The sequence below is a fragment of the Panthera uncia genome, chromosome D4 (genome assembly GCF_023721935.1).
Source record: "Panthera uncia isolate 11264 chromosome D4, Puncia_PCG_1.0, whole genome shotgun sequence".
Taxonomy (NCBI): domain Eukaryota; kingdom Metazoa; phylum Chordata; class Mammalia; order Carnivora; family Felidae; genus Panthera; species Panthera uncia.
This window is the reverse complement of record NC_064807.1, coordinates 42737683-42839139: the sequence shown is the minus strand read 5'-3', so window position 1 is coordinate 42839139 and position 101457 is coordinate 42737683. Positions and strand designations below refer to the sequence as shown.

General features: G+C 39.9%; 3 protein-coding genes, 1 non-coding gene and 1 pseudogene across 6 annotated transcripts; 3 read left to right on the top strand and 2 right to left on the bottom strand.

Annotated features, from left to right (window-relative positions):
* Positions 1-33809: 33809 nt before the first annotated feature.
* PLIN2 (perilipin 2) lies at positions 33810-51968 on the top strand. Of its 3 annotated transcripts, none has more exons than XM_049619824.1 (9): positions 33810-33893; positions 35379-35430; positions 35515-35710; positions 37759-37841; positions 38671-38956; positions 39463-39644; positions 40767-40901; positions 41590-41880; positions 51799-51968. In XM_049619824.1, the coding sequence occupies exons 2-9, from the start codon at positions 35401-35403 to the stop codon at positions 51820-51822; spliced, it is 1227 nt and encodes a 408-aa protein (XP_049475781.1). In that variant the 5' UTR covers positions 33810-33893; positions 35379-35400; the 3' UTR covers positions 51823-51968. The 3 variants fall into 3 exon arrangements, with proteins under 3 accessions (XP_049475781.1, XP_049475637.1, XP_049475707.1); XM_049619680.1 differs by lacking the exon at positions 51799-51968 and adding an exon at positions 49579-49749; XM_049619750.1 differs by lacking the exon at positions 51799-51968 and having other exon boundaries at positions 41590-42087.
* A 2190-nt stretch (positions 51969-54158) lies between these two features.
* Positions 54159-90317, top strand: HAUS6 (HAUS augmin like complex subunit 6). The gene is made up of 17 exons (XM_049619576.1): positions 54159-54610; positions 59188-59283; positions 60927-61005; positions 61538-61670; positions 65195-65342; positions 67615-67680; positions 68224-68272; positions 71345-71515; positions 73569-73762; positions 74379-74505; positions 74979-75081; positions 76822-76903; positions 83431-83497; positions 83711-83896; positions 85262-85397; positions 86796-87845; positions 89444-90317. Exons 1-17 carry the CDS (start codon positions 54483-54485, stop codon positions 89491-89493), a joined length of 2865 nt encoding a protein of 954 aa, XP_049475533.1. The 5' UTR covers positions 54159-54482; the 3' UTR covers positions 89494-90317.
* On the bottom strand, positions 57714-58605 carry LOC125924117 (gamma-glutamylcyclotransferase-like; annotated as a pseudogene).
* Positions 83219-83349, top strand: LOC125928131 (small Cajal body-specific RNA 8). Its single transcript, XR_007459568.1, has one exon. It is a non-coding gene; the product is annotated as a small Cajal body-specific RNA 8 (non-coding RNA).
* Positions 90318-95109: 4792 nt separating the features above from the next.
* RRAGA (Ras related GTP binding A) lies at positions 95110-96710 on the bottom strand. Its single transcript, XM_049619499.1, has one exon. It carries the CDS (start codon positions 96457-96459, stop codon positions 95518-95520), a length of 942 nt encoding a protein of 313 aa, XP_049475456.1. The 5' UTR covers positions 96460-96710; the 3' UTR covers positions 95110-95517.
* Positions 96711-101457: the final 4747 nt, after the last annotated feature.

Below are 101457 nucleotides of genomic sequence, written 5' to 3'. Positions count from 1 at the left end.
GGTATATATATATATATATATATATATAATGGAGTATTACTCAGCAATCAAAAAGAATGAAATCTTGCCATTTGCAACTACGTGGTTGGAACTGGAGGGTGTTATGCTAAGTGAAATTAGTCAGAGAAAGACAAAAATCATATGACTTCACCCATATGAGGACTTTAAGAGACAAAACAGATGAACATAAGGGAAGAGAAACAAAAATAATATAAAAACAGGGAGGGGGACAAAACAGAAGAGACTCATAAACATGGAGAATAAACAAAGGGTTACTGGAGGGGGTGGGAGGGGACAACCTAAATGAGTAAAGGGCACTAAAGAACCTACTCCTGAAATCACTGTTGCAGTATATGCTAACTAAGCTGGTTGTAAACTATAAAAAATAAAAAATATAATTAAAAAATAAAAATAAAAATTACTCCAGAAAATTCAACTTTTAGAAGAGTACTAGAAGAGGACTAAATACTAACTTGGAAATTTCATGGTAGTAAAAGATGATTCAATATTTTGCACTCAGCAATTTGAAGTGTGCTTCAGTTTTTATTTTCATTTTTCTTGTGAATCTTTCATCAATAGAATTCTCAAAATAACTTCCTATGGGAACTTAACTGTTCATCAGTGAAAAGAGACAAAACACTTAAGGGAAAATTGGTCACATTACACAACTTACATGGCAGATCAGCGCCTATGACGGTGGATTTTGCATACAGCTGAGGGATTCTGAATACCAGCAGTGGCACAGTTGTGGCATGTTTCTGTGAGTGTCCGTGGGGGGTGCCGTGGGCCTAAATGTACACGTGTGTTTGTAAACCTCAGTCAAAGCAGCCGTGGGAGCTCTGTTTCTGAATCTTGCTTGGCCTATCACATGTTGCTTGTAGATGAACATGAGTAAAAGGATGAATATGACTGAAAAAAAAAAATAGAACTACTCTACGACCAGCAATTGCACTACTAGGTATTTATCCAAGGGATACAGATGTTCTGTTTCAAAGGGGCACATGCACCCCAATATTTATAGCAGCGCTATCAACAATAGCCAAAGTATGGAAAGAGTCCAAATGTCCATTGATGGGTGAATGGATAAAGAAGATGTGGCATATATACACAATGGAGTATTACTCTGCAATCAAAAAGAATGAAATCTTGCCATTTGCAACTACGTGGATGGAACTAGAGGGTATTATGCTAAGCAAAATTAGTCAGAGAAAGACAAATGTCATAAGACTTCACTCATGTGTAATTTAAGATACAACACAGATGAACGTAAGGGAAGGGAAGCAAAAATAATACAAAAACAGGGAGGGGGACAAAACATAAGAGACTCTTAAATACAGAGAACAAACTGAGGGTTGCTGGAGGGGCTGTGGGTGGGGGGATGGGCTAAATGGGCAAGGGGCATTAAGGAGGACACATGCTGGGATGAGCACTGGGTGTTATATGTTGGGGATAAATCACTGGATTCTACTCCTGAAATCATTATTGCACTATATGCTAACTAACTTGGATGAAAATTTTATTTTAATTTTTTTTTAATTTTTTTTTAACGTTTTATTTATTTTTGAGACAGAGAGAGACAGAGCATGAACGGGGGAGGGGCAGAGAGAGAGGGAGACACAGAATCGGAAACAAGCTCCAGGCTCTGAGCCATCAGCCCAGAGCCCGACGCGGGGCTCGAACTCGTGGACCTCGAGATCGTGACCTGAGCTGAAGTCGGATGCTTAACCGACTGAGCCACCCAGGCGCCCCTTATTTTCATTTTTAAAAAAAGAATCACTTCTTATACTCTTTTGTATCATTTGAATTAATTTTTTTTCTTTTTAAGTAGACTCCATGCCCAGAGTGGGCCTTGATCATGATCCCGAGATGGAAAATCCCACCCTCTACCAACTGAGCCAGTCAGATGCCCCTTAAATTTTTTTTTTAAGTAAATGCTATGCCCAACCTGGGTCTTAAACTCACAACCCTGAGATCAAGATTTGCATGCTCTACTGGCTGAGCACGCCAGATACCCCTTCATTTTTTTTTTAAACAATAGTTTAAAAAGAATCTCACGAGGAAGCATTGTGTCTTACAACACAAATCTCTGGAGAACATAGTTTCCTGGTTGACACATTTCTTGATTGCACTAAAAATGGTCTCTCTGAAAGTTGATGTATTAGATGGGTTAATTTAACAAAAACAAAACATTTAAGTTTTTGGCAAAAATTCTTACTATACATACTTCAGTTGTCAAATTACCCATGACGTGGTATGACTGAGTTTATTCTATTTCCTTATAATAATATAAAAAGCCTCGGGCTTGATGTGTCCTTCAAATAATATAGAATTGTCAGCTATATCTGTTTCTTGTGAAAATAGTGACCAACAAAAATTATTTAAGTATATTTTATTTTTATGTTCCTGGCATGTTCATTCCTCTTTCTCTCATCATATCGTTCTGCACAGAAGCATCTTTGTGATCTTATGTGCAAAAGAGCTGAGGTTGCATAAGTCAAAAAGACGCTGGCAATTTATAGATAAAACACTTCCAGAAATGATTTAAGTTCTTCAGTCACAATTCTGTTTTTTTTTAAGTTTATTTACCTATTTTGAGAGAGAGAGAGAGAGAGGAGGAGGTGCAGAGAGAGGAAGAGAGAGAATTCCAAGGAGGCTCCATGCTGTCAATGCAGAGCCTCACGAGGGCCTCAAACTCACAAACCTGAGCTGAAACCAAGAGCCGAATGCTTAACCAACTGAGCCACCCCGGCACCCTAATTCTGTTCTGTTTTATTGCCATATGACAGCCAAAGATGGGCTTTCCAGAAAATTCCAGTGAAGTCTTTACTAAGGCTGACATAGGACATGCACTTTGCAACCCAAGGGGTAAAAAAGTTCATGCCAAGTCAATGATTAACAGGTCCAAGGCTAGTAAACTGTAAAGATTGGGGTTGAGGAAGAATAACAGAAAGCTTGAGTGTGTTTTCAGCAGACTTGAGTTGGGGAAGGGGAATGTTGGCCTGAGAAAAGATGGGTGGTGCTAAGAATGGCAACTGGCAGGTGGGTGATCAAAGGCCCACTTATACCCCAAGACAAGTGGGTAATTCCCTACCACCTAACAGTAGGTGGCTTTTTGATCGTCAACTTGGCATCTTCTGACATATTTCTCTTGGGAAAAAATCTAGTAGTCACCACCTCCACCCCCTTTCATTCTTCAGAATGCTGCTTTTTATGTCTGAGCAGTGCTGTAAAATCATTTTTAATTGGTTGTGCATTTTACAACTTGCACAGGGAAACTGAGGCACGGACTTTCCCATGAAGTGAAATGCTCCAGTCTAATCTAACACCACATTTCAGTACGGAACCTCGAGTGTAATCGTGATAATGGTGAACTTCGGTTTCATTAGATAAAGACTGAATTTCAGCCCTGCAATTTTTATGTAGCCAATTAAGTACATGGATTCCTTGATTGCTCTCTGTCTCTCTCTCTCTCTCTCTTTAAGGAAACTCTACACCCAACTTGGGTCTTGAACTCACAACTCCGAGATCAAGAGTTGTGAGCTCCACTGACTGAGCCAGCCAGGCATCCCTTAATTGTTCTCGTTTTTAAGATTTAAAAAGCCCTTCAGCAAAAGGCTCTCACTTGCCTCTCATGGGGTTGTTACCAGAAAAAGAGAAACCCAGTTACATCCTAAATAACTCCTGCTACCTCAACGATAGATCTGAAACAATGGTGGGCTACAATAAGAATAGAATCATGGAAAAAATGGCAAAGCTAACTTAGCACAGAACACTTACAATCAATTCATTTTATATGTCACCAGAACAACTAGACATTTATTTAATAAACCGTTATCAAATACTTGGCCTTTTAATTTTCCAGCTGATTTATAGTTAATAAATATATTTGGATACTATGTATCCTTTGTGTCAGTCAATATCCTGCGCCCTTTATGTATCACCTTGTTTAAGCTTTCTTCCGGCTTTCCGCTTGGATTCCCCTCCTCCAACCTGCCTTTTCCCATCTTACCCCTCATATTTTGCCTCTGACTCCTATTCCTTTCCCCTGTTATTTACTCTGCTCCCTTTATGTATTTTTCTCTCTGTATCACCACTCTGTCCTTGGAAAACTTTTTCTATTTTTCCTCTTTGCCTGCTTTCTGTGTTTACTGATCAATGGGAAGAAAATTCAGAGGAAAGTTACAAATAGGTTTTCTTAAAATATTTTTAATACCTTTTTTTTTTTTTTTTAGAGAAAGAGTGTGAGTGTGCTAGTGGGGGAGAGGGGCAGAGAGAGAGAGAATCCTAAGCAGGCTCCATGCTCAGCCCAGAGCCAGATGAGGGGTTTGATCCCACAACCCTGGGATCATGACCTGAGCAGAAATCGAGAGTCTGCTGCTTAACTGACTGAGCCACCAAGGCACCCTTTAAAATACCTTAAGTCTACTTTATTCATTTTTCTTTTGTGGTCATTGCTTTCTGTGTCCTAAGAAACCTCTGCCTAATCTCAAGTCATGCTTATGTTTCCCTCTAAGAGCTTTATGGGTTTAGTTATTACATTTAGGTTTGTGATCAGAATCTTTTTTGTGTAGGGGCCCCTGGGTGGTTCAGTCAGGTAAGTGTCCGACTTCGGCTTAGGTCATGAATTCGTGGTTCATGAGTTTGAACCCTGCATCCGGTTCTGTGCTGACAGTTTGGAGCCCGCTTCAGATTCTGTGCCTCCCTTTCTCTCCCTGCCCCTCCCCCTGCTTGTAGTCTCTCTCTCTCAAAAATAAACGTTAAAAAAATGTTTTAAAAAAGAACATTTTTGTGTGTGTGTTGTGAACTAAGGGTTGGGATTCATTTTTCCACATGAAGATTTAGTTATTTCAGCATAATTTGTTGAAATTATGATGAGTGAAAGGAAATTGGTGCCTTTTTTGAAAATCAGAAAGCCATATAAGGATGGGTGGTTTGCATTTTAAAATTATCTTTTTGTTATTAATTTTTCAGTTTATTGTCTTGTGATCTGAGGATCTAGGATCTTTTATTTTTGGATACCTTCTTTTTGGGTTACTACATTGTCAGTTTTATTAAATGATCCTGTGTGCTTTTCAAAGCATGCTTTCTCCCTAATTGTTGGTTTCATAGCTCTCTCTCTCAGTCCTTTGAGAAAGTGTTTTTGTGTTGTACAAGTTTCATACTCTTTAAAAATGTTTTTTTTTTTTTTGGTCTGAGGTCTCATTTTTTGAAATATGTTATAATTTCCTAGCTTGTCGTGCTTGTGGGATGACAAGGAGGCCAGTGTGTGACTCAAACACAATAAGGGGGAGACGAGTAGGAGTTGAGATCAAAGGTAGCCAGATGATGTCTCAAAGGCTTTGGATTTTACTATGAGTGAGTTGAACCATCTTTAAGGGCTGTGGGCAGAGGATTACACTGATGCTGTGCTGGGAATAGAATAGGATGTGAGGGGTGGGATTCTGTAAGAGACCATTGTAGAAGGCCAGGCCATATATATATAACCTGTGCCAGACATAGTACCATTAACATAAATGTAAATTTAATCTTTTAATGTACATTTACATTTGATCATCTAATCTCTACACAAACCTAGGTGATAGGTCCTATTGTTATCTCCAGGTGTAGCCCCTTACTTCTTCTTTAAAAACTGTTGTTTTGGGGCGCCTGGGTGGCTCAGTCAGTTAAGTGGCCGACTTCAGCTCAGGTCATGATCTCGCGGTCCGTGAGTTCAAGCCCCACGTCGGGCTCTGTGCTGACAGCTCAGATCCTGGAGCCTGTTTCAGATTCTGTGTCTCCCTCTCGCTGACCCTCCCCTGTTCATGCTCTGTCTCTCTCTGTCTCAAAAATAAATAAAAACATTAAAAAAAAATTTTAAAATAAAATAAAATAAAATAAAAACTGTTGTTTTATGGGGGCCTGGATGGCTCAGTCGGTTAAGCATCCCACTCTTGATTTTGGCTCCGGTCGTGATCTCAGGGTTCGTGAGTTCAAGCCTCATGTCAGGCTCTGCTCGGGCTCTGAGCTGACAATGTGGAGCCAGCTAGGAATTCTCTCTCTCTGCCCCTTCTGCATGCTCTCTCTCTCTCAAAATAAATAAATAAACTTAAAAAATAGTTTACTTTCAATCTTTTTTTCTCAGCTACCCACTTCCCCTCCCATTGCCAGTCAGTCTTATTAGTTTCTTGAATATTCTTCCAGAGATATTCTATTTCTTAAATAAGCAGGTATAAAATGGAGAATTCTTTCCTCCTTTTTGTGTTTTTCACAAAGGGTAACATGCTTGACACACTACTTTGTAACTTGTTTTTCCACTTGGATAACTTTCTCTGGAGTCATACCATAATTTATTTAATTGATCCCCCATTGGTAGGTACTTCGTATATTTCCAGTCACCTGTTATTATCAACCCGTTCTGCAGTGAATCACCTTGCATATACAGTATACCATTTGCAAAGGTGAAAGCCAATAGTAAAACCTACAAGGATGCGACCTTAAAGCTACTTACCTTCCACACCACACTGCCTCCCCGTATGTTGTTGACTGCTTCATGAGGGTGATTCTTCTAAACTCCTCTCAATTTTATGAGAATAGTTTGTCTTTACCCTGTGACCCTTGGTTCCCGGCTCCAGGTGTAACCACTTCTGAACACCTCTTAAGTTCATAAACACTCAATCCCTCAGGGGATCTGGGACCCTCATCCACACTCCTATGACCCTGATGACAGAGTCTAGAAAAAGGGAAATCATAAACTCAGAGCACTTGGGAAAGATTTTCTTTGCCTATTGGTTTAAGGCAAATGTACTTCGGGAGATAACCCGGGGGATGAAAGTTTCCAGGGGAAGTGGAAAACTTTTTTCAAGTGAGACGATGATGTGATTCCTGACAAGATAGATTGCACACCAGTATCTTGAGCAATATATCACCACATCATCGTGACATTTAACATTCATCCTTTTTCTCTTGCACAACTTTTGATCGTGTGCGGGACTAACTTTGTTTTAGATCTGAGTCACGTCCTGTTAAGTTTGACCTCCACCTTGTGGTGCTAAAAGGTTAACGGGTCAGATAACAACTCTATCTAGCTCTGAACTTTGGTCTAGTTTGTGTTGCAATGACACGTACTCCTTTCTGAACTCTCATCTAGATACCTGTTTCCCTGAAATTACTGAGAGTACTGTACCTGGGCCTAATAATTCTTTTTAATACTGTATATTGATACTTGAGACATCTAGACATTTCATAAATGTTATCAGCACATGCATTTGAAGTTGAAACCAGTCTTCCAATCTCGGCCAGAGAAAACAGCACTTGCAAAAAAAAAAAAAAAAAAGTCAGCACTTGCTTATCTTTTTCATTCTGTGGTGATAGTGATAAATAATATTTATTGAGCCTTCACTATATGCTAGGTATTGTTGGAAGCCCTTTAGGTAGTACTCACAAGAGGTGGGTTCTATTAGATTCTCTTCCTGTTCTAAGCAAGGAAACTGAAACACACAGAGGTTAAGTATTCCCTGCAGGCTACACCAGATGGCTATCGGCAGGGAAACATTTGGAAGCCTTGCAGTCCAGCTTTGGAGCCCATACTGTTAACCACTCGGACATGGACTTGTTAGGACCCAAAGCCCCCTATCTGCCTTACTGCTACTGCCGTTTCTTATCTGTTCTTCCTGTTTTTCTCTCCTACCCGTCACCACCTCTGCTCTCTACCGTCTTAGCCAAATGATGACGAAGCAGAGTTGAGCAACCGGGAACCCAATCTAGTGATGGGCCAGAAAGTCACGATTCTCTGACTGGGAAATGGTTCTATTACCAATGGCTCTGCGCTAGTTGAGAACGCTCCAGTGGGCGCCATAGTCCTGTGTAGAGGCCAAAAACACTGGTAAGGGAAGTCAAACTATGTTGTGGGACAAGTTTGTATTCTAGGAAGGATCTCAGAATTACCCATGACATTCAGCGTGAGGAAGGTATAGACAAGTTTTAGACTGAGGAACACTTGCTTTCCCACCTCTGGCTTCCTAGAGATTTCAAACTTCTTCAAGGTTTCCATGAAAGCAGACAAAACTAGCTCTTCTTTCAAAATAGCTGTCCTTCCTGATTTTTTTTTTTTTTTTTTTGAGAGAGAGAGAGGGCACAAGTGAGGGAGGGGCAGAGAGAAAGAGAGAGAGAGAGAGAGAGAGAGAGAAAGAGAGAGAGAGAGAGAAATAATCCCAGGAGGGGCAGAGAGAGAGAAAGGGAGAGAGAGAGAGAGAAGCAGGGCTCACCCCAAGCAGGGCTCGAGTTCACCCAGTGTGGGGCTCGGGGTCTCCCGATGCTGGGCATGATCTCACCTGATGTAGGGCTCGTGTTCACCTGAAGCAGGGCTCGCGCTCACCCGATGTGGGATTCGAACTCACAAACCATGAGATCATGACCTAAGCCAAAGTCAGGCGCTTAACGACTGAGTCATCCAGACACCCCTTTCTAAATATTTCTTGAATCCTCTGGTGATCTTGCTGCAATCTATCCTTCACACTGCTCCCAGAAACCATATAATCTCCTTCAAGGACTCCCCAGCATCACTGTACGAATAAAGGTTAAACTATTGAGCTCATTGCACCAAGCCTTGATCTGCTTCCGGCCTCTTTGTCTGCCACCGCCTCCACCAAATACCCTTCATTTCACTCCCTTCCACAAGTGCAGTGGCTCACCTCTGTTCTAGATCAGCCCCTTAGTATGCTTTCCAAGGATCTCACAGATCTACCTTTCTGTCCTCATCTCCTTCCATCCTCCAGTGTACCCTCTGTCCCAGCCTCACTACACTAAGCTTTCCCCACATATATCCTGCGTTTTGCCAATATGGTTCCCTTCCTTGTTCTTCACTCATTCTTGAAGACCCTGCTTCAACACCACCTCTTTCTGAGAGCTTCCTGGTGCCTAGTGGCACCACACCCCCAGTTTGAATGAGCTTCAGCTTCAGCTCTGTTCTCAGGGCATGATTCTCTATTTAGATTACCTTGTGTCTTCAATGTAGTGGATTTAATTGTTAACAATCTTTTCTCCTCCAATAGATTCCAGGCTCCTTGAGAATGGTGAAGGACACGATTTCATTTCTGCATCCTTCTGCGAGTTCTACTAAAGTAGCTGGTACATCGATCATGTTCGTTGGAAATTCCCTGAAGAGTCTATTTCTTACAAGTAAAAGAAATGCCAGGCAACATTTGCTAAGTCATTTGTTTTGAGGTAAGTCAAAGTAACAGATGATACAACCCCCTTAATTTTCATAATGAAGGTGTATCTTTCAGGTGTGGCTGAAAGATTCTAGAGTGGCACCGTCCGGTATGGTGGCTATTCAAGTTTAAATTATTTAAAAATAAATAAAATGTGGAGTGCCTGGTTGGCTCAGTTGGTTAAGCATCCGACTTTGACTCAGGTCGTGATCTTGCAGGTTCCTGGGTTCGAGACCCGCACCTGGCTCTGTGCTGACAGCTCAGAGCCTGGAGCCTGCTTTGGATTTTGTGTCTCCCTCTCCCTCTCTGCCCCTCCCCCACTCACACTCTACCTCTGTCTTCAAAATAAATAAACATTAAAAAAATTAAAAATAAATAAGATGTAAACTTCCCTTCCTTAGGCATATTATTCACATTTTAAGTGCTCAATAGACTCATGTGGTTAGTGGCTAGTATATGGTTAGCACAGGTATAGAATATTTCCATCTATCGCTTGCAGGAAACTCTATTAGATAGCATTGATCTAGAAAGACAATTGGTACAGATCAGTGGAGTTCAAATAAAATACATATACCATTAAAAAATTATTCTTAAAAGGACTTTAGGATTAACACCGATACTACCATCTTGGAAAATATTTGTTAACTCTTTCCCTTTGGAATATTCAACACTTGGTCAGTGACTCAGGGTTACAGAAGAGAAATAAGGAGAAAAATAGAAGCCGTTGGTAAAACATATGTGTTAGAAAATTGCTTTGAGGAAAACCTCAGCAATCAGAATCTTCTGCCTTAAAAGCGACTAACGATCGTTAAAGGCAGATCTCCGTGGGCATTTTCCAAGATATATAGAGGTTTTTTTAATTTTTTTTTCAACGTTTTTTATTTATTTTTGGGACAGAGAGAGACAGAGCATGAACGGGGGAGGGGCAGAGAGAGAGGGAGACACAGAATCGGAAACAGGCTCCAGGCTCCGAGCCATCAGCCCAGAGCCTGACGCGGGGCTTGAACTCACGGACCGCGAGATCGTGACCTGGCTGAAGCCGGACGCTTAACCGACTGCGCCACCCAGGCGCCCCATATATAGAGGTTTTTTTAAAAAGGTATACGGGGTGCCTGGGTGGCTCAGTTGGTTAAGCGTCCGACTTCGGCTCAGGTCATGATCTCACGGTCCGTGAGTTCGAGCCCCAAGTCGGGCTCTGTGCTGACAGCTCGGAGCCTGGAGCCTGCTTCCGATTCTGTGTCTCCCTCTCTCTCTGACCCTCCCCTGTTCATGCTCTGTCTCTCTCTGTCTCAAAAATAAGTAAACATTAAAAAAAATTTAAAAAAAAAGGTATACAGAGTAAACTAAATATCTACTTTCTTTTTTTTTTTTTTATTTTTTTTATTTTTGGGACAGAGAGAGACAGAGCATGAACGGGGGAGGGGCAGAGAGAGAGAGGGAGACACAGAATCGGAAACAGGCTCCAGGCTCCGAGCCATCAGCCCAGAGCCTGACGCGGGGCTCGAACTCACGGACCGCGAGATCGTGACCTGGCTGAAGTCGGACGCTTAACCGACTGCGCCACCCAGGCGCCCCAATATCTACTTTCATCTTAAAAATCTGGTCCCAGCAAAAGGCCAACAAGTTTCAGTTCATCATCCTGACCCTTCAAAAAAGAAATCTTTCAATCAAGAAATAATGAAAGTTGGTAGAAGCAATTTCAGAGGTGTGCTCAGGTAAATTTTTTTCTTATAAACCAGTAATACTGGAAACTCTGGACTTTCCATTTGCTCTGAGCTCCTTCTGTCTGTCATGTACAGTCCCTGAAGGAAAAAAGAAAGAGGTTGGGGGCGTCTGGGTAGCTCAGTTGGTTAAGTGTCTGACTTCGGCTCAGGTCATGATCTCACTGTTCGAGCCCTGGGTTGGGCTCTGTGCTGACAGCTCAGGACTTGGAATGCTTCAGATTCTGTGTCTCCCTCTCTCTGCACCTCCCCCACTCACACTCCGTCTCTCTCTCAAAAATAAATAAACATTTTAAAATATTTAGAAAAAAAGAAAGTAAGAGGTTGTCTGCAGACAAGGCGCATAAAGACTGGGATTGTAAAAATGTGTTCATGCATTTGAATTGTCTGGTAATCTTCCTGATGTGTATGTCAAAATAAAAAGTAGCATATGCCTTTAAATGAGGCAAGGAATGGACCATATTCTACAGATGTCTGATAAACACAGCATTATGTACATTTCACCTTATAGAGGAATTTACATTTGAAGACTAAATATTAATCCCTTCAAAACACTGCCATGAAGAAGGTACAGAGAGAGGTGTATAGAGGCATTTTATACAATGGAAACAAGAGTATATATATCCTGTATCATGCACACTTTTCAAGGCATTTGGAAGAGAGAGGAAGAGTTCGATTTTTCATCAAAAACGTTAGAAAGGTCAATGGGTCAAGATTTACTGGTGCCAGTGAGAGCTGGCACTTTCCCCAGTGATTTCTTCTGACTCTTTTGGCCAGTTCCCTAAAACTGGGTGTTCTTTAAGGTTTTCTCCTTAAAACCCTCCTTTCTTTTCTCTCTGGACTCTTTCTTGACCCTTCACCAAACTGCACAACTCCTAACTCCAATTACTTCCTCCAAGGTAATGACTCCTAAATCAACCTTCCCTACCCCGAGCTCTCTGTGCATGGAGGGACAATGAGTGCAGGCTGACATAGCTGGTTTGGGGACCAAATTTTGAGTAGCAAGTCTCTAGATAAGGGCTTGACAAACCTTTTCTTTACATGGCCAGATAGCCTCTGTCTCTATTACTCAACTCTGTCATTATAGCATGAAAGCAGCTGTAGACAATATATAATCAAATGGGCATAGTTGTCTTCCAATAGAGTTTTATTTTCAAAAACAAGAGGCAGGCAGGATTTGGTTATAGTTTGCTGATTTCTGTTGATCACTGATTTTCAAAAAAGAAGCCCCTGCAGAATCCGGTTAGAGAGAAAGAATGACAGGGAATGAACAATTTAACTTTAATCCATTTTGTTGACACAGTTGAGCAAGATCTCATTTGCAGAAAGGGTTTCATGGCCAAAAGTTTGAAAGCCACTCATCGACATGTTCTCGGAGGTTCATTCTAGGTATATATCGGTCACCTCCCTCAGCTGGTCACTGTCTGCTTCTGCTTTGATCCATTTTCTGTGCCAACGTGGTAACATAATTGTCCACTTCTGACCATATCACTTCTCAAACTTCAGTGATTCCCATGAGCCATTCCCAACCTACCTCCTTAATCTCCTTCTACTGGCCTCTAACATACTTTATGGTTCAGCCACACAGGACTCTAGCCTGCCACTCTGCAAAGACGTTTTCTCTTCTCTCTTTCCGCATGTTCTCCCCTTTCCTGTCACCCCTTTTCCCTCCCAACCTGCCTTTCCACTTGGCGATCCTCAAATGCTACTTGCTCTGTGGAGTCTTCTAGAATTTCACCCACCAGAAACAGTCTCCTCTATGCTTCTAGGTGCTTCCCTCAGTGGGCTTTTATGTGTCCAGGTCCCAGCTCCCCTACTGGATTAATGTTCCTTAAGGGCAGGGATCACATTTTATGGGATCTTTCTACCCAGCATGGGTACCATATGCCTAGCAGTCACTGGAGTTCCTTATCTGGATTGAAACAGGGCGTGCCCTGGCACAGTGCATCCCACCTGCCCTAGGACTTCTTCACCTGCCTGTCATGTTCTCACTTCTCCCTCCTCTGCCGCCCATAGAGGACCACAGTTACAAGGCACAGGTGTTTCCCGCTATTCCCAGATAATAAGAATAGCTTCTTGATGCTTAGGAGCTGAGAGAACAAGTTCCAGGTAAGCTAGCAGTGAAAGGGACATGAGAAAGGGGTGGAGAGGGAGAGACAAATCCAGAAACCTTGGGTGACAGGCAAACACAAGGCCTCTGGCCCAGATGGGCAAGGTCTAGGAAGGGGCAATTGCCAGGGCTTTGAGAGCCAGAGTCATGCAGGGGAAAGAGAGCAGCAGGGCTCTGAAAGGGACACATCTATGCTGCACATTTACAGCTGTTTAACTTTGTATTTCTAACCCTCTGAGCCTTATGTGCACATGAAGAATAAAAATATCTTTTTAAGGGGCACATGGGTGGCTCAGTCGGTTAAGCGTCCGACTTCGGCTTGGGTCATGATCTCGCGGTTCGTGGGTTCGAGCCCCGTGTTGGGCTTCGTGCTGACAGCTCCGAGCCTGGAGCCTGCTTCAGATTCTGTGTCTCCCTCTCCCTCTGCCCCTCCCCTGCTCACGCTCTGACTCTCTTTATCTTTCAATAATAAATAAATGTTAAAAAAAAAATTGTTTAATATCTTTTTAAATGTTCTGAGGATTAGGAAAATAATGTGTCTGTTACAGAATAGGGGCTCAATAAGTGGTACTGGAGATTGTGAAGAAGGGGAGTGAAGAGGCGAAGGAGATTTTTAAAAAAGAGGAAATGGGGGGCGGCTTAGGTGGCACAGTCGGTTGAGCGTCTGGCTTTATTTTGGCTCAGGTCATGATTTCACTATTGGTGAGACTGAGCCCTCGCTGAGCTTCTCAAGCTAAGTGTAGAAGCTCCGTGGGATTCTCTTTCCCCCTCTCTCTTTGTCCCTCCCCAGCTCGTGTACACGCACACTTGCACACGCCAGCTCTCTCTTTCCCAAAATAAATAAAAGAGGAAATGTATTTCTCTTTTTTTTAATGTTTATTTATTTTTTGAGAGAGACAAAGACAGAGCAGGAGTGGGGGAGGGTCACAGAGAGGGGTAGACACAGAATCCGAAGCAGGCTCCAGGCTCCGAGCTGTCAGCACAGAGCCCCACGTGGGGCTCAAACTCACAAACCGTGAGATCATGACCTGAGCCGAGGTGGGACACCCAACCCACTGAGCCACCCAGGCGCCCCGAGGAAATGTATTTCTTAAGATAAATGCTCTTAATTGATTTTCATCTTCACCTGGGATTTATCTGGAAAATTACTTTGGTCTCCTTTCTAACTCTGGTTGAAGGGAGAAGGTAGGGGTCTAGCATATGGATAGGAATCACCTGGGCACCATTAACATGCAGGTTTTCACCCACTGGGTCTGGATGGGTCTGAGATTGCACTTTAATGATGTAATACAGCTGATCCATGCATGAACCACAGTCTAAGTAGCAAGGTGGTGGTCCACGTAAGCTGTTGACGTAAAGGAAGATGGATGGGCATGCTGGCCTGACTGGTTTCCTTTTCTCGCATGTCGAAAAGCTCCTGTTCTTCATTCTTCAAAAGAATGGAGCCTTGAACCAAGGGAGGTTAAAGTCGGGAAGCATAGCACCACGTGCTACCAAAGGGCAGGGAAATTACGAGGGAAAAAGAGAACTTTTGTTCTCTGGGGCTTATCTGCAGACCACATTCAGACACAAGGGAACTTAGATCTCTTTGGACTTTGCTTGAAATGCTGGACTAGAAAAGGAGTCAGTGAGAGGCAAGATGGCCTCTGAGGGCTTTGCAACAAACCATTAATACCTTTCCCCCCTAGCAAAGTCGTGTGATGAGATGAAGAAAGTACTAACACATACTGTCAACAGACTTCTAGTAAATTACCTAGACCATCTGGATGGTTTCCCCACAACATACTGGAAACAATAACTAAAGCAAAGACAGCAAATTATTAAGCGGTGGGTGTGTACGTGTTCACTGAACAGTTCTTTCAGCTTCCCTGCGTATTTGAAAGTATTTATAATAAAACCTTGAAAAAATTATGTGTCCTACCTCTCTCGTGGTTTCCATAAGGTAGAAATGAGATAAATACAGTAGATGTATCCAAATAATGTTAGCTTAGTCTGAACAGTGGGTACCCTCTGAGGGACTTTCTCTTAGCCGTTTTAGAAATTATAAGCATAGGGGCACCTGCGTGGCTGATTTGGTCGAGCATTCGACCCTTGCTTTCAGCTCAGGTCACGATCTCACAGTTTGTGGGATCGAGCCTTGCATCATGGTCCATGCTGACAGCATGGAGCCTGCTTGGGATTCTCTCTCCCTCTCTCTCTGTCTCTCCCCTGCTTGAATGCGTGTATGTGCGTGCACTCTCTCTCAAAATAAATAAATAAATATACATAAAATGTATGAGGGGATACACAAGAAAATAGTAACATTAGTGGCCTCCAGGGAGGGGAAGTTTGTAACTAGAGGGCAAGAAGGGAAGGGAAACTTCTCACTGAATTTCCTTTTGCAAGTTTTGTACATCAGATTATATGTACATAGTACCTATTTGAAGATAAATAAAATAAAAATAGATGTAGACCTCTCACAGTCTAAGAGTCTGCCTCTTTCAGTACAATAAGTGTTAAATTGCAGAACTTGCCGTGCCCAGAAGCAAAGAAGTCAACGTCCAGCTTCATGAAGTGGGGCGTCATGGGGCCGGACCAACCCAACAGCAACAAGCTGGCTCTGTCTATTTGAGGATGTTTTTGGCTATGAGCCAAAGGTCTACATTTTCCATTCCTGCTTCCGGACGGGGGTGGGCCAGGAAGTAACCAGGTTGGGTAGCCCAGAAGAATGAGGGGTTCAGAGTCAGACTGGTGGTAGAGCCCACGGCTTTAGGCTTGTATTGAAGGAGGCAGACAGGGATGTGGCATGGGAACCACACTCATGACTGGGGCGTTGTCCTGTGTGAATAGTTTACACATTACATATGTGACTGTTTACAAAGTGTTCATAACCACTGCTTCCTCTGAGTGACACAACTGCCCTAGGAGGTGAGTATGGATTTTGCCCTGTCTTACCGAAGAGGAAGCTAAGTGTGGTGGCCATGATATCCTTCCAGGGATATCTCAGATATCCTTCCAACCGCAGGGAGCAATTGACTGAGGGCCCCGCCAGTGTTCTGAAATCCACCCATGTGTTTGAGCTGCGGCCAGGCTAATGGCTGCCCATGCCGGTGATGGAGTACAGCAGAGATATGAGGGCAGGCTCCTTCTCTGGAGACGCAAGACTTCTCTGGTGGCCTGAGTGCTCCCTGACAGCCTTGCTGTAATTTCCTCAGAAAACATTGTAAACTGGGGCACCTGGGTGGCTCATTCAGTTAAGCATCCGACTTTGGCTCAGGTCATGATCTCATGGTTCATGAGTTTGAGCCCCATATCGGGCTCTCTGCCATCAGCATAGAAGCTACTTTGGATCCTCTGTCTCCCTCTCTCTGTGCCCCTCCCTCACTTGCACTCTCTCCCTCTCTCTCAAAAATAACATTAAAAAAAGAAAAAAAGAAAAGAAAACACTGAACTATTATGCTTCCACCCACCCCCCCTTCCTTCCTTCTCTTCTTCACTCCCAGGCCTGCATTACAGTCTGATGGCTCTCTCAGCCTCTCCTGGTTCCCTCCTACTTTCTCTTAGAGACATTTCCTGCAAGTTGAATACTGTTTTGGCATCTAACATAGATCTGGGTGATTCTAGTTATGCTACATCTTCTTTTTACTTTTATTTTGAGAGAGAGAGAAAGCACACATGCATGAGGTGGGGGACAGGGGCAGAGAGGGGGAGAGAAAGAGACAGAGGGAGAGAAAGAGAGAAATTTTTAAAAATGTTCTAATGTTTTTTATTTTTGGGAGAGAGAGAGCATGAGCAGGGGAGGGGCAGAGAGAGAGGGAGACACAGAATCTGAAGCAGGCTCCAAGCTGTCAGCACAGAGCCCGACGTGGGGCTAGAACTCACGAACCATGAGATCATGATCTGAGCTGAAGTCAGACACTTAACCAACTGAGCCACCCAGGCGCCCAGAGAGAGAGAGAATCCTAAGCAGGCTCCATGCTCAGTCCAGAGCCTGAGATGGGGTTTGAACCCATAACCCTGGGATCATGACCTGAACTGAAATCAAGAGTCAGAAGCTTAACCAACTGAGCCACCCAGGAATCCCTAGGCTGTGTTTCTAATCAATGCACTATATTGTCTTTCTTTTCATGAAATTCATTTCACCTTGAGTCACTAGATGGACACATCCTTTTTGCCACCAGCTTGCTGCATTTTTAATACTTCATTATTCAAAATATTTATGTATATGTGATTATGTCTGGCATATTACATAGGCATATAAATTGAAATAATTATATCTTGTTAAAGATGGAATTGTGCTTTATTAAATTATGATCAATTACTATTTTTTTTGTTAAGTAGGCTCCACACCCATCTTGAGGCTTGAACTCACAACCCTGAGATGGAGAGTCACATGCTCCACCGACTGAGCCAGGCTGGTGCCCCTATGCTCTATTAAATTACACATGTAAACTTAACAAGATTCAGTTTCACGAAGCTTCTGTTTAGTTTAGATGCAGACTTTGAGGTTTCTTTTGTTGTTATTTTTTTTTTTAAGAGTTCACATATTCTTTTATTTTTGAGTAAACTCTACGCCCAACCCGGGGCTCGAACTTATGACCCCGAGATCAAGTGTTGCGTGCTCTTCCGACTGAGCCAGCCAGGTGCCACATGTTGCTGTTCTTTGTTAATTTGCCATCTACCATTCTCTATCTCCACTTTCCATTGTCTTTATCAATATTCTGGGGTTTGTAATTATGCTGGCCAACTTAGAGATTCTAGAAATGTACACAGGCCAGAAGAACTACCATTTGAGGTCACCTTATGGTTTGGCAGAGAATGTTATAAACCCACAAATGCTAGTCTAAGGAGGAAGCTGTTTAAGTCTATCAAAATTGTGTCACTAGAAGAATGGGGACATTGTAAGCCGTGTGCATGACACCATATAATATGGGGTAGGGGAGGAGGTACAGGAGTCAGCAGGCTCTTACTTCTAGGCTCTTCCTGGAACCGGCTGGCAGCAATCTGGCAGGTCTTTGACATGAGTTCCAAGGACTCCATTGGGAGTTCCTTCTGAATGGACAGAATGTTTTGTCAGAACAATTAGGGCTTGCTTCCTAAAGTGCGCTTGGCCAGGAAAGAAAGCAAGAACCTTTAGGGGGGCCAATGTTCTGGGAGTAGTTGGCCCTGAAGGGATGCATAGAAGAAGGGGTACAATAAATAAACATTAAAAAAAATTTAAAAAGGCAGGGTGGGGGCACCTGGGTGGTTGAGTCGGTTGAGCGTCTGACTTCAGCTCAGGTCATGATCTCACAGTTCGTGGGTTTGAGCCCCATGTCAGATCTGCACTGACAGCTCAGAGCATGGAGCCTTCTTCAAATTCTGTGTCTCCTTCTCTCTCTGCCCCCTCCCCCACTCGGATTCTGTCTCTCTGTCTCTCAAAAATAAATAAACATTAAAAAAAATCAAAAACAAAAAAGAAGAAGGGCTACATTGTAAGGATGGTAGAGGGGATTTTGAGCAACTTCAATAAGCAGTCGTGTGGAAGCAACCCTCATAGGCAGCCGACCTGAGCATTATAATGCTTACCTCCTGCTCTTATACCCCTAGAGATAGGAAGTGTGGCTGGAGAACAGGAGAGTGCCAAAGCTAGAAAGGCCAGGGGCAAGTGAGAGCTTGAGCAGCAGGACTTGATTTGGTGAAGAAATCACAAGGAACCACAGGAACAATAATACCTCGCCTCTTTACAACAGTCAGAATCTTCAGACATTAACTGTATTTGGGACTCTTCAAGTGTAGGGGTCGTGAATTCCCCATTTATTGCACTGGTTGCAAGTTGGGGCCTCCTTGAATACAATGTATTGTTCTTTTGGGCATCATGGAAGACTGTGATCTTGGCCCCCCTGGGCAATATGCACCGTGTTAAATGATTTGCATACCCAAGAGCACAGAAGTTCCTCACCTCATCTCCAACATGCTCCGTCCACACGTTTTGAGAACTCTATGTAACAGTTTAGTTTTAACACACATCTTTGACTAAGCATGAGGCCTGTGGTTGCCAACAGGCAATACTAGATTAGACTCCTATGGCCATTAGCCATTTTATGAGAGGCCTGGGAAATCAATTACAAACAAGAAGTGGAGGATGAGGGCTATGGGTGATGGTGGTGGTGGTTGCTGGGGGGGTATGGGCAAAGACCCGAAAGGAAACTGTTCATTATGATGGGGGGGGGGTAGTGGTGGTGGGAGATAGTGCCTGCAGACCCAAGAGGAGTCACAGCAAAAGGAAGCCTGGGGGTTTCCACTTTTCCCAAGATTTATATGTCTAATTTCCTATGTATTCAGAGGATTGGTGAGGAGTTGCCAGGTCTTCTCAGGGACTCCACAGCTGCTTGACGATCGTATTACAGATTCTCAAAGGTGGGCCAGACTTCAAAAGAAAGTTTTTGTGACTCTAATGATGGAAATATGAGTTACCCATGCTGCTTTCTGTGTATTAATTAACCTCGTATTCTGCAATAATCATTGCTATGATCACTTATTCCAGGAATGCTTTTTTCAATTCTTTTGGCTTTTCTACATGGACTATCATGTCATCTGTGAACAAAAACCGTTCATTCCTTCCTTTCCAAACTGCACCTTTTATTGCCTTTTCTTGTCTTACTGTATTAGTTAGGATTTTCAGTACAATGTTAAAAGGGAATGGTGAGAAGGGACATCCTTCCCCTGTACCCGATCATTATGGGAAAGCTTCAAGTCGCTCACATTATGATGCTTTTTGTTTTTAAATTTTGTTATGCTTACAAAAGTAGAAATACAGGCTCATTAAACATTTTCATATGTTTCAAGAAATACGTAATATGAGAAGTGGGAGTGTTTTCAATCCCTAACCACTTACCCAAGTTATTTGGTATGTCTCTCAAGATGGCATACTTTGTGATTTTGAAGCAGATTGTGTATGTCTTAGCACACATCTGTGACCAAGAAAAAAAAAATGCGCCACAAACTGAGATTCCTTGGTAGTTTGGGGTATAGGTATCAAGCTGTGTATACATTTGAGTATAAAAGAGACAGAATAAATGTGATAAAATCGCCCCTACTCTTTTTCTGGGAAGTGCTCTCCAGTTCTTGATTTTTATCTTTCATGGGAAATGGTGCTAGAACTAGGTGGCTAGATCATTTATTTAACACGGATATGTTAAAATTGACTTCAGTTACAGAATGCCCTAGCGAGAATTACCTATAAATAAAGTAACTGGTTATGAATTATGACCCACATATGCACTCACCTGTTGGACAGCTGTCCAGAACATGGTGGGCTATGTATGGCTTCTGCCCAAGGATCCTTGAAGTTCTTATGAATACATGAAGGGAAGAAGCCATATCTTAGATGTCCCCTGGAGGGGGGACTTAAGGAAAATTCTTAAGGAAGTGATTGGTTAGAAGACCCCATCCTGGAAGTGAAACCTTGTACCTTTGGGGATGTACCACCACCAATCAGTTCCAGACATTGGTGCCAGCTGGTTGGGGATGTGTGTTTCTTGGAGAAAGCAGGTGCAGAGGCCCAAAAGGGGTCTAGGAATGGGTCCTGTGCTACTGTTGCTGCCCCCGCTCAGTGTATGCTCCCACACCCAACTTTTTCAGAATGTTTGATAGAATATGTCTTGGTTCATGAAATAGATTTGCAATTTTGAGACTTCCTAAATGGCCATCTCTAAGCAGCTATAGGAATTCCTGGCTCCAGTAAATGTGTAAAGTTCAGTTGGGTTTTCTAGAACAGGTAAGCTGTGTCCAGTTACTGGCTTTCTGTAATCAAGTTGCTAGATAGAATTTAGCAATCATCAAGGACTCCTGTGGCTAGTTGTTTAGCTTTTGAGCATTAAGTATGATCTTTTTTTTTTTTTTTTGTTTTATTTTTGAGACAGAGAGAGGCAGAGCATGAACGGGGGAGGGCCAGAGAGAGGGGGAGACACAGAATCCGAAGCAGGCTCCAGGCTGTGAGCTGTCAGCACAGAGCCCGACGCGGGGCTCGAACTCACGGACTATGAGATCATGACCTGAGCTGAAGTCGGACGCTTAACCGACCGAGCCACCCAGGCGCCCCAGAGCATTAAGTATGATCTAATACAAATCTTCATTAAGGGGCACCTGGGTGGCTCAGTTGTTAAATATCTGACTCTTGATTTCGGCTCAGGGCATGATCTCACCGTTCATGAGATGAAGTCCTGCCTTGGGCTCTGGGCTCACAGTGCAGGATCCTCTCTCTCATTCTCTCTCTCTCTCTTCCTCTTTCTGCATCCCCCCTCACTCTCTCTCTCTCAAAATAAATAAAATTTAAAAATCATCATTAAAAAAAGCCTTGGGGCACCTGGGTGGCTTAGTTGGTTAAGTGTCCGACTTCGGCTCAGGCCATGATCTCACGTTTCATGAATTCAAGCCCCGCGTCGGGCTCTGTGTTGACAGCTCAGAGCCTGAAGCCTGCTTCAGATTCTATTTCCCTCTCTCTCTGCCCCTCTCCCACTCACTCTCTGTATCTTTCAAAAATAAAGAAACATTAAAAAAATTTTTTTAAAAACTTAAAAAAACAAAAAAAATTTATTCTATCACGTGTTATATTTTATTTATTGTGATATAGTTCATTTTAAAGAATAGAGATAAACAATATGAAGAAAAATGAACTGTAATCCTCCCACCCAATGATAACTATAATTAATATTTTTGTATATTTCCTTCTAACATTCCCATACTTTGGGGCACCTGGGTGGCTCAGTCGCTTAAGTGTCTGACTCTTGATTTTGGTTTAGGTCATGACCTCATGGCTCATGGGGTTTGAGCTTCACGGTGGGCTTTGAGCTCACAGCAGGGAGCCTGCTTGGGATTCTCCATCTCCCTCTCTCTCTGCCCCTCCCCTGCTCATGCTCTCTCTCTCTGAAAATAAACATTAAAAGTAGATAAATAAAACTTAAAAAGATAAAATTCCCGTGCTTTAATAAGCTTTCAATAAATAGATATTTTATAGTTATATGAGACGTTTTCCTTCCTCCTTTTATTTCAACTTAGGGATAGCTATGATGTTTCTTTTTATTTTTCCCTCCAGAATTGCTATATTGTTTGTATTTTTCAAAAACAGTTGACCATGAATTATTTTTATTCATCCTAATGACAACCTTGGGGGTTTTAAATACCGTATCTGTTTCCTTATCTTCTAGATAAAGACACAGGGAGCAATGATATTTCTTTATGAAAGTATGAAGGTCATTGTGTTAACTACAAGTTCACATGCAAATAAAAAATTGGTTTGCTTTGGTTATTTAAACACACATTCTGTTCAAATGGAATTCTTTTTTACATACATTTTTAGGAAGATAATGTTTAAAAAAGAGCTTTAGAACTATAGACTGAAGTCCTTGGGCCTTGGTTAGCACTGCTTTAGTTTGAACCTAAAAAAGGCTATAACATTTCTGTCCTCCAAATCCAAACTGGGTTTGGGGCACCTGAGTGGCTCAGTCGACTGAGCGTACAACTTTGGCTCAGGTCATGATCTCACCATTCCTGAGTTTGAGCCCCACGTCGGGCTCTGTGCTAACAGCTCAGAGCCTGGGGCCTGTTTCAGATTCTGTGTCTCCCTTTCTGTCTCTGCCCCTCCCTCGCTAGTGCTCTCTCTCTCTCAAAAATAAATAAACATTAAAAGAAATTTAAACAAATAAATAAATAAATTTAACCTGGGTTCTGTATTCTCTGCCTCAGTGTTTATAAGTCTTTTGTCTCCAAAGAGACTTATTCAACTAAAGAGTCACATTACTCAGACTGGAGTCATGTGGGCCACTGGGTAAACAGCCAACCTGGACACATAACTGTTGAATATTTAATGTTCAGGATATATTTAGTGAAAAAGCAAGCTACCAAATAGTAGTCATAACATAAACCTAGTTTTATGAAAGTATAAGATTAGATAGATACACTTACATAGAAAAAATATGGAAATGCTATAATCTAAAATATCAACAGTGTTTATCACTAGGTGATATAGAGTCATGGGTGATTATTATTATTTTATTCATGTTTACATTTAATTTTTTTCTTCAATAGGCATAGATTACATTTTCATATATTATTTTTATAATTAAACACAATTTTATTTTACAGTAAGATCATAGTGTTTATTGATCAAAAATAAAATGATATTTCAAAAAAGGAAATTGTTATTTCCAACACATTCTCCCTCCCAATAACTCTCCTTTAAAAAAAAGTTTAATTTATTTATTTTGAGAGCAAGACAGAACAGGGTAGGGACAGAGAGAGGGGGAGAGAGAGAATCCCAAGCCAGTCCACGCTGTGAGCACAGAGGCTGACACAGGGCTTAATCTCACGAATGTGAGATCATGAAGAGCTGAAACTAAGAGTTGGACGCTTAACCGACTGAGCCATCCAGGCGCCCCCCCCCCCACCCCCATACCTCTCCTTCTTATCTAAAACTTTAGTCTAAGTGCTATATGGTGTCCTCTCAACACTGAGAGCATGGTTTAAGAAGCAGAAAATTTGCAAGAGTGGAGTGGGAAGGGGAATAAAACACCAGCATGTATTATATGTATGACATTCAATTTAATTCAGCTGTATATTACCTTGGTACATATGCATTTAATTATTTGCATTTTTAAATTTTTAAATTTTTTTTTCAACATTTATTTATTTTTGGGACAGAGAGAGACAGAGCATGAATGGGGGAGGGGCAGAGAGAGAGGGAGACACAGAATCGGAAACAGGCTCCAGGCTCTGAGCCATCAGCCCAGAGCCTGACGCGGGGCTCGAACTCACGGACCGCGAGATCGTGACCTGGCTGAAGTCGGACGCCCAACCGACTGCGCCACCCAGGCGCCCCTAATTATTTGCATTTTTAAGATTACATCTTTCAGTCTGTAAAACCAGCCCAAAGCCCCTTTGTGTGGAAAGGGGGAGGGGGGGGAAGACGTGTCTTTGAGTCCATATTCCATTACTGTGCTGTTATATCTAATCAGAGTAAATGGTGGAGGGGAGGTATAGTGGCTAGCTGATCTATTTCTCAGTTTCAGAAGAATGATTTTCCCTTTCTTCTGGAACAGCAGACTAGAGTGGTTTTAGTTTGCTAAAGCCAAACTTGAAAATTTTTATAGCCTTGGAAGAGCGACATTGTTATCGTAGATGCCATTCTCACAAGCATAACTTTGTTCCGTGCCTATTTTTTTTCATTTCAGTATTCTAACATTTGAGGATTATCTAAGACAGATTGATTTTGCCTTGTTTGTTTTTACAGATCTGTTAAAATGACGTCAGGATTACTCAATCCCAGTATGGTCTTAAATTTTAGAAGATCAACTCTGAAATCTGGATGAATTTCACAGCATTTACAGCAGTGTGTTTCTGCATATCTGCTGAACTTTGAAGATCATGATATATCCCTTTGTCTTCACTTACTGAAGCCTTTTGGATTTTTCTGTAATAAAATACTAAATCGAATGCAGAACTTGAATTAATTGGCTGGGATGAAAGGAATGACTCATCCTGGGTTGATGCAAATTGAACCTGACCTTGGAGTTTTCGTTCTGTAGCTCAGAGAGCAGGGCAATTCCGGAAATGGCACTGGCAGTGGTTCGTAAAGTCATATTTCCCCTAACTTTCTCAGTTGTTTGTTGAGTCATTAAGGACCATTAATTTTGGCTCTGTCAGAAGCCAGGAAAAAGCATGTTTGCCAAATCACGTTCCAGAGCTAGGATGTAGAATGACAGGGAACATAACAGCCAAGTCACTCCTGAAATGTTTGGTTCAGTCATCTTTCCAAAATTAACATAGTTAAACAAAACCCCGGAACAGATCACTCCTCTCCTGCCCCTACTTCCTCCTTGCTCTTGACCAATAGGAGGATCCCAGAAGTGGAAGGCTCAGGCATCTTCACAAAAATGAAGCCAGGCCACAATGACAGGTTCCCAAGGGTGGCTGACCACAGCTTTTGCCTCCGACACAATTGCTGAAGCAGCCACCTGAGGAGAAGGCACTTCGCTGAGGATCTGTGCCCGGGCCCATTTTCATGCACACAGAAGCACAGAGAGACCCCCTGGTTAGATAATCAGTAGGGTTTCTTCCTGCTGCAAAATTCTGTGGTTGTCATTTGGGCTTTGTGGCCCCAAATTAAAATGACCTGATCATAATTCTTAATTCCTGAGAAAAAGCAAAAAAGAAATAAACATGGTTACCACAGGTCCAATGTCCTTTGGTAACTGATCAAGCCTGGGGACTGACACATAGGTAGTGTATGGGAGATGGCGTGTGTGTATGTGCATGTCTGTTTGGGGCAGACTTTCTTAACTTCGTGTAACTGAAAGGGCGGACCTACGCCGGCCGACTCCATCTTGTTCTGTGTCCTCCACCTTGAGTGACTATGTCCCCGACATGCCCCCTTTCCAGGAAAATTGCAGGAACCTCAGACCATGCCTCCTCCCCTTGAGTAACCTCCCGCTCACCCGTTCAAACTTCCCGATCAAAACACCCCGGCGACCTGCGTAACAGGACTCCGACCCTTCCCCAGCCAATCGGCCAAGGCCACAGCCATTATCTCACCAACTGCCCCTAGACCCCAGTAAAACTTTTGTGCTTTTGAAACTCGCTCTCTCCCTCCGGCATCTCACCGCTGCGTCGGTGCAGGTAGGGGATTGAGCTCAAGCTAGCTCGAATAAAGGCTCTTTGCTTTTGCATCGGACTCGGCTCCCTGGTGGTCTTTGGGGATCATGAATTCTGGGCATAACATAACCTTCTTCCCTATCTACCAAGAACAGTTCCTTTCTGGTCTCCTAAGGAAATGGCCTTCACCTTTGTTTGTTTGTTTCTCTTAGTTACTTGTTCATTCCCTCTTGCTCTTTATTTTTTTAATTTTTATTACTTTTTATTTTTTTTAGAGAGAGTGTGGGGACGGGGCAGAGGAAGAGGGACAGAGAATCTTAAGCAGGCTCCACCCCCAGTGCAGAGCCCGATGTGGGGCTTGATCTCATGATTGTGAGATCATGACGTGAACTGCAGTCAAGAGGTGGACACTTGACTGACTGAGCCACCCAGATTCCCCATCTTGCTCTTTATTTTAATATTCATTCAACAGACATTTACTGGGACTTTCAGACATTTCTTCTTCAGAGACAGCATGACACAGCTGAAAGAAATTTGACTTTGAAGGTTGCAGACAGGATCTGAGACCCAAACTCCATCACTTCCACACCTGATAAGCTTGGACAAGTGACTTTGAGTCAGAACACAGAATGGGAATAGCATATCCTTCCTACTCCCGTGAGAATGTATTTTGCAAGTTGTTTAAAAAGTAGAAAGACTTTTATTAATTTGTAGATGCCCCTAGGGATGGGGACCTAATAAACTTGTCTTTAGCATTTTGGTTTGAATTCACCTATAAAGTGCATTTGACTTTTTTGGTGAGAGTGCAGGCTTGTCAGGATTGGGGTGTGTTGGGAGAGGATACCTCAGTAGAGAGACTCAAAGCAGACAAAGAACATTAAACCACCTTGGGAAAGGGAGATTCTTTAAGGAGAGAAAATGGGCTGAATGAATAGGCGAGGGGCCCTCAGAAAGTACTTTGCCCACTTCAATTTTCCTGTGGTCAAGCCCTGATTGCTATGACCTGGATACACAGTGGACTGTGACCTTCAGGTGGAGCTGCTTAGGTTACTCAGGACAAAGGCCACTCATTTTGCAAACTGCTATGCTCTAGGAACCCCCAAATCATAAGTTCTTAGGTTATTAGGCCTTGAGGTTAGGAATTGGTTCTCTTTCTAGCACTGGGGCTAGCCAGTAAGCTTGAATTAGAGTTTTTTGGGTTTCTTTTTAAGTTTAATTATTTATTTTGAGAGCGAGAGAGAAAGGGGGGGGGGTAGAGAGAGAGCAAGAGTGAGGATCCCAAGTAGGTTCTGTGCTGTCCACACAGAGCCTGATGTGGGGCTCAAGCTCCCAAACCATGAGATCATGACCTGAACTGAAATCAAGAGTGGGATGCTTAACTAACTGAGCTACTGAGGCACTGCAAATTCAAGTTTAAATTAATAAAAAACAGTTGACTCTTGAACAGCACAGAGGTTAGAGATGCCGACCTCCTGCATAGTCAAAAATCTGCATATAAATTTTGACTCCACCAAAAAACTATTAATAGCCTACTGTTGAGAAGCCTTACTGATAATATAAAGTCGATTAACATATATTTTGTGTTAAATGTATTATATACTGTATTCATACAATAAATAAGCCAGAGAAAAGAAAATGTTATTAAGGAAATTATAAGTAAGAGAACATGTATTTATAGTACTGTACTGCACTTATTGAAAAAAATCTGTATATAAGTGGACTCATGCAGTTAAGCCCTTGTTGTTTAAGGGTCAACTGTATATACTAAAAAAGGGCAATTCTTTTTTTTTTTATTTTTTTTTAAATGTTTATTCATTTTTGAGAGACAGAGAGAGAGTGAGTGGGGAAGGGGCAGAGAGAGAGGGAGACACAGAATCCAAAGCAGGCTCCAGGCACTGAGCTGTCAGCACAGAGCTTGACGCGGGGCTCGAACCCACGGACTGTGAGATCATGACTTGAGTTGAAGTCAGACGCTCAACCAACTGAGCCACCCAGGTGCCTAAATGTCAATTCTTTGTGTCAAAATGATTCAATGAAACAGACCTGCTGTTGTGTTATACTTTTGTACACATTGTGGGAAGGCCATGGAGTCAGGCATCTCGGGTTCTGGTTTCAACTCTGCCAGCTGCGGTGCCTTAGGCAAATCACTCACAAGAGTCTGGTTTGAATGCAGTATTTCTCAAAGTGTAGTTCTTGGATTACCTGCATCAGAATGACCTGGGCTCCTTAAACATTTCTGAACTATTTCTTAAATCTGGTGAAAAAGAATCTCTGGGGATGAGGGCCCAGAATCTGTATTTTTAACAAGTGCCCCAGGCCAGTTGCCATGCACACAGGGACTCACTGGCTAGGACCCTCACGAGGATCTCTTCCTACTCTAAAATTCTGTTCATTTTCATCACCTGGATTTTACTTAGCTCTATTTTCTGTGAACAACATGAAATGAAAAGGAGAAAGGCCATGACATCGGCTAAGAACCTATTTGCCTCGTGCTATTTGGGGCCTTATACCCATTGTCTTATTTTTCTGCACAATAATCCTTTGAGGTAGGTGTTACTGTTAGTAGCATAGTATGCGTAGATTCCAAGTTGGAACTTTGTACAAACTTCTAGCTAAAAGAAGGATAAGTTCTGGGGATGTAATGTATAGCATGGTAACTATATTTACCAGTACTATTTTATAGATTTGCAAGTTGTCAGGGGGGTATATTTTAAAAGTTCTCATCCATACACATGCACAAGTTATAACTACATGACATGATGGATGTAATAGCTAACCTCATTGTGGTAATCCTTCTCTCTCTCTCTCTCTCTATATATATATATATATAAACACACATATATATAATAACTACATTGTATACCTTAAACTTATACAATGTTACATGTCTATTGTATATCTCAATAAAGCTGGAGAAAAAAAGTTGGGACTCTGGTTTCAAAGTCAATGTTTTTTTTGTTTGTTTTTGCCACAGTATCAGGCTATAGTAAGAAACTACAGAACTTAATATAATTGATAAGCTCTAGTGCTGGCACCTTTATCTTCATACAATAGATTACTATTTTAAGAACTGTTTCTTCATCCTTTCTGAGGTTCTCCTATTGTGAACATCAATTACCTAATGTGATGATGACAATATAAAAACAGTAAGCGGGGGCACCTGGCTGGAGCAGTCAGTGGAACATGAGACTCATGATCTCAGGATTGTGAATTTGAGCCCCACAATGGGCACAGAGCCTACTGAAAAAATAAACAAACAAACAAACAGTAAGCTTCATTTTAATTACTCTTTACCTTATTTTTCCGACCTATTTAAAATATATTCTTATTCTATGCATTTTATAAGGCAATTTAAGTCCTTTCTGTGTGATAGGGAATAAACTGGATATAAATAACAAAAAGCTGTATTATGAACTCATTTAATAATTGCATTCATTAATTCAGAAAAGAAAATACGTGAAGTTGTGATAGTCCATGATAATTTCAGTTTATAAAATCTCAAACTTATAACTAGCTACAAGATGGAGGGAAATAGTAATGAATCAGACAAGAAATAGATTTGAAATTTGATGAGAGCTATCTTTTGTATGCTTCTACCTGAGGTTACCTACTTCAAACAAAGAAGAGAAGGGGTCCTGGCAGGCTGAAATATATAAAGTTCTTTAAAAAATTTTTTTTTAAATTTTACACTTATTAATTTTTGAGAGACAGAGTGAGACAGAGCGTGAGCGGGGAGGGGGAGAGAGAATGAGACACAGAATCTGAAGTGTTCAGCACAGACCCCGACGTGGGGCTTGAACCCATGAACCATGAGATCATGACCTGAGCCGAAGACAAACACTCAACCAACTGGGCCACCCAGGCACGCCTATAGAGTTCTTTTAGAAGGAGAAGGAGGTTGATTTGTTTGGAAACTAAGTTAAAGTCCATGTGAAGGAGGACTTGCTGTTTTCTCTCCAAACTATTTGTAGGGGAATAAGAGAAGAATGCCAGAGGATCAGGTATGGGCATGATTAGGAAAGTACATTAACTGGGTCATCCAAGAAATTTTTCCTGCTGGTGACCAGTTTGAACTGGTCAAAACAGAAATCATCTGGCCTCATTACTTATTTCTTGTGATCCGTTATCTTTGTCTCTGGTCCGTGAGAAAAGCAGTTTTATCTAATTTCAAGCTTAGATGAAAAGAAAAGATGAGCATAGTATTATTTTTCCTATGTTTGGACAGGTCTGTGTTATGATAAGGGTATAGGAAGAGGCCCCCATGTGGTTTGGAATAAGGTTTATAGAAAGAACATTATAAAGCCATAAAGAACGTAAGGTATTGTTATTTTTTGGATTAAGACAATACAGCTGGAAGGAACCCTAGATACCATCTAACTCCTTCATGTTACAGGAACTGAGGCCTATGAGAGTCAGGTTCACTCATTGCCTAAGAGCACATACCAAGTAGTGGTAAGCAGTGTAGATACTGGAGCCTGACGTACCTGTTTGAGGCTCAGTCTTGCCACGTACCAGTGTGTGACTTTGGGGTTGAGGAGAGCCTCACAGAGGTGAAGGGCTGTGTTGCACAGAGTGAATAGAGTTTGCCAGATGGGCAGGCATTCCAGACCAAGAGACTGAGGGTATGTCCAAAGAGCAAGGGGGGGTAGGGGGAGAAGCCTGTAGGAGGAGCCTGTGTGGATGGATGTAGCTGGTGCACACAGTCCTTATGGGTCAGCAAAGAGAAATAGTGGGGGAGGAAACCTGTTGCCCTGGCCCTTCCAGAGGACACTTCATTGCCACTTTTTTTTTTTTCTTGCTATTTCACTATTGCTTTGTATCAATAAGATACTCAAAGAAGGCTGAGTTGTTACAACTCTAGGACAGTTGTCTTCGGTCAACAGGGTCTCCCTTACTTTGCAGTCCAGGAAGGAAGGCTGGGCAGGAGTTGGGAATATCGCTGGTCCCTTGGGATCCCTTCTCTTTTCCTCTGTGAGCTGAGTTCTCTTCACCCAATGCCCAGCATGGTTTTCTTGGACAAAAAATCTCTGGGTGTGGTTAGAAAACCTTAATAATAGCTACCATTCCTATGCACCTGACATTGTTCTGTTGAGTGTATTGATTTACTTAATCCTTGCAAAAACCTTATGAAGTAAGCACAACTATATTTTTTCCTTTTCTCAACTTTTCAAAACTTTTCTAGAGAAGTATAACAAATACAAAAATATATAGAAATTTAATATATTTTATTATATATATTAATAAATATTATATAAGATTATACCAATATACATTTATGTACATTTTTAAAATGTTTATTTTTGAGTGTGAGAGAGAGTGCAAATGGGGAGGGCCAGAGAGAGAGGGAGACACAAAATCTGAAGCAGTCTCCAGGCTCCGAGCTGTCAGCACAGAACCCAGCATGGGCTCAAACTCATGAACCCTGAGATCATGACCTGAGCTGAATTCGGACGCTTAACTGACTGAGCCACCCGGGGTGGGGGGGGTGGGGGGGGTGGGGGGGGTGGGCTAAATTTATTTTAGTTTAATACATTTTCACAAAAAGAGCATAGTCACTAGCTCCCAGCACAAGAAACAAAATTAGCAGCACCCAAAGGGCCTTCGGTGGTCCCATCCAGTCACCAGTCCTCCTCAGCCCCCAAACCAACTACCATCCTTCCTTCCAACAGCAGAGCTCACTGAATTTGTTTTGTACAGTATTACTTGTATGAAGCCTCTTGATTTACATTTGATTGCATGTAATGACAGGTCTGCTCATTTTCTCTCTGCTACATTATTTTCTCTACTGTGTATGTTGAAACATCTTAAGCTCCAGAAAAGTTGAAAAACTAGTACAGTGAACAGTTATCTAGCCTTTATTTAGAGCATGAAGGACTATTATTTTCACTCTATAGATGAGGGAACTAAGACAAAGAGAAATTAGGTAAGGAGTCCAGGTCATGCCCTTATGATCTAATCTTGCCTGGCTGGCTGCTAAGTCGTAAGACTGTGGGCAAATCCCATAACTTGTCTGAAGTTGTTCTTCATTTAGAAGACGGGGAGTTAACAATCCCCATTTCATTGAGTTTCCAGACTGTTGTGAGGCTCAAATGTGAGGAATATGTGAATGTGCTATGTCAAGAGTAAAGGGGTGATATTCAAAAGGGGTGTTGTTAAAAATGCAGGCTCCTGGGCCTCACTCCCTGGAGATCCTAATTCAGTAGGTCTGGGGAAGGAGGCTGAATGTGTAACAAGTACCCAGGCGATTCTAATGCACTAATTCCCTACCGCACTGCGCAAAAACAATTCTTTAAAAAGAATTTTTTTAAGTTTATTTATTTGGAGAGAGAGAGGAGAGAGAGAGCGCGAGTGCATGGGAGGGGTGGAGAAGAGAGTGAACTCACAAACTGTGAGATCAGGACCTGAGAAGAAATCAAGAGTCAGATGCTTAACCGATTTAAGATTAGTCCCTGGAGCCCTCACCTTTACAGAAATAAAAAAGCAAAAGGAAGCATGCTCAGCCTTAAGGAGGACAAGTGACTCAGGGGTTTAAAACAAAAGAGGACAAAATGGAGCCATTGTAGGTGAAAGGGCAAGAGTTCTCTGTTGCAAAATGAGAGGTCAGATTAGAGGGAAGTAAAAAAAGAAAAAAACCACTCAACTCTTTATTACTCAAAATTCAATACATTCCTGCCATCTGACATCACAGCAGGGGTTTGATTAACAACTGACACACCAAACCTCTGCTGATAGCCCTAACAAAGCTGGAACAACAAAAAGAAAAAAAAAAAAAAAAAGGAGAGAGAGAGAAAGAATTTGCTTAAAGCATTGAAAATGTCAACATAGTGGGGGAAAACATAAACCAACCCAGTACCTTTTTGGACTTCCTAACATTTATCTTATGGTTTAGTATTGTGTTTCATTTTGAATCGCAGGGTGCGAAGGGAGGGAGAAATACTGTATTCTCTTGCGGAGGGCCTCTAGATGCACGGCTTCGGTCTTGTATAAGGGATGCTTTTTTTTTAAATGTTTACTTATTTTTGACAGAGAGCGCAAGAATGAGTGGGGGAGGGGCAGAGAGAGAGAGACAGACAGACAGACAGACAGACAGAATCTGAAACAGGCTCCAGGCTCTGGGCTGTCAGCACGGAGCCTTAGGCGGGACTGGAACTCACGGACAGTGAGATCATGACCTGAACTGAAGTCGGACGCTCAACCGACTCAGCCACCCATTAAAAATGTACGGGATACATTTTTAATGGTCAGTTTGGAGCTGCAGATATGATACACAGTATCTATGTGCACGCACCGTAAGTTAAGTAATGGAGCTTTTGAGGGCTTTCCACAGTTGAAACGCCGCTGCTTGACACAGCCAGTCGCCAGGCCCCGGGAGGCGGCCATGACCTGGCGGCCGTCCCGGGCGCTAGTTCCCCTTCCACCTGTCCCTTGTTTGCCTTCCCCGTGAGAGAGCGCGAGGGGGCAAAGGCTGGCGGCGACATCACGCGGGGATCCCCTGCCGCTGGTCTGTTCGGGGACACGTCCACGGAGCTCCTACCCTGCCCGGGGCCGTTGCAACTTGTTTGCTCAGATAATCTGGTTCAAGTCCCTGCCTTTTAAGACGAAAAAAACTGGGACGCAAATGTTGACGATGTAACTACCCTTTCTTTCTTTGAAAAAGCATAACAATTTTTTTACAGACCATCTTGCATAATAAGCACAGGCAGCTACCATCCTGGAGTGATTTGGAAATAACTGTTCCTGGGGGAAAAAAAGGAGACCAACTGACGGCATTCTAAAGCCCTTCTTGTGAATTAAATAAATGAGAAATACATTTGAAAAACCAACCTTAAAGACAGAAAAGCAATAAAACAATCTCTACAGGACCGTCATCAGGTTAAAATTTCACCAAACGTTATAAGTCATTTACTCGCTAAAAATAATCCCAGAAGCCGTCGTTTCCGCTTTTAAAGGCAGCTCTGTTCTGCGGACTGACGGTAATCAACAGGTTACGGTTCGTTCGTAACGCGACTCCGCCGACTCCTTTTGCAAAACCCGCGAGGTCGCCGGCGCGCCGACGACCTCCGCCACCCGCCGGGCAGGGCGCTCACGCCGGTGGCAGCGCGACCCTCGGGCGGGGCTGCGGCTGCTCCGCGTAGGGGCCGCGGGTCACGTGCTGCGGGGGCGCGGGGGGCGGGGCCGGCGGGGTATATAGCCGGGTGGCCAGAGCCTGGCTTTGAACGTCGCGTGGGACTCGTCGGACTCTGGTCTCTGCGCTAATATCGGTTGGTAGGTGCGCGCCCCCTCTGTGACCCGCGGCCTGGCCCGGGTCCCCCGCGGGGCTCCAGGCTAGGGGACTGGGCGGTGGTCCCGGAGCCTGCCCGCCTCGCGGCCTCGGGGCGGTTTCCGGGTCCGGGCTGGGAAGGGGCGGTCTCCTGGGCCTGCGCTTTCCAGTCTTGCTTTTTTTTTTTTTTTTTTCTTTTCTTTCTGGAATCTCTGCCAGCAGCTTCAGTGCGGGTGTAGCTTCTTGGCTTTGTTGCGCGGTAACAGTTTCCATTTGTCCACTAAAGTACATTATCGGAAAGGAAATGTGCTAGCAAATCGTCTCCAGGCAGAACTCTGTGGGGTTCACGGCGACAGCAAGGCTGTGGGAGCTGGCGCCTGACTTGCCCCTTCGGGGTGGCTCTTACTCATTTCCTGTGTCACTGGGACCCTGGGCGACCGGAGGTAGACTGACTAGCCCTGAAGTGGTGGACAGCGGGCCATGCAGATAGATTCTTCCTTCCCAGGTCTGCTGCTTAGCAGTGAGGCAGTTTTATGTGGGTGTATAGTCGCTGGAGGAACTAAATGAACATTTAAAAGCCTCCTGGAATGTTTCTCAATTCCTGGGAGCCCGCCTTCCCTCTCGTGCTTTAGTCTCCCCTAGACTAGTTGCAGTCCCTTCAAAGGAAGGAATAAATTCCCCTAAAGTGCTCCATTTTATCAATGAGCTATTTATCGGTGCCTCATTTTATCACAGATGGTCCTGTCAAAGATGTCTTCTACTTGAAATCTTTTTAAAAAATATTTTACTTTTAGGGGCGCCTGGTTGGCTCAGTTGGTTAGGCGTCCAACTTTGGCTCAGGTCAGGGTCATGATCTCCCGGTTAGTGAATTCCAGCCCCTGGGGCTCTGTGCTGACAGCTCAGAGCCTGGGACCTGCTTCAGATTCTGTGCCTCCCCCTCCCCCCCTCCCCCCCCCTCTCTTTTTCTCCCTCCCAATAAAAAAAAAAAAAAAAAAAAAAAAAAAAAGGAAAGAAAAGAAAAACCATTAAATTTTAATAAAAAATATTTTTAAGTAATCTCTACACCCAGCATGGGGCTTGAACTCACAACCCTGGATCAAGAATCGCATGCTGTACTGACTGACCCAGCCAAGCACCCCTCTCTATAGTTTTATCATGGATTTTAACTTGGTTCCACAGTTTTTGTGAACAGATGTTCCTCTTCAAAAGGCATTCCTAATATCCTGGTGGAGAACAAGACAAACATCCCAATAACTTTGCTGTTTCCTATAGACCCTGTTTTCTATTGGAATTTTACCCATAAATTCTGAAAGCCGGCCTCAGAAGGTGTTTGCCTAGGGGAGAGCTGCCAGCTTGAGGCCTGGGAGAAATGCAGAAGACCACACCTACTGTATCTTGCATGTTTCTCTTGAAATTAACATTTACTTGAGTGGGGACTGAGTCTGGGAGAGTCTTACCCTGGTGTCCTGAAAGAAGTTTCTCTTCCACAGATTTCTTTCTTCAGGAGGAGAAATGGCATCGGTCGCAGTTAATCCACAACCGGTATGACCTTTAAATACAGTTTCTTGATTCCTTTCCCTCCCGTGTGTTTTGAGGAATTAACGATTTCCTCTGCCTTGGTTGCAGAGTGTGGTCACTAGGGTAGCTAACCTACCCTTGGTGAGCTCCACATACGACCTTGTCTCCTCGGCTTACATCAGTACAAAGGATCAGTATCCTTGCTTGAGGTCCATGTGCGAGATGGCGGAGAAGGGTGTGAAGACCATCACTTCTGTGGCTGTGACGAGTGCTCTACCCATCATCCAGAAGCTGGAGCCACAAAGTGAGTAGTTCTGATTTCTTCCTCAAGATTCAGTCCAAGGGATTGGGCAGGGGTGAGCCAGGAACTGTCTAGAGTATGTGAAAGCCAGCCTTAGACCCCTAGCACTTAGAGGCAGCCTCAGGGAACCCCCTCTGCCTTTCCTTAGGTACATACTGCCTTTACGTACAAACTGCTGGGTAGGGGCACTGGGGTGGCTCATTCGGTTGAGTGTCTGACTCTTGACTTTGGCTCCGGTCATGATCTCACGATTCGTGAGTTCGAGCCCCACATCAGGCTCTGTGCTGACAGTGCTGACTGTCTCCATCTCTCTGTCCCTCCCTGCTTGTTCTCTATCTGCTTGCTCTCCATTCTCTCTCAAAAATAAACTTAAAAAAAAAAAAGCCCTACCAGGTACCCTTATTGTTATGGAAAGTGCCTCATAACAATAGCAGATGTTCAAGAGAGTTAAACAGTCCCCCAGTGATGCCTCTGTCAGCAGAGATCACAAGGGAGCTAGTGGGTGAAATGAATAACTGATTTCCTTGGGATCACACAATATGCATGAACTATTGTCAAAAGTAACATTTTTTTGATGTACAATTAACACACCATAGAACTCACCCACTTAAAGTGTACAATTAAGTAGTTTTTAGTATATTCACAGAGTTGTGCAAGTATCTCTATAATCCATTTAGAACCTTTTCATCACCTCAGAAAGGGACCTCATACCAGTTTCTGTTTAGGATGTTGAAAAAGTTCTGAAAATAATGTGATAATTTCATACCATTATGAATGAATTTAATGCCTCTGAATTATGCAGAGGTAAAACCATTTTTATTTTAAATAGTGAAAATGGTGAAGTGTATGTTTGTATTTTGCTACAATTAAAAAAAAAAAAAAGGATGAAACCTTACGCCCATTAGCAGTCTCTCCCCATCTCCTTCCAACCCCCTTAGGCAACTACTAATCTATTTTCAGTCTTTATAGACTTCTCTTTTCTGAACATTTAATATAAATGGAACCATGAAAAATGTTTTTCATGACTGGCTTCTTTCATTTAGCATAATGTCTTCGGGGTTTATCCATGACGTGTTGTATCAGTGCCTTATTTTATTGTGGAATCATTTTCCATTCTGTGGATAGATCGCATTTTACTTATTCATCAGTTGATGGACATTTGGGTTCCTTCTACTTTCGGTGATGCTAAATCTTGAATGTTACTGTGAACGTTCGTGTACAAGATTTTGTGTGGATATATGTTTTCAGGTGTCTTGGGTATATACCTAGGAGTGGGATTGCTGGGTCATATGTTAACTGCTTAAGTTTTTGAGGAACTGCCGGCTTGTTTTCCAAAGCAGCTGCACCATTTTACATTCCCACTAGTAGTGTAGGAAGGGTTCCATTTTTTCATGTTATTAACTGCTTTTGAGTAAAGGTTTAGATACTTCCTCTAAATGGTTAAATCATGGCCTTCTGGGATTATAAGGAACCGTTAGGGACCAATTTTCCAACTCTGCTTCTTCCCAGATGGATTTGTTACTAGTGCTTGGCTTGGCCATCATTGGAAGGGAAGCTTGGACTAAAATCTGTGCTTTGTTGGTGACGTTCAGGGTGCTGTTAGCATGCTTTTTCCTGCTAATAACCCAAAATACAGTGCCACTTACTGAATTAAGTGTAGGTAGGGATTAAACTGGACAGGAAGTGCTAATTTTTAGAATTTTCAGATATCTCATTCCCTGAATGAAGGTTCAGTTGAAGCCTGGCTTCTCTTAGCATTCACCTTAGATACCAGTTGATGAGGAAGAAGCTTCTTAGCCAGCTTCCTGCCTGGCACGGCGTTGCTACTGCCTGCTGCTCCCTTCCACTTCCTTATTTCCCTGTGTGTAGAAGACAATTGCCAGCAACCTGCTAAGCCTCTTCCATCTGAGCTAGAGAAACTAGGCAATGCGTTGTATTGTAAATGAAGATCGACATTCTTCCAATTTTTTATAAAAATGCCAAAGGTCCAAGGTATAATAGTATACGTTCTTATCTGCACTTAACATTGTCTTCATTTGTGATTCTTCTAGTTGCGGTTGCTAATACCTATGCTTGTAAGGGGCTCGACAGGATTGAGGAGAAACTGCCTATTCTGAATCAGCCAACATACCAGGTGAGCTTGGTTGGGCAAGAGTGCCAAGGCTTGCTGCCTCACACGTCTTCATGTTCTGTCTGGTTAGCCCAGGCTGTGCGTGTCATGAACATGCCATAAACAGGAGAAATAAATTCTCCTCCTGAATGTATTTTTGAAACAGCGATGGCCACTCCCTTACTTGCTGAATTATTGTCAGGTTATCTCTAAGGAACAAGATGAATTCGCCCCCTTTGGTTGTCATGCTTTAGTATGATCTTTATTGATTTGTGGCTTTGCCTCTGTAGATGATATTGCTGTCACAAATAACTGATTCCATATGGTATTAGATAAATGAAGAGGTGGTATATAAACATTTTTCTCACGGTGTCTGAGAGCCCATCCTTTAGGATGGGGAACTGACGTCTCTGCCCAGGTGTTGACCTTCTGGGGCTGTGCTCCTAGGGCCAGGTGGGCATGGTACCACCTGTCTGTGCTCCTAGGTGTGCCTGGGCTGCTGCTCTCACTGTGAGCATGTCAACATGGAAAATGCCATTCTTCTTTAGAGGATCTTTTGTACCTTATTACATGTTTGTCCTAGTTAAAATGAAATACCTTGACACATTTTGTATCGTTTGACCTTATTGGCTCCTCCAGCAACGCTTGAGTGGTGGCAGATAGGGCAGATAGACCTGCTGAGGAAACTGATGCTTATTAACTCTTGGCGATTTGCCTAAGACCTAAAGCTAGAGAGTGAAAGGGCCAGATTCCTTGTTAAGCACTTCAAATGAGGCTGCCCTCCTTAAGACTATAATTCTATATTTACGCCTGTGTTTCTGATCAGCCAGGCAATCTGTTTTTTTACTTGTAGGTTGTTGCCAATGCCAGAGGTGCTATGACTGGGGCAAAAGATGCTGTGACAACTACTGTGACTGGAGCCAAGGATACCATGGCCAGCACCATCACTGGGGTGATGGACAAGACCAAAGGAGCAGTGACTGGCAGTGTGCAGAAGACCAAGTCTGTGGTCAATGGCGGCATTAACACAGTCTTGGGAAGTCGGATGATGCAGCTGGTTAGCAGTGGAGTAGAGAATGCACTCACCAAATCCGAGTTGCTGGTAGACCAGTACCTCCCTCTCACTGAGAAAGAACTAGGTAATTGGATATTTGTCTTGAACTCATAGTTTATATCTTAAATCTGTCTTTTAAAACTGCTTCATTGAGATCTACTTCATATACCAAAAGTCACCTGTTTGATTCTGAGTTGTTTCATATAGAGTTCTATATAGTAAGTTTGGAAACTTTGGGAGAAATTAACTTAGAGAAGTTTTCTATAAATGGGTTATTTTCAATGGGCTGCTTTACAGAATCATTAAACATTTAGTGCCTGCTATGTGCCAGATACTGTGTTGCCCAAGAAGCTCACTGATAGGGGTGGGGGAAGGGGTTGAGACACGTGTAGATAAAGATGTCAGATGCAGTGATATGTGTGTTTTGGGTGGTCAAGCCCAGAGGCAGACAGGAGCTGTCCTGGGGGAATGAGAGCATAATTGCTAGGTGGGTGGGTAGAATCAACAAGGTAAGATCCAGGTTAGAGGCCAGGCCTCCTCACTTCTAGGTGTGATCCCTTGGGATTTTTGTTCCTTTATTTCTAATTTCAGAAAAAGAAGCAAAAAAGGTTGAAGGGTTTGATACGGTTCAGAAGCCAAGTTATTACATTAGGCTGGGATCCCTGTCTACCAAGCTCCGCTCACGTGCCTACCAGCAGGCTCTCAGCAGGGTTAAAGAAGCCAAGCAAAAAAGCCAAGAGACCATTTCTCAGCTCCATTCCACTGTTAACCTGGTGAGTAGAACTTCATTTAAAGGTAGCTAAAGTGAGCCCATCCCTCTGGAGGGATGAGAGAAATGTAATCATGACATCCAGGAATTTTAATCTTGTGAACAACCCAGTAGAAAAATGGGCAAAGAGTTATACAGACAACTCACCGAAAAGGAACGATAAATGGCTGAAATACATGAAGCGATGTTAGTCTTCTTCTGAGGGGCCAAGTTCCAGATGCTTCCCCTGGCCTATCACAGTGGCAAAATTTGATGCTGTGGGCAGTGAGGTAGAGAAAGAGGTGTGCCTGTACTTGTGTTTTCCTGGGGGATACGAGGGATTGTTCTGGGCAAGTTACAAACACACCTATGCCTTAGGCAGTTTTACTTTTAGAAATGTTTCCTTGTAGGAGCTCCTGGGTGGCTCCGACAGTTAAACGTTCCACTTTGGTTCAGGTCATGATCTCAGCGTTTGTGGGTTTGAGCCCCGAGTCAGGCTGTGTGCTGACAGCTTGGAGCCTGGAGCCTGCTTCGGATTCTGCGTCTCCCTCTCTCTCTGCCCCTTCCCTGCTCATGCTCTGTCTCTGTCTGTCAACAATAAGTAAACGTTTAAAAAAAATGTTTCTTTATAGATGCACAGATAAGTTTAGAGTTACAAAACACTATAAACGATGCCTGTCAACTAATTGGAAAGTAATTAAATTGATACATCATAAAAGACTTGTGTAGCCATTAAAGATTGCCAAGTTGCAAAACAGTCTGTATTGTAGTATCCTTAGAAGCTGGTTTCTTCTTGGAAGGGGAAAGAGGTAGCTGGCAACAGGGAAGAGGGGGTTTTAATTCCTTTTCCTTTTGTAATTTTATGTTTTATGTATATACATGTTAAATTTGAGTTACCTTACCTGTGCTAAAGTGGACGTAAATTTGGAGACAGTGGTTTAATAAATAGAGGCAGTAAAAAACTATGATTACTTGGTTGATTTACAAAAACTGGTAATAAATAACAATGATAGTGGGGACAACTCTCCTTAAACTCTCGTGGAAATTCTTGTTTTTTATATTATCTGATTTATATTCTCTGAGAACCGGCTAATATGAATGCATGTCTGACTGGTTTGTTCCTTTGTGTTATTTCAACATACTCTAGATTGAATTTGCCAGGCAGAATGTGCAGAGTGCCAACCAGAAAATTCAAGGTGCTCAGGATAAGTTCTATCTCTCCTGGGTGGAATGGAAGAGAAGCATCGGCCATGATGATACAGATGAATCCCACTGTGCTGAGGTGAGACACTGGGGAGAGTCATCCAGTACAGTTTCTGAAGATGTTCTTATTTTTCATTTCCATTTTCCCATTATTCCTCTTAGAATACTGTCTTATATCACAAGTTTGAACAATACTGGGTACATAGGTTGTTCAGTGACAGAAAAGCAAAATGTGCAGTAATTTAACCTACAGACCCACGTCTTGCCCATATCAGAATACAACTAAATGAGAAACTTAGGCCTTGCCCTCATAAGGGGCACAGACTCACAGGTGATATGGCATTTTTATTGCCACAGTGCTTTCTGCTAGCATCAACACAGGTGCTATGAGAATGTATAGGAAAGGAACCTAACTCAGCCTTGGAGAAAGGATGGGTGAGTCAGATGGCTTCCTGGAAGAGAGGAGTGCTAAGTTGAGTTCTAATGGGTGAATAAACTAGGTGAAAGGGCAATAAGGGCCCAGATGTTCCAGACAGAAGAAATGCCATGCTGTAGTCCTAGAAAGTGGTTCTTTGGTTTCCCAAAGCTCATATGCCTACTGAAAAGTGGACAGAACTGCTCTTGTATTCTGGGGTTCTTATGAGGATTTTGAAAAGTCAAAGAATCCACATACGTGGTAGACACATACCCAGTTTACTGTAATTGAACTGACTGCTAAATAGCCCTGTTGGATTCACTGCTAATTTTTAAACTTGCTTTATTTTTAGCACATTGAGTCACGTACTCTTGCTATTGCCCGCAACCTGACTCAGCAGCTCCAGACCACGTGCCACACCCTGCTGTCCAACATCCAGGGGTTACCACAGAACATCCAGGATCAGGCCAGTCACGTGGGGGTGATGGCTGGTGACATCTACTCAGTGTTCCGCAACGCTGCCTCCTTTAAGGAAGTGTCTGACGGCCTCCTCACTTCTAGCAAGGGGCAGCTGCAGAAAATGAAGGAGTCTTTAGATGATGTGATGGATTATCTTGTTAACAACACACCTCTCAACTGGCTGGTAGGTCCCTTTTATCCTCAGCTGACCGAGTCTCAGAATGCTCAGGACCAAGGTGCAGAGAAGGACACAACCAGTCAGGCCCAGCAGCCTCAGCACAAAACACATTAAACCTGTCCTTGTCACCAGTAGATGGTTCAGCCAGCCAGATGATCCTTTCTGTTCTGTTGAAATTAACCTGCTAGACAACTCGGAATTGGGGAAGCAGCTAGCTAGGAAAAACGTCCCCAGTTGCAGTCTTTTCTAACTGGATTCAGAGCTTTAAAATTTCTGGCATCAGCAGATGCGTTCTATTGTTTACCTGGCTGGTAAGAAAAGAATGCTAGATGATACATTGGTCGAACTCACAAAAAGTTTCAGTGCTTTATGGTCTCAGCGTGTTAGCCTTGTTGCTGTTTATTTGTATTGAATAAAAACACCTTCGTGTGGGCTGTGGTGTGAACTGGTATCTGCTCCGGTTTGGTCTGAGCAGGCTTTGTCACTGATTGGTCTCACCAAGCATGCCTGTACAACTTCAGTTTTTTATTTTTCATAAAGGAATGTCCCCTATGAAATCAATAAAATTCACTGCAGAATAGATCGATTTTATGCTGTGTGTTCCATGTGCTTCGTGTGTTGCTTTCATAGAGCTGCTTGGCCTGCATGATGGGGTTATTAACACACATCTGTGAATTCCAACTGGCCCAGTGGGGAACTTGGCAGGGTAATAACATTAGAAGGCTAGTGCTAAAAATGGAGGGTTTCACAACAGGTCTTAAACAAATTAAAAGCTAATGTGCATACCAGAATTTTTACAAGGTGACAGTTGTTGCCTTTATCTCCCCATTCACTCAACCTCTGAGAGAGGGTTTTTAGGCCAGTAGAAGGCTACTTATGGCCGAAAAGGAATCAAAACTGAAAGGAAGCAATTGGCATCAGTTTCCTGTAAAGGCAGTATGCCTTTCTTGGTAAAGGGCTGTTGAAAGCGAGAGCCCTGAACCGAGACTAGTCAGTGTCCAGTCTCAGCTCAGCTTGACTTGCCATGTTGTCACTTTGGGAGAAAGTCACTAACAATAGTTGGGGAGATACCTTTAGGAATAATTAGAAATAGAAAGACTTTTAGACTTTGGATCCTTCTGTAGGAAAGGATTCTTCTTACCTCCACCTGAGGGTGTTCAGACTTCTAGTCCCTCAGTGTTGGTCAACTAGGGAGGAAATCTCATGAATCTCCTTGTAACAAAGCTGCAGGATGCCAAACTGTTTAAAAAACAACTTGTCAAATAGAGCTACATACTTCTGCCTGTCCCTGCGAAAAGGATAGCAAGGCTGCTCTTTAGAGCTGAAGTCTAAGGTTTGTCTCTTTATATTCTGGTTCCTCCCTCCCCTTTCTCCCCAAGAAAACAAGGAGGCCGCGCGTAACCGCATGTGCCCTTGATGTGAATGAGACCATCAAAGCTTACAAAGTGACAGAACTAAGTTTTGCCCCTTGAGGTAACTCCAGGAATCAGTACACAGGTGAGATGAATTGGAGGGGAGAGACTCACTGAGATACTTGAAGCCAAGAAGTATCTAGTTACTGGGAAGGTGGACTGCCACAATTCCATGGGCTTCTGGGATGGAAACCCATCCATTCACTTGCCTGCCTGGTCCCAAGAACTGGCATTTTCTAGAGCAACTGACTTCTTAAATATTTTTTAACTTCTTTATCCTAATTGGACATGACCTTTCCCCTCCCCCTCAAAACTCCAAGGCTTCTATCTTGTGGTTTGTTCTAATTGGTTGGTAAATTACATACCATAACTATACACATACTTTCTTACCCTGAACATAAACTTGTTTTCCCATTATGAAAGTTACAGGGCCAACTGACTTGCTTATGGAAAGGAGACCATTCTCAAAGCTATTCATGAACAAGACTACTTAGCTTCCAGAAAAACAGCACTAGCCCTCATTTTTTTGCTATGAGCTGTGCTCACTTGTGGTTTTGTCTGGCTTTGTGTCTCAAGTTTGTGCCCATGTGCATTCCATTCTGTTGTCAACATGTCTCAAAGTCCATGGTCTTGCATCTTACAGCTTTATTGTTGCATAAACTGGCAGTTTGGTTTAACAGACTTTTCCCCAAGGAGGACAATTCTAGTGAGAAAAAAAGCCGATTAAGCACAATATCTAACTATGGACAGTTTTTAAACATTTGGCTGCATGAAGGCTGACGTGGCATGCTTGAGTGTTCAAAGGTTTTTTGTTTTTTGTTTTTTGTTTTTTTTCCTTTGTAATAATAACATGGACTCTGGTTAGTTCTGGGTAGAAAAATCAAAAGAATATGGTGTGCTAGCCATTCATCTCTTAGCCTTAGTATTCTCACCCATAATGTAAAATTAGTGACGCTTCAACAGATGAAAGTGAAATGTTTGAGGATGGGGTGTCTTTCTGTTTTGCACTAGAGGCATAGGGGGACACCACTGTGGGGCAGTGACATACAGCATCTTTAAGTTGCCAGTCCAGGCGTAATATCAGGATGTGATTAGGAAAATCTATCCACTATCAAAGTGCAATGTAGGTATTGAAGAGCTAATGAACTGAGAAGGGAAAAACTGAAATTTGGTCTATCTGAAATCTCTCTTCTAGAATATCATTTAGCTCATAGAGGTGGCTGGTGAGGGAAGGAGGAATAAAGAGCAGGATAGATATTTGTGCACCAGTCTATAAGGAAATGGAGTCTAAATGATGCCTGGGAGAGCAGATGTGGGGGTATGGAAAGGAGGGCCTTTTGCCGGTCTGATCTCCCTGATCTCCCTGTGCTCTCATGGACTTGGGACTGTCCCAGCTCCAAGAGTGACCTAGTACTGAGTCTGCATGGATGATGGTCTCGTGAGATGTAGGTGGCTATGTTATTCTATCTATGTAGCTGCGTTACAAAGTGATTTAATTTGGTATTTGAGTTCCTAGTAGTATAAGGCATGGATTCTGCCCTGATGAAAATGGTAAAACCAGAAACTTTGCTCAAGAGACTTTTATGGTCTTAGGGGAAGCTTGTTGATGAACATTCAAGTAATATCCTGGTATAGGACATTGTTTATCCCTCACTCTGTTCCAGGCTGCCAATTTAAAAATTCCCTACCTATATTATAAAGTTAACCTGCAAAATATTACACTTCAGCATAAGGCAGTATAGGAATGGCAGGGCAACAATTTGAGTTTTCAGTTTTATTGACCAAAGCAAAAGTGAATGCTAACTTAGGTGATATTTCCTGTGAGAGGGGAAAAAAACGTTCTAATGTCTTCTAGAACTTAGGAAAGGAGTGCCTGGATGGTTCAGTCAGTTAAATAAGTGTCCGACTCTTGGTTTTGACTTTGGTCATGATTTCATGGTTCGTGAGTTCTTGGACAGTGTGCAGAGCCTTGGGATTCTCTCTTTCTCTCTGTGTCTCTGCCCCTCCCTTGCTCATGCTTGCTCTGTCTCAAAATAAATAAACTAAAAAAAAAAAGGAAAGTGTTAACTACATCTTACAAAAGTAGTGAATAGATTAAATGGTACTTTTATGTAGGTAGTATTGGAGAACTAGTTACCACTTAAATTATGTCTTCATGTCTCTTGGGTATATGTGTGGGAATGGAATGGAGAGTAGGTCATAGACACCATGTGTTTACTTGTTTGAGAAACTGCCAAACTGTTTTCCAAAGTGGCTGTACTATTTTAAGTGCCCACCAGCAAGGTATGAGGATTCTGTTTTCTCCACATCTTCACCAACACTTGTATTTTGGCTTTTATTCCATCCATCCACTTATTTATTTATTTTTTTTAAGGTTTTATAAAAAATGTTTGTTTTTGAGGGAGAGACCAAGGAAGGGAGGGTCAGAGAGAGGGGGGGACAGAGGATTTGAAGCGGGCTCCATGCTGACAGCAGAGTGACCGATGTGGGGCTGGAAAACCCCAAACTGCCAGATCCTGAGCTGAGCTGAACTGAGATGCTTAACTGACTGAGCCACCCAGGCGCCCCTATCCAACCATTTAAATTAAAGCTTAGCGTTAATAAGAGTAGATGTTGAACGGTGTGAATGAAGCACTTCAACTTTTGTTTTGTCTGCACAGGCTAGAGCACAGGAAAACTCAGCTAAGGAGGTAGTTAATGGATCAATCAGGCTGACTCCCGTGTATAAAATGAACTCTTGGCATGGTTAACAGCACACCAGGGAGTGTTCTGCCCTCTTTGTCTATGCCAGGGATTATCAACTGGAGAAATTGACAAAATGCAGATTCATGGGTTCCACCTCCAGAGAATCTGGTTACTAGTCTGGTGGTAGTACCAGACATCTGCAGTTTTTAAAAGCATCCCTTAAAAAAAAATCAAAGCATCCCTTAAGATAGAAAGCATCATCCCTAGTGATTCTATTGTAGGTGGCCCACTGAATACTGTTAGAGAAGCAAAGGAAACAGGACTAGTGTTACCTATAGTTCCTTCTCTCCAAACAAGACTCCCAGTGTGGGTTCCATAAAGTGTCCTAAGATCTACGCTTGATTTACCTGCTCAAACGAATGGAATACACAGGAGTTAACAGTGACTAGCTGAATGCTGTGCAATGGATACTTACCAAGGATCACTTTGTGATCGGTGTCAACCTGCTCCCTTTGCTAAGAGTTCTAATCACTTCCACAGACTCTTGTTGGCTGAGGACAAAGCATCAGGGTACAAGAGGGTGTTTCTACAGTAGGGAAGGTGATGTGCACCAGGGGATGGTACTCAGTATTCATGTAAAACAGAACAGTGTTCATGTAAAACAGTGTTCATGTAAAACAGAGTTCTGTAGCTCACAAGCACATAAACAAGCTGCGTATGCAATCTGTTCTGGGTGGTGAGACGTTTGTGCTAAATCGAACTCTCACCAGGGTTTATCTTAAGTATTTGGTGATAGAGCTAGTCACTACCTCTTGCATGATCCTTTCATAACCCTAGAAATCAAATTACTTTTATACAAACTTAAATTTCAGTTTTTTCTTGTCACTACATTAGTGCTTCTCTACTTACTCTATTTCAAAATAAACCAGTTTTCCTGATTCTGTGTCATATCAGCATTGCATATACACCTTTACTAGCAAGTTACCTTCCCACAGATGTTATTTTTATTTCTGTAATAGTCTCACCTTAGCCAGGGCACCAGGCCACCAAGCACTAGCCTACTGTTAGGCAAATTAGAAAATGGCACCTTATAGTGCCACCTTCTGGAAAGTTGTTATAATAAATATGTGAATCAATGAAGTCTATGTTATGAAAGGTCCCCCAGAGGTTGTATGAACAACAGGTTGCAGGAATCCTAGCATGGTCACTTGGTTTCCTGAAAAGCATGTGTTGATGGTTTCCTGTCCTTTCAGGGGGGGACTATGATTATCTCATTAATTCCATAGTAAGTACCGGATTCTTGAGTGTGGCCTCTATCCCTGAATGGGTTTTCTCTGAAAGAGACTCCTTACACTCCATCAATGGTCCAAACTACACTTGCTCATGTCAATGAAAAAGGATTTATTTTATAGATTTGCGAAATGATTTCTCTTGTGCCACATTTCTCATGAAGATGGTCAGGCACAATCACTACATTTTACATTAAACTCACCATGGAAACTTGATGGATTGTGACTACCTCTTAGTTGTCCTACCCTCTATTCACAGCCTCCAAGTAGGTTTTACTGGTAGCCAAGAATTTAATGGACATTATACACTCTGGATCATTCTGGATATATGGAAGGGGAATTATTCACATGACTCTTGTAAAGCATCTCAGGTACTAGAGATTTTTTTTTTTTTTTTTTTTTTTTTTTTTTTTGATAGTGGTGCTGAAAACTTTTCTCCAAAAATTCTGAGTTTGGGATCCCCAACCTTCTGCAAAGATAGGACAAGTTAGGTGACTTTGGAGGTAGTGTGTGTGTGTGTGTGTGTGTGTGTGTGTGTGTGTTGGTATTTAAGGAACATATGAAAATAAAAGCTACTCTTTACTGAGCACCTTTTACAAGTTAGGCTCATTCTACCTTCATTCTTCATCTGTAACCAAATCAGGTATCTTCCTCATGTGAGAGGTGAGGAGACAGGTTGAGAAGAGGTGGGTGGTAGGATGGGGTTTTAGTTTGCTGTCTTACTGTTGTCAAAGTGCATGCATTTTTTTTTTCTTTTCTTTCTTTCTTTTTCTTTCTTTTTTTTTTTTTTTTTTCTGTTCTAGCACTCTAGCTCTCTGATAAGAGAAAACTGCAGCTCGCCTCTTTGGGGCCCAGAAAATCTCTCTGCCTATATCTTCTTGTGTTGTACCTTCCTGTTCTATTTTATATTTGTTAAAAACAAAGTCATATTGGATGTTAAAACATACTATTAACAGACATAGTTTAGAAGAGAGAGCTAAGTAAGGTGTATCTTTTAACCTACTAAAGCTCAAATTGCAATAGTTGGCTTGTCTGACTGTTGCTCTGAATCAATTTGTATAAGCATTGCTGGCTTTGGTGGAGGTCAGGTTGGATCGAATCTTTGCAAGGCGAACATTGATAAATAGCTAGAATGTAGTTTGATCTACCCAAACTGAGAGCCTCAAGAATAAATGGTAGAAGTTTGTACCTCAGGCCAGACAGTTCTCTGAGCACCTGAGTTCTTTGGGAAGATAAACAAGATTCCCTTTTCTTGTCTGTTTTTCCTCTTGTTTCATTTTTACTCTTTCTTAATTGTGAAATATACACAGCATCAAATTTACCATTTTAGCCATTTTTTTTTTTTAATGTTTATTCGTTTTTGAGAGACGGAGACACAGCATGAGTCGGGGAGGGGCAGAGAGAGGGAGACACAGAATCTGAAGCAGGCTTCTGGCTCTGAGCTGTCAGCACAGAGTTCAACGCAGGGCCCGAACTCATAAACCGTGAAATCATGACCAGAGCTGAAGTCGGACGCTTAACTGACTATGCCACCTAGGCACCCCCATTTTAGCCATTCTTAAGCGTACACTTCAATGGCATTAGGTACATTCACCATGTTGTGCCATCATTATCACTTTCTATTTCTAGAACTTTATCATTATTCCAAGCATAAACTGTAACTATTAAACAGTAACTCCTCATTCTTCCCTCCTGTTGTCTGCATTTTGATGGATTTTTGTTGTTTTGCCTCTTAGATAATTAGCTAACTTTTTTTTCTCTGCTATCAAGATTCCAGCCTTTAGTAATTTATTATACCTTACTAATTTTCTGCTTTTAATCTGCTGTCGCCTAAGAAACATCGCATAGCTTATCAAAATTGTATGTAAAGTAAGAGCTAATAGAACTTCTTATCCCTAAAAGCCTTTCCTATGCAGAGAAGAATAGGATTTTGGGATGGCTGTTTCAACTATTAAAACACCTTTTCCTTCCTCAGTTCCTAGACGTTTCCCAAAAGGGTTATATTTGTAAGTCAGACTTCTGGAAAAGTGGAATATTACTACTGATTTTAAGAGAATAGATTAATAGATGAATAACTGGAAATGCCTTACATTTTGTATTTTCAAGAAAACTTTCATTTAGTAAGTTCCCCCCTAGTTAGTTTCATTTTAAAGAGAAGTTTTATAATATGAGTGAACTGTGGTAATATGACTAAACACCTTTCAGGAAGCATGGCTATGGAGAAAGGGAGGCTCATTCACATGCAGTAATCAGGGTCTCCATGAGGACAGTGCAGTTCACTAGTGTTTGTTTTAATATCCAAGATTCTTCTTTTACAGGTATTTGATTTCACTGCTATAGACTTGACATCTGAGACTGATGAAATTCCAGATATTATTGCTTTGGAAGAGGAGGATGGGTCAGATCATTCACATGCTAATGGCCCCGTGTCCTCTCAGGGCCAAATGTTGAATAACTAACAAGAAAATACTCCTTTTGGCTGAATACACAATTTGTGTCACAGTAAACTTCAAGCTTGCTTGCGTGTTTATTCCTGAGGTTTTGGGGATTAATCTATTGTGGGTTAATCTATTCTTTTTTTTCTTTGGCTCCTTGGTCTTAATTGTAATGAAACTGATTGATCTAAACTTTTGTAAGAGAACCTCGTTCTGTATCATATATCATTTTATATGATTCTTCAAAATTTAATTATTGAAATGCCTATAATAAAAATGGTGCTGTATAATCTTGAGTTAGTGACTTTTTTTTTTTTAAATATACTAATGTAATGGACATTTGTTTTTGTTTTTATTTTTGGCCTCCCAGGATGGGGGTGTCTTAGTGGGTCTGTAGGTCAGGGTTTTTTTTTTGCCTTCTCCTAGCCTAGGGGTGGGCATCTGAAAACAGGTCAACTGGGAGGAAGTATATCAAGATGAGTAAAGATTGTGGATATTAATTTTGGCTCTGCCACTTACGAGTTGTGTGACTTTAAACAATTTACATAATTTCCCTGTACCTCAACTTCCTCATCTGTAAAATGGGGATTTAGTTTGATGATAATAATAGGTTTGCTATGAAGAATAAACAAATTAACATTTGTGAAAAGCTTAGAGCAATGCCTGGCACAGAGTAGCGTTAAATAAATTGTAGAAACTATGGTCAGGCCAGTAGCTATGAGCGTCCCTAGTGTCCAAATAGTATTTTTTTTTTTTTTTTAATGTTTATTGATTTTTTGAGAGAGAGTGTGAGTAGGGGAGGGACAGAGAGAAAGGGGGACGAAGGATCCGAGGCGGCTCGGTGCTGACAGCAGTGAGCCCAATGCAGGGCTCAAACTCACGAAATATGAGATCATGACCTGAGCCGAAGTCAGATGCTCAATTGACTGTGCCACCCAGGTGCCCCCAAAAAGTGGTTCTGAAATACCTTTTTCCACTAAAAGAAATAGGGCTCCTTGGAGAAATGGCTGATTTCAGATTTGAAGCAGAAAATGTACAAGATGCTCCTTGAACTTCTTGCTATTCCAGATAGCAAGGAAGCCAATTTGAAGGGTTTCCCATTGACTAGAGATAGGACGATTTGAACTTCAATGAGGATAATAATTGCAATCAAATATGAACTCCATTAAATATCTAAATATATCCCATTAAATATCTAAATATATTGTTATACATATAAACAATTTCATTGGTCACTTTCAGGGGATGATAGCAAACCAATTAACTGGTAAAATAAAGAGAAAGGATCAACAGTCTATCCTTCCTTGTATCTTTACCATGAGATAAACTAGACCATGAGGGAAAATTTCTATCATAAAAGTATTGCTACTAACAGAATAAAAAAATGGTATCTTGGTCAGTGTGGACTGCTATAATAAACTACCTTAGACCAAGTGGTTTAAAATGTTTATTTTTGAGAGAGAGCGAGAGAGAGAAAGAGTGAGAGTACAAACAGGGGAGGAGCAAAGAGACAGAGGGAGACAGAATCCGAAGCAGGCTCTAGGCTCTGAGCTGTCAGCACAGAGCCCGACATGGGGCTCGAACCCACAAACTGTGAGATCATGACCTGAGCCAAAGTCAGAAGCTTAACTGACTGAGTCAGATCATGACCTGAGCCAAAGTCAGCTTAACTGACTGAGTCACCCAGGTGCCTCTAGACTGAGCGGTTTAAAAAACAAACATTTATTTCTCACAGTTCTGAAGGCTGTAAGTTTGAGATGTTTCAGCACGATTGGGTTTTGGTGAAGACTCTTCCTGGTTGCAGAGTCCACTTCTTTTTGTATCCTCTGATGGCAGAAAGAGCAGAGAGAGAGAGAGAGAGAGAGAGAGAGAGAGAGTAAGCAGGCTCTCTTGTGACTCCTCTAAGGGTATTAATCCTACTCAGGAGGGTTCTACCCTGATGACTTCATTTAATGCTAATTACCTCCCAGAGACCCCGCTTTCTAATACCGTCACATTGAGGAATGGGATTACAATATAGGAATGGAGTGGGGGGAGAGGGAGGCACAAACATTCAGTTCATAACAAACAATAAATTAGAATTTTCATTTTGCAATCCCCAAGGAATTAATAGACCTAGGCATTTAGCATCAACGCCTGTCAATGGCATAAATGAAGCTATGTACTGCCTGAAACAACATACATCAACTATCATCTAGACTTGCCAAAGGGATCATACCTGAATGTCATCAATCCTCTGGATCCAGGTGTCATTTTGAAGGAAATACAGAAGATAGAGACAGAGAAGAACGTGTTGAACTGCAGCAAGGATGCAGTTGTAAGAAAACGTTAGAAGAAAAAATTGTAAGGAAAAAAAGGAGTGGGGGAGGATGGAGGAAAGCCTGTATATTAAGTGATATTATTTAAAAAGAACCCAACCCTGTGAAAGACTGAAAAAAAAAAAAAAAAAAGAAAAAGGTAAGGGAAATACAAATAGTGTCTAGAGAAGTACACTTAGGTGGTAAAACTGTAAGACAATGCAAAGAAGTGATTACTATAAAAGTGAGAATGGTGTTTATTTTTGGGGAAGTGAGGGGTTTCTGGGATGGCTGGAAAAGTTTTATTTCTTGTCCTTGGTGGTGGTCACAAGGGCTTCACCTACAATAATACATTAAGCTATTTTTTTAGAAAGTAAATTGGATTGCTGGCATGTAAATCTTGAGTGGATTGGCACATGAATTTGCTGTTTTCTGAACTTAATTCTTTGGCCTTTCCATGCTTTATTTATGCTACCCAGTACCCATTGAATAAAATTCCTTCAGAAGCAGTTTCGATGCTTGCGAAAGAAGAATGCCAGTTGATATGAGTAGCTTTGGAAAGTTACTATTAGCAGTGAAGTGGGTATAGAAAACTTTGGGGAGGGGGTGCCTGGGTGGCTCAGTCGGTTAATCGCCCAACTTTGGCTAGGGTCATGATCTCACAGTTTGTGAGTTCAAGCCCTGTGTCTGGCTCTGTGCTAACAGTTTGGAGACTGCTTCGGATTCTGTGTCTACCCTTCTCTCTGCTCCTGTTCTGCTCATGCTCTGTTTCTCTCTCCTACAAAAATAAATAAACATTAAAAAAAAAGAAAAAGAAAATTTTTGGAGAAATTTTGTTGTAATAAGAAGTGGAGTAGTAGCTAGAAAGGCATTGGGGTCAATGGATTTTTTTTTTTAAACATGGAAGCACAGCATGTTTGTATACTTATGGGAAGAATTGGTAATGCAGGAGAGAATAAAGGACAGATGCTGGAGCAAACTCTTTGAGTAGGAGAAAATGAATATGACCTGTTGAATAAGTCAAAGGACTAATCTTAGGGAGGTGCACCTTGATTCATCCAGACTAATAAGATTAATATAGGCAAAGATACAGGCAGGTTGGTAAACTGTTGATTGAAGGTCTTTCCTGGAAGCATCTATTAACTAAGGACAAAAGACAACATCGAGAGGAGGAGAAAGGAAGCATTGGACATTTAAGGGAAGAAGATATGTACAATTGTGTGGAGAGTGAGATTTAGGGTAAATAGGGTGGAGAGGGGCAGGCCTAAGAGCCCATTGGAGGTGTCATGAATTTTGAGTGACAGCAGGCATCATGGTTGTGTTTAGGGGCTAAGTTGCAGTTGTGGGATAGGCAGAAAACTGGATGCAGTAGGGACTTGGGTTCTGCCAGATAAACCTGGCAAAGAGAAAAAGGGGCCAGATTATTGAGAAGAGTTCAAGGAACTGAGAGTCCAGGACACTGTAAGGTCATCTAAGTGGATACTGAAATCAGCAAAAATTATCCCAAGAGTAATGTGGGAGAGACAAGCAAGTCTAAATCTAAAAAATGAGGTCCAGCACCCAATCTTACACAAGACCTCTGGAAGCAAGAGTTGTGGGAGAAAGCATAAAATTCAAAGCAGCTGGTTTTAGTGAGGCAATAATTGCCAGAGGTGATAATAAGAAATAAGTATTATAGGCCCCCCCCCCCCCCATTTCCAGGCACTGTTGTATATGGGGTGTGAGGGAGAAAACAGTCATCAGTAGAGAGGGTTGCAGGAGGAAGCTGTATACTTAGGGGAGAGCCAGATTTCTTACAGCAGGAAGAAGAAAGGAACATTTAGCACTTGAGGGCACACAAGATTTTACTAATAATACACCTGGGGCTTAGGGGTTAGATGTGTTTAGATCTCACAGCTAGTGAGGCAGGTGAAGACGGAACCCAATGCTTTTTCACTACACCGAGTCAGAGTCCTAAATCTACGGCTTTTAGCCAATGAAATAGACCTACATGAGCAAAAAGAATGAGAGATACTAAAAATCAGAAAGCGCGAAGCTGCACAACCCTGCAAGATACTTTTTGCAGTTACCCAAGAGCAATAGTCGCTGGCAGCGCAATGCAGTGTGGGTCTTGTAGTGTTTTGTCTGGGCCTGACGGAAAGGGAGGGAGAGAAGGGCGCTTTGCATGGCGGGAGATATAGTCGGCCGAGGAAGTCCCTCCTCCCCCGGAAGCCGGGCAGCGCCGGCGTTTACCGCCTTTCCGGAAGCGCGGGAGTCTTGGTCTCTATTACCTTAGCTTGGGCAGTTGTACCATAGTACCGTTAGGTTCTTCATTTCCCTGAGACTTTACTGCCGTTTGAGGTGAAATGGCTCCGGGCGAGAGAGGAACAAGCGGTGGCAATGGAGGGGCCGCCACTACCTCAGGCTGCCCGTAGGGAGGGAGCATGAGGGGCCTCTGAGTCGTTTGGGCCTGCCCTTAGTTCCTTTGCAGTAATACTGCCTACCGCGAAGATGAGCTCGGTCTGGGTCACCTCTTTCGAGAAGGAGCATCTTTGGATGTATCTGCAGGCGCTCGGCTTTGAGCCAGGCCCGGCCACCATTGCCTGCGGAAAGATCGTGTCTCACACGCACCTCGGAGTGTAAGGAGCCTCGGGCTGGCGGGGCGGGGGAGTCCTAGCCCAGACGCGTTGGTGTGACCCACCCTTTCGCGGACCTGGCAGGTTGATGAATCGAGCGGTCGAGCGGTTACTTTGTGCCAGCAGTGGCTACAAAGCCCTTGCTCCCAGTGGCTGCCAGCCTGGTGGCAGAAGCTAATAATTGTGGGACCGTGCCGGGAGCGGTTTGTAGGGGAGTAATGTCTGCAGTTGGGGCAGAACTGGAGGGACAGCTTAATTCTGCTTTAGTGTTGACGTTGGGTGGTCTGCGAAGTTGAGGGAGGGGTGGCAGTGGAAGGGTGTGGGAACAGTATGTTCAACGGCTTTAGGACTCAAGGGAGCCTTTTAATTTTAAGGTGGTTCTTCATAACTTTTACTTTTTGAATTAGCAAAAACTTTTTTCTGTAGTAAGCAAAAAAAAAAAAAAGGTAGAAAAGGGTATTAAGTTGGATAGTAAAAGGACCTTCCCTACTTTGTCACTGGTATAATAGTTATCATAAATCTAAATACTTTATGTTTCTGTGTCTAAACTTAGCAACTTTAGAGTATTATCTTACCCGCTGTAGGCCAAGAGAAATTTGAGATACATAGGCTATTTCCTGTCCTCAGTCTTTTGACTTTTCTGATTATTTGAGTTCTTAGAGTGGCAGTATTTATTTATTTATTTTTAATTTTTATTTTAGAGAGAGTGTGAGTGGGGGAGAGGGGCAGAGAGGGGGAGAGAGAGAGAGAGAGAGAGAGAGAGAGAGAGAGAGAGAGAGAAATAAAGAATTTCTTAAGCAGGCTGCATACTTAGTGCCCAGCTGGACTGCAGGGCTTGATCCCCTAACCGTGGGATTAAGACCTGAGCTGAGATCTAGAGTCGGACACTCAACGGCTGAGCCACCCAGGTGCCCCATAGATGTCCTTTTTAAAATGCTTCAAGCATGAATGTACCATCAAATTTATTTCAAAATTTTTTTAAAGATTTTTTATTAATTTACATTTATATATCGTAAAATTCATTGTTTTTTTAGTGAAGTCATAGGATTTTCTAGTTTCTGTGCAGAAGTAGTTGTGTAACCGCTTATAAAGTTAAACATATGCTTAACATATATGATCCAACAATTTCATTACTATTTGCCCAGAAGATTTGCACTTTGGAAAAATCATTCTGGTTGTATTACAGAGAATGAATTAGAGGGGGAATTAGAACTTTGCAGTTAGATAGGCCTAAACTAAGGCAGCAATGAGAATGGAAAGAAAGGGTGATTCATTCAGTTTGTTTATTCAACAGGTATTAATCGAACCCAGTATTGGACCTAGATATACAGTGGTGAACAGAATAGACATAAATTTTTCCCTTACAGAATATCAGTCTAGTGGATGAACAAACCTTCATTCAACAAATATCTTTTTTTTTTAATTTATTAGGCACATCGTTTAATGTCTCTAATTCTCTCTTCAAACAGTTTATCTAGTGAGTTATAACAGTTATCTCACAAAGAAGGCAAGATGATTAAATCATAAATAGGTACAAAAGGCCAAGAATAGTGCTTGGGAATATAAGTTCCCAATACATATTAGGACTTTTCTCTTTATTAGTCAACTTTGTAGATCTTTTTTTTTTTTTAATTTTTTTTTTAAATTTTTTAAAATTTACATTCAAATGAGTTATCATATAGTGCAACAGTGATTTCAGGAGTAGATTCCTTCGTGCCCCTTACTCATTTAGCCCATCCCCCCTCCCACAACCCCTCCCATAACCCTCAGTTTGTTCTCCATACTTATGAGTCTCTTCTGTTTTGTCCTCCTCCCTGTTTTTATATTATTTTTGTTTCTCTTTCCTTATGTTCATCTGTTTTGTCTCTTAAAGTCCTCATATGAGTGAAGTCATATGATTTTTGTCTTTCTCTGCCTAATATCACTTAGCATAATACCCTCTAGTTCCATCCACGTAGTTGCAAATGGCAAGATTTCATTCTTTTTGATTGCCAAGTAATACTCCATTGTATATCTATACCACCTCTTCTTTTTTTTAACGTTTATTTATTTTTGAGACAGAGAGAGACAGAGCATGAACGGGGGAGGGTCAGAGAGAGGGAGACACAGAATCTGACACAGGCTCCAGGCTCTGAGTTGTCAGCACAGAGCCCGACGCGGGGCTCGAACTCACGGACCGTGAGATCATGACCTGAGCCAAAGTCGGCCGCTTAACCGACTGAGCCACCCAGGCGCCCCAGTATACCACCTCTTCTTTATCCATTTATCCACCGATGGACATTTGGGCTCTTTCCATACTTTGGCTATTGTTGATTGTGCTGCTATAAACATGGGGGTGCATGTGCCCCTTCAAAACAGCACACCTGTATCCCATGGATAAATGCCTAGTAGTACAATTGCTGGGTCGTAGGGTCTATTTTTAGTTTTTTGAGGAACCTCTATACCGTTTTCCAGAGTGGCTGCACCAGCTTGCATTCCCACATTCAACAAATGTCTTATTAAAAATTATAATGTCAAAGTGAAGACAACAGGGTACTATGTGAAAAAAATATCTGGTTTGAGAGATAAGGTAGGAGCTTCACTTGTGTTCGTTGAGGAATAGAAATATTTCAAGGACAAAAGTGTTGTTTGACATAGGAGTAAGCATGGGAATTTTAACTCTTTTTTTTTCAATGCCAGAACATAGCTTTATGTGTTCATAGAAGGAGCATTCATGTATATTTGTCATGAATTCCAATGCCTCACAGCTCCTTTTGTAATTGCCTAACTTCTAAGCCAGTTTCTTTTTAGATTCTGAAAATAAGGAACCACCCAATTGAGATCCCTCAGATCATTGTTGAAAATGTATTATTGAACATGGAAATATCTCAGACCCCTGTTCTAATTGTTAAAAATATTTTATATTAAAATTTTTGTGGGACGCCTGGGTGCCTCAGTTGGTTGAGCCTCCGACTCTTGATTTCAGCTCAGGTCATGATCTCACAGTCTAGTGATTGAGCCCCAAGTCGGGCTCTGTGCTGAGCGTGGTGCCTGCTTGGTCTTTCTCATCTCTCTCTCAAAAAAAAATTTATATTAGCACATAGACTATCCTTAGATATACTGTATTATGTTCTAGTGAGTTTCTGTTTTTCTCTTTTTGATAATGTCTTCGGTTTCCTTTGAGACCTTTCCTTTATAGTTATTTGGTTCTTTGGCTTTTAACTTTTGTTGATACTCCAATGGCAAGCTGTTCTCTTTTGCACCCATGCAAATGACCTTTTTATGCTAGAGTAATGGGGGAGCACTCTCATAATTTCTTATCTGATAACTTTGGCAGGTTATTTCTTTTCCTTCTTGAGTGTAAACTTTATTGGGGGTGTGTTCCATTTCTATCTCCTTTTCATTTATTCAGAGAACTTAAATTGCTTTTTTCATTTTCCATTCTACTACTCTGCCTTCACTGCTAGGCCTTTGAAAAATGGTGGCTGTATCTCCATGCCAAGTTTTCCTTGTTTTGCCCTGGAAGTTGGCATAGTTAGCTTAAAATCCTACAGGTAGGCCATGGAGTGGAACACGGTGTCTGAGGTGGATCCTTTCATTCAGCAGGTTGTTGCTGTAGATGAAGTTCAGAAAACTCTCCTCCTCTTGGCTCTGACAGTTCCTGAAGCCTGAATTTTCTGTGTCTTACCAGACACCAAGGGTTGAGACAGGGGTGTGAGGAGTACACATCCATTGTACAACAGTGGCTGATGACTCTGGCCCAGTGGCTGCCATAGTGCCCTTATGTTAACTCTTGATTCCTTACAGCATTTCTTACAAGGTTTAGTTTGTTGTTATTTTTAACATATTGTATTTTTTTTTAGGCGTTGTCTTGATTAGCTAGGGAAGTCGGAAAAACCAAAACTTTAAAAGACTTGCTAGAATTACATTATATGGTGATGGTTCTGGAGTTAAAATGTAATGGTAAAGACACTGGACTCGGGTCAGATAACATACTTCAAATCACTGCTCTTGCACATCCTGGTTATATGATTTTGGGTAATTTTAGCAAACCTCTAAATTAAAAAAATTTTCATCTGTATAATGAGAGTAATCAAACTACATTCTAATGTCGTAAAATAATCCATGGTAAAGCAGCTAGCACAGTATTTCATGGTTGTTGTGAAGATTAGATGATTTATTGCCTGTAAAAGGCTTAAAATAATACCTGGGAAGTGATAAACTATTATTAGTTACTTTTATTATTATTCAGTAAATGTTGGTTTGTATCATCTTCACCATGTCATAGGCCATAGTTTTCTCTTTACCTAATTAGGCTTTCCTTTTTTTGTACGATATTCTCATTGCAGTAAAGGAAGTTCTACCAGTTTTCTTCTATTTGATCTGTACTTTCAGACTCAGAAAGTAAAAGTTTATTGTTTTTCTTATAAAAATGAACATGAATGAAAAATTAATTTGCCTTGACCTCTTGAAGAGAATTAAAAATATTAATTTGTGTTAAACTCTTACACAGCTTTTGATGATGTTTCCTTTTATTAACGATTTCTTCTCCCCCCCCCCCTTTTTTTTTTTCCTGTTTCTATTTCTTTTTAAACTACTAGGAACATGTTTGACAAGCTGAATCGTGATGCCTTTCAAATCGTTTCTTATTTTTTGTTCCAAACGCTGGACCAGTCTCTCACCAAAGAAGTTTTCAAGTGAGTCAGGTTAATTTATTTTCTTTTTGTAGGTAGTCATTCTCTAATTTGAAAAGGGAGTATGCTTTGGTGTAAACCAGAATTTCAACTTTGGCCTTTCATTATTATTTTGAACGGATGTCACAAAAATCAGGTGTGAGTCTTAGAAATTTAGTGTTCAAGCTTTGTATATCTGAGTGATTTTTCTTTGGTACTTATCTTAAAATCATTGATTATTTCATGGATAAGATAGATTTTGTTTTATAAAATTATTTCCTAACATTTTTCATAATTATAAGGCGAAACAGTTAATTGGTACCAATCTATCTATATGGCTCACTTTGTCCTTTCTTTGTTTTTTGCTGGATTACCCTCTGCCTTACTCCTTTTCCTGTAGGCAGTGTTACTTGTTTTATCTACTTTTACTTTTAGATTTCTGTAAATCCTTACTATTTTTGTCGGTGATATACAAAAGTGTCAAATGCTGTAGGTGAAAATCATTCCTATTAAACTTAGTCTCATGTTAGATACTGTTGAATATTAAATAGTTCAAGGAGGAGATAAAAATGTGAATACCCATTAACCTTGGTTCCAAGTTCTTTTGCACGTGATTTGGGTTTCCTTCGTCAGAAGAAGTGTTAAAATATGTTTTAATATTTATATTATGCCATTGTCCTCTTAAATAGAAAAGCAACAAGTAAATCATTTGTTTAGGCTTTGTTATTTTTGATAATTTATTCTTAATATTTTGTCTTCAGTTATGAGTGACCAGGAGAACAGGTATTTTTAAAACATTTTTTTGGAAATCTGTATCATTAAACTGTAGGGTTTTCTCTGCTAAATAAAAATAGATTTTCTGATTTTTTTTTTCCTGATGATAAACAAAATACAGCTCATTTTAAGCAATTCGAGAAATACAAAAAATGTAAGGAAGGAAGTAAAAATCATGCCTAAACTCACCAACCAGAAAATATCACTGTTGACATTCCAGCCTTTTAGTCTATTTATTCCGTGCATACTTAATTTTTTATATGACTATAGAGTGTATTTTATGCTATAGATACATAAAAAAAAATTGCCTCAGGATACAAATTTATCAGGGGAAAGCAATAGGTAAATTTTAAAGTCTATTATTTTTGACTAAAACAAAGGCAAAACTTTTTAATAATTTTATATCTTGTTTAAACACAAAACAGTAGCACACACTGAGTATGATATGGATTATCTCTAGGAGTCAAAAGCTCTTATGTCATTCCTTCTGTACTCTTCTGTGTAACTATGTTTCTCTCTCTCTCTCTCTCTCTCTCTTTCCAGGCTTAACGTACTAATTTATATATACCATCTTTATGCATTAGTGCAGTGAATCCATTGAGAGTGTGGTCTTTAGCTGATTCGTACTAATTTTAATGGTGATTCATTCCTTCACTTAACATACCTATTCACTGATGATTTACAGTAAACTGACCTTAGTCTTATAGTTATTTATAAAGAAAAAGACCCAATTTCTCACAAGTTGGTGTCTTTCTTTAGTTGAAATCTACAAATGTTAGTCTTGTTTCATTTAGCATTAATGTTTCTAGTGTAGGAAATAAGTTTCATGTTTAAAAATTTTGCTGAGTTTTTTTTTTGTTGATATTTCTAATGCTTTTATATTTGTTTTTAAGGCTTTGTTGGCCTCCGTTTGACCAAAAAAGTGACACTGAATTCCGGAAACATTGTTGTGAATGGTTAAAAAAGATTTCTGTAAGTATTCTCTTTCTGGAAGATACAAACTTTAAGAAGTTAGAAACTACATTAAATTTTTTGTTCTGGCTTTATTGAAGTGTAATTATACATTAAATTTTTGGAGGTGAAATCTTTTTATTTCTCTTACGTTCACAGTATAATAGCAAGGAAATATTTGTTAGAATAACACTTTTGGATGGTTTTGGTTAGTATTCTATTTCTAGGAAATCAGCTTTATTGGCTAGATGCATTGGAAATAGGCTTTTGAGTTCCTAGGATTTTATATCATAGTTTTTGTTTAAAGAAAACGTTTTTTGACCGTAGATTATTTTAGCTTGTGTCCCCACATAGTATCAATAATTGTGGCTTTATATTGTAATTATTTTTTGTGACCCAGTCCACCAAGAATTTAGAAAGATTCAAATAGTCAGCTTCTGGTTCAAGTGGACTAATCCTGTTCAGTCCTGTTATGCTACAAAAACAGGATGATATAAGTATAAAGGTTATTATTGATAAGGTCTTCAAATCATCTGATTTCTTTTTTCCATAGGCTGAATGTGGAAGTGGCTTTCCTCAAGTTGTTGGTTCACTATTTCTTTCTCCTGGTGGTCCTAAATTTATTCATCTGATGTATCATTTTGCAAGATTTGTTGCAATAAAATATATAAAAACCCATTCTAGAAGTAAGTTAAATTTTTAGTAGGATTTTTTTTGTTTTGAGTTTAAAATTTTTATTGTTCTTCATAATATATGAATCATAAAGAGATTTTAATACAACAAGGTAAGATAAAAACATTAATTTACCTCAAAAGATATATAGTTAATATTCTACTGGTACTGTAGTTTGAAAGTTTCTAATGAATATGAGTAACTATTCAGATTATTTTTGTATGTTCTAATACAGGGATTGGGAAACATTTTCTGTATAAGGCTAGATGGTAAATATTTTAGGCTTTGTGGATTACACAGGTCTCTTTCTCATGTACTTCTTTGTGGTTTTTTTAAAAAAAAAAATGCAACCCTTTGGGGTGCCCGGGTGGTTCAGTTGGTTAAGTGTCTGACTCTTGATTTCAGCTCAGGTCATGATCTCATGGTTTGAGTTCGAGCCCTGCAACAGGCTCTGTGCTAACAGTGCGGAGCCTGCTTGGGATTCATTCATATTCTCTCTTCTCTCTCTCTCTCTCTCTCTCTCTCTCTCTCTGTTTTTCTCCCTTCCTCCCCCTCACCCACTCACGTTGTCCCTCTCGCTCTCTCTCTCTCTGTCTCAAAATAAATAAACTTAAAAAAAGAATACAACCCTTTAAAAACATAGAAAGCATTCCTAGCTTGCTGACCTGACAAAACTAGCCAGAGGGCTAAATTAAACTTGCAGGTTATAGTTTGCCTCTACTACATTGTATTAAATGTTGTGTTGTGTGAGGTTTACTTTGGCTGCTATCAATGTGTTTAATTTTTTTGTTAGAAATTGCTGTTGTAAAGGGATTTGATCTGTTTCCTCATTCATGGAAACAAAATATTTGATTTTTAAGCTAAGACCTAAAAAGCATTCTTAAAAGAATGCTATTTGTAGTTTACTTTTTTTTTATTTTTTATTTATTTATTTATTTATTTATTTTTTTAACATTTATTTATTTTTGAGACAGAGAGAGACAGAGCATGAATGGGGGAGGGTCAGAGAGAGGGAGACACAGAATCTGAAACAGGCTCCAGGCTCTGAGCTTTCAGCACAGAGCCTGACGCGGGGCTCGAACCCACGGACCGTGAGATCATGACCTGAGCCGAAGTCGGCCGCTTAACCGACTGAGCCACCCAGGCGCCCCATTTGTAGTTTATTAAATATGCTTTTCTGTTTAATTGGTTTATGCTCATAAAACACGGGTAAGAAAGTACAGAAAAGTGGATGCGACAAAACCCCATCCGTCTTCCAATTTCTGCAGACAACCATTGCTGACATTTTATGTCATTTATTTTCTTTTAATATTAAAAAAAATTTTTATACATATTTATACATTTTAATTACTTTGAATAGGTAATATTTTTCATTATTCAAAATCAAAAGGTGAAAAAATTTATCTTTCACTTCTGTGCTCTACCTAGTTTGCCTTCATAGAAGCAAGCAGTGTAATCCACAATACAGGCAAATACATGTATAATATATATTTATATATTATACATATATTTATACATATATTCTTTTTTTTTAAATACTAAATGGTGACATGCATTGGGTTTTGAATCTTGTGTTTTTCACACAACAGTATATATTGGAGATCATCTCATATTAGTTCATAGAGCTTTCTTCCTTATTCTCTTTTTAGAACAGCATATTTGAATGGATATACCATTATATATATATAGTATATGTATACATTATATGTATATATATATATATGTATTTTTTAATTTAAAAAATTTTTTACATTATATATATTTAATTTTTTTAATGCTTATTTATTTTTGAGAGAGTTACAGAGTACGAGTGAGGAGGGTCAGAGAGAGAGGGAGACACAGAATCAGAGGTAGTCTCCAGGCTCCTGTCTGTGCTGTCACCACAGAGCCTGATACAGGACTTGAACTCACAAACCATGAGATCATGACCTGAGCTGAAGTCAGATGCTTAACCGACTGAGCCACCCAGGCACCCCACAGTGTATTTTCTAACTAGTCTTCTGTTGACAGACATTTGGCTTCCACCTTACCCCCCCTTTTTTTGTTTTGTTTTTGCTACAAAAACAATGCTACATTGACAAGCTTTATCCGTATATGACTTTGTGTGTATCTGTGTATATGCACGTACATACCCACATATACATGTATGGTGTGTGTGTGTATATATGTATACGTAATTCCTGAAGACTGCTTCCAGGGTCAAATTTCCAGATTTCTAATTTGCTGGTTATTATCAGATTGTTTTCTGTAGGGATTGGATGATTTATGCTTCTATCACCAGTGTACAGTGAATGTCTGTTTTTTCCAAAGGCTCAACAACATTGTGTATGGTCACACATTTTATCTTTTCAGCCTGATAGATTAAAATGGAATCTCAGGGTAGTTTTAATTTGTATCTCTCTTATTATTTAGTTAGATTGAAAGTTGTTTCATATATTTAAGAGCAATTCATATTCTTTTTGCATTCTATAATTGTCCATTTTTCTCTTACGTTACTGCTCTTTTTTATCATAGGAGCTCTTAATGTCCTTTCTCTGTGATGTGATATGTGAACCTTCTTTTTCGGTTTATATTCTTTGCTTGATTTTTGAAAACTTATACATGTGATCTTGCTGTATAAATATATGCATATTTAAAATTTAATGCAACATAAGCATTGCTACCAGTTTTTCTTTTAGTAGATGGTCTATTCCAGTTACATGTAGCCCAAACTATTTTATATGAAATACATGTGGTTGGATTTAGCAAGAGTTTACTGTGCATAAGACTTCTAAGCATGAGTTGTCCTGTTTCTGATTGGAAGTAATTCCAGTCAACATGTTCAGTCTCTGTCTACATTCAGTAAACGAATCCCTAGTTAAATATTTAGAAATTGTGGTTTCTTTGGAGTTAACACTAGGACCTGGATTAGTAGTGCTAAGTGCAATGAGGTGATCCCTGTTTTCCAGAATATGTATTGTTATTGTATTGAATCATCTTAGAGCAGGATGTGGACTCCGAAATGTTTGGACGGATTGTTCTCAGGATCTGCTTTGATCATTAGTAACATAGCTAAGAATTATTTGAGAAGTAGAGACTGGTTTTAGTTGGTTGTCCTATTAGTCTTACTAGGTAGAAAAATAAACTGATGGCAGCAAAGGTGGTGGTGTGATCTTACCTCATCTCTTTTAATTGATTTTCTTCCTTTGTTGTGAAAAGATTCTGTTAAGAGTAAGAAGTTCATGTATAAGAAAGTATTTGTTCAAGGCTATATCAAGCTGTGATAATAAGAATTATTTGGGACAGATGGACTCTCAAAGTTTTTAATTATGTAAAAGAACTTAACTTCAGATACCATTTTTAGTTGCCTACCTAAAAATAGGTTTCCTTGTTTTTGTTAAAATTAATTGTATCTTTCTTGTGTATGTGGCATACCTGCTTTTAAGGAGTTGATAGTTGTATGAGTTGTTAATCTCTTAAAATGAGTAAATTTCAACCTTTTTGATATCCATTAGCTTTAAGTCAAAGTTTTCTGTGATCTTATTTGTGTTCCATGTAGATTCATCTATACATTTTACAGAGACATTTAATGTAAAGCCACAAGATATGCATAAATGCATTGCCAGATGCCATATAGCACGCAATAGATTTTTACATATTTTGCAAAGAGAAGATTGTGTTATCCGAGAGTATCAGGAAAATGCACAGTAAGTAATACTTTGATAGTTAGAAAATGAAATTTCCTTTCTTTTTGAGCAAATGTCATCAATATACTTTGAGTGGCAATAATCCATGCCTACCTCAGAATCTTTTCATTTTATTTTATTTTATTTTATTTTTTTAACGTTTATTTATTTTTGAGACAGAGAGAGACAGAGCATGAATGGGGGAGGGTCAGAGAGAGGGAGACACAGAATCTGAAACAGGCTCCAGGCTCTGAGCTGTCAGCACAGAGCCCGACGTGGGGCTCGAACTCACGGACCGCGAGATCATGACCTGAGCTGAAGTCGGCCGCTTAACCGACTGAGCCACCCAGGCGCCCCAGAATCTTTCCATTTTAAAGCCAGATAACTACTTCTTTTTAAAAAATGTTTTATTTATTTATTTATTTTTGAGAGAGAGAGAGAAGGAGCAGGAGCGAGTGAGCATGTGCGCATAAGCAGGGAAGGGACAGAGAAAGAGGGAGACAGAATCCCAAGTAGGCTCCAAGTTGTTAGTGCAGAGCCTGATGTAGGGCTCGAACTCATGAACTGTGAGATCATGACCTGAACGAAAACCAAGAGTCAGATGCTTTAACTACCTGAGCCGCCCAGGCACGCCAAAGCCAGATAACTTCTTCTTTTCTTTTTTTTTTTTAATTTTTTCTTAACGTTTATTTATTTTTGAGACAGAGAGAGACAGAGCATGAACGGGGGAGGGTCAGAGAGAGAGGGAGACACAGAATCTGAAACAGGCTCCAGGCTCTGAGCTGTCAGCACAGAGCCCAACGCGGGGCTCGAACTCATGGACCGTGAGATCATGACCTGAGCCGAAGTGGGACGCTCAACCGACTGAGCCACCCAGGCGCCCCCCAGATGACTTCTGAATAAAGTTTGTTTTTTGTTTTTTGGGTTTTGGTTTTGTTTTGTTTTTGTTTGTTTGTTTGTTTGTTTGTTTTTAAAGGAGGCTGCACACTCAGTGTGGAGCCTAGTGCAGGGCTTGAACTCATGACCCTGAGATCAAGACCTGAGCTGAGACCAAGAGGCAGATGTTTAACTGGCTGAACCACCCAGGTGACCCCTTGAATAAGATATTTTAAATTACGAATACCGTAAATTAAAGTTTAGAGAAAGGGAAAATATTACCTTAGTTTAAGAATTTAGGGGCGCCTGGGTGGCTCAGTTGGTTGAGCGTCCGACTTTGGCTCAGGTCATGAAATCACGGTTCATGGGTTCAAGCCCTGCATCAGGCTCTGTGCTGACAGCTCAGAGCCTGGAGCCTATTTCAGATTCTGTGTCTCCCTCTCTCTCTGCCCCTCCCTCACTCACGCTCTTTCTCCCTGTGTCTCAAAAATAAATAAACATTAAAAAAAAATTTAAACAAACAAAAAAAAGAATTTAGTATCTTAAGTGTTTTTTCTTTTTATAACATGGATTTACATTTTTAAGCTGTAATTATAGTGCTCATTATATTTTGTATCCTTTTTCTCTTCATATTTCATTTTGTAAATTTTTCCATATTGCCATAGTATATTGCTCATTTATTTACTAAAATTAAAAAAAATGTTTTTAAAAATTAAAACAATTTTATTTTTTAATTTTTAAAGTGTATTGCTTTTAATATTTAATGGTTTATTGAATATCTGTTAAGTAGATTCTCCTTTAAGTAGGTATTCCATAGTTTCTTTAACCATTTCATACTATTTTATATTTAAGTTCATTCTGTCAACAAATTTTTATTTGAGTTACTTCGGTCTGCTGGGTATTGTTTAGCACTGGTCCTACAGCATTAATTAAGACAGGCAAGGTTCCTACTCTCAAGAAATAGAGTATGTTTAATTTTTTATGATTATAAACAACTCTAATAAGGTAACTTTTTAAATGCTGTGTTATTTGTTGTGAAAGCTAGAAAATCCTTTGAAATCACCTTGAAACTACAATGTCGTCTGTCTTAGGTAACATTTAACTTTAAGAAGTTAACATTAACTTCTATGTGATAGAAGCATTAGAGAGCAGGATGGTCTTACCGCCAACATTTTTACTTGAAGTCAGAGTGTCTATGAGCCAAGAAGTCCTGGTCCATCTCAACAGCAGCCTCTATGTTAGATCACTCTATAACTCTTAAAGGACTCTAGAGTCCTTTAGCTGGCTGCTGGGTGTATTTGGAAGATTAGTCTTCAGAAGTCTTGAGCAAAGATAAGAAATGGGGGAAAATATCAAAGTAGGCTATACCAGTTAATTATAATGGAATTATAGTCGTCATTTATATGTTTTCTTACAGATTGTCAGTTAAACAAGTACGAAATTTGAGATCAGAGTGTATGGGACAGGAAAACCAAATAAAAAAGTAAGTGACTTTTAGATTAGAGCTGAAAGTTGCCTTAGTTTAGCTCCTGGATTTTACTAGTAAGGAAACTGAGGGTCTCAGAAATATCAGTTAAAATAGTGTTATCAATAGCTACATGATAGGATTAGAACATAATTCGATTCCTAGTCCAGTTCTTCTAATACATTTATTGCTTTGAGCTAGAATTTTATTTTTGTTTTTATTGTTTATTTTTATTTATATATTTATTTGAGAGAGAGAGAGAGAGAGAGAGAACATGCGCGTGCGTACACAGGTAGGGGAGGGGCAGAGAGAGAGAGAGGGAGAAAGAGAATTCCAAGCAGGCTTTACACTGTCAGCGCAGAACCCAACCTCACGAGCTGTGAGGTTATAACCTGAGCTGAAGTCAGATGCTTAACTGACTGAGCCACCTGGTGCCTGATTTTTGTTTTTAATTAGAATGGTTTTTAGTGAGTGGGTTTGTAGATCTGTTCGCTTTTTGAGTGGTAAATTACCATGTGATTTTTAAAGAATGGCTAATGAAATAATTTAATTTTTAACCAGAATGGAACCCTGTGATGACCAAAGTAATATACAAGAGAAAATCCAAAAGGTGAGGCAACTTTTTAAGGGACAGATTTAATCTCTTACTTTTGTCATATGCGATCTTTACTCATTTGGACTCTTTATTTTGTCTTTATCATTTCTTTTTGTAAGACTGTTACTATTTTTTAAAACTCATAAGTGATATATTACAGTGTCAACAGGATGCTTCTAAAAAGCATGAATATAATTGAAAACTAGCTTATAATTTGTAAGACTAAATATATACAAAGGCAGTGTTAAATATTGTTAATTTAAAATCTTTCATCTCAGCAAGAAAAGTTGAGCCTGATTGATTGTAACTTAATCAGTAGTATTAATTTATCTAAATCAAATATGTTATCTGAAGGGAGATGGTAAGTATGGAAGAAAAATGAGAAGTCACATTGAGGCTGGCTTGGCAGTAGGGAGGAATCTGCTAGATAGACATAAATGATATGAGGTTTTCAGAGGTTGGCTTTGATGTGAGATTGGAGTGTTTTCTTAGGCCTTTGTGTGTAGATGAAATCTCTGTCCAGCTCTTTGTTCTGATTTTATGATCATCAGGCTGCTTTGGGTGTTAATTTGGCTTTCCAGGCATTTTGTCACTGGAAAAGGTGAGTGCCCTCCTCAGGAAATAATTATTCATCCATTCAGTGAATTTTTTTTTTTTTAATGTTTATTTACTTGAGAGAGGGAGAAAGAGAGAGAGCGAGAGAGAGGAAGAAGGAACATGAGTGGTGGAGGGGCAGAGGGAGAAGGAGAGAGAATCCTAAGCAGGCTCAGTGCCGTCAGCGCGGAGCCCGACATGGGGCTCAATCTCATGAATTGTGAGGATCATGACCTGAGCTGGAATCAGGAATTGGACACTTAGCTGACTGAGCCACCCAGGCGCCCCCCAATTCATTGAATTTTTATTGATCACTGCCATGTGCCAGGCATTCTTCTACATATTATACCTACAGTAGTGAAGGGAAGAGGCAAAGTCACTCTATTGTGGAACTTCCAACTAGTGAATATGAATATTCCTTTTACTGAACATTATATCTTTGATTGTAAATTTAATAGGTTGAGGTGAAACATGTTAAAGTTTTCACATTGATCTCTCCTGAGTTTGTTTAATGTTCACTTTGCCCAAGTCCAGTCAGTTTTTAGCCATTGACAAGATAAAAGTAAAAATTTGATAATCAGATCCTGGATCTTTGTTCACCAAAGAAATGTCATCTTGTGAGACCTCTAGACCATGGGAAGACAAACACAAACATGGGTATAATTATACTATTTCCCTACCTACCTCCCACTTTTATAAATTCTTTTGAGGCATTATATACAAACAAAAAAGTGCAAAAATCTTAAGTGTATATCTTGAAAAAATTTCACAAAATGATACACCCATGTAACCAGCATATAGTTTAACAGAACATTACCCCAGAAGCCTCAAGCCCCTTTTCATTCACAACCATTTCCTCCCCCCAAAACTAAATACTTTTCTCCCTTCTTAAAGATTTGTTTGCCTTTTTTTGAACTCTATATAAAAGGGAGTATATAGAATATATTTTTTTGTATTTGTCTTTTTTGACTCATGCTGTTTTATCCATGCTGTTGTGTATGTAGGTCATAGTATGTTCATTCCCAATACTATGTAGTATTCTATTTTATGAATATAGCACAACATACTTGTTTTTTTTTTTACTCTAGGTAAACTTTTGGGTTAATTGCAATTTTTGATTTTTATAAATAGAAATGTTATGAACATTCTTAAAAAATTTTTTTTTGTTATTTCAATTGAAGTATAGTTGACACATAATGTTAGAGTAGTTTCAGGTGTATAGCATAGTGATTGGACAACTGTGTTATGCTGTGTTCACCATAAGTATAGCTACTGGGACGCCTGGGTGGCTCAATTATTTGAGCGTCTGACTCTTGGTCTTGGCTCAGGTCATGATCCCAGAGTCATGGGATTGAGCTCCACATAGGGCTCTGTGCTAAGTGTGGAACCTGCTTAAGATTCTCTCTGTCTCTTGTTCTCTCTCTCTCCCTCTTCCTCTCTCCCCCTCTCTCCCTATCTTCCTCCCTCTCTCCCTCTGTCCCCTGCTGTAGTGTGTGTGTGCGCTTGCTTTCTCTCTGAAATAAACAAGTGTAGCTGTCATCTCTAAACATACTTATATATGAATTTTAATGAACATAGACATGTTAATATGTGCCTAAGATTCTTTGCTTTTTATTTATTTATTTATTTTTTTTTTTGAGAGAGAGCACACAGGTGCAGGCACACATGAGCAGGGGAGGGACAGAGATAGGGAGAGAAAGAATCCCAAGCAGGCCCCATGCTGTCAGTGCACGGTTCATGAGCTCAGTCCCATAAACTGTGAGATCATGACCTGAGCCAAAATCATGTGTTGGAGCCTCAACCAACTGAGCCACCTAAGATTCTTAGCTTTTAAAGAAGAGTGGTTTTTTTGGGGTGCCTGGGTGGCTCAGTCTGTTAAGTGTTCGACTTCAGCCCAGGTCATGACCTTGTGGTCTGTAGGGTCGAGCCCCTGAGTCAGGCTTTGTGTGACAGCTTAGAGCGTGGAGCCTGCTTTGAATTCTGTCTCCCCCTCTCTCTGCCCCTCCCCCGCTCACACCTCTGTCTCTTTCTCTTAAAAGTAAATAAACATTAAAAAAATAATGAACATGGTTTTTCACATTTTTACCTTTTGAAACTTGAATAACTCTTAAAATTGATGTGTAGTATTTTTTTTTTCCCTCCTGAAAATCTTTATTATTTCTCCCTGAAAAGTTTCTGTTAGATTGGTGGCATATCAAAACACAGGAAATGCTAATTGCATCTTGGTACCATGCGATTTTTTAGATTTTTTTGAAAACCATGGTTGGCTAAAATCTTCTGAGAAATTCTTTAGTTTTAAAGCCCCTTTGGAAGTAGTATCAGTGCTTTTAGATGGTTAATTAATTAATTAATTAATTTTAGTGCTTTTAGATCGTTAATTTTCTCGCCAGAAATCATTCCAGGAATACTTTATTCCTGGGAGTGAGTATATATTTGTGTTTTGCATTACTTTGATGTATGTACAGATTATGTATAGACTTTCTGTTTTCAAAGGTGCGGTCATTGTGGGCTTCAGTGAATGAAACACTCACGTTTTTGGAAAAAGAAAGAGAAGTTGTTAATGCAGTCCTTAGTCTTGTTAACCAGTATACTTTAGATGGAACTAATGTCGCTATTGATATTCCAAGGCTCTTACTTGACAAAATTGAGAAACAAATGGGTCAGGTAAGCATTTGATATAAAAGAAGTTTTTGGAAGAACTCTCTTCATGAAATTATTTTATATATATATATTTTACATATATATATATTTATACACACACACACTAAAATATATGTATTTAATATATAGTATGTATTACATATAGCAAATACATAATGAATATTGTATATTTTTCTTAAAATTTTTTTTGTCTTCAGAATTTATTTTTGTGAATATATTTAGTAAAACTTTCATAAAGGGCTGTTGGTGTGTGTGTATACACACACACACACACACACAAGCTTTTATTAATTTGTTCATTTCTTTTATGGTGCTACATCATACAGTGTAGAGAGGAGAAGGAGGTTACTTAGTAGGAAGATGATCTGGTATAGTTCTTTAAAGTTTATTTATTTATTTTTGAGAGAGCACAAGCAGGGAAGGGGCAGAAAGGGAGAGAGGGAGACACAGTATACTAAGCAGGCTGTCAGTCCAGAGCCCGATGCGGGGCTCTATCCCATGAACTGTGAGATCATGACCTGAGCTGAATTTGGGTGCTTAACCGACTGAGCCATCCAGACGCCCTTGGTACTAGTTCTTTATAAATTCTCAAAGGGGAGCATTAATGATCTCCTAATTGCTGAATTTCTTTTTAAAATGTCTTTTGGGGTGCCTGGCTGGCTCAGTCGGTAGAGCATGCAACTCTTGATTTCAGGGTTGTGAGTTTGAGCCCCATGTTGGGTGTAGAGGTTACTTGAAAATAATAAAAACCTTTTTTAAAAAAAGTCTCTATCTTCTGGTTTCTCTTTCATCTTGATGCTAAGTATTGTAAAATTTTGCTTCCTTTAGCTTTTGTGACCTCAGTGCCTTTGTTCTTGTGTTTTTTCATACTGCTGTTCTCAGTTTTCTACCGCTTCCTTTTTCTCTGACTTTCAAATGAAAGTGTTTTCCATTGTTCCATCAATGCCTGCTTTTTCCCACATTATATTCATCTGTTTTTTCTTACTCAATTCTATGTTTTCATCAGTATCCTGTACAATAATATTCCCAAATTGGTATTTCAAGTTTCTTGCCTTCAACCCAAACTCCATGAAATTATTTCCACTTGCTTATGGGACATTTCCATCTGTCTACGTACATTTGTTTTCTTAGTAAACTCACACTCTATTAAGTATCTAATATGTCAAATATTAATGATAACAGGGGATAGAAAGGTAAAATATTGTTGTGACCCTGAAAAGCTTTCACTTTAATAGGTAACATGCCAGGCACTTCAAATTCAGAGTACATAAAAGTCTGCAAATTCAGATTCCTGTATACAGGGAGTAGGTAGATAATATATGCTCTTTGGAGCATATATATTTCTCTTTGGAACATATATATTTTTTTTTTGAAAAATAGTGGTATTTATGTGAAATTTTAAGATTTTTAGTTGATTGGCAGCTAATTCAAATGATTTTAAAATATTGGAGTTGTGCAGGCCAAATAAACATGTCTAAGTTTGGATTCAGCCATTAAGGGACATCAATTTGCAACTTCTGTTAAAACATGAATTTATGAGGGTGCCTGGGTGGCTCAGTCGGTTGAGGGTCCGACTTCAGCTCAGGTCATGATCTCACAGTTTCTGGGTTCGAGCCCCGCATCCAGGTCTGTGCTGACAGTTTGGAGCCTGGAGGCTGCTTTGAATTCTGTGTCTCCCTCTCTGCTTTTCTCTCTCTCTCTCTCAAATAAATAACATCAAAAAATTAAAAAAAATTTTAAAAACAAAACAAAACATGAATTTATGATCCTTCACCAAACCTTTTTCTTCTCAGTCTTCATTTTGCTTTGTTTGTTTGCACTTCTTTTATTCTAGTTTGCGACTTTTTTTGCATAATATAACAATATAGCACTGCATGTTAATTCTTTCACAGTAGTTTTCTTTGGACCAAAATTATTTACTTGGTTTCAGTTTTGGGTAGACATTTGACTTTTTTCATTCTTAAGGTAAGCTTTTTATATAATAAGAAACATAAATATATTTATGTAACAGTTCATAATCTTAAGAACCACTTTTTCCCCCCCTCTGAATCCTTAGTTGCACATAGGAAATGTTTATGAGGCTGGAAAATTGAACCTGTTAACAGTTATTCAGTTATTAAATGAAGTTTTGAAAGTAGTGAAATATGAACGTTATCAGGCTGACCCAGCAAGACTGACAATAGACCTTCAATTCCTTGAAAAAGAGACCAAACTTCAGAGAGAAAGATTATCAGATCTGAAGCGTATGAGGTATCCCAGAAATATCTTTTGTTATGTTACTGGGGGAGGAATAGGGTGGTTTTGATAATTTCTCAGCACAACGTGTGTAGTTGACAACTCTTCAGCTTTGGCAAACGAATGTGAGCATTTTATTAGAACTTAAAAACCTTGTCATTGACTCCTGGGGAGACACATAAAGTAGAAAGGAAAATTAATGTTTTCTTTCTAGAATAAATTATTTGCCCTAAGGGATTATTCTTTATGAAATAATTTCAACTTTTCTCAAGCTTTTCTTTTGTATAATAAAACTAATAAACTAAGCCTTAGAAAAATTTGTTATTTGAGTGGAGAAGCTGGGAGGGACAGAGTAAGAGTAGAGTTTGGACTTGAGTTTAGAACTAGGAAAAAACAATATTTTAAAGGGATAAATGGAATAATTGATGTATGATTGCTTTCTGGTCTTAAAAGGAAAAGTATTTTCAGAACTGAATGTTCACTGTGAGAGTTTATTCAGTTCATACATGCTGTATTGGTTGAACTTCCAGTTATATTTTCTTCCCTTTCTCTACAAACTATTGTCTTAAATTTTATTCAATACTTGTTTTATATATTCATGTTTTGAAGGAAATTCTTTTTTTAATCATAGGTGTAAAGTAAAAGAAGATCTCACAACTATAAAACATTCTGTTGCTGAACGGCAAGGAGAATGGCATAAAAAGTGGAAAGAATTTCTTGGTCTGTCTCCTTTCAGTCTAGTTAAAGGTTCGACTCCAGTAAGTAATGTTGGCTTGCCTTTTGGAGAGTAGTTTAGTGTAAGGCAGTCTTTTGATTTATCATGTTACAAATGATCTAGGAATGCTTTGCGTGGTTGTCATCTTGGCATCTGAGCCTAAAGTTTAAATGTTTTGGTTTCTCTAATTTTCTAAATACATATTCAAGTATTTATCAGGTTGCCTTCTGATTTATAGTTAATATTTTTAGACTCAGAGGATTATATTAAAAAGAAAATGAGACTTTTCTCTTGCTGTTAGGTAGTATTACATTTGAGGCACAGTTGGAGGACAGAGTAGTCCCCTTGTTCTAATATTGTACTCCTTTGTTTAAAAATAGTTATGAGATAATTGCCATGCTTGGTAATTCCATCTTTGCTAGGGGGAAAAGCATCCATTCATAGATTAATTTAGCACTGTTACTATGGTAACGAGTAAATGTGTTTATTTCAAAATGACGATTTCTGTGTTTTAAGGCTGTGGATCTTTTACCACCAATGTCTCCCCTTTCATTTGATCCTGCCTCGGAAGAAGCGTATGCTAGGAGTATTCTTTTGCGGTATCCTGCTTCACTTCCAGGTTGGTTATTTGTTTTTGTCTCTCTTAAACCTTCCTCTGATCAGTTATTTTTCACTATGATAGCAGTTTCTTTACATTCTTGTTTTTTTTCCCCCCAATTATTTTTTATTGTGGTGAAATGCACATATTATTTCAGTCATTGCAGTGTTCCAAGTCAGTGGCATTTAGTAAATTCACAGAGTTGTGCAACCATCACCACTTTTTTTTTTTTTTTAATTTAATGTTTATTTATTTTTGAGAGAGAGAACGTGAAGGAGGAGCAGAGAGAGAGGGAGACACAGAATCTGAATCAGTCTCCAGGCTCTGAGCTGTCAGCACAGAGCCCGATGCGGGGCTCGAACTCCTGACTGTGAGATCATGACCTGAGCCAAAGTCAGACGCCCAACCGACTGAGCCACCCAGGCATCCCCCCATCACCATTTTTTAGCTCCAGAATATTTTTATTATCTCAAAAGGAAATCCTGTACACATTAAGCAGTGATTCCCCATTTTCCCCTTTCCTGATCCCTGGCAACCGCTAATGTACTTCTTATCGCTATGGATTTGTCTATGCTGGATATTTCATATAAAAGGAGTCCTATAATAGGAGTCTTTTTTTTTTCTTTTCAAATTTTTATTTAAATTCTGGTTAGTTAATATACAGTGCAATATTGGTTTCAGGAGTAGAATTCAGTGATTCATCACTTAAATACAACACCTAGTACTTAATATGAGGCTTTTTGTGTCTGGCTTCTTTCATTTGCAGAATTTTTCACTTTGCACAATGTTTTCATGGTTTATCCAAGTTGTAGCATGTATTAGTACTTCATTACTTTTTATGAATACATTCTTTTGAATGACTAAACCATATTTTGTTTATTCATACATTCATCCATTGATGGATATTTGGGTTGTTTGGACTATTTCAGTATTATGAGTAATGGTGGTATAAACATTTGTTTACAAGGTTTTGTATAGACACCCACAACTGTTTAACATGAAAGAATAGTATAATTATCCAAATACTACCTGTTTTAATAATCAACATCTGCCATATTGATATATATATATATATATATATATATATATATTTGTATTTTTGCTAAACCAAGTAAGTTCTAGACATTGTAACACTTCACTGAAAGTGTTTCAGCATGCATTCCCATAAAAATATGAAGACTTTTCCTATGTAACTACTATAGTAATGTCATATCTAAAAAGCTAATAATAATTCTGTTGTATCTCATATTCAGCTTCGTCAACTATTGTGCCACTATCACACCTAAAAAATTCATTTCTCTACAATATCTAATATCCATTTTATATTCAGTTTCCCCAATTGCCCAGTACTCGTGTGCAAGAAATTATTGAGTTCAGTAAATATTAGAAAGAAAGGAGGAGGAATAAATGCATAAAAAATGTATGAATTATGTAGTTAGGCTAGGGCAGGCAATAGATGTAGGCCATATTTGAGTTCATGCAGGCCAAAGTGATCAAGCCTCGCATTGGGCTCACTTGTGCGATTTCACTGCACTCTCTCTCGAAATAAATAAACATTAAAAAAAAAAAGCTTATTACTAGATATTCTGTATCTGTCCTATCTGTATACTTTCACAATTGAATGATTTTTTTCCTATTAGCATTCATATTGTGATTTTCTGGTTTTTTTTGTTTAGAAGTTTTTCTAGAATTTCAAGAGATCCCTGAATATTAGGATATACAAACATAATTCAAGAGTAATTAATTTTTATGTTCCTTTAGATATACCTAAGCAACATAACCAAGAAAATGATTGCAGGAGAGCCAGTGATATACCGGCAACTGTGCATGATCTAACCAACAGGTAGAACAAATTTGATTTTCATATTGATTTTTTACCCCCTTCATTAATTTAGTTTCATCTTCTTCACCTAATTTCCAAGCTTCTGTACTATGGGATCATCTATAATTTTCTTCTCTTAACTAGAGAATATTTTTCCATGTGGATCCATATTTTCAGGAAAGATTGAAACCTTTCTGACACAGAGGCATTTTTATTTTTCCTTCTTTTGTTTATCTAAATTTTGGGATTCATAGGGGATTATCTAATTTTTGAAGAAAAACATGTATGGAAATTATCTAGTGCAAGTTTGGGAATTTTTGCCTTTTTGTGTCTGTGAGCTTCTTTGAAACCACTTGTGACCAATTGACTAAATCCAAATCCAGGAGTTTAAGGGCTTCTGAGATGATCTTGTCTCCTAGTTTTTAGACTGTGTTCTGCAGCGCCCTCTGGTGATGTGGATGAAACTAATTTAACCTGTCACTGGTCTAACCTTTTTCCACTTCAACCTGAGCAAATAGTTTTTTATGTGTATTATATATTGAGGGTTTTATATGCCATTTGATAAACAGAGTTCCATGCTTTAAAAAAAAAGGAAGGGGCACCTGGGTGGCTCAGTCGGTTGAGCATCCAATCTTGATTTCAGCTCAGGTCATGATCCTTAGGGTGGTGGGATTGAGCCCTGTGTTGGGCTCCCTGCTGAGCATGGAACCCGCTTAAGATTCTCTCTCTCCTGGAGAGCCTGGGTAGCTCAGTCGATTGAATGTCCAACTTTGGCTGAAGTCATGATCTCAAGGTTCATGAATCAAGTGCTGTGTTGGGCTCTGTGCTAACAACTCAGAGCCTGGAGCCTGCTTTGGGTTCTGTGTCTCCCTCTATCTCTCTCTGCCCTTCCCCTCTTGTGCTCTGTCTCTCTCAAAAACAAATAAACATTAAAAAAAAAAAAGAAAGAAAGAAAAAAGATTCTCTCACTCCCTTTGTCCCTCTCCCTTGCTTTTTGTCTCTCAAAACAAAAAAAAAAAAGGGAAGACTTCTGATTCACTCTAATCCCAAAATTTAACATGTGAAGAAAACTAAACTTTTGTTTATTAGAACATCCTTCTGGAGTATTCTTAATTTTTTTTATTGCCTGTTTTCTTTATTATCTCATTTTGTCTCTTAAAACAGATGCCAAATTATATAAGCAAAAATTTCTAAATGTATGTAGTCTACCTGGGGAATATATTTAATCTTTATTGACACTAAGCATTATTAAGTGGCAGTCAAACACAGACATACTCAACTGGTTTGTTATATTAAAGTTTTTTGTTTTCTGACTACCCTTTGATCTAAATAGGGGTCTTTCAGTCCAGTTTCCCCATATAATTGAGGCACAGTTATGGAAACAAATTACTTAGGATAATTCTAAAAGAAAATTCTAAATTTTAAATGAATTGAAGCTCTCTTCATTCTGTATACTCTAAGTAGGTTAATAGTTGAAACACCATAACAAGAGTCAAAACTTATATGTTAATTGAAGTCTTCTTCATTCTGTATACTTTTAATAAGTTAATAAACCGAAACACCATAACAAGAGTCAGATTATATATGAAATAGAGCTATTGGCAGTTTGCTTGGCAGTAATTTCCCAATTCACAGAAGGTCAGGATTTCTTGTGGAAGATTTATTTTTTTATTCTTAGATCTGGATATGATGTTGATTCTTGGAGTACCTTAAGAAAAATAGTGCAATCTATTGTGGAGATTTGACATTGAAGAGATAGTGATGTTATTGGGCTTCTCTATTTTACTCCCTAAGCATGCTAGAGGGGAATAGTTGATGCTTCCCAATCTCAATTATGTTTTTGGTTTCTCTTTCCTTGAGAGAGCAAATGAAATATTTGATTAAGGTCACTTGCTGGGACCTTAAGGGGCTAAATAAAGATTGATGGAGTTAGTAGATTGATTCATAGATAGGATTTTATTTATGAACTCCATTGAATTCATTGAACTTCAAGATTCTTTTTTTTTTGGAGAGAGAGCGCACGTGCACTTCATGAGCAGTGGAGGGGCAGAAGGAGAGAGTGGGAATCTTTTTTCTTTTTTAATGTTTTATTTTTATTTTTGAGAGAGAGAGAGCGAGAGAGAGCATGTGTGCACGAGCTGGGGAGAGGCAGAGAGAGAGAGAGACAGAGAGAGAGACAGAGGATCTGAAGCAGGCTCTATGCTATTAGTGCAGAGGTCAATGTAGGGCTTGAACCCACAAGCTGTGAGATCATGACCTGAGCTGAAGTCAGATGCTTAATTGGCTGAACCACCGAGGTGCTCTGAGAGAGAATCCTAAACATATTCCAGCGGGGCTTGATCCCATGGCCATGAGATCATGACCTGAGCCAAAAGCAAGAGTTGGATACACAACCGATTGAACCACGTATGCATCCCTCAAGATTCTTTCTTGAAGTAGAATTTTGTACTAAGATACCCTATCAGAATTCTACAAGAGCCAGACACTTAGCTCCTAAGAATTTAGTTTAGATGGAAATCACTTAGAATAGGAAAAAAGATTGTATTAAATACATTTAAAAAAAAATGTTTATTTTGAGAGAGAGAGCACACGAGCAGTGGAATGGCAGAGAGGGAGAGAGAGAGAATCCCCAGTGCAGAGCCTGATGTAGTGCTTGAACCCACGAAACTGTGAGATCATGACCTGAGCCGAGATCAGGAGTTGGATGCTTAACCAGCTGAGCCACCCAGGAACCCCTAAATACACTTTGATTTCCAGATTTATCCTCTTCCATGCTCATCTCTTTAAATTTTATTTATTTTATTTCAATTTTTTTTAGAGAGAGTAAGCGGGGGAGAGGGGCAGAGGGAGAGAGAATCTTAAGCATGCTCCACGCTCAGCATGGAGTCTAACGTGGAGGTTATGACCTGAGCTGAAATCCAGAACTTGATGCTCAACCAGCTGAGCCACCAAGGCTCCCCAAGCTCATCTTTGATACTTAATTTTTTTTTAATGTTTATTTTTGAGAGAGACAAACAGAGCATGAGCAGGGGATAAGCAGAGAGAGAGAGGGAGACACAGAATCTGAAGCAGGCTCCAGGCTCTGAGCTGTCAGCACAGAGCCCGATGCAGGGCTCAAACTCATGAACCCCGAGTTCATGACCTGAGCCGAGGTCAGATGCTTAACTGATTGAGCCACCCAGGTGCTCCTTTAATTTTTTTTAAAAACTGTTATATTTATTTTAGAGAGAGAGTGTGAGTCCGGGAGGGGTAGAGAGAGAGGGAGACACAGAATCTGAAAGAGTTTCTAGGCTCTGAGCTGTCAACACAGAGCCCCATGTGGGGCTTGAACCATGAACTGTGAGATTGTGACCTGACTTGAAGTTGGTCATTTGACTGAGCCACCCAGGTGCCCCTTGGGATACTTAATTGTAATAGAAGGTTTGGGATATTGAAGGGAAGTGTAAGGGGAGGCTTTTGGTGGTGAGGGATAAATGCTTAATAGTATATGAATGATTATTACTGCCTGATAGCAGAACAGAAGAAAGGAGAAGAGTTGAGTCATGTGTAAATAAGCTTATTGCTTAGAATTCTTTACTGTAAAGGTGTTTTGTAATAAAATGTTTCATTAGTAATGTGTAATGTAGGTGGACTGTACTTAAAATAATACCCCCTGTTTTTTACGATTTTATTTTATTTTTCTAAGTAATATCCACACCCCACATGGGTCTTGAACTCACAACCCTGAGAGCAAGAGCTGCACACTCCACAGACTGAGCCAGCCAGTCACCCCTAATAATACCCTTTTCTTACGTGAAGTTCAGCTGTTGTTTGTAGTGGCATCTTAGGTCAGTATCAAAGTAGTTAATTGGAAATTCATATGTGGATATGAACAATACAACTATTCCATTAAAAAGTGTGGAAAGAATGTAGTTTTTAGCATAAGTTATTAGCCCCTTCACATGTGGTTGTCACCCACAGGTACCAAAATATCAGTAATGTTCTCCATAAGTCTCATGGTTGTTTTTGATCAGAGTGAGCTGATGGAGGCTTCACTATACTTAAACCCAGAATCCATTGATTGGTGATACCTTCGCTATAATTGTGGACACTACCTTTCTTTGCAGTGGTTTCTGGAAGGGAGGGTTCCATGATATTTCTAGTGTGGTGATGCACTTTTAGACCTAGACCTTTAACCTCTTCAGTTTCTCCTTTATTGCATTTCAGAGATGGGGCAGTACGATTTTGCCTGAATGCCAACTAAATATCTTTAGTCTTAGAAACCGAATTCTAATTTCCTTTCTCTTTTTATAATTTCTGTTTGTTATTTCTTTAATTGTAGATATATCATAACAACAAAATAAAAATGAGAAATAATTAGCTGAAATTTCTTTTTTAAAAAAATATTTGTTTTTGAGAGAGAGAGAGAGAGTGAGTGAGGGAGGGGCAGAGAGAGGGAGACAGAGGATCAGAAGCAGGCTCTGTGCTGACAGCAGCGAGCCCAGTGCTGGGCTCTAACTCAAGAACCGCACGATCATGACCTGAGCTGAAGTTGGATGCTTAACCGAGTCACCCAGGCGCTCCAATTAGCTAAAATTTCTAACAAATTACTTGTCAGACTTTCTTCCCAAGTTGTTTTTTGAGCTTTATTTACAAACATACATAAATTTAATTCTAATCAAAATTTTCTAAACACTAATATAAGTATAGTTTTTTAGTATATGTATATATGTTTTCTTTATATTACCATTTTTCACTTACAAAGGCTTTGTAACATTTCATGTATTTTTAAATTTTTTTTTAATGTTTATTTTTGAAAGAGACAGTGCGAGCAGGGGAAGGGCAGAGAGAGAGAGAGAGAGAGAGAGAGAGAGAATCTGAAGCAAGCTCCAGGCTCTGGGCTGTCAGCACAGAGCCTGACGCGGGGCTCAAACTCATGGACTGTGAGATCATGACCTGAGCTGAAGTCGGACACTTAACTGACTGAGCCACCCAGGCACCCCTCATTTGTTTTTAGACTTTCAGATTTTCCTTAAATTTTTTTTTACTGTAAAAAGCATGTTGTTTCTTATTTTCTTTTGGAAGTACTCTTTCCTTAGGAGAGAATCCCGCAGTAGGATCAACACCATCTCTCTTTATCTATTACAGGATTTTATGGGCCTCGGTTTTGGCAAGGCAGGTGGATGGAGAGTAAGGATTGAGCCAGGGCTGCTTTCATGTTGGCTTGGATTGAGATGTTAGTAGGGCTGATTGCATGTTGCCAATTCAGAAATGAGAGAGAAGCTAGAGAATAGGTGTCCATTTTGTTTTTTAATGAGGCTCTGTAAGAATGATCCAAATAAAATTTGGTGGCATAAATCTATAGAGCCTCTTGCTCAGGTGACATTTATTCATTGATTCAGTCAATCCATCAATTAGTTACAAACGTGTATTGTACTGCCAAGTACCAGTTTGTGGGAATAACCTTTGGAAAGACATAGTCTTTGTCCTCCAGGAGCTCACAATCTCGTGGTGGCGTCTTAGTGGCATCTTAGATCGCTGGTCCTGCCTCAGAGGGCTTTTTGATCATTTTAATGTTAAAGTTTTAGGAAAATTTAGATAAAATCATCGTAGATGATTAATTTTTCCTTTGACATCTAGATTATATCCTGTTGAGGCAAAATTGAGCCTTAAACAGTTTCAGTGATCTTGAATTATGTTTGGAAGGTAGATAACAATTCTAAGAAGCACATAGTTGAAAAAGTTTGAAAAAGCATATTTGCTGTTACATAAAATGTTTTAAAGCTGTTAATTTTGTACTAGCCGTGAAAAGAAAGCAAAGAACCGACATGCTTGAGGTTGAAAGTGGTCTCTCAGGTCATCTTGCCTTTTGTATTACTTAGAGTAGAAAAGCTTTGACCAGTGAGCATACCCATGATTGACTTTGAAAGTTCTTTCAAGATCAAGTTATAATTGCTTTGAAGGCTTTAAAAACTTAATAACTTGTTTTGTAATTGATGTGTGAGGTTTTATTTTGTCCAAAGGGGCAAGAGAATCTAAGATAGTAAGGAATGCTATATGTAGAATCCAGCAAACAAACCGATTAACCTTATGACTTTACTATAACTAACATACATGCTATAGAGCAAGAGTCAGCATAAGAGGAATTGATTTTGGACACAAAGTATCAAAATCACAAAGTCTCTGGTACAATGAAATTCTGTGATCTGAAGCCTAAAGGTAATGTAATAATGCAGTTCTAGTTAGTTGAATTTGTTTATACCGTGTACTCAAGTTTTTGAGTGTTCATCAAGTCATTCAACCTTGTAAAAAATGTTGATTTAAAATACGTAGTGGTTAAGGAAGATGTTCACCATTTGGGAGGCTGATACACAAATGGGGCTGAAGTACTGCTCTGATTGTCACTGTACCTCCCTAGAATAAACTGCCTTTTGATGACCGGGACGAATTGAGGGAAATCGTAACGGACAGATACGGGGCAGACAATTTCTGTAGATTATTCAGATATAGCAAGTGAATGGAATTCTTTCCTGTGTATAACTTGGATTTGATATCCTTTTTTCCTTTAGACCTGCTTCTTTCCTGTTGCAGCCAGTTTCATCACCGGGTAGAAACAGTGTTAGATTGCTTGAAAAGGTATATTTTAAAACAATTTTTAAGTAATTTTGGCTGTACTAACTTATGATAAAATATTATTTTTGTTGATATCCCAATTTGTATTTACGCATTTCCTATTGCCTCTAAGTGGGAATATTGAAATTTTTTAATTGTGCCACTGACCATGATAACTCAAGAACCTCTAATGAAGATCAGCCATAATTATTATTATTCCATGTCTGTTTTCTTCAGGACATGAAGATAAGAACTCCTAGAGAAGGAAATGAAACACCTTCTAAGGAAACACCAAAATTTGAAATGGAAGGCTCTTCATCATCAAATACTGCAAGAAATACAGAGAATACTGCATTTACAGGGTCTCTGCCAGCTAAAAATAGTGATCCGTTCCAAAAAGAGCAGGATCATATGGTAGAAGAGGTTAGAAAAAGATTGTAATGAGTGTACTGAAATATCTATTATTTTCTCATTGGCGTTGAGATTGTAAAAGAAGTTATAATTATTAACTGGGGTTAATTTGGGAAAGGAGGGCACAGATAATGAAAATCATGTTTAAAGCAAATTGGTCCTCCCAAAAAGTAGACGTAGATATAAACTTAGTAGGATTATATCCGTGGTTGAGAACCCATGTCCCAGTCTATAAATATCTCTAAAAGTAGAAAAATAATACATGTGTGATGTTTTTGGAATCAATCATTACGTAAATTGTTAGATAAATACACCCAATGATTATGTTCTATTAAGATAATCTAAATGTCTGTTGCTTAGCCAAGCTTCCTCTTTTTTTAAATATTAGAACAAAGACTATGCAGTATCATTATTATCTCTAAGCATAGTTTTTGTCTTTCTACTTTCTAGATATTTAAAAAGTAATTAAATGCATCAAGATTGAGATAAAGGATGGAACTCCAATACCTGAATCAATATGCACCAAACCAAATTTTTCTCACAGTCTCCAGAAATATAAAGTAGCTGATTATTTTCTGGCTGCTTAATCAAATTCAAGCAGTGCTTAGTGATGTTGTGGGAAACGTAATAAAAATAACATTAGAGAATGACTTGAGCATTTGCATAAACTTTCTGCAGTAAATAGTACAGTATTACTACTGAGCATTGCCAGTGAAAAGTCTGTTGTCAGGAAAAACCGACATCATGAGCAATGATGCATTTGATCACTTTTGAAATATATACAAAGTAGAAGGACAAAAACTATGCTTAGTAGTAAATCCCCTAGAGTTCTGTTTTCATACTGTATACTTTCTTTTCTCTATTTCAGAATGTATTTCTATGCCTTGTTTACTAGTTTATGTCTGGTAATGAGGTTTCTGGCAAAGAAGTATATTGTCCGGGAGTATTTTATTTGTTAGTAGAAGTGTTATTGTGCAAACGGATTATAAATAAGAAAAATCTGCTTGCTTTAAACCTAGTAATTTTGGCAAATACAGAATTGTCAAGTTCAAAGATGTGGCAGACAGTAGCTTAGGTCACTGTGTAGTTAGAATTACCTCTAAGTCTTCTCAGGTATAAAGATTTTTACTTTTTCTTTCCTTTATATGGGATATCCAGTTAAGGAGGGAGGAAACAGTTTTGTATTTGGTTTCACCTTATAGGGTCGTGCCTAGCAGACTATATAGAGGATTTGGGAGCTACGTTTTTGAGTGGCTTTTCATGCCAACTGCTCTTGGAGGGGTTGCTAACCATCAGGTGCTGATTTGTTCTCATCAGGGCTTTTGTTGCATTCTACCAGTGACTGTGGTAATTTTTGCTTTACCTTTTCTGTTTTAGGTTGCGAGGGCAGTTTTATCTGACTCACCACAGCCCTCTAAAGGAAAAGAACTAAAATTACAGGAACTAATTGATACTCTAGTTTCTAATCCATTCTTAACAAGGAACCAAATTCCCCGAACGCCAGAAAATTTGAGTAAGTTATAATGATTTCTGTCACTTATTTTCTTTCTCAGACATTACTGTTAGAACCAGATCTAACATATCATCTAGAAACTCACTTTAAATTTATTTTCTAGGGGGTAGGGAGAAACAAATAAAATTTTTCTGTATCTTTCAGTTTAGTGGCAATGGCTCTTAATTTGTTTTGATGTAAGGGACTTTTATTGAAGTATTAAGTGTGGGTGTTCTCACTGATACGGCAATTTGTAAGCAGTATTATGATGCCCTGATACTCTACAGTTTTGCTTTTGTTGTTTTACTTAGCTCTTTCCTGGAAAATACTTCAGTTGAGCATTTTTAAAACACCCTCTGCCTCCACATCTGACCTGCGATCAACATTTATAGAGTATATAGGCTAAGTCCTTCCAGTCAGCAGCATCAGCCAAAAATTGTGTGTATAGAAATCTTTTCTGCCCCTTCCAAGCTAGCTAGACTGCCCAGTACTTTTTTCTTATAACCTATAATCTGTGTTGGCAAAATTCTGATATTGTTGTCCATATGAAGGCACATCATCCTAGTTGAATTAAATAAAATTTCCATTTTGCTGCTAGAAATGACATATTCAAAGTTAACTTGATTCAGTTCAGGTTGAACCTGGCCACAGCCTAGATCAGTGGTCAGCAAACTACAGCCTGTGAACCAAATCTAGCTTGCCCTGTGTGTTTTTGTAAATAAAGTTACACTGAACACAGCCTTGCGGATTTGTCACCATATTGTTTATGGTTACTTTCATGTTATAGTGGCAGAGTTGAGTAGTTGCCACAGACCGATGGCCTGCAAAGGCTAAAGTATTACTATCTGCCCTTTTCATTTTTTTTTTTCTCTATATGCCCTTTTCAGAAAAAATTTGCTGAACCCTGGCCTAGATGGACAAGAAAATATCTTTTTATTTTTATTTATTTACAGTTTATTTATTTTGAGAGAGAGCGTGCACATGTGTGAGAGGGAGAGGGGCAGAGAGAAAGAGGGAGAGAGAATCCCAAGCAGGCTCCCCTCTGTCAGTGCAGAGCCCAACCTCCCGAGCTGTGAGATCATGACCTGGGCCGAAATGAGGAGTTGGACACTTAACTGACTGAGCCACCCAGGCATCCCAGAAAATCTTTTTAATGTATATAATTTCTATGTGCTGTGTGCAAATATATGCACATTTCAGGGACAGTTTTTGTTATTTATGTGTGATCAGTTGGATAAGGAATTCTTTGATGTTGTTGTTCTTTGGTTTGTTGTGGAGTCTTGTCATCCAGTGGGCATATCTGTGGAACATATAGTGTAGTCAGTAAGTTTATATTGACCACTAGAAATGAAATTTTTAATTGCATGCTCTGTTTGGGAATATTAGTAAATTGCGTTCTTTCCCCTTTCATTTAATTAGTAAGCGAAATTAGGAGCTCATGGAGAAAAGCTGTGGAAATGGAAGGTAACAGAAGTACAGAACTAATACAGATGGATACCGAAGATAGAGAAATATCACCAGAATCCTTACCTGTGTTGCATAATCAAAGAGAATTTAGCAGGACCAGTTTTCTCTCAGCAACCTCTGTATCCGATTCTAGCCATTTCCATTTGCCTGAAGAGAAAGTTGTTTCCGATTGCCTCAAGTGTGTGCCTCAGAAACATGCGGGGACCAGTCACATTGGTGGACTGTCAACACAGCATCAGTCAGATGTGTTAAACAAGAAAATAATGTACAAGCAAGGTTTGGAGTGTGCAGCGTTACAGAACAAGCTTTTAGAAACTAGCCAAACAGAGACATTCTCCCCTGCTGTAGGTAATAGGAGAGTTGTGATGGGCAGCAGTGAAGAGGAACATGTTAAAATAGCAGACCACTCAAAAGCTTCTTACAAAGAACCTTTCGTGCATAAAAGTCTGTTATGGGACTCTTTTCAAGTATCAAGTGGAATTAGTTCCACAAGTTTAAAGGATGTTGATTTTGGCATATTACATGAAACTCTTCCAGAAGAAGTTGGTCACTTAAGTCTTAATAGCTCCAGTAGTACAGAGGCCAATTTTAAACTGGAACCAGATAGTCCTGTGCACAGTGGCATTTTTCCCGAGGATGTTGTGGGAGAAAGACCGACTACTCCAGAATCAGACTTTAATTTACAGACTATTTGCCGTAGATATGAAGCTCTGAAAAAATCTCTGTCCAAGAAAAGAGAAGAAACTGACTTTTCCAATCCTGAAACACTTGAAAGACACAAACCAGAATTGAGCCCTACTCCCAGAAACCTGCAAACAGATGATATGCTTGACTTTTTGAACAGTCATGATTTGCACACTGACTATACAAAACCATCTTTACGCATGTCCCTTGGTGAAAGAAAACAGTCTCTTTCACCACTAATTAAGTTTTCTCCAGTGGAACAAAGATTGAGAACCACAGTACCATGTAGTTTTGGAGAACTTCTACCTAACTTAAAAGGTAAGATTTAACTAGACCTGTGCATATTGACTTCTTGACGTTTTCTCTCAACTTCTAACAGTAGTATGCAGTGAATGCTACACGACCTTTATTGTGAATGTGACAAAATATGCTCTCTGTTCCTTCGACTTGGATGAGAGGAGGGAACGTATCACTTCTGTTCTGTCTTTCTCAATCTCAAGTGATGTGTATATAGTTTACAGTAAGTGTGGGACAGGGGTGGAAAATGAAACCAAACCAGTTGCTTTTATAATACAAAGAAATCTTGTCAAAATCTTGGCTGGTGGAGGATGGTTCTAAAAATGTTGAGTAATGGGGGCACCTGGCTGGCTCAGCTGGAAGAGCATGTGATTCTTGATCTTGGGGTTGTGAGTTCAAGCCCCATGTTGGATGTAGAGATTACTTAAATAAATAAAAATTTAAAATGTTGAGTAACACTATGTTAAATATCATTCTTGTAATAATAAGATATCAGTGATTGCTTTGAAATAAATTTGAGGGTGACGGGTGACAAAATAGGATAGGTTAGTGTATTAATTTCCTGGGGCTGCCATACAAAGTACCACAAACTAGGTAGCTTCAAACAACAGAAATTTATTATCTCTGGAGACAGTAAGTTCTGGAAGCTAGAATCCAGAATCAAGGGGTTGGCAGGGCCACAGTCCCTCTACAGCCATTAGAGGAAGATCCTTCTTGCCTCTCCCAGCTTTTGGTAGCCCCAAGGGTCCCTTGGCTTATGGTAGCACAGCTCTAATCTCTGTCTCCATCTTCACATGGCTTTCTCCTCTTGTGTGTCTCTTTGCCTTCTTCATAAGGACACAAGTCATAGAGATGAATGGCCCACTCTACTCCAGAATGACCTCTTCCTAACTGATTATATCTTTATTGACCCTCTTTCCAAATAAGACCATGTTCTGAGGTATTGGGGTTAGAACTTCATATTTTTGGGGGACACAGTTCAACCCATAACAGCATTAATAATAATTGAAGCTGGACTAATCATAATTCTCTTGACTTTTGTATATTTGAAAATTGTCATCATTGGGGCGCCTGGGTGGCTTAGTCGGTTAAATGTCCGATTCTTGATCTCAGCTCAGATCATGATCTCATGCTTTTTTGTTTGAGCCCTGTGCGGGGCTCTGCGCTGACAGTGCAGAGCCTGCTTGGATATTCTCTCTCTCCCTGTCTCTCTGCCCCTCTCCTTCCTGAGTGCTCTCTTGCTCTCTCTTTCTCAAAATAAATAAACTTAAAAAAAAAAAATTGTCATCATAAAGATTTAAAAAGAAAAACAACCCTAATCTTAAAGCATGTTAGAGCAAATGTAGATCTGGTGATATAGAGTCATTATACATCACTGTGTTTGCCAATGATAATTAAACACTCATATATTGAAAAGTATTCTTAGAGGGATATATTGATACTCTGTGAGGAAAGGTATCGCAGTGAGAATGTTAATTTCCATCATAGGTAAGTATTGCATGTGAACTTTTTATTTAAGAAGACTGAAATTTGCCATTACTTAGAATCTGTCCTATTTAATTTTTTCTTTGTAATGAATGTTTACTTACCATTTTCTGTTTTTAAAATCAATTTTGCAGAAGAAGTCTTGAATAAGAGCCTTGATGAAACAAATCTCCATCAGACTTGAAAAGATGAAAGCAGAAGCCCAGTTAATTCAACTATGACGTACTTACATTTCAAGCAGTGTCACAGGATCAAAACTGGTTTATAATTTAAATACACGTTGGAAGTGTAACTCTTCTTTCAAGGCCTGAAAATCCTAAATAATGCCTTTTAGCAAACATTAGTTTTTAGGTAAAGAGATCTTTGGATTTTCTCTTTGTATGGATATGGGGTTTAAATGTGAAGTATTTGTGAAGGGAAGCAGACCTCAAGTTGTATGAAACCATTTTGATTCCTTGAATAATTTGTAAGCGTTAAGTAAATAGCAAATAGTAGTTTAATTTATTATGCTATAATTTCAGTTGATTAACATAAACATGAGTGGTTTTTGACATACTTGTATTAAGTGGTTAACATAATAGCCATTGAATATACTGACCTTTCATTTTAGGGAAATAGAGAGCTTTTATTGTTTCTTTATGGAACATTATAGTACTAACCAAAAAAAGTGAGAAAAGTAGTGCCTTGGGATGTGTAGTCAAGGTGAGGAAAATTTAAGTTTGGAAAAGCTCTAAGCAGGCTTAGTGATTATTTAAGTAGGTTGGTCCTGGAAAATGTTTGATGGAATAAAATGTATGTGATGATAAGTGAAGACTGGGGCAGAATGAATTTAGATAAATGGAAAATGATGGAAGACGACTAGACACTTTTAAGGAACACTGTCACACTATAAATCCATTCAATGGGTTTGCAGCAGATTTATATTTAGTCTAATTTAGACTTTGAGAATTTAACCCCTAGTTTTATATTTTAACAAAAGATGTAAATTAAAAAATTTATTAGTCTCTGTTTATTGTTGGTTTATTTGTGGGGGGCATGGTTTTTAGGGAAAGGAGCTAATTTTGATTGTGTTACTTCTCAAAAACCATCATTTTCCCACTGCCTATGAATAACCTCAAAATAACTTGAGAAAACTGAATTTGGGGTGCTTGCTTAGTTACACAGTTAAGTTGGTGGTGAAGCTAGGATTTGACCCTATTTTCTTTCCTTAATATACTACAAGACCTTCTGGAAATAACTAAAAGGCCAGGATAAACAATATGGCAACAGGGGTTGGCCTGTTGATCTTCTGGACTGAGTGGGGAATCAGATGTGTGGCCACTGGTTCAGTAACCTCCCTCAACTCTGTCATGCCCTCCGGCTGGGAAAATGGCTTATCTCTACCATCCAAGTGTATGTATGCCATTGGCCTCTGTGAACCAGGAGGAATGAGCACGCACTGGAAAGGTGATAGCACTTACGGTACCCTGTCTAGCCCCAACTCTTAAGCATTAAAACCTTGTTCATTTGTCAAGAGACTGTAGAGGAGAGGAGATTAAGTTGAAGGGGGGAGTTCTGGAAGTAGATGGGCTTAATTGTTCATCTTTCTTCACTCACTTTGGCCTTTTCTGAGTTGTTTGATCCCAATTTGAAGGCCAGTCTTTTTGTGAGAAAAGACAGAAGAAAAGCATATATAACTGCCTTATTTGCTGTGGAAAAGAAAGAGGAAGGACAGCTTCTAAGGTGCTATATTCTTTTATTAATACAACAATCAGTGACTGTAGGTCTGCTGGGAAACTCTTCTATAGTGTGCCCTAAGAAAATGCACTAACCTGTAAATCCAAAATTAACATGGTAGGTTGGAGGTAGGCCTATCATATTAGCATCTACAAGGTGCCAGGGCCATTCCTAGACATAATACATATTGTTTCATTTAATTGTCATAACTCTTAACTGTAAGATAGAGATTATTATACCTATTTTACAAAGATACTGAAGGTAGGGAGCTTAAATGACTTGTCTAAGATGGACTCAAGGAATCATCTGAGAACCTAAAAACTGGAGGGTCTGTAGGTCTTAAATGGGGATTAAGAATCTACATTTTGAATATGCTTCCCTGGTAATTCTTAGGCTCAATAAAAAGATTGAGAACCACTGCTAGGGGGTAGAGTCACATTTAGCCTTGGGGTACTTTAAAAAAGCAGGTATGTTATTACATATGTACTGCTTTAGAGGTTAACTAATAAGGAAACTCAAATTCACCATTAAGGGTCAGAGGTCCTTAATTACTGAGAATCAAAAGAACAAAATATCTCTGGAACAGTATGGGTTTACAAAAACCACATTAAGTCAGACCTGTGATAGGTTGGGAGTTTTGGCATTCTTTTCTGTCCTTTCTTTATATGCCAGTAGTATAAAAAATATCTCAGATCTATCTTTTCTGCTAAACCATTGTGTTTATGACTTCAGCTTCTTTATCCAGTATTGCCTGCATAGCTACCTTTTGACCTTAAGGGACTGTTTTGATCACTTAGTTTAAAATTTCAGGGGCGCCTGGGTGGCGCAGTCGGTTAAGCGTCCGACTTCAGCCAGGTCACGATCTCGCGGTCCGTGAGTTCGAGCCCCGCGTCGGGCTCTGGGCTGATGGCTCGGAGCCTGGAGCCTGTTTCCGATTCTGTGTCTCCCTCTCTCTCTGCCCCTCCCCCTTCATGCTCTGTCTCTCTCTGTCCCAAAAAAAAACAAAAAAAAAAAAAAAATACAAACAAAAAAAAACGTTGAAAATTTCATTCATGGTTTATTGTCAATTCCAGGATAGAGTTCAATTTTACAGGCATATAAGGTTCTCTATGTAGGTTCCTCTACTCCCCCTTCCACTATCGTTTCCTATTTTTTTACTTCTGAAATGAGTTGGTGAGCATGGGCCTTTAGAAATCTTAATTCACAATTACAGCTGTCTTTTAGGGCTCAGAACAAATCTTACTTTCACCTTTAAGTCTAATCTATCCCTTCCATATTCATGGGCTTACCCCTTCTCTGCAGTCTGTGGTTTATCTTTTATTCATTTAGTATTTTTCACAATGCTTTTATCATATTTTATGGTTGTATGTGATCTTCTCAGTCATAACAGATTATATACATATAGACATATATACCTATGTAGATGTAGGAGTTGTGTGTCCACACATACATATCCTCAAGGGCCATGGATCATCTTTCGCAAATACTGAAGTATTGGAATTGTTTTCTTTGCCTATGTAAATTAAATTAAAATGGTAAAGACTTTATTGCTGTAAATGTACCTTTTCTCATTACATTCATAGGTTATACAGAACGTACCTTGTTTTATTCGCTATTTGTAAGATAAAGGTGTGTAAATTGACTTCTATGTCAACTTGAAACTTTAGTAATGAATGACAAAACGTCTTAATATTTTGTCCTAGTTGTTTTAAATGTTTAAAGAGGACAAGCATGTAATGTTTAACATGAAAAATGTTATCAGTCAAATGGAATAAGTATTTGAGACTAAAAAAGACATTTTGGGGGAATTTAATGAAAAAAAAATACAAGTATTTTGAAATGATCCCTTACCATCATCTATTAAGTCAGTTTTATCTAAAGGAAAAAAAAAAACCACAGGAATTCTTGAGACTTTTATAAAGGAAACCTTTTTTTTTTTCCCTACTCTTAGTATACTAAACTAAATAAATATTTAAGGCCATTTTCTTTAATGTAAAAGTACTTGCAAAGGTAAAATTCTCTTTCACATTATGTTGCAGATAAATAGTTCCTCTTTCTCCTTATGCACCGTGAAAGTCAAGTCCACATGCTAAATTTAAAATATTTGTGAGTCCTCTATGGGGCTATTTGTAACTATGTTCTACTTACTATAGTCTTGAATAAACACTCAATATTATACCACCTGGCTCTGGAATTTCCTATATAATATCAAAGAACCATGCCCCGCAAATCCTAAGATGATCACATATAAAGGTATATCAGAAGGGTGCCTGGGTGGCTCAGTTGGTTAAGGGTCTGACTTCAGCTCAGGTCATGATTTTATGGTTCTGGAGTTTGAGCCCGCTTTGGGCTCTGTGCACAGCTCAGAGCCTGGATCCTCTTTCAGGTTGTGTCTCCCTCTCTCTCTCTGCACCTCCCCCCTCTTGCATTGTGTCTCTCTCTCTCTCTCTCAAAAATAAACTAAAAATTTTTAAATAAAGGTGTATCAGTAACTTGATCAACAAAAGAAACGGGATCAGTGATTCAGGTAAAAGTATTTTTTTTTTTTGCTGCCATTTTAATTAGATTTACTAAGTGTATTTTAAAATGATTTTAAAAAGGAAATCTGTCCTTAAGAGTTTTTAAAATCTGGAGTCTTTATACTAACTTACTGCAAAAGGCCCCAATTAGAATAGTTTAATAACTTATATCTGAATAGTTTCTTTCTCTTCATGGGTAGGGACTTTGTCATCCACAGCTGCTGCTATAAAGGGTTAAAATAAGTTTATAAAGCCTTGGAAATCCTAAAGCTCTATTACTTACATTTAATGTCTGTATACAAAGGTAATGCTTCATTTTTTATTTTTTTATTTTTTTTTAACGTTTATTTATTTTTGAGACAGAGCATAAACGGGGGAGGGTCAGAGAGAGGGAGACACAGAATCTGAAACAGGCTCCAGGCTCTGAGCTGTCAGCACAGAGCCCGACGCGGGGCTCAAACTCATGGACCGCGAGATCATGACCTGAGCCGAAGTCGGCCGCTTAACCGACTGAGCCACCCAGGTGCCCCGGTAATGCTTCATTTCTAAAATGAGGGGTGAGAGGAGTTGATCGGAGGTGTCTTGGCTCTAAAACACTCAGACTTCATTAAAAGGCAGTTGGAATAGGATGTTTTAAGTGTTTTCTGATTTCACTATGCTGCATTGCCAGTCCAAATTAGGAACCTTGGAATCCTTTCCTAAAAACTGGTAATCTAAGAATCTGATTCAATATTACCCAATTTCCACATAAAGATGGGGAAGTGATTTTGCCTGTAGTGAATGAAACACTATTGAGAAGTCCCTTAACTCACTGGGCTGCGGCGTACTTCATCTGTAAAATTGGGATTATATGGAAGATACGATTGTACAATTGAAAATCTAGGATTTTTATGATTAACTTTTCTGTTAATGGATGAAGTAGTGGGGAGTAATGGTTAGGACAGGGATAGGTCTGCAATACCGCTTGGGTTCAGCTGTATGACCTTAATAAGGTCATATCCATTTTCTTGCCTATTAAGAGATTAAAAGTAATTTGCCCCAGGTTGTGTGGATTAAAGAAGAAAATACGCATCAAATATTTTAAGAATATCTGGCATTTAGTAAGGGCTATTTAGCCAGGCTTCAGTCTAGTAATTTGGGAGTAGGTGATCGGGGGCCGGTTAGAGAGAGAATGGCTCAGGTGGTAGTATTCACAGCTGACACAACATAGTGTCAGGCACCATTCTAAAAGCTTTCCAGGTTAAGTTTCTTTTTTTTTTTTTTTTTAAACAATGCTATAAATAGTGCTAGCCTTACCCACATTTTACAAATGAGACAATAAACTCAACTTAGGTGGTGTAGCCTCAGAGCCCCTACTCTTTAATTGCTGTGCTTACAGCTGGTGCGAAATATCGCTAAAGTGACAGGAGCTCAATCACAAAATTAAATTCACCAGTTAAGCAACACTTGTGGGCAATCAGAACCTTTAGGTTTACATTACATTTTAACCACCTTCAAATTATTTCAAATAAGACCGTATTTTAAATTGCTAACAGCGAATGTTTATTCATGATCGAAGCCAAGAAGAATTTATAAATGCATTTTAATACCTTGCTGATAAAATAGTAACATTCCATCTTTGCAATCTTGAAAGGAATACAGGAAGATACTGTAAAGGCTTTAATGTGTATATCTATTATAACCAGGTAATCAGAACACGCACACGCACACACACCACCTACTTTAGTGTTACACCATACCAACTTTTCAGAAAGGCCATCTTGAAGGTCTACTGGATAGCTGAGTAAATAGCGTTCAAGGTTTAAAGACGGGGCGGGGGGGTGTAGAGAAGAAAGAGATGGAAGTAGTAAGCAGCACACATTTCAAAGCCCACTTTTAAGCACACGACAATTATGAATATTACAAAAAAAAAAAAAAGATGCGGGGGCGGGGGAAGGCAATTCAGCATTTTCTGAAAGAGCATTTGGCAACATTCAACGCATAAGGAGGCTGTGCTTGGGCCCATCCACTCTCTCAAGCTTCTCAAAGTGTTTCCTGGCATTGCGAATGTTGATCAGGGTAGCCGCAGAAGGGATCGACGGATCCGACATAACAACCATCACGTACGTGTTCGATGTGAAGATGTCGATAAAAGCGGCGAAGTTAGAATTCCGAACTTCCATGCTCTGGAAGGAAGCGGCCAATTTACTGCAGCTCAGCTTGAACTGCTTAATGATGTTGCTGATCTTCTCAAACCGGTGGACGTCACGCTGCTCTTTGCACTGGTAATGGGAAATGACCAAGAACGTAGCTCTCTCGAACAGCAGGACTTCGTCCGCCTCGATAATTTGGGCAAAATTCCTTAGGTTCATCTCCAGCTGCTGGACATTGGGAATCAGCTGGTAGACGATACTGGACCAGGCTTTGTAGAGCGTTTCGTCCCAGATGGAGGTTCGAAAACAAGCGCATTCCAGTGGGCGAGACAAACGCCTCAGGTCTTCCTCCCTCTCTTTAAAAATCAGGTCACGCTGATCCTCCTGAACCAGATCCATTTTGTGCACCAGGCAGAAGATTTTGGCATCCGGAGAGTTCTGGAGGATGGCCTCCAGACACGACTGGTAATAATGCATATCCTTTTCCAGTTCGCGGCTCTCCACGTCAAACACGTAAATCAAAACCTCGACATTACGGAAAATGTTGTCTCGCTGGCTGGTGAAGTAATTTTCCATGAAGGTGTCCTGACCGCCACAGTCCCACAGGTTGAGCACCAGGTTGCCTAGAAATCGGACGTGGGAGTGCTCCACATCAATGGTGGCACCTAGGCGCCGGGTGTCGCGAGCGATATAATTTGCAAAGATAATCGAGCGCATGCTGGTCTTCCCCGACCCGCTCTTCCCCATCAACAGCACCTTTTTCTTCATGGCTGTATTTGGCATCACCCGCCGGAGCCGCCGCGGACTGGGCCTCAGGGCGCGGCCTAACTGCAGCGCGGAGGGAGGGCGGGGTCGGGGCTTGCGGGGTCTCCGCAGGCCGGGCCGCGCAGCTGTGCAGTCGGGGAGGCAGAAAGCGAGCGATCTGGGCTGGAAAGGCCGCAGCGGGGCGAGCTCTTCCGCGGAGGTGAGCGCCCTGGGGGAGGCGGCTGCAAAGCTTCGCAGAAAAGCTCGCCTTCCGGAGAGCGGAGCCGCGGCGTCCCGGCTGCCACCCACTTCCGGCGGCGATCTCGCGAGAGCGCCCGCGCTCCGCAGTCACGGCCCCACGAGCTTTGAGAAGCTGCTCTTTTAATGAAACCAAGCAGGGAGCACCCCCGAAAGATAAAATGAAAGGGGAACCCAGCACTGCGGTGTCGCGTTTTCCTTTTTAAATAGGGTTTAGGGTTGCAAGGTGTTCGCGTGCGGTCGGTTGGGAGGATGCTGCCATCTGGTGGCCGAAACACCCCAGCAGCCACAGCTCGCTTTCAGAGCGCGGTGTGCTTGGGGGCGTGGGTTAGGCCCCGCTGAAGACAGGTGAAGTGGACGAGGGCCGGACTCAGCCCACTGAGGCCTCCGCAGGTTCCCTGGTTTACTGAGCACCCGGGCAAGGCGAATGAACACTACAGATGAGGAAAGTGAGACTTGGGGAAGTCAAGTGACTGCCCAGTGCCACACAGTGGGATGGTAGTAAATCCCTATTGAGAGATGTACTGATTCCCAGCTAGTGCCTTTTCCGCTTGGAAGCAAGTCCCTTTCTCACAACTGCTTTTCCGGTAACCTCCGACTTCAGAATTCCAAAACTCTAGGAAATTACTATGTGGAACCCGTGCAGTAGCTCAATCCTCACGATAACCCTATGAATAAACAACCCTGTTTCCAAGTGAGTAAACGGAAGCTCACCAACTTACACATCTATTGAATGATGCAATGCAATTTGTCTATTTTTTCGAAATATACATTGTACTTATTTTAAAATGTATTAAAAAAAATTTTAAGTTTATTTACTAGAGAGAGAGAAGGAGAGAGAGCGAGAATCCCAAGAAAGCTCCGCACTGCCAGCACAGAGTCCGATGGGGGGCTCGAACTCAACCAACCATGAGATCGTGACTTGAGCCAATGAGAGGGACGCTTAATAGACTGAGCCACCCAGGCGCCCCTAAATTGTACATATTTAAGGTGTACAACATGATTTGATAGAATGAAATGGTTACCTTAGTCCAACTAACATATAATTGTTTCTATGTGGTGAGAGCACCTGATATCTCCTCTCAGCACATTTTCAGTGTTCCATAGAGTATTAACTGCTAACTATAATATTGTCATCATGTGGTAGGTTAGAGATCTACACTTACTCATCCTACAAAACTGCAACTTTGTACCCTTTGACCAATATCTCCCCATTTCCTCCACCTCCTTGTGCCTGCTATCCACCATTCTACTCTCCGCTACTAGGTATTTGTCTTTTTAAGATGCTACATAATCGAGATCGTGGCAGCTTTTTTTCTGCTTCTAGCTTATTTCACTCAGCATAATGTCATCCAGGTTTATCCTTGTTGTTGGAAATGACAGGATCTCCTTTTCAAAGGCTGAATGATATTTCATTCTATATACAAACCATTTCATTTTTTTAATTTTAAACTTTAATTTTGATTTTATGTTTAAACTTAACACACTTTCAGTTTTATGAGACACCAAGAATGTTCTCTGACACCATATTCTACAAGCAGATAGTAACATAGATTTTAGCTAAAATATATCAATAATAGAATTCCTGCTGAATTCTTGGAGAAGCTGAACGTTTTTTATTTTTAGCATTCAATTTATTTAAATGGTTCTAGTATTTATGTTGGATTGTGGTGATGGTATTTTCCCCTAGTTTTACTGACATATACTTGACATATAACACTGTATTAGTTTTAGGCATACAACATAATGATTTGATATATGTATATATCACTGAATGATTACCACAATAAGTTTAGTTAACATTCATCACCTCAGGGTGGGGTGCCTAGGTGGCCTAGTTAAGTGTCTGACTCTTAGGGTACCTGGGTGGCTCAGTCGAGCTTCTGACTTCCATTCATATCGTGATCTCTGGGTTCATGAGTTCGAGCCCTGCCTTGGGCTCTGTGCTGACAGCTCAGAGCCTGGAGCCTGCTTCCCATTCTGTGTCTCTCTCACTCTCTGCCCCTCCCCTGCTTGCTTGCTCTCTCTCTCTCAAAAATAAATAAAAACATTAAAAATAATTAAAAAAAGACAACAGAACAGATATCTATACAAAATATTAATGTCGGTTAAAACTAAATGGTGGGAGGGGTGCCTGGGTGGCTCAGTCGGTTAAGCGTCTGACTTTGGCTCAGGTCATGATCTCACGGTTCGTGGGTTCCAGCCATGCAGTGGGCTCTCTGCTGTTAGCTCAGAGCCTGGAGTCTGCTTTGGATTCTGTGTCTCCCTCTCACTGCCCCTCCCCTGCTCACGCTCTGTCTTTCTCTCTCTCTCTCTCCCAAAAATAAATAAACATTAAAAAAAATTGTCTGACTCTTAATCTCAGGGTCTTGATCTCAGAGTCATGAGTTCAAGTCCTGTGTTGGGCTCTGTGCTAGGTGTGATGCCAACTTGAAAAAAAAATGTGTAACTCATTTTGTATGTTGATTTTGTATTCTGCAATTTCAGTAAATTTATTAGTTCTAATGTGTGTGTGTGTGTGTGTGTGAAGTCTTTAGAGTTTTCTACATAGAGGATCATGTCATCTGCAAACAGTGATAATTTTATTTCTTTATTTCTGCTTTGGATACCTTTTATTCCATACCCCCCACCTTTTTTGTTGCTGTTGTTCTGATTGCTTTTGCTAGTACAGGCTGTATTTTGTTGAATAGAAGGAGCAAGAGTGGGCATCCTTGCCTTCTACCAGATCTTAGAGGAAAAGCTTTCAATTTTTCCCTATTGCTTATGATGTTAGGTGTGACTTTTCACAAATGGCCTTTGTTGTGTTGAGGAAATTTCCTTTTGCACTTATTTTGTTCAGCGTTTTCATCACAAATGGATGTTGAACTTTGTCAAATGCTCTTTTGGCGCCTATTGAGAACATCATGTGGGTTTTATCTTTCATTCTGTTAATGTGGTATATCATATTGATTGATTTGCATATGTGAAGATAACTTTGCATCCCAGCAATAAATCACAGTTGGTCACGGTGTATAATCTTTTTGACGTGCTTATGAATTTGGTTTGCTAGCATTTTATTGAGGGGTTTTGCATCTGTGTTCATCAGAGCTACTGGCCTATAGTTTTGTTTTTGTTTTTTGTTTTTTTTTTCTTTCCCCTAGTGGTGTCTTTATCTGGCTTTGGTATCAAGGTGATACTCATAAAATAAATTTACAAGTATTTCCTTTCCTTTTATTTCTTGGAAAATTTTAAGAAATACTGGTATTAATTCTTATTGGAGTCTTTGGTAATATTCAGCAGTAAAACCTTCTGGTCCTGGGTTTTTCTTTGTTGGGAGGTATTTGATTGCTACTTCAGCCTCCTTAATAATTTGTTACTGTCCTGTTCAGGCTTCCTATTTCTTCGTGATTCATCTTTGGTAGGTTGTATGCTTCTAGGAATTTATCCACTTCTTCTAGGTCATCCAATTTGCATGAATATAATTGTTCATAATAGTCCCTAATGATCCTTTTTTGTTTCTGAGACAGGCATTGTAATGTCTCCTTTTTCATTTCTGATTTTGAGTCTTCTTTTATTCTTAGTCTAGCTAAGTGCCGGTTTTATTTTTTTTTAATTTTTGCCGGTTTTATTTTTTCAAAAAAACCCGACTTTTAGTTTTGTTGCTTTTTCTCCCCTATTCTCTATTTGTTTAACTTCTGCTCTGATCTTTATTCTTTCTTTCCTTCTGCTAACTTGGTTTAGTTTATTCTTTTTTCTAGTTCCTTGAGGTGTGACACTGTAGGTTGTTTATTTCAGATCTTTTTAAATATACGTGTTTGTCACTATAAACGTCCCTCTTAGTATTGCTTTCACTACATAAGGTTTGGTAAGTTGTGTTTTGCTTTCATTTGTCTCAAGATAGTTTTTGAATTCCCTTTTGATTTCCCGTTTGACCCAGTGTTTATTCAAGAGTGTGTTATTCAGTTTCCGTGTACTTATGCATTTTCCATTGTCTTGCTGTTATTGACTCCTAGTTTCATTTCATTGTGATCAGAAGAGATACATGGTATGATTTTGATCTTAACTTTGTTAAGGCTTGTTTGTGACCTAACATGTGATCTACCCCAGTACACTTGAGAGGAATGTGTATTCTGCTGCTGGGTGAAGAATTTTGTAGATGTCTATTAGGTCCATAGTGTAGATGTCTGCTTGCTACACACTGTTCTAGTCCACTTTTTACTGATTTTTCTATCTGGATGTTCTATTATTGCAAGCAGGGCATGAAGCCTACTATTATTGTATTGCTGTCAATTTCTCCTTTCAGGTTCGTTAATATTTGTTTTACATATTTAGGTGCTTCAATGTTGTATGTATATGTATTCATAATTTTTATGTCTTCCTTTCGAGTTGACCCTTGTAGCATTAGGTAGTGACCTTCTTTTTAAAAGTTTTATTTATTTTTTATTTACATCCAAGTTAGTTAGCATATAGTGCAACAATGATTTCGGGAGTAGATTCCTTAGTGCCCCCTACCCATTTAGCCCATCCCCCTAGTTAGTAACCTCCCATAACCCTCAGTTTGTTCTCCATATTTATGAGTCTCTTCTGTTTTGTCCCCCTCCTTGTTTTTATATTGTTTTTGTTTCCCTTCCCTTATGTTCATCTGTTTTGTCTCTTAAAATCCTTATATGAGTGAAGTCATAATGATTTTTGTCTTTCTCTGACTAATTTCACTTAGCATAATACCCTCCAGTTCCATCCGCATAGTTGCAAATGGCAAGATTTCATTCTTTTTGATTGCCGAGTAATACTCCATTATAT

Bases quoted from the DNA above. Each gene is read 5' to 3' on its own strand.
- PLIN2 (XM_049619680.1), top strand. From the start codon at position 35,401: ATGGCATCGGTCGCAGTTAATCCACAACCG. The intron at 38,957-39,462 runs GTAATTGGATAT...TTCTAATTTCAG, and splicing joins TCTCACTGAGAAAGAACTAG to AAAAAGAAGCAAAAAAGGTT. The intron at 39,645-40,766 runs GTGAGTAGAACT...AACATACTCTAG, and splicing joins TCCATTCCACTGTTAACCTG to ATTGAATTTGCCAGGCAGAA.
- HAUS6 (XM_049619576.1), top strand. From the start codon at position 54,483: ATGAGCTCGGTCTGGGTCACCTCTTTCGAGAAGGAGCATCTTTGGATG. The intron at 59,284-60,926 runs GTGAGTCAGGTT...TTTGTTTTTAAG, and splicing joins CTCACCAAAGAAGTTTTCAA to GCTTTGTTGGCCTCCGTTTG. The intron at 87,846-89,443 runs GTAAGATTTAAC...TCAATTTTGCAG, and splicing joins ACTTCTACCTAACTTAAAAG to AAGAAGTCTTGAATAAGAGC.
- RRAGA (XM_049619499.1), bottom strand. From the start codon at position 96,459: ATGCCAAATACAGCCATGAAGAAAAAGGTGCTGTTGATGGGGAAGAGC.